Source organism: Larus michahellis, chromosome 21, assembly GCF_964199755.1.
Source record: "Larus michahellis chromosome 21, bLarMic1.1, whole genome shotgun sequence".
Classification (NCBI taxonomy): domain Eukaryota; kingdom Metazoa; phylum Chordata; class Aves; order Charadriiformes; family Laridae; genus Larus; species Larus michahellis.
Genome location: NC_133916.1, coordinates 5,687,588 through 5,807,647, shown reverse-complemented (window position 1 = coordinate 5,807,647; position 120,060 = coordinate 5,687,588). Strand labels below are relative to the sequence as shown.

General features: G+C 54.2%; 5 protein-coding genes and 1 long non-coding RNA gene across 11 annotated transcripts; 1 reads left to right on the top strand and 5 right to left on the bottom strand.

Moving 5' to 3' along the window:
* Nucleotides 1-778: 778 nt before the first annotated feature.
* On the bottom strand, nt 779-27,815 carry MAPKAPK2 (MAPK activated protein kinase 2). Its single transcript, XM_074564272.1, has 10 exons — nt 27,361-27,815; nt 6,975-7,114; nt 5,222-5,286; nt 4,407-4,486; nt 4,175-4,301; nt 3,529-3,604; nt 3,207-3,331; nt 2,813-2,898; nt 2,628-2,708; nt 779-2,335 (listed from the first exon to the last, which is right to left on the bottom strand). Exons 1-10 carry the CDS (start codon nt 27,619-27,621, stop codon nt 2,192-2,194), a joined length of 1,185 nt encoding a protein of 394 aa, XP_074420373.1. The 5' UTR covers nt 27,622-27,815; the 3' UTR covers nt 779-2,191.
* Nucleotides 7,129-15,369, bottom strand: LOC141733634 (uncharacterized). The gene is made up of 3 exons (XR_012584360.1): nt 14,443-15,369; nt 14,107-14,346; nt 7,129-13,265 (listed from the first exon to the last, which is right to left on the bottom strand). It is a non-coding gene; the product is annotated as an uncharacterized LOC141733634 (long non-coding RNA).
* A 16,760-nt stretch (nt 27,816-44,575) lies between the features above and the next one.
* On the bottom strand, nt 44,576-52,824 carry DYRK3 (dual specificity tyrosine phosphorylation regulated kinase 3). Of its 2 annotated transcripts, none has more exons than XM_074564207.1 (3): nt 52,655-52,824; nt 51,791-51,906; nt 44,576-47,781 (listed from the first exon to the last, which is right to left on the bottom strand). In XM_074564207.1, exons 1-3 carry the CDS (start codon nt 52,692-52,694, stop codon nt 46,210-46,212), a joined length of 1,728 nt encoding a protein of 575 aa, XP_074420308.1. In that variant the 5' UTR covers nt 52,695-52,824; the 3' UTR covers nt 44,576-46,209. The 2 variants fall into 2 exon arrangements, with proteins under 2 accessions (XP_074420308.1, XP_074420309.1); XM_074564208.1 differs by having other exon boundaries at nt 51,791-51,902.
* Nucleotides 52,825-53,145: 321 nt separating this feature from the next.
* On the top strand, nt 53,146-64,912 carry EIF2D (eukaryotic translation initiation factor 2D). 3 transcript variants are annotated; one of them, XM_074564430.1, is made up of 16 exons: nt 53,161-53,297; nt 54,045-54,235; nt 54,935-55,018; nt 56,243-56,410; nt 57,150-57,240; nt 57,930-58,037; nt 58,688-58,977; nt 59,169-59,286; nt 59,736-59,781; nt 60,464-60,567; nt 61,853-62,011; nt 62,694-62,783; nt 62,887-62,982; nt 64,115-64,235; nt 64,364-64,538; nt 64,644-64,912. In XM_074564430.1, the coding sequence occupies exons 5-16, from the start codon at nt 57,155-57,157 to the stop codon at nt 64,712-64,714; spliced, it is 1,464 nt and encodes a 487-aa protein (XP_074420531.1). In that variant the 5' UTR covers nt 53,161-53,297; nt 54,045-54,235; nt 54,935-55,018; nt 56,243-56,410; nt 57,150-57,154; the 3' UTR covers nt 64,715-64,912. The 3 variants fall into 3 exon arrangements, with proteins under 3 accessions (XP_074420529.1, XP_074420531.1, XP_074420530.1); XM_074564428.1 differs by lacking the exon at nt 56,243-56,410 and having other exon boundaries at nt 53,146-53,297; XM_074564429.1 differs by lacking the exons at nt 53,161-53,297; nt 56,243-56,410 and adding an exon at nt 53,752-53,840.
* Nucleotides 64,913-65,628: 716 nt separating this feature from the next.
* On the bottom strand, nt 65,629-100,417 carry RASSF5 (Ras association domain family member 5). Of its 2 annotated transcripts, XM_074564320.1 has the most exons (6): nt 100,081-100,417; nt 89,511-89,629; nt 72,490-72,603; nt 70,322-70,619; nt 69,821-69,936; nt 65,629-68,616 (listed from the first exon to the last, which is right to left on the bottom strand). In XM_074564320.1, exons 1-6 carry the CDS (start codon nt 100,415-100,417, stop codon nt 68,464-68,466), a joined length of 1,137 nt encoding a protein of 378 aa, XP_074420421.1. In that variant the 3' UTR covers nt 65,629-68,463. The 2 variants fall into 2 exon arrangements, with proteins under 2 accessions (XP_074420421.1, XP_074420422.1); XM_074564321.1 differs by lacking the exons at nt 89,511-89,629; nt 100,081-100,417 and adding an exon at nt 84,401-84,864.
* Nucleotides 100,418-104,872: 4,455 nt separating this feature from the next.
* On the bottom strand, nt 104,873-119,076 carry IKBKE (inhibitor of nuclear factor kappa B kinase subunit epsilon). 2 transcript variants are annotated; one of them, XM_074564526.1, is made up of 20 exons: nt 118,652-119,076; nt 117,716-117,856; nt 117,110-117,239; nt 116,501-116,682; nt 116,022-116,182; nt 115,424-115,534; nt 114,990-115,169; nt 114,445-114,647; nt 113,530-113,594; nt 113,359-113,450; nt 112,480-112,581; nt 111,063-111,138; nt 110,852-110,964; nt 110,528-110,604; nt 110,227-110,266; nt 109,271-109,372; nt 107,259-107,355; nt 106,629-106,732; nt 106,284-106,355; nt 104,873-105,508 (listed from the first exon to the last, which is right to left on the bottom strand). In XM_074564526.1, exons 1-20 carry the CDS (start codon nt 118,736-118,738, stop codon nt 105,475-105,477), a joined length of 2,169 nt encoding a protein of 722 aa, XP_074420627.1. In that variant the 5' UTR covers nt 118,739-119,076; the 3' UTR covers nt 104,873-105,474. The 2 variants fall into 2 exon arrangements, with proteins under 2 accessions (XP_074420627.1, XP_074420625.1); XM_074564524.1 differs by lacking the exon at nt 104,873-105,508 and adding an exon at nt 105,673-105,980 and having other exon boundaries at nt 118,652-118,849.
* Between the last annotated feature and the right edge of the window lie 984 nt (nt 119,077-120,060).

Below are 120,060 nucleotides of genomic sequence, written 5' to 3'. Positions count from 1 at the left end.
CGGAGGACGCTCGGGGGTCCCCAGCCGGGGGTCAGAGCCCAGCCCCGAGTCCCCGGGGAACAGCCCCACGTGCGGGAAGCAGAAAAGTGATGGTTTGGAGTCAAGCGACTCAACCGGACTCATCCAAGTTCCTGCTGCTGGACCTGCACATCCCCACACTGCCCACCCCGGCAGCGCCTCCACGGCTTCCTCACCCCCGGGAGGAGGAGGAGGAGGAGGAGGAGGAAGGCATCTGGGGATCTCACCATTTCCTCCTCTCCTGCGGATGCTGCCACCTGGCACGGGCTCAGCGGCCCCGCAGCCACAAACCCCAGCGCGGCACCCACCGCACACCGCGGGGCTGCCAGCGCGGAGGTGACAGCGGTGCCACGGCTGGTGGCAGCCCCAGTCCCCAGGGCCACGCGTGTCCCAACGCCCGCAGCCCGGCTGCGATGCCGGATGCGCAGTTCCCCCTGCCGGCACCCGGGCGCAGCGCCCACGGCCATGGCCACGCGTCCCACGTCCCCAACGCCCCAGCCTGCGCGGAGGCACACATGCCGGGGAGGAAATCCTATTTTTGCAGCAGCCAGGACAGACACGGCCACAGGATCTCAAGCGACTGTCCCCAAGCTAAGGGATGCTGCAAGGACAGAAATACTGCGTCCCCGGAGAATAAGCCGGGGGAGCTCAGCCTCTTTGGTGGAAAAAAGGGCAATTTCAAGTCATCCGGGAGAGGCGGCCCAGTCCGGAGCACCCGGGTGTTTCTTCAGGGCCACACAAGCAAGGAAGAGAGACTGGGTGACGCATTAAGTGTCTTTAATCCAAAGGACTGAAGAGCAGACCAGGAAGATTAGTATAAGCCAACAGACAAAAATAAAAAAAAAAAAAAAAAGGGATAAAAATCGGATTTTAAAACAAATTAAAATTCCATACAGTGTCTAAAAGATCACCTAAAAACTAAACATTGCCTTAAAAAAATTTTTTTTTTTCCCCATTCAAACACATTTAACGCAGTGAAACATTGTGACAAATAATAATAATAATAATAATAATTCATGGACTAAAGACTTCGGAGCAGCCATCCTGCTCCTGGGAGCAGGGGATCGCTCCCAGCCCCCCGGGAGCTGGCAGCAGGAGCTGCCCCCCCAGCAGAAGCCACACCGGGGGAGGAGGGGGGCAGCACAACCCCCAGCCCTGGCCAGGGAGGGGGCAGCGCTGCCGTCCCGGCTCCAGCTGCGGTCCCATGCCACCTCCACCCCCTCCCCATGCCACCCGCTTTTCCCCGGGGACCCCCGGGACAGCATCGCCCCTGGAGCTGGGGGCTGCGGGAGCGGGCGGAGGCGGCAGGGAAGCATCTTTTCCCCACATCCCTGCAGAGTGGGGGGGATGCGGGGGGCACCGGCTTCCTGCTCACCCTCCCCCGGCCCCCCCCGCCCACCCCTGAGGTCAGAACTGGATTCCAGGCACAGGTACAGACTGCGATGGCCATGGCGGGGGGAGCCACGAGCAGCTCCGCGCCCACGGACACGACACACACCCCACGCACAGACAGACAGACGGCGAGACAGACGGCGCTCGCGGGGAGAATCAAGGCTTCCAGGTCAGGGAGGGGTTGGGGGGGGCGGTGCTTTTTTGGCTACCGTGCTTTAAAAAACAGCAGTTTTCCAGGGCAACAAAGAAGCCTAGTGTCCACCAGGACCCCACACACAGCAGGGCCGGGGAGAAGGCAGCTCTCCTTCCCTGTCGTCCCCCCCCCGACCCCCTCCCCAGCCTGAAGCCCATCTCTAGCCAGCATCCACGCAGGGAACACGCTGTCTGGGTTTCAGCTCTACAGTAGTTTTTAAAAAATATTTATACGTTATATACCCTAAAAAGGTCACCACAGGAATTTCCATGTCTTTGGAAAGAAGGAAAAAAAAATAATAATCAAAACTGTTTCACAAAAGAAAAAAAAAAATATCCAATTATCGGCGGCGTTCACCTACAGGACAAAACCCCCGGCCGCAGCGTGCGGATCTGACGCAGGGGGGGATCTTACCGCCTGCTCCGGAAAGGTCAGAAACACAGGTGAGTAGCTAAAAATAACTAGTCTGGTATAAATGTCGAATTCCATGCGCTTGATATAACAGTCTGTCTCTTTTTGTCTTTTTTTCTTAAAAAATATATATATATAGTTATTGCTTTCTCAAGGGCCGGTGGGCGCGGGACACCCTCAGTGGGGGAGCGTGGCGGGCTCGGTGGGGTTCGCTTTCTTCCGCCTCTTCATCAGCAAAGGGTTCGAGGAATCTTCGATTTTCTTGATCTTGATTTGTTCGTAGTCCACTCGCATGGTGGCCAGCGCGCTCGTCATCTCCTCCTGCGGGCAGGCAGCACAGGCAGCGCCGTTAGCAAAGCCCTGGCAGGCACAGCCCGCAGCCCCCCCTGACCCCCGGCGCAGGGGTCCCACTCCGAGCCCCCATGGGAACAAGTTACAGCAGGGGATGAGGGGCTCGCCGCCAATTTTTCCAGCCCCATCCCAAGCACGGATCTCCCCGAGGGCCAGCACGCTTGCAGGAAACCCGAATTAGCCCAAGAAGGCAGAAGCGGACAGGCCCCCGAGGTCACCCGGGGCGCAGGGTGTTGCGGACAGCAATGGAGAGAGGTTTTACCTTCACGTCCTCCCACAGATCCTTCTCCTCTTTCAGCACGCGGCTGGTGTGCAGTGGGGTCTGGGGCACCTGCATGGATTGCTGCCGAGAGAGCCAAGGAGCGTCAGCCGAGAGCCACAGGCATCCCATCCCTGCCCCATCCCTATCCCTGTCCCATCCCGCTGCTTCACCAACCCTGCACTCACCATGATCCAGGGGTGGTTCATGAACTCCGTTATCGTCATGCGCTGGGTCGGATCCGTCTTCAGCAGGTTGCGGATCAGTTGCTTAACTGGAAGGGTTTGCGCAGGGCTGGGTGTTAGCAGGTCCCGGGGTGGCCGTCCCCATGCTCCGACCCAAGCCAGAAGCCCCAAAACGCCTGCACGTGCCTCCCATCCCCTCCATGCCACAGACCTCACCCCGGTCAAACCCTTCAGCCTCTCGAGCAAAGAGGCAAAGAAGCTGCTGTATCCCTGAGAAGCGACCCACGACATGCCCAGGGTTCCCCCCACCGCAGCCTTCGTGGTGCTGCTGGCCATAGGGCTGACCCCAAAGGGAGACCTCAGCCCGGGGACAAGCCATCATGGGGACCACGTTTACCTTCCTCCGACACTTCGGACCATTCAGGATTGGGGAACTCGTACTGGCCCATTCGGATTCGCTTCTTCATGCCGGGCGAGATGGCCAGGCCGTGGTTGGAGTAGAAGGGGGGATACCCGCACAGCCTGCGCCGGGAGAGGGAGCAGAGTCAACGCGTCACCCCAAAAGCCTCCCCGGCAGCGCCCGCGGGGCACAGGGCAGTGCCAGGAGCAGGAGTGGTGCAGCTGGGAAAGGCTCAGCCCCGCCAGCCCGCAGACGAGCTCAGAAGCTGCATCCCTCGCATCCAACCCCGGCCGGACGGAGAGGGATGCATCGGACTTACAGAATGTACATGATGACGCCGAGGGACCACATGTCACAGGACTTGTCGTACTTCTCCGGGCCCAGCACCTCCGGGGCTGGTAAAGAGAGAAACAAAACCATGAGTCAAAGCGGCAGCACCAGGAGAGAGGGATCCGACCATCCCATGGAGCCGGCAAAGAGCCACCCGCGGCTCCATGTGCTCTCGGCAGCGCTGCGGCGCAGGGTCTGGCATGGCCACGCCGGCAGCGGAGGCAGGAGCGGTGCAGGGGGGGTTTTTTCAGTAAAGTCTGGGTTGTTCTTTTTTTTCCCCCCATACATCTCACTCTTTAAATAGAGCTAGCACTTTACTAACGGCTAAAGTTAAGTCAGGCGGCATCTGCGTGGAATGCAGCCCCGAGCACAGCACCAGGGAGGCTGCAGCAGGGGTCTGCAACACCCGCCCCGCGCTGGGAGCAGCCGAGCAGCGAACACAGCACCCACCCGCACCCAAAGCGGTCCCCAGTCCCGGGCATCCCAGACAGGAGATGCCTCCAATGCCACACTGCGACGGAGGCGACAGGCTGGATGCAGAGGTGATGGGCTGAGCATGGCACCATCCAAACCCCCCCGGCTCTGCCCTCCAGCCCTGCAAACCCGCAGGCTCAGCCCCCCCGCCAGCCACTTACCCACGTAGTATGGCGTGTAGCATGGAGTGGCCAAGGAGTTGTGAGTGGTGGTTTCTTTAGCAAAGCCAAAGTCCGTGAGTTTTAGCACAGCGTTGGGTCTTTTGGAGGTGTACAAGAGGTTTTCGGGCTGTGGAAACACAAGGCAGAAGTGAGCAGAAGAGCCAGAGCAGCCGCGGCGTTGCCACGGGCCAAGAGGGACTCAGCACCACGGGGCAGGCGTGCAGCGTGGTACCTTCACGTCCCGGTGCGCGATGTTGATTGAGTGTAGGTACTGGATGGCTTCCCCAATGCTCTTCATTATCTCTGAAGCCTCTGAAGCAACAAAAAAAAAAAAAAAAAAAAAACGTCATCAGAGCCTTTATAAGCAAGTTAAAATGAGCACGGCTCCCAGGGCTACTCTACAGACCAGAAGCCAAAGAGCACGGCTGAAGCCAAAGGGGTTTTCTCCATCCAAAGTCCCCCTTTCCAAGCACAAGCCCCCCCTGCCTCCAGCCCCATGTCGGGAGCCTGCAGCAAATGGGAGAGGAACTCCCAGGAGGAGGGATGGGGCAGGCTCCAGCTGCTGATCCCAACACCCAACCGCACGAGCCCCAGCATCACTAGGGACCCCAAATCCACAGGGAAATCAGCTGGGAAAACTGTCCCCTGAGGGACGTGGGGGCAACAGGCTTGAGGTTTGGGTTGTGTGGATGCTTTTCCCAGCTGCAGGAGCAGAGGGGATGAGACTCATGAGATCTATGAGAACCACAGGACCTGGTCTCCATTTTTTGGAGGGGGGTGGATGTTTCTGAAGGTGACTGAAGCTCCTCCCTCTGCTGGAGTGGGATGCACAGGGCATGGGGGCAGCTGAGAAAACATCTCCTAACCCTGCTCTCAAGCGAGGGTGAAAAGCAGGGCCACTTGCACCCACATTCCTCAACCCCCAAGAGCAAAACCCCACTGGCGATTCCAAAGAACGACTGAGGGAATGAGCTGGACCAGAGACACTCCTGTAAACAGCATGAACCGGTCCAAAGATGAAAACCCAGGTCCCCACGGGCTCCATACCCCGTTCCGTGAAGGCCTGGTCTCCCCTGTCTTGAATCCGGCTGAAGAGCTCCCCGCCGTCCAAGCTGGAAGAGAAGCCGGCGGCGTTAGATGCTGTGGCACCAATTTCACGCCAGCGCAAGCGGTAGCGAAACCTCCGGTGCTCAGCCAGGAGCTGCACAAGCTCAGCAAGAAACAAACCCCTTCCCCATCCAAGCCCTCGGGTCGGTGCTTCTGGGCACAGGGCGCTTCAGAGCCTTTCCCTTCCAGAAATGAGCAGGGCAGAGGCTTCGCGCTGGCGGCGGAGATGCCGGCTGCGAGCGGACGTGGTCTCCCCACCAGCCCACAGAAACACATTTACAGTAAAGACAGCGAACGTGGCGAGAGCGCTCCCGGCACGCTTGGCCTCCTTTAGCTCACGAGCCAACCACCCCGTGCTAACCCCGCGCAGAAGTGCTGAGCAAAGATCGCGGCACGGGCCAGGTGTCAGCGGCGCCGGCACGGGCTCACCGATGGGATGGGGGAGGAAGAGACTGAACCCCGCCGCAGCAGAGCAAGCTCTCGGATAAGATGCTGGAGAAGGACCATGGGAACCTTGGCGTGGTTCCCTCCCCAGCCAAAGGCCCCCCGGGTACCCCAAGGAAAAACTTGGCTCCAAGAGAGATCAGGGGTGAGATCAGGGGTAATTCTCCATGAGAACAGGGATAACAGCGCTTCCTGTCCCTGCCTTATCTAACTGGAGCAGAAATGGCTGCTGGCTTTCCCAGCGCAGATAGCATCTCCTGCCAGTGCCCTTGACATTCGCTGGACATCTGCGATACAGATAGCGCGCAGCTGCCGGGGCCAACCGCTGCACGGAGCGCACGAGGAGACACACACCGTGCTCACGCTGAAAGGCAAATGCTGCCTCGTGACCGGCGTTACCCCCACCGCATCCCTCGGACGGCAGGGAGCTCCGGCAGAGACACGCCGCAGGGAGCTGCCGCTGCCCCGGGGACTCGTTTCCATTCAGCTACCGCTTTCTTCCCACACGAGCAGATGCGCCGCGCAAACCTTTCCTATCCCCAGCTGCCCAGCGTCCCGGCGCAGTTCTCAGAAGCCTCTGCCCACACCAGAGCCGCTCAGGCGGCGGCCGCGCTGCCTGCCCCGGCGCTGCTCGCACCTGCTGCCCCCCCAGGCAACCGACCGGCTTGCCAGAGGAGAGGTTTTGGCAAGGAAGCTGCATCAAATCACAGCTGCGGTTGGGATGTGGTTTCAATACTTTCCCCTTCATTCCTCCCTCCTCCCCAGGTTATATCAAACATCTACCCGAACCAGAGCCGCTCAACGGCTGCTGCAAGAGCTGCAGCGGCGGCGGTAGATGCACCAGCCCGGCGTGGCTGCACGCTGCCCAGCCGACCCCACCGCAGGCTGACGGGGTGCCAGGAACCGCTGACTACCCCGGCTTTCAATGGCCAAAGTGAGTTTAGTTATGATCTATCTGCTGCGAGAACCACAGGCCTGAAGCCTCCCGACAGCCGAGCGAGTTTTCAGAATGACTCAGAGCCAGCGCAGCTCCCACCGTCCCTCCAACGCCAGCGGTGCAGCATCTCTTCCAGGGTTTCCATCCCTGCGGCTCGCAGGCTGCTTTCCCCACCAGAGCATCTCCCTGGCGTCCCCAGCACCCCAGGCAGGGATGCGGGAAGGTGCTCGTCCTACTTTTGGCATCACCCCGCAGGGCCGCGGGTGCTCCGGTGGGGAGAGCCCACCCGCAGCGGCGCCACCGGGGACTCACCACTCCATGACGATGAGCAGACACTTCCTCCCCTGGTAGAGGTTCTCGTAGACATCCATGATGCGGACGATGTGCGCGCACTGCGATGCCCTCCAGTGCAGCTCCACTTCCCTGCGGGCCTTCGGACAGTCCTGCAGCATCTGCGGGAGAAGCCAGAGCCCGTCAGCCCTGAGCACCCCCGGGGGAGCCGGGCTGCTGGCACAGCAGCCACCCGGAGGAGACGCAGGGCGAAGGCCGAGCGTGGGTGCTCTCTGCGAGCATGGGTGCTCTCTGCAGGCAGCACCCAGGCGCGCTCTGTGCAATGCCTCCATCCCCATCTAGTGGGAAGAGCGCGAAGCCGCCCGTCCTCAGAAGCTTTTACCCTTCCAAGGCTGGTAAAAGCTTGCCCCGGCTGCCTGCCACCTCCCTGCCCTCTGAGATGCCCCCCCGCTGCCCAGCCAGCCTGTGCCACCAGCAGCAAGACATCCTACCGCATTCATAAACAAGCTTCTGCACACCGGTACCAACACCACTGCACCCCTGGGGGCCACCGAGCATCCCTGCTCTCCCCTTCGCAGCCCCCTGGCAGCACCCGCTGCCCACCCGTCACCTCCCACCACCCTTCCGCTCCGTGGGACTGGCGGGACCCTCCTGCTCTGTGTCCCAACGCACAGCCTGGGCACAAAGGCACCCTCCCCGTGGCTTGGGAGGCCACCAGCACCCAGCCACGCGTGCCCGGGGAGGGGACAAAGCAAACAGCCAGATGTTCCCTAAATAACAGCTTTTCTCACAAGCAGCAGCAGCTCTTTAATGAGGCTCTCGCCCTTCCCAGAGACAACTCTCAGTTCCCAGGTGCAGGAAGGATTTGCTCGTCTGCCACAGACTATTAATTACCATGTTTGTCAGGATAAACAACCAGCCTTAATTATTATACTCCTAAATATAGATCAACAAACGTGTCTATCTTTAGTCCATTTTCCTTCCTGTCTCCGGCAGCTCCTGCGGCCGGGCTCGGCGAAACACCCCGGAGCAGGTCTGCACCTCTGCGTGGCAGCGGCACATGGAAACGCATCCCACCCCCAGCCTGCATCAGCAGGAGACAGCGCGTTTGCTCGTTTTACCAAAACAGACACAGAAATGTACTTCTCGCCCCTCTGCCCTCTCCCGGTCGCGCTCCCAAGCTGGTTGATTGCTCAGCCGGCAGCGGAGGAGCATCAGCCCCTGGGATGGTTCCCTGGCCTGGACCGAAACGGTGCCCGGTGCGTGGCAAGGACCACTCTGCCACAGGGGGGATGTCACGGGAACAAGGGTTAACGCTTGCTGCGGCCCCAAGAGACACACGCTGCCTGTTTGTAAGTGACACGCTGGCTGACGGCGCTCGCAGAGCAACGGCGGTTTGCATTCCTGCCCGCAACAGCGCACGGATCCCTTTGCCACAGGGAAAGGGACAAATAGGATGCACGCTGCAGCCGCCCGCCCGTAACCCCGCTACAGGGGGTCTGCTCACACCTCTCCCAGCTCCTCGGCTCTCCCCCTTCCCGGGGCGCAGGAAACCCATGCCCGTGGATGGTGTGTGGGGTGGCTTCTGGCGTCAAACCATTGGGAAGCTCAGTGAAGGCCAAAATCACGGAATTTTTCAGAGTTGGAAGGGACCTCTCGAGATCACCTAGTCCCACTCCCCTGCTAAAGCAGGATTGCCCAGAGCACATCACTCAGGGCTGCATCCAGGCGGGTCTTGAAGGTCTCCAGAGAAGGGGACTCCACACCCTCCCTGGGCAGCCTGTTCCGGGGCTCTGTCACCCTCGCCATAAGAAGTTTTTTCTCCTATTTGGTTGGAACTTCCTATGTTCCAGCTTGTGCCCGTTACCCCTCGTCCTGTTACTGGGAACCACTGAAGAGAGTCTGGCTCCATCGGCCAAGCCACCCTTTGCACAACACCATTTCCACCGACAGCCTCGGGGCACAGGGAGGACAGGAGACTGGGCAGCCCCTCCTTGCTCCTCCATTGCTTAATTACTCTAAAAACCGGATCCTGCTGAATTCGAAGCCATAAGCCAGCGCAGCGCCAGCCGCCCCAGCAGCCGCGCAGGCAGGGAAGGGGCCTGGAGAAAAGCTCAGCTATTTGCGGCTCCGCTCCCAGCAGCCTGGCGTGGGGAGCCAGGAAACTGAAGAGAAAAAAAAAAAACAAAAAAACAACAACAAAACAATTTGTAATTACGCGCTGGGAAAATTGAACAGCAGGAAGCAGACAGTTAACATCATTCTGCACAAAGACAAACAGGAGATGTACAGAAATACATACCCAATTTTTAGAGGTCACTCCGAGCGCTTCTAAAGGAGCTTAATTGTGTTTCTAATGAACCAGGAGGCAGCAGCCTCCATTACCTGTACCAGCACAGCGCTGACGCTTGCTTTTGTATTCGGGCACCCGCCGGCGAGCAAACAGCTGCCCCCGCGCTCTCAAACCACCCCGGCTGCAATTCAGCCGCGGCACCCGCCGGCCGCCCCCCGCTCCCCCGCGGGACGGAGATGCGATGGATGGAGCGGCCGACGGATGGAGCAGCCACTCGCCCGGCTGGGAGAGGAGCAGATTAAGCCTCGTTAAGAGAATGATTTGGTCTATTGAGGAAATGTTCCCGCTGGCAGGTGCCAAGCGGGGCGACGGGGCCAGACGCAATGAGGCTGCGTGGGGGAGGCCATTACCGCCGCAGGAGGGACGCGGCGATGCCCAAACCACGGTAGAAGCCACCTGCACGTCCAGCATCACCCACTGCACCCACACAACCTCCTCCATCCCAGCCTGGGCACAAAGCACCATCTCCCTGCACCCCGGGATGTGCCGAGCAGGCGCAGGGGTGGGAAAGCACCATTTGGTCCCGGCCCAGGCGGGGTGAAGGCAGCGCTTTCACCAGCTTCTCCTCTTTAGGTGGGAGCCGACAGCTCCCTCTCCCTCCTCCGCTCCTCGGCCGCAGTCAGCAGTGAAACCACAGGCATTGCTCTGGTCACTGGAACTCCACACGGAATGCGGGGGGGTGCGGTGACACTGCCCAGGTCCCTAATTTAGCTCCGGTATCCAGGGCAGGCTACGGCTGCAGCAAGATTTGTGTTTCTTGGCTTGCAACGGGGAGGCTGGGATGGGAAAAGCACCTCCTGTTTCCCCGAGGTTCGGCAAGGGTGAACCGCCCCCATCCCACCCCAGCTGAGGGGACCAGCCTGGGGACACCGAAGCTTCAGAGCAGCTTCAGAAGCAGGAGATTTTGCAACCAAAATAATCCAGAGCCCAACCAGAGTTAACTCCTCACACAGGGGAGGTGGCAGCAGATGGACAACCCGCTGCAAACCCCCACGGCTGCTCACGGTTCAGCTTTTCCGCCTCTGTAACCTCCTGTTCCCCTTCCAAGGGAGGGCTCCTTAGAGACCAAACTCCTCGTTATTTCAGACGAGAAGCGTTGCTCCCTGCTCGGCTCTCGCTGGAGCAGAGGGCTCCGGCACCGCAGCGGGCAGTAACCAGATCCCCGGGTTACACAAGCGTCCCTGGGACAAGGGACAAGGACAGCGCTGCCGAGGGGACTCTGCCACCCTCTTTGAGCAAAACTACGTTTCACGCACAGAGGAATCCTGCGCATCGCCCTTTGCGGCGAGGTTAGGTGCTTTAGATGTTAGCTGTGTAGCCAGCACAGGTCTCCAAACGTCTTCTCATCATCAGAGCTTGTCTCTGTGTTTCGGTGTCCCTTCGACACTGTGTGGGACAGGGGACAGCCGGGAGAGCCATGCCACCTGGGCCTTCCCACCGGGGCATCTGCCCGCAGGAAAGGAGGGAGAGCTGGGAAAGGACCACTCCGCCCTCGTCGCAATTAGGGAGGAAATTCAGCTTTCAGCCGCGTTCCAGCTCTCCTCGCAGCAGCCTGACACCGCCGAGATTTCGGCAGACGGCATTTGCTGCCATCCTGTGCCTTGGCGCAGCCCAGCTCCCCCAGCAGCCTGTACACGCTGCGAGAGAAATTGGTTACGTGCAAAGCTAAACGTGCTCATTAGCCTCATTAAACCCCTCAAACCGAGGGCTCCAGAACCAGCCCCATCAGCGGGCGGCGCAGCCCCTGCCCCTACGTGCTCGGGACGCCCCCGGCAGCGAAGGCTCCTGCTGGGCTCCTGCAGCAGCTCCGGGATTTTCACCACCTTTGGAAGGACAAACCCTGGACACGGCTCCTGAAAACAAACCAGCTCATGGGGGTGTCTGCAGGGGGACGGCACCCACCCAGCAAACCCAAACCCCCGACAAGCTGCCTCCATGGCACAGAAATGGGGCTGAAAAACCGAGCGGGCTCCTGCTGCCACCCCCGCAGCCATCAAAAATGAAAATGAGCTTCAGCTCAAACAAGAGCTGGGGGCTCTGCCCCGTTCACTCAGCAGCACGTCGAGCTGAATTCCCACCCATCATCTACCTCACACCGAGCGCGGGGAAGGAAGGAAGACGCCGGAGAAAACAAGGGGGCTGGAGCCGCTCACGTTCCCTCGCCCACGCGCGTCCTCAGGCACCACTGATTCAGTCTCGCCGCCTCCTCCGGGGATGATGTGCCATGAATCACGGCGGGTTCGCCCAGGAAGCTCCCTCCTCCGCTGGCACAGCAGCGGGTCCCCAACCACCCCGTCCCGCTGCCCCTCGCCGTGGGTGCCCCCGCAGCCCCCAACGCTGCTGCCCCAGCCGCCACAACGCGCTGCGCTCGCTCAGATTGGCAGAATAGCCCCGTGGAAGAGCTTGCAAGGGAAAACTCACCTCTCACGGGCAATTCCCAAGAAAACTGAGGATGAGGCACACACCGGCACGCCGAGCTGTTCATTGTCCAAGACTGCTCGTCTTCGCTCTGGCTCCACGCTCACCTCGGGCGCTCCAGCTGCTCTTGCAGGCAGGGTATTTTTATTTCCATGTGTATTTTGATCGCAGCCGCTTCACGGCGGTTCCCAGCCGAGCAGCACACACTGCATGCCTCGCCGGCGTGGCACCCACCCCTCCGACCACCTCCTGCAACAGGACCCGCAGGAGCGTGCCCATGCCCCACACAGCCCCGAGGAGCTCCCCTCGTGCGCCGTCTGCGCCATGGGGGCGAAAATAAGCTGTTCTTAAGTTGCAATAAAAATAAACCTACAGTAAGGAAAGGCAGGCTGTCACCCTCCCGAGTTATCAGTGGGGGAGCAGAGCAGAGGTTCCCTTGCCCGGTCTGCACACACGGGCTCCCAGTTCCCCCAGCTGGACTAGCACAGCGCAAGGGGCATTTTTTCCTAATAAAGCAAAAGGGTTTCTCTTCAAAGGATTTGCCACTTCTCATCTTTCCACGCAAACTGGTTGCCAACTGGCCTCAGCTGCTGAAAACGTTTGCGGAGCCGGCGCTGGATGCTTTACACATGCTGTTCCCACCTCCCAGTGCCGGGAAGGCAAACCCCATCGCCCCCCACGCCCACCCAAGGAACCACGGCGCCAGGGGACCCGGATTCAGTTGATCACCTCCCATGTGGCTTTTTTCCTGCCTTTAATACCAGCACATTTGGGGAGCCCACAAGTAATCACCCCAGAGTCCCGAAGCTGCCCCAGCCTCTGCTGGAGGCGGTTGGGAGGGAGCAAGCAGCACAAGGGCACGGAAGCAGCAAAGCTTCGTTCCACTTTCACTGTTTATTAACTATGGAAGAGAAATCACGAGTCCCAAAGCCCGTAAGAGGAATTATGTTACCAAACGCAGGGAAATTTGTGGTTCAATCACAATGCAGTAAGGGTGAAACGTGCAGCCCAGGAAACCTCCCCCACACCATCATGGCTCTTACATAAACCTTTACATCAACCCCATCCCCGCTGCCGGCACCCACCACCACCAGCAGCGCCCAGTCGGAGGCGATGGGACTTTCCCAAGGTCATTTCTGCTCTGTCCACCCACGGGAAGCCACACAGTCCCTGGGTGAAGAGCCTTAAGCCCCAACAGACCAGGCAAAAGCCTCATCCTCCTGTTCCCTTTGCCCAGGGAAAACCGGAGAGGAGGAGGAGTGGCGCGTGGGCCCCGCGGTGTGCCCCATCCTGCCGGGACAGGGTGGTATTCAGAAGGGTGGCTGCTGCTCCCGGACGGGGATGGCTTCATCCAACCCTCACGGTTTGCAAGGCAGGACAGTACCAGCCACCTGGAGGGACGGCGGCTGGTGCCATCGGTGTCCGGGTGGATGCTGAGGCTTTGACCATTCGGGCAGTGTGGCTGGCTCCATGCACTAGTGGCACCTCCACGTACAAAAGGCCACCCTCCGCGTTCACTTGCCCGAGGGAAGATGGAGAGGCTGGAAAAAGCGTCCCAGCAATAGAGAATTATTCAGATTAGACAGAGCTACGAAGAGGGAGCAAGCCTGGAGACGCAATTCATGCCGAGTGAACACAAATGGATGCACATGCTCAAGCTGCTCGGCCGCATTCTCCGAGTCTGAATTATCGGAGCGCTGGGAGGGAGACCCGGAGCCACCACGGCAAGCACAGGGAACGCCTTCCCACCAAGACAAGCCATAAGCCGGGCACAAAGAGGCTGGGTGTGCGAGGGACAAGCCAAAAACCCCACCAGCAGCAGCCGGCACGCTCGGGGAGGCCGATGTCGGAGCGGGCGGCCCCATCCCTGCTCCTGCAGGCGATTTTGCAATGGGGCGGAGGATGGAAACGGGGCGAGGGAAGAGGCGGCGATTGCACAGCACTTTCACAAGGAGCCCCACCGCACCGGGGCCTCGCTCGCCCACAAGGGTTGCGCAACCCTCGGTGCCCCGTGCGCTGCCACGTCCCCCGCCTGTGGCTCCCACCGGGGTCCCTGCCCACCGGGGATGCTCGGGACCCCCAGCCCCACGCCCCCCCCCTTCCCCAGGGCATCTGCTGAGCATTTCCTCACCCAGCGACAGATGCAGCCGCTATTCAGCCTTTTCAGGCTGCAACAAAAGCCTCTCCAGGCACACAAAGGCGAGGAGCAGAAGAGGGGCCCGGGCTTAAACAAGAGCCACCTGCCAGGGGCCCGTGTCCCCCCCCACGCCGTGCAATCGGGGTGCTGCCCCCCGGCCAGCCCCGCTCTGCAGAGCCCATTGCCCAGCAGCAAAAATATTCTCAGCACAATAATTTCAAGGAGATGAAGCTCCGAGGAGGTACCTGCTGTGGGTATCCAGGAGCGGTGCCCCGGATGCTGAGGGACGGGCCACCAGCGCGGTGGGGACATCGGGGACAGGGAGGCAGCAGGCGGGAGGGGGATGCGAAACTCATGGGAAAAAGTCAAAGCAGGTAAATGGCAAGAAGGCGGCAGCGCAAAGCATCTCCGCTGACTCACGGCACCAGCAGCAGGCTGGAGCTGGCGTTCAATGAAGAGGAATAAGTAGTTTCAGCTTCACGTGTCTGAGAAAAAACGAGATTAGGGGCACAACCAGTCGCAGGTTTTTGTTTTGGGATCATCCTCTACGTCAGAAGCCGCACTGGGTTTTGGTGACTCACCTGCTGCTCGGCTCCCTGGGAGGCATGGGGGCTGGAGGAGCCAAGACCAGCCCAGGCACTAGCCACGGTTAGCAAGGTCCCCATGTCCTGCTACGCAGAGGGACGTTCCCGGAGGTCCCAGGGAGCAGATCTGGCTGGAGCGATGGAGCCACCACCCTGGCCAGGACCTCCAGGATCTTCCCCGTGAACCCAACAGGGACAAAGGGGGTGATGATGGCCAAAATGCCCCAACCCAGCCCACCCCTTCCTACAGGCATTCAAGGTGTCACCTCTGAGGAGGGAAGGGGGGCAACCGCTCTGGGGCAGGGGGACGCTCGGGGACCCCTCTCTGCAAACCGAACCACCGCATCCCCCCGCGCCTCCGCCAAGGACATGCTGACGCTGCTTTTCATCCGCGCGACACAAAGCGAAAGGAAAATAGGAAGCGGCGGGAGGGGCGGATATCTCCACGTGAGACATGGCTGCAGCCACATCCGTGCCACGCACGGCCCCTTCCCTGCCGCCTCCTCGCCAAGCGTCGGGGTCAGCTCCTCCTCCCAGCCCCTCCATCGCCAGATTTCCTACCGGAGCCGCCAAGCTCCCGAACGGAAAAGCGCACATATGTGCTTTTATGATAGGAAGTGGTTGATATTCGCAGGCGTGATTGATACAGGAGTAAACACTAATGTAAACCATTAACTCGGCGCCGACCTATGTCCTTTGCACTTCCCTCCCGCGGGCACGGCTTGAAAAAAACCCTTATCGTGGTGCCGGCACCCTGGCTGCCCCGGCACGGAGCCGTGCTGCCTCCGCCAGCCCTCTGCGCTGGCCGGGGGCTCTCCATCGCACGTGAGACAGACCCACGCAGCCGCCGCCATGCAGCCCACCCACAGCACCGGGAGCCCCCAACATCGTTTCGGGTCCCTTGCTCCATCAGCCTCAGCACAATCCTCGGGACAACGCTGCATCACCCCCCCATTGCCTCCCACCCCAGGGACAGCTTTGTGGGGATTCCCCCCACCTACATCCCATAGTTGCTTTTATTTTTAAGACATGCCCACCCATTCCTTACTTTTAAGCTGGAAGTGATTCAGAGGAGAGGCTCAGGCCTCCTGCAAGCAGAGGAGCCCTCAACACGCACAGCTTCCCAGCAGCTCCTGGGCTCGCTCTCAGCACAAAAATGAAGTTTCTCGGGGCTCAGCCCATGGGCAGGACCCCCCTCGGGACAGACAGGCGGCCGCCGCCCCCTCCCAGCACAGCGATCCTGCTGCTGCCTTCCAACACACATCTTACAGCAGTGTCAATAAATAAATATTAAAATATATATTTAAAGAAGGAAAAAAAAAAAAAAAACACAACAACCCAACAAACCAAAACACAAAGCCGCATTGAGGCCAACCACTCTTGAAGTGCCATTCTTGCAGCGGTACGGCCTCGGGATGCATTTCCTCCACCAGTGCCAAGCCCGAGGAGGGTTTCATTTACACACCCTCGAAGGTCAGTGATGACAGCACGTTTTGCATCATTCTGTCCTTTCCTCAGCCGTTTATTTAGCGGAGTTTCACCCTCGTCATGGGCTTTGTCAACACCAGGGCACAGCAAACACCTTCCTGAGATGAGGCCGGGGGTGCACAGCCCAGCTGCGGTGCCTCGTCGGCAGCAGCTCTGCCTTTGCCGGGCAATTCCTGCTGGGATGCGGAGGAGCACCCTCCCACAGCCGCGACCCATGGCACGAAACCCTGGAGGCACCCGAGCGGTGCCAGTCTATCTAAGGGGTCGGCATCACGCTCCTGCACGGTGAACCTGCACCAGGCACGGTGTCCAAAGTGGTCTGGCGGCTGCTGGGGCCTCGGGGCTGGGGCTCTTCCCTGGGCGAGATAACCAGCTCCCGCGCTGGGTGGCCACCACTTTTGTTGACGGCGGGGTTTGTTTTGTGCAGGGGAAGGCCAGGACAGGAGCGACACGGGGATTTCGTAACACGCCTTTGTCTGCAGGGGCCCCGCAGCCACCAACTGCCTTCCTCCCGGCACCGCTCCCTCCACCTCTCACACGGCACAACAGACATAAAACCTCCAGCGCCGTCAGCTCCCATGCAGCTGGATGCTGAAGCCCTCCTCCAGGGATGCTCAGAGCCCTCCACCAGGGATGCTCAGGGCAGACACACATGGGGCAGGGAGAAGAGCTGCTGCAGCTGACCCACAAGAAGGCATGTAACAAGAAGGGATGCTAACGAAGGGGCAGAGGGAAAGGGGGGGACTGCACCCCACTGGGAGATGCAGAGCTGTTCAGTGGTACGCATCACCCACCACCCTCTCTCTCCTCCATCTCCCCAGGCAGAGCTGCTCACCGAGAGCCAGGGCTGCTCATGGCTCTCCCTCACTGCAGCCGCCCGGCCCCGGCAAGGCTGTCCCTGCACTGCTGCCCTCCTCCTCCTCCTCCTCCTCCCATCGCACAGCTGGTGTGCATCCCCAGGACCTGCAGAAGAGCTGGTGGGGCCACCCGTTTGCAATGAACCCACCCGGGTTAAGAGCCAAGCAACACTCCAGACCCAACATATTACGCTTCAACTTTACCCACCACAGCAATTAGTGTTTTAGGGGAAATCCTGGACCTTGAAGCAATGCACTGAAAGGCCGAGAACCCTCCTGCCCCCCCTCGGGGCCAAGCAGGGTGTCCTTCCTCCACCAGCCCCTCTTCCCTCCGTGCCAGCCATCCTTAAACTCTTTCAGCCGGGAGGAAAACACAGTTGCGTTTCTATTTAAGAAAAGCCCTTCTTTGCATCCTGCTGGCACCTCATTAAAGCTCGCAGGACGCGGTGGCTATTATTAGCTCCCTCCAGGCTTTCGGCAGCCCCAGGAGCCCCCGCGGCACCTGTTGGCAGCAGCCGCAGAGCCCGGGAGGTTTGGTGAAGTTGGGATGGAGCCCAGACCACCAGTATCCCGGTCAACCCCGTCACCTCAAAATACCTCAGCCAACGAGCCTGCAAAACTCAGCACGGAGCGCCTGGGCACACACACCTCCCAAAACACCCTCGGAGGAGACACCTTCTCCCCCCGGGCGCTGCCGAGAGGGACATGCCGGTCTCCAGAGGCTGCTCCCATGGAGCTCCTGCCCAGCAGACTACAGCAAGGGGCCGACAGCAGAGGTCTTACGCTCTCCCATCTTTTCAATACGCAGCAAAACCACCCGCACTCTGGGAAAGACTCACTGATCTCCTCCTGGATGCCCAGTACCCCACTGCTAGACAGTGTTCACCAGCAGGTTCCTTGATTTCTTACCAAATACAACAGACAGCAAGCGCTTTGGACACATTTTGCCTGTTAGATCAGAGCGGAAAGGAGATAAAAGGATACATGTAGGGAGATTTAAACAAACCAACAAAAAAAAAAACCTACTCCTGCAGCTACTGCTGCTCCCCTGGCAGGCCGGGCTGTTCACTTTGGGCATTCCATACCCAGCCTTTAAAAAGAAAGCTCACCCGACGGACTCCAGCTCCCCCGGGGCAGCGTTAACCAGGGTCCGAAGGAGCGGAGGCAGCCCCGGGGCAGGGGGTGGGCAGGGGAAGCTGCTCTCCCCGGGCTGGCCGGGGACTCCCGGGTCCTGCTTTGTATGAATTTAAGCTTTTTCAATTCCACTTCTTCACAAAAAGGGCTTAGGGCTGTGGGGAGCCAAAGAGCAGACAGGCCAGCCTTTGTGCGGCTCGGCCGCCCACGAGCTCCGGCAGCCCCCACGTTCCCCCCGCAGCACACTGGAGCACGGTGGCAAGTGCCAGCGCGGGCATTGCCACCAAACCCGCGGCCCCGCAGAGCCTGGAGCAACGCCTCGAGTCTGCAGAACCTCCGTTTTTTAAGCGAGAGAGAGAAATTAAGTCTTCAACGGCCCATACGAACATCACCCCCCCTGCGTTACCCCCATCTCACCCGCGATGAAGTTCAAGGCTCTTTCCAAGGCTGCTGGGAGGGTTTTGGGTCGAGGCGGGTACAAGCTCCAGATGTTCATCACTGGTTAGGAGTTAAGTCCCTAAAACCCTCAAGGCACAACCACCACGTCCCAGGCGACCCCCCCTTCCAGTGACATTTGCCTGGTTGTCTCAGTGTAGTCTTTGCGGAGAAGGAACGTGAAAGGGAAGTTTTGGTAAAAGCCAGAGGAGCTTGACCCGCCAAGCACAGGCTGCCCTTACTGCCAGAGCCCGGCAAAACCGAGCTAGCCGGCTACACCGAGAGCAGCCAGAAACTCTCCTTGCCCTCGCTGGCCGGACCCCGCAGATCCTCAGGGTGAAGCCCAGAAATAGGAATATCAGCCCAAAGCACTGCACGCAGAGGCACACGGAGAACATCACCACCTTCGGTGGACTCCCCCCGACCGCGGCACAGGGTGCAAGCCATAGACCTGCTCCAAAGCTCCCGGGGAGCAGCTCCGGCTCCCAGCCCTCCTGCCCCACGGCCGCCCGCCAGGCACCGGAGCTGCTGCTCAGCAGCGTGCAAATACCGCCTTTTAATCCGTTCATGAACTCCCTGGCATCTTACTCACCCAGGCTTCATCAGCCCAGTATTTGCATCTCTAACGACACGCACTCGAGGCCGGGCTGGTCGTCTCCTCCAGCAGCCAGGAGCTGGGGAATAGGAGCACCAGGACAATCCCAAACCCCCCAGGACCTGGAGCACTTCCCTGCTGAATCCCACCACCCACGGAGCATCTCCTGGCCTGGTAGGGACCTGCTCTTTATCAGTGGCTCTTCCTCACAACAGAAGAGACTGAGAGATTCTTCCCCAAAGTGGAATAAGCAGGGAAGGAGGGGAGACATAACATCACAGACCCTCATACCAGGAACAGGGTCATTCCTTGCAGGAAAAAGCCCTGAGGTCAAAAGCGAAGGCCTTGGGAAGCCTCTGCTGAGCTCCTGGGCCAGTGAGGGGGATGATGTCCTCAGTGGGAGCCCGAGCAGGTGCCGACCGAGGGCTGAAACACCGACAGGCTCCCCAAAACAGCCGTGCCCCTGTGCCAGCACTGCTCTGCCCATGGCACGGGAAGTATCTGCCCTAAAACACTGGATTGGCAGTTCCAATGACTTCCAGAAGATAACCTGGGTTCAAACATCCCGGCCAGCCCACCTGTCCCAGCACCGCGGCACAGCCACTGCTGCAAGAGCCACCCACATTTTCTTAGCAATCTGCGACGGGCAGCGAGGTTGCGAAATGGCTGAAGAGGAAGGGAGAGTCACTCCAGAGCCTGGAGGGGACCGGGCTGGCAGGAGGAGGCTGTCACAGGTGACAATGGCTCTCGCAGCCCAGCCGTATCCGAAAACAGCGGCTACAGGAGCTGCAGGAGCCAGCACTCTGCAGGGGACGTGTCGCTAACACCCACAGCGGTGCCACCCGCAAGAGACACGGCCCCTGCCTTTGCGCTAAATCAAGTGGAAATATAATACGTTAAAATTGTTCTTAGACACGGAGCTGGCATATGCAATAAGGCTGTCACTAACTACTGAAAATAAAAACATATCCCTGTCACCGGACCAGCTCCCCTCTGCTTTTTACTTTACTTATTTTTGTAAAGTAGGCTGAGGATAACGTGCGTACTTTCAGGTTTGTTTGGATCTGATTGCATCCGAGATGCCCAGGATGCCGCACCCCCAGCTCCAGCCACGCCGCTCAGACCCGGCTCCCTCCCGCGCTCACGGGCATGGGAAGGGACGAGCTGCGGCTACTGGAACTGCAGACTGAGGGGACGCGCTGCCAAATTTCCACAGCAGCCCCAGCTCGTGTTCCAGCCGCATTTCCCTGAAAACACACTTTTGGCAGGAGGTCCGAGGAGCCTTTCAGGAGGCTGCCCCAGCTCGGTGCCGGGCACCAGGGCCAGAGGGCGGCGGGGGGACAGCACTTCCGCACGCCCCGCAGAAGATGCTCCCACCCGCGTCTGCCCCATGGAAACCCAGGAGGTGCCATACCCCTTGGGACAGGGACAGCACGGAGTCCTGACCTGCTGTTACACGGATTTAGCCTGTTTCAGGGCGAGAGGCGTACGGCAATGATGATGCCAAGCCCAATTTACCCTCCTCTTCTGGGGCCAGCAGAGCTGGAGAGGCCGAATTCAAGAGTGCCCAGGGGAGCCGGCTGCAGCCAGGGGCACACAAAGCGACGCAGCAAAGTTAATTATGACAACAAAGGAAACGAGTCCATCCCTCCACTGATCCCAAATCTATAGCCCAAACCGGGTAAGGGTATCCGACGAGAGCAGAGCTGCAAAGTCCCAGCCTGGCTGGGAGCCCCAGGAACATTCAGATCTGGGCTTGCATTTTGAACTTTATCTCTAGTTTAGGCTACAGCTCGCTGGACCGCCAGGCACATAATCACATGCAGCCCTGACGCCAACAGCTTAAATAACCTCATTACGTATGATGGCAAACGCTGTGCCAGCTGCAGACCGCCTGAGCCAAGGTGCTCACCTGCCCTCTCCGCTGGAAGAGTGTGGTTTGTCACAGCAAAGCAGCGTACCGACGTAATACCCAATTCCCGGGAAGATGCTGTCATCCTCCCCGGCAGCATCAGACCGAAGATGGAGCCACAGCGGAGCTCCACATGCTCCCCGCAGTGCTCAAAGAGGAGCCACACTGGTACCGCATCCTGTATCCCCCCTCCCGACGGCAGGTACCGTCCCAACACCCTCCAAATGCCATTTTTGCAGCTCACAGCATCTCCAGCAAAACTCATGTTTCGGGTCCTCTCAGGTCAGGGGGTTCTACCAGCACGCATGGGCTCTGGGCTGTTAGTCCCTTCCCCAGGCCACGAAGGAAACAGCGAGTTAATGCAACCATTAAACCGGCTGCTTGATATAATCCCTACCTCAAATTGGTAAGATCTTAAAAGGCTGAAATCTTTGAAATGGCTCAGCCACGAGGTATAAAGAAACAACAGCTTAAAAGGCTGTTACAGCTCTCCGCATTCAGACTCGCTCTTGCGTGCCCCGCTCTAACCCCGTGCGCTGCTCCCCGTCCTCCTCCACGGGGGATCGGCCGTGGAGACACTCTCCAAAGTGAGCCTCCAAGCACCGGTCACGCACACAGTCCTCGTGCCAGAGCTGAAAGGAAAATAGATTTTAGCATCCTGCAGCCAAGAAAGACGAGGGGCAACCACAGAGGGGATGGGGGCCACTTTCAGTGGGATACGGGTCTCAGGGGCTTTTCGAATCCAGCGCCAATGTCACTACCAGGGATGACCGTGATGCTCAGCAGCTCTGGACCAGGCTGAAACACTGACTCAACGTGACTGCCCGGGCTGAAAACAGGTTTCTTGGGGATCAGTCAGGCAAAGTGTCCCCGTGTTTCCGTGCCAGCCTCTGGAGCTGGTGGAGGGATCGTCCTGGTCCTCGCGGATCCACCCTCCCTCCTCCAAACCCAGCCTGCGAGCACAGCGGGGTCACGAAGACCCTTCTCCTGGTCCCTGAAGACCCTCTCCTGATTCTTGCCTCACTTCTGCTGCCTGCACCCCTGCCCGCAACGGGGAGAGGAGCTGAAGGGCATGGGGCAGACATGGGGGTGCCTGGCAAACGTGGGGCCCCGAGTGCCGGCCGGTGCCGGGCTGTGGCAGACGCCCTCGCCCGCCACAGACAGCCCCGGCGCGGCGGAGGGGAGGGAGGCAGGCAGGGAGGGAGGGAGGCAGCGCGTTATTCTTGGAAACCAGGAGGTGAGGTCATGCTGCCTGAATGCTGCAACTTGAGGCCAGACGCGCGGGGCCAGTTGTGCTTGGAGAGGAGCCTGACTTCTGCCGCGGGCGGCCGAGCGAGGGCCGTCGGCAGGTCGGGAAGCTGGGAATGTTGGGACCTAGCAGGGAGAAAGGGTTTCTTCATGAAGGAGGGCTCACTCCACCCAGGCTCTCGGCAGTGAGCGCGAATCCCAGCAAAAGGACAGGTTTTAAAATAGCATCTCTGCGGGAAAGCCCTTGGACCACCCCAGTGCAGGGCACGTGAGCCCACCAGGAAGGCTCAGGAGATGCCAAACCTGGAGCCACACTGATCCCCGCACCGCAGGGACTGCAAAACATCCGCTTGCAACCCTGCCACTCCTCCAGATGCCTCCCACATACCCGCCCTGCAAACCCCGCAGCGCCCGTCAGGAGTTCATCCATCCCACGGGATCCCGGAGCGCATCCCGGAGGTTTCTGGAACGAGAGAAGCCACCAACCAGCTCTTTCAGGCTCCCTAGGCAGGAACTTTCTGGGAGTTTTCATCACCTATGCCTACCCATCGTCCAGCCAACGCGCGAGGAGACCCGGCTCTCAGTCTGCACAGCTTCAAATTATTTATACCCTGCTTTAAATGCCCTACAACAGGCAGCACGTGGCTGACACAGCCCAGCGCCCCTCTCCTGCTCGCTACCCTCAGGCAGAGCCAGCGCCTCCCCAGACAATCACTGTCCTCTACATCGGGCTTCCCTGACGTGGGCGCTGGCAGACGGCAAAAGCCTCGCCGAAGGCCAGCGGGAGCTCAGTGTCAATGAAAAATTAGTCATTTTACCTGGCCGTATTCGGTTATTAAATCACACACACACAGGGGCTGTATTTTCATCCTGCAGGACGGCTGCCCGTGAAGGATTCATCCCGGAGCAAGGAGCTCAGCTCCTAAGCCCAGTACCACTTCTGACGGGCTGCAAGACCTTCAGTAAATCACTGCATCTCAGTTCCCCACCTCTGAAAACGTGGGAAACACTGACCCTGTTTTGCAAGGCCTATGGCTGATGCCATTAGGTTACTATTAAGAGGAAGAGCCCCGCCACTTCCTGAGCACGTGTCAAAGCAAAAACCAAGCCCCTGCTCCCAGGCCGTTATCAGTCCATCTCGGTCGTAGGTTTGACTGCTCAGAACATGTCATGTATTTAGAAGAGATTAAGGCAAATCCCAAATTGTTTAAACAAACTCATACCCCAAGTCCGTAGACTCCTTTGGTCAATGAGATAATAAACCACTGCCTTGGAAAAGTCCCAGTGATGTCACTACGCTTTCCACAGCTTTTCAACCATGCACAGAAGACCACGGTGAAGATGTTTCTGGTTATATAAAATACGTGGTAGAGTTTAAAACAAAAATCCGCCCCCTCCCCCAGAGGAGTACAGCAGACACACAGCGAGCTGTTTCCCATGAGCGCGAGCCCAGGATCTTCATCTCCTCCATCACTTAGAGGCTATTTTTCCAGCTGGATTTTCTGGCGGACAAAGAATTGATCTCAAATGAAGCTGCAGGAAGCCACAGGAAACAGGGTGCTTTGCTCCTCTAAAGGTCTCTGTAAAGAACCCAGGCCATGACGGCAGAGAGAGCACGAGGCCACCAGCGACACCCCGGCTCATCCGCAGAGCTGCTCAGTATCGGCTACGAGACACCTGCCCTATTTCCACGACAGGCATCTTACAAGAACAATAAGCCACAAAAGTACTGGGCTCCTTCCTCCTTCTCCATCGGAGGAACCATCGCTGGCAGATTATCTGATGAGGCTGAGAGCGAGACTGAGAGTGTTTCGCAAACGTGCCCCGAAGCACCGAGGATGCTCCAGAAACAGGGATGCTGGAGCGAGAGGGGGCAAGTTTGCAAGGAGTCGCCGTGGCCCCGCCAAGCTCTTCCAGCTCCTCCAAGCTCACCAATCCAGCTGAGGATTTCCTGCTTTGAAGCTGGGGTTAGGAGTGAGGTTTGCTAATTTGTTTTAAAGCAAACCTGCTCCAGGAAGAGCTCCATCAAGTGACACATACAGCAGAGAAGAAGCTGCCACCCGCTATTACTGGCCCCCGCTCTCTGGTCTGGCTTACCTGCGATTTCCTCACCGAATTAGGAGAGCCAGCCATCAACCCAATATCTTGCCTAAAGATTAGTCTTAAAAGTGGAATTTGCGGTAGTCAGCCCCACCGTCGCAGCCTGCGTCACTAATGCCAACAGCCTGACCACAACGAACACCGCCAAGTCGGGTCAGTGGTGACCTACATACAGCAGGCTTTACAGAAATTACAAGCCTAATTTTGCCTCATAATAAATCACACCAAGGTACAAGGAAGAAAGGGCTAAGAAACCACACAGACCTCGCATTTCAGTTCCATTCATCACCTCTCCGTGGACTTTATGTTCCCACCCTGCAGTAAATCACCGCACATCAAACAGGGTCAAGTCATGGGTGACTGGGACCATCAGTGGCCGCCTTCCCACCAGATAATTCAGGGATGCCACACGTCAGGTACTGCTCAGTGCGAAAAAATAGAATAAAATTAGTGGGGGGAAACTAGCAAAATAAAAGATAACAATCTATAATAAAAGCAACGGAATATCTCCTGTTTTCACCTAGGTACTACACAGCAAATAAAACTCCCATCCATTAACTCACACAAAGCACCATTTTATTTAATGATGCGTCTCTGCCATGGACAGTTGCACTGGAAGGAGGAGAAAATTGGCCGTAATATTTTCACTGCTGCTGGAACGGTGTCTCCAAGCTCACACTTCCCCGGCGCACTGAAGAGTTCTCTTAGGCAAAGTGACTCGCAGCAAAACCCTCACCTAAACACATCTCAGGTTGGGAGAAAGAGGTTTAACAACGTAATAGATGCTCACGATCCAAAAAGAAGCACGGCATAACCAGAAGACACCGTTAATATCAGGGAGAGACACAATTGCTTCCCTCCAGTGGAGGATTGCATTATTATACAAGATTTTGGAAAAGGAGATGTAAAGAGCAACGTTCCAAATGGAAAGGTTTGCTGCACAACCACAGCAGGCAGCACAGAGAGGTTTCAGCTGTGGCTTCTGGCGATGGGCCATCGGGATTCTTTTAAGCATCATCTGAAACATGACAACTCGATGCAATCACTTCTGTGGATCCTGCTTTAGGTCATCTTTCCACACTGATGCAGCCCATGAGTAATTCGGATCCGAATACCTCTCTGCAGGTCTCGGAACAGAGATGCTATTCCGGCTGCGTACCGGAGGAGGGGATGAAGTCAGCACACATCGTGTCTGGGGCAGTCACCCCCACCAAGTTTGGGTTCGGTACAATTCAGCATAATAACCAAATAACCCACGCCTGTAGCTCACCCTCACCAGGACAAGCCGGGTAAGCACTGGCGCGTCCAAGAGCCCAAACTCACAGCGTAGCAGTTTTTAAGGGGCTGGAAGGAATCGCTTACAGTAGCAGCTGTGCCGCTCTTCGGAAAGCCAGAGAGGCGTCCAACCGCCCAGCTGAACGCTCCTCTCTTGGCAGCCACGTGTGAAGAGGCCGGGGCAGGGGACAGGGAAGACAACCAACACTTTTCCAAAACAGAGATTCAGCGCCGAATACACCTCACCCTCCCAGAGCCACACAGACGCTCTGCACCACCCTCCCGCGTTACAGCGCGGGGTCCCGCGCTCAAAGAGGGGCTTTTCAACGCGGCCAAGGGACCAACGCGGCTCGTGACAGTAAATCCTGACCCCACCTGCGGCACCACGTGGGGTACGGGCACCGTATCGGCACCAGCCCCAGGTGTACCATGGGGTACGGGCACCGTATCGGCACCAGCCCCCAACCCCAACCGCCCTCCCCACGCTGGGGCAGGGAGGAACCGCAGCACTGTGTCTCCTCTGCCATCCTTCCCCTTTCAAGGGCTGTGAAAGGGAAGTGCCGGAATCCACGCTTTAAATTCTCGAGTTAACGGCAGAAGCGAGGAGGAGCCCGTCTGTCAAAACAGAAGAGGATTTCACTAATTTCCAACCGAACGAGATGACAATACATGTCATCTCAGAGCACAACGCGGGGCTACTCACAAGAAACGCCTGCGTTTCCGAAGGAAAAGTCAAACTCGTATCGTTCAACTGAACCCCCCCTCCTTAACCGCAGGGGTTCAGCACCGTCCCTTGCTGACCCCAGCACCCCCGTGGCATGACTTGTGCCTCCGAAGCCACTTGTTCATTCATTCAGTTCATAATCCTAGATATTAACAGATGGGCTGCTTTAAAAACAAAAGAGGTGGGGGTTATGGATTGAGGTGGGGTGTTTTTAGCCTTCACAGTTCTCAGGGTAACGCCGAGGGTTTGAACAGCTCATGTGTGGGCGCAAATTGCGCCGATGCTCGGGAACACGGTGCTCCCGCCGAGCAGACGGCCTGTACCCGCGTCACCCGGCGCGTCGTGAATCCATTCAAACTTCCCAAAGTCCCTCCGGCGGGGAGACACGCTCCCCCCCTTCACTCAAAAGCCTCCTCTGAAAACAAGGGAACCGCCGCATCGTCCAGCGTGTGCCAAAATACACCTTTGCAGCCACTATTTATCTATGTATCTTTCAAACAGAAGTTATGGACAAGGGGTAAATACAATAATGATGAAATATTCCCCAGCTGAAGTGGGGGATGACAGCCACTTGGTATTACATGCCGTTTGGTACGGCCGGGGCCAGGAGAGCCCCGGCATCGAGCAGGGACCCCCGGGCAGCCGGGGTGCATTCATCCACAGTGCCACGAGCGGGGGACACTGTGGTTTGGGATGGGGACACCGCGGGGTGACACCGGCCAAGCCAAGGGTCCCCTCCGCTCCAGACCTCCCCCCGAGGTGGGCTACCAAGATGTCATTTCGCTTCGTTTCCCGTTAGAAAGCCCCGTCTCCGTGCTCTTAACGGGGGGAAAAACACACATTAAAGCATGGCGGGCCGGCCGGGCAGCAGCCGGCTCCATTGTCCCCGCACGCCCCGCTCCCGGTCCCCGCTGTCGCTGCCCGTTTTCCCGTGCCCGGCCCCCCACCCCGGGGACCCCCCCCCCGCCCCGCAGCAGACATCTTCCATCACTGTCAGGCCGCTGCCCGCTCCTCCTGCCCCTTCCGCGGCGGGGCGGGGGCAGCCCGGAGCCGCCCGCCCCTCCGGTCCCCGTGTGTGTCCCGTCGTCGTCCCCCCCCCCCCTCGCTCCGGGCAGCCCCGTCGGGGGGGACCCCCCCCGCTTCCCACCTTGAGAGCGAACTTCTCCCCGCTCTTCTTACTGAAGATCTCCAAAACTTTCCCGTTGATGCCCAGCCCCAGCACTTGCGTGGTGACCTTGTAGTCGTCCGTGATGGCATTCTTCCGGATCTGCAGGCCGCCCTTCACCGGGAACGGCGGCGGCGGCGGCCCGTGGAGGGGGGGAGCGGCGGGCGGCGGGGGCGGCGGCGGCTGGGGCGGCGGCGGGCTGGGGAAGCCGGCGGGCGGCGGCGGCGGCGCCCCGGAGAGCATGGCGGGCGGCGGGCGGGCCGCGCCGGGCGGGCGGCCGGGCGGGCTCCGGGACTCGGCGGCCGGCGGAGCCCGCTGGGAACGGGACGGGGGTAAAGCAGCAGCAGCGCCGCCGCCGCCCCCCGCCGGTGCGCCCCGGCCCCGGGAAGAGCGATGGCTCCGGTGCGGCTCCTCCTCCTCCTCCCGGCGCGGCGCGGCCCGGCTCTGATGTCAGCGCCTCGCCGCCGCCGGGCCCGGGGCCGGGGGAGGGACGGGGCGGGGCGGGCAGCGGGCTCGGCCCCGCCGCCTCCCCCGGAGGGGTTCCTGCGCTCCGCGGGGAGGAGAATCCGTGCCGGGAAGGGGCTGCGGGACGCGGCGGGGGGCCCCGGCGGGGTGCGGGACGCGGGACTCGCCGCCTGGCCCCGGAACCCGCCGTGGGGTGTCAGCGGGTCGCGGTGTACCCCCCCCCCAAGGGACACCCGTCTGGCGTGTCCCCCCTGCCCCGGACGGTGACAAAAGACAGCTCCGAGGAGTCGGTCGCTGCTGGCACCCAAACACCTCGCTCGCCCATGGCTCCATCCATAACCAGTTCCCAGGAAGAGGAGAGATGTAAACACCGCTGCCAGCACGCAGAGCGCCAGGGGGAAGGATGAGAAACCCGTCCAAAAGGAATACAGCCCGTCCCGACAGTAACCAATTAACCCTCTTTCCGTGTCCAGTCCAGAATCCAACGCAGACACCGAGGAGGCCGAGAGGGAAGGGCTCCGTGCCAAGGTGCAACGTGCCGTTGAGCTGCCTGGCATCCAGCAAAATCCAATGAACTTTTCTTCATCTGAGCACAACGGGAAATCAAGACTTTTCTTTTACGGACATAAAAAGCACAGCCTGCTTGTCACCGATAATCTCTGTTTTCTAAGAACACACGTTTTTTGACATTCGCCCCTCTCTTACCCACCTGTCCCACAAAACGCAGTGAGCGTGCCCTGGGGAAGAGGGATGAAGAAGCATGCTCAAAGCCATACCAGGAGCAAACGGCAGAGCCTAGAGCAACCTCCTGAGGCCCGGGCACTGCTTTTTGGCAGGCAGGTTCCAGCCACGCACACAAGCCCACCCTGTGTGCCACCGGGGCAGCCAGGGATGGGACATGCTCCCAGGCCCTGCAGATCCAGCAGCCGTATCCACGGGGCTGCAATGCAACACAGAGGCCCAGCCCCAAGCGACACACGGGCTCCAATCTCACCGTGAACCACAAAGAGCTCTGGAAGCCTCTCCGAGACGCGCTGACGGAGGGTCCTGCTCAGAAACCACCGCCTCCATCTGCACTGTTGTCAGCAGTTTCACTGGTGTCACAAGGACAGAACAAGCCATGGAAGTGGGACTTCCCTTTTCTATTTGCAACTAAAGGAAAGCAGCAGCAAAAGAAACTGACTGCAGCATTCAGGACAGGGAACACCAGGCCGGTGGTGCACAAGATCCACACTACATCCTCTACAAGCAGCTGCTGCCACAAGAAAACAGAATCCAGAGCCCAAGAGGGGCAGGACAGAGAAGAGCAAGGCGTAACCTCTGCCTGTCCCTGGGCACAGGCAGAGCTGCTTGCACCCGAGCAGGAGGCATCTGGTCCACATCTGCCAATCCAACACCTTCTGTGATCAATAACATCCTCTCGGATTGTTTTTGTCAAGCCAGTAAAAACACTCCACCTGTTAAAAAAGCCAGCTCATGGTTTGAAAAGACATTTTTTAACCAGTGATTGATCAATAGCTGGGTGAAGCAGCGGATCCAGCTAATCAAAGTACGTCATTAGCAGCAAGAGACAGATCGTCTGTCAGGAGGTGGCAGCGATAGTCACCAGATGGGAGAGTGAGTAAACCTACACCCGGCGCTGGCAGCTTTATAAATAAAACTCTTGTCGAGCTGCCGGTGCCTCTTGCCGCGGGTCCCCAGTTTCCCTGCGAAACCCGCAGAGCAGTGGGAGGCCTTCGCCTGCTCCTGGCACATCGCAGCGTAAGCGCTTGCAGCAGGAAAATCTCCCACTGGGGAAATGGAATAATTCTAGGACTTGCAGCATCTCCCAGAATCTGATCCTGCATCCTTCACCCCAATTAACAAGGGGTTTTGGGGGATCAGACTTCGATCCAGCGTACCCTGTAGCAACAAATCAAAGATGCTCTGAAGCTGCCAGCAGCTCCGTGGGGTTTTCCCAGCATTTGCCTCCCCTTACTCGGGCTCGTCCCGGCACATCTGGGGAAATGAGCCTTGAAGCCCAAGTTTTTCTTTACCAAGGAATCTGGGCAAAGGAAAATGATTGACCCATTTCGCCACTCCGTTTCCTTCAGTTTCATTCAATATTTGCTTTGTAACCCGACCCTTCAGCTATTCCAAAGACAAACACCGCTCCCGAGGGGACACAGTTTGGGAGGCCCGTGTCCCGCATTTCCCACGGGCGGCTCCTGGGTTACTCCTGCAGGGGGGAGAGCTCCCGACAGCGGCGGCGAAGGACAGCCCCAGCCCCCGCCGTGCACCACAACGCCCCTCTCCCCTCTGCTTTCCAGCCGGGGGGCGGGGGGGGGAAGGGGTGGCGAGGGCACCCAGCCCGGTGCAAAGCTCGTCCCTCCGGAGCGCGTCCCGGTGTCGCCGCGGTCCAGTCGCCACCAGGTGGCCCCCGGCCCCCGCGCAGCCGCTGCCCGCCCCGCTCCGCCCCGCTGCGGGGTGGCGGTGGGGGGTTTGTCCGGCTGCTGCCGCCCCCACGCAGGATGGAGGGGGTTGGAAAAAGCGGTTCGCAACGTGCGTGAGGTGTTGGACGGAGCCCCGAGGCCCCCCGGGACGGATTTGGGGTCCCCATCTCAGGGTGGGACCCAGATGTGCCCCTCACCCTTGTCCCCCAACCCAAAAATGGACCCGTCGCCCTGGGCCGTGGGCTGGCCGCGCTCCCCCAGGGGCTCTCCCCACATCACGGGGATGAGGGTCGGTGCGTGCTGTCACCCAGCCCCGCACAGCCCTGCCCACCGCAGGTCCCCAGGCCTACTAGGAAGGAGGCCAACGCGGTGATTGATGGCGCAGGAGCTGCCAAAGGCTTTGGGGACCGTCTGGGCTGGAGGCAGCAGCACCGAGGTGGGCAGCACCCAGCCGCTGGCAGACATACCCACAGCAAAACCCTCTCTCCCGGTCCTGCAGACAGGCTGGAACAAGGCGAGTCCTCAGATTTGGGGACCTATTTCCAGGTTCTCCATTGACCGGTTAAAATCTGACCCAGGAGCACCGAGACGTCCATCTCCCTGGTGATCTTTCGGAGGCAGAGGGACGCGAGCGTCGGGCACAGCCAGATCCTCTGCCATCCACCCACTCCCCGCCCCACACATGATGCAGAGGAAGAACCTCCACAGGGGGTCCACCACAGGAACAACCCCTTCTGCACAGCCCACCACATCTGGCTGCAAAGAAACACCCAAAACCCCCTACAAACACCAAACCCAGCAGCAGTGACCTCAGCTCCTTAGCCACAAGGAAATTCATCCGGATGTGGAGGGGAAGCAATTTTTCCCTCCTTCCACTCCCATCCCCACTAGGGAAAACAAAAGCAACAGCCGGCAGCAGGCTCAGCCTTTACATCAACATGACACGAGTGGCTGATGTACTAACGTGCTTTCCCTGGCAAGTGATAAACCAGATTGTTATTTGATTATAGCAGAGTCACCAGGAAAAAATCGACGGTGCAGATTAGGGTAATGATCATTAAGGCTGTAGGCATCCTGTTCTTCTCCCCGGGTAGATTTGTATGAGCATGAGGCTGGTGAAAAGCTATCCCACTTAAAAAAATTATAATACCTTTAAATAATCCCGCATGCTTTTAGGATAGGGGTAATTGAATTGAAAAGATATTGTTAATCCCCATCGCAGCTATTAATGTCATTCATAAAGCAACGGGAGGATTGGAATGAGGACAGGAGGTAGCACTGGAAGTGTAGCACTGCAAGTTTTCTTTTCCCCCCATGCAAAGGGATCGCAGCGTACCTCTCCGTATCAGCAAGGGAGATGAGCTCCGGGCACGGTGGGATACAAGGAGCTGCTGCCCCCTGAGCCGCCAGCCCAGCTCTCGGGGTCGCTTTGCCCCGATCTGTATCACTCCGGGAGCCCCAGCTCCACTCCGACCCGCTGCTCCCCTCTCCCAGGAACCAGCTGCGTCTCAGTGCTTGGAAGTGATCCTTGTGCATGGTTTGCATATCTATTTATAAAGCACTGTGGGATCCTTTAGGATGAAAGGAGCTATTATAACCTGGATTTATTGCCCAAAAAGTAACCACGAAATTTCTCCACCCTTCATTTGCTTGTGTCACGATGAGTCTGCGCAATAGCGCTTAGAGGGAGACCCTTCTCTCCCAACCCTGCCAGGGCAGGGGATGTTTCTGGCTGGCAATATCTGTCCTTTGACAGGGATATTCCCCACTGGCACCACCCTCTGCAGCAGAAGGGGAAGGAGAAATGCCCCTTGGCACACGGTGGGAAGAGGCAGCAGCTCCAGGGCTGGGCTTCCCGTCGGCAGATTAGCACCCGGCCGGCTCCGGCGTTGCTGGCATACCCGAGCGGGACGGCTCCGCAAACCCTTCCCGCTGGACATACCCTAGTGACACACAGAGCCCATAATTGCAAGACATGTCAGGAAATATTGGTCAGGATTATATCTGTCTGATTGACGGGTATGAGGGTTTTCCTCCCCGTTCCCTGGCCAGCCGGCTGCCCCTACGCACAAGCCCACGGCCACCAGACTCCTCCAGACCCCCCACTCAGTGAGACCCACGGGGCAAACTGTCGTACTGTGGGTGCATCTTACACGTGCCCGCCTCAGGCAGCGTCCCCACAGCCTCGGAGAGCCCTCGGACCAAGAAAAGAGCACATTAAAAACACACAAAAGCCCCCAGCACTGACCCCTTAACACTGCTCTTCTCAACACAAGAGTGGTTTTTGCACCTGGAAACTGTATCCTGATTCATCGCCCACAAGATGATGCCGAGTGTACTTCCTTAACTCACAGTCACAAAAACCGCTACTCAGAAATACAGAAATATATATATCTTCTAGAATAATTTGCTTTGAAAGGGATGCAGGCCAACTGACAAGCAAAACCACAGATCCCACACATGGGAAAACTGTGCTTGCAAGCAAATATTAGTTCTCGCCTAAGGCACGTCTGAGCGGCAGAGCGGCCCTGTGGGCTCAGAGCAAGGAGCGGTCAGCATCTCATGGCTAGCCCTCACATCACTTGTTCTAAACACAGATTTCTTTATTTTCTACGAAAATCCATGGCGATGGCACTAGGGAGAGGGGACGGGATTTCAGCTCAACGATCAGACCGAGAGCCTCCCATCTTTTGAATAAAAATGGGTCCCTTGCGCGCCATGGATCCCATCGGAGAGGAACCCAGTTCTCTGCGGCTCCCGGCTCCGTGTGCCCGGCCACCCTGGTCCCCAGGTGTCACGTTTTGACAAACCAAAGGTGTCGTGCTTTGTAGGACGGAGCTGCCTGCGTCGCTGCCCACTGCCTCGATGACAGGCGGGGAGGCAGATCCCGTCTCACACCTCCACGTCGTGATGTGTGATTTAACGGGCGGCTCTGGAGCAGAGATAGAGAGTCCAGAGGCTTCTCTCTGAGTGCGAAATAACTCGGATGAACTTGAACAGACTCGGCTGCCCGTCAGCAAGAGGTGGCATTGGAGCCAGTCAGACTTTTAAGGTCAGAAGGGACCGTGTGCTCCTGCACGGCACCGAGACCCCTCACGGGGGCCCTGCCAGCAATATTGGTGACCTGAAAAGGTTGGCAGAGGCCCGATACAAGGAAATGAGCTAAACGAGACTCGGAGATGGACTGACGGCCTCCCCAGCCTGAGTCCATCAGCCACAGGCGGGCAAGCCACACGCTGCGGGAGCACGCAGAGACTTGGAGATCCCCATGGAGGCACCAGCAGGAAGGGTGAAAAACACGGCATAAAGTGGAAAAGGACGTGGGACGGGCGCAAGGCCAGAGGAAGGGCATCACACAGGGGTTACGGGCACTGGGCTGGGGCACAGGGACTTGGCTGTAAAGTCATCATCCCGGGGCAGGTTGCCCCTGGACGGCAGCTCACCCCACGCTGTGGGGGGGATGATGGGGTGAAACCCCAGAGCAGGGTGCAGGGCCGGGGGGGGGGCTCTGACCCAGCCTGGCAGGGCCCCCACGAGCCCCAGATGTGACTCCTCTCCCTGCCACCTCCCTGTGCGCTTACATCCACTGGCATCCACGTCTAACCCAAATCCCTGCCAGCAGAGAGGAGGCATTTGTGCAACGAGATTATGGCGATTAGCTCCATGAGCATAAGCAGCTCGTGGGCTGGCCCTAATCCAGGGGGACATGTGCAGCCCACGCGCCGCCGCTCCCCGTCTTCCCTGGAGGAGACGACGTGCACCCGTGTCTCTGTCTCAGGGCAGGTATCACATGCCAGTGGGGACTATACAACACTCCCAGTCCAGCCCAGCTGATGGGGATGGCCACACTGGGACGGCTCTCCCGGCTCCCATGGCCGCCTCAGCCCGGTGCTCGCCCTGACACACACGCAGGGTCCTCGGGGCAGAGCTTGCCCTCGTGTTTCCCCACGCAGGCTCCGCGGGCGCTCTGTGCGGCAGACAAAGGGCAATGCCAGCTCAGGCCCTGCCAGCCCGGCTGCAGAACCAGCTGGCTGCTGCTCACATATATTTTTCTATATTTTCTTTTTTGCGGGGAGGGAGAGAAGAGGGGGCTCAGCCCTCAGCCCATACCAAGCTTTTAATGATACATTCAAGAAACACCCCCATATACACAACCAAGCCTGCCTGCGGGCTTTCATACAAACCCAAGCAGTTACACATCCCAAACAGAACAGTTTTTTCACCCCCACGGCTTGGCTTTCACCCAGAGAAGACTTGCTGACGGGAGCCCAACTTACCCGTGAGCAGAGCAGAGCCAAGAGCAGAGCACCGAAGGGCTCACAGGGATCAGCCGCAGAGCAAGTGAAGCAGGGATCCTCATCCCTCCACAGCAGCACAGCTACTCCTTGCAGGAAGGGAGGACCAGCACTGCTGCAGGGAGGCTTCTCCCAGGGCAATTAGCAGCATTGATTGCCAATAATGAACAGTTGGGGCCCATTGAACCCCAGGCGCCCAGCTGTGAGAGCAAGCTTGCCTGCAGGGAGGGGGGAGAGAAGCCCAGGAGAAGACCCCAGCACAGGAGAGACACGGAGCTGTTGGAGCGGGGCCAGAGGAGGCCCCGGAGATGCTGGGAGGGCTGGAGCCCCTCTGCTGTGGGGACAGGCTGAGAGAGCTGGGGGGGTTCAGCCTGGAGAAGAGAAGGCTCCGGGGAGACCTTCCAGCCCCTGCCAGTCCCTAAAGGGGCTCCAGGAAAGCTGGGGAGGGACTCGGGATCAGGGAGGGGAGCCATGGGACGAGGGGGAACAGGTTTAAACTGAAAGAGGGGAGATTTAGATGAGAAGTTTGGAAGAAGTTCTTGGCTGTGAGGGTGGTGAGCCCCTGGCCCAGGTTGCCCAGAGAAGCTGTGGCTGCCCCATCCCTGGAGGGGTTCAAGGCCAGGTTGGACGGGGCTTGGAGCAAGGAGGTGTCCCTGCCCAGGGCAGGGGGTGGCACTGGCTGGGCTTTAAGGTCCCTTCCAACCCAAACCACCCTGTGATTCTATAAGGCAAAAAGGCGTGTGATCTCCTGAACCCCCAAAAAAGTTGGCTGGGGGAGGTTGTGGGCGATGTACGGCACAAAGAGCTGGTTAGGCTGAGGGTCAGCATCAGTGCAAAGGGACCCCCACGGCTGGGGTCAGGGCTGGGGGGTACTCGCCCCGAGCCCCCCGCTCCGCTGGGTGCCGGTGGCAGCAGGGTGCTGACGGGGCTTTATCTGGGTTCCTGCGCGTGGTGGAAAAACACTTGGGCCACCGAGCGACAGGCTAAAAGTGGCCGGGGTCAGGCGGAGCAGCTGCCGGGGGCCGCGCTGGAAGGGCTTTGCTCTGAAACCGCCGTATCCGCCCCGGCGTGCTTAAACCAATAACAGGAGATTACATTGCAGCGGGCTGGGACCTGGCACGCGGCGCGAGCCAGAAATAAAACTGTTTGTGTAGCAACTGAAGAAATAGCAACAGGAGCTAGGTGAGGTGTAGAACTCTCTTTTTTTTTCTTCTTTTTTTTTTTTTGAGGCCAGAAATATTTATTTATTTGGATGAAAAAGATTAGTTTACATTTTAAAGGGGTTTTGCTGTGGATGTGAGCTCCCCAGGTTGTGCCTCGGAGCCTCCCCATGCTGCAAAGCAACAGCGGTGTTTCCATGCAGGGCTGGGACTCCCCGGCCCAGCAATATCTGCATTGCCCTTTATCACAGGCTTTTGGATGCTGGAGGGCGCTGGGAGATGCTGGATACGCACAGGGCAGAGCTAGCAGGGTGCAGACAGGGGCTTGAACCAGGCTGTGCCCCGATGTTCGGAAGACATCATCTACTTTGCTGAGTCCTAGTCCCTTTCCAGCTGTTATCCCCACCTTCTGGATAGGGAAAGGGAGTCAGAGAAGTGATTTGGGCTTCTTCAGATGGACTTCGGGCTCGGGACCAAGCCCTGTGCCAGCACCCACCCTGGTGGCAGGATCCGGGTGGAAGAAGCAGATGGATGGTCCGATAAATGAGTCCAAACCAGTTATGTACAAAATAAGAAAATAACGGTCCTGCAGCACAGGGCTCCTCTCCCAGGGCTGCGGTCTCTGCGTGAGCCTCAGACGGGCGAGCGAAGCACAAGGTCACCCGGTGGGGACAAACCTCCCACGCCTGCCACCCCCCGAGCTGGCTGCGCTTAATCCCTCGGCAGGGCCATGTCGGAAGAGCTCAGCAAACGGCATCGAGGAGGTTAGGGACAGGGAAAGGAAGGGGGGGGCACGCCTGACATTGGGTCTGCCAAAAGCTGCGTTTGTTGTGGCCCTCTGGGAAAGTCAAGCATCTTTCTGTAACGCTTCCAGTTCATAGAAAGGGCCACGGAGCGAGACCAGAACCCGAGAAAGCATTTCATAAAGGCCATTTTATCCGCTCCATGTGATTAGGCCTCACAGAGTGACCGATGCATGAAGCGTTGGCTTTAGTTTAATAGAAAAAAAAATAATAAAAAATGAATCACCAAAGAATATTTATAAAGGTTTTTGTCATTCTTGTGCATTTCCCATCACGTGGGGGTGTGTCAAAGGATCGCGCTTAGTCCTGCAAGTGCTGAAGAGGGGTCTGGAAATAGTTATGGCAGAGGCATGTGATCCCACTGGACTAGGGAAATAAAGAAGAGAATCCAGCTTAGAGGTCTTGGCTTGCTCTTACTCTCCTGCCATCTTATTGCTTCTCCTAAAAGCACCCCCAGTGTCCCAGGCAGTGAGAAACAAGAGGCGGTGGGAGGTGAGACGCTGCTGCACACGTAGCCGCGGCCGGGACGCGTAACCAAGCGCCGGGTGGCTCAGCTCCACGCAATTGTCGCTGCAAAAACATCCTGAATCAGCACCAGCTGGCTGGAGAATGAAAGCCGGGCTGTTTGCTCCCCTCTTGCACCTCCCAAAATAACCAGCGGCTTCCCTATGCTCACACCCCCCCCCCCCACTCCACCTTCCCCGGCAATCCAGGGAGCAGCGGGAGCCGCGGCTGGCACTGCCAGCATCCCCAGCCTGGCCCCCACTGTGTCCCTGGGACTGGCCAGGTTAAAGAGGCATTTTTGAAGATCACCAGGGTGTAAATATCTAGGAATTGTTGGAAAATGCAGTTACCCTCTCCCAATGCCCAGGGTCCCGTGCGGGGTGTGCGCGGTGCTGCGGGGCACCTCCAGCAAAGAGGTGGAAACCACCGCCGTCGTTTCCATGTTTATATACATCTAAAGAAGAAATTAAGCACCTAAATCCTATCGGCACGGAGCAAAAGATGGGCAGCGCATTTCTTCGGGCATCTTCAGAAGGCCAAGCCTGGAGGCAGCAAGTGAGGAGCTGGAGGAGCCCTGGGGGGTGCCCATCCCCAGCCCCTTCCATCCCGTCTCAGACAGGAGCTGGCAGCGTCAAGAGCAAACTCTGCCAAAGGCTTGTTACTCCCCGAGCTCTGCACAGGGCATCAGCAACGAGGGGGATTGTGAAGGGGATACACAGGGGATATACAGCTCATGTCTCAGAGCTTCAGCCTCAGACAAAAAAATAACCCTCTCTGCTCGCCGGCATGCATTTATTCCGTGCTTACGGCTCTGAGAGCGGAGAACGTCTGGTGTAAATCACTTGCGTGACCTTTCCTGTTTGATGACTTTACAGCTGGCTGCCCGCACCTCAAATACAATTTCATTTATGCCATCCATCATCAACACCTGCTGGAGAGACGGGCAGCTTCTATCATTAACGTTTTTGGCGCTGCTGTCACCCAGCGTTGAGGCAGCGGCCGACAGACCGCGGGCACGCGGGCTCGGCAGGTCCAGGCCGTGCAGGGCATTATCGGTCAGACCTGTGATAGTACTGAGGAAAGTACCTCTTTTGTCCTCTCCTCCTCATCCTTTGCCCACGCCAGGGTGAGGAGCACCAGCTGCGGAGGCTCCTGTTGAATGTAGCAGGGTGGAAATCCCATTTTTCCAATTCTTTTTCCTCCCCTGCAAGATCTTCTTCCACCTGGCCGCCCACTCCACAGCCCTTGAAAGCCACCAACGCTCCTCTCTCCCACCTCCCTCTTGGTTATAACTCCTTGCATTTTCAGGGTCGTGTGCCCACAGCAGCCTCCCCGCAGCCAGAACCGCCCCAGGGCAAGAACTGGCCCCATTATTCCTCGCCTGGAGCCCCCCTTGCTCAGCAGCACCCGCTGGAACGCAGCGCATCCGAGCTATTCCCACCACACAATTAAAATTGTGAAGAACTTCGTATTAAATCCAACCTGTTTTAAAAACAATGTCACTGGTCTCTACGGCAGCCTCCAACAGTAAATTCCGTGGGCTAATCAGGCATGCGCTTTATTTCTTTCAATCCACTCTCAGCTATGCTTAATTACACTTAATTATTATAATCACGGTCTCTGCCTTCCTCCCTACAACCCCCTCGCCCAGGAAAACAATTCTCTCCCATACACCTCTCCTCTGCTTGCGAAGCCGAGCATCAGCGTTTCCGAGCCCGCAGGAGGAACGCAAAGAAATGACAGTTCATTCACACCCCGCGGCGAGCGAGATGCTGCGTCGTGCTCCTGCCGACGGCCCCATCTCCCCACCGGAGCCGAGAGCCAGACCCCAAAACCCCCTTTGACTCCATATACACTGTGGTGGTTTGGGCCGGACCACTGAGACGAAGGACAGCAGTTGAGGTTTCACAGCCGTCTGCCGCTGCACCAGGAACGTCCCCACACGTTTATTACGTCTGTATAAACCCTGGGGCGAGACAGAGGTGGTACCACGGGAAAACATTTCGCATACATCGTATGTGCTTCAATCAAAGGACGTGCATTCCCATGAGGAGAAGACAACAACCTCCAGAGGAGAGACGTTTCTGGGCACCTGTGCACGTGGCCGTCCCAAAAAGCGTTTGTAAAGGCTGTTCGGCTAATTTGACAAGAGGAAAGAAAACAAACCCAACGCTGTCTACCATCCATTCATCGTCTGGGCAGCAAAGAACTTAGTTTATAAAAAGGATTAGATGAATCACACAAAGACTAGCACTAGCTCGCTAGCTGATGCTTAAAGAAAACCTAATTATGGGCAAAATTCACCTCTTTGGTCCACAAAACCTTGAGTCACACGCTGCCCCACGCCCCTAAGAACAGCGTGTGTGTGTGTAAGAATGGAAATCAGAGCTCCGAAAGATTCCGCATCCAGTGTGTCTCATTGATACCGTCCCTTCCAGCAGCCAGGTGACTCGCGGGCCACCCAAAGAGCCTCCTGGGCAACTCATCGTGGGCAACGCAAGCAGGAGATGGAGCTCAGACCAGGCAAGTAGCTCCAACAGGCTCCTGTCGCTGGACACACCGCAGCCTCACCTCTTCCAGAGAAAGGTGACAAACATCCTTCCCCGTCGTTCCGGCCGGGCGGGCATAGGGACTCTCAGCAGATTTAGCCCAAGAGCCGCTGTGGACACGGCAGGGACAAGGGCAGCTCTGCTCTGGAAGGGAGAATGGCATCATCCAGCCCAGGCACCCTTAGGCTTTTATACCACTGCTGTTACTAGAAAATACATCCAAACTTTTCAGTCTGGTAATTTTAAGGCCCTTCAGAATGGCCCTAGGAAATTCCTGGCGCTTATTTTCAGAAAAATCAGGTCCCTTTAAACATCAAGGAGAAGACCCACACCTGAAGCTCCAAAGCATTTAGCCGCCATTGGAAAGTCTGGGCTTACAAATTTAAATTAGATAGGCAGCTTAAAAAAAAAAAAAAAAAAAAAAAAAGCCCTCAGCCTGGGTCTTTAAAGTATCAGTAGGCAGAAATTAAGCTGGACAAATCTGTGCAAAGCAACAACTCGCTTTTTAAACAACTCCGCTGCTTTTTGAAGCGCTTTGTGCTACACGACCCTGCTACGTGGAGCGGCATCGCCCGCTTACCGTGCAAAGGCTGGAAAGTTAAACCCAGTGAACCAGAAGGAATATTGCTAAACGCGAGCAAATCTCTTCCTCTTCTGCCTGTCAAAATGATTCGAGAACCTCCCGATTAATTTTTCCTTCAAGAAACCACATTAATTAACGTATGGAAATAATTAATAATGGCTGCAATATACCATATGAGCATCAACGGGCCAGACTCCAGGCTTCTGCCCCACAGGCTGACTCTCTGGGGAGACGCAGATTTTATATTGACATCCCTGGGCATAACTGGGACAGGCGGGACGATGTGACACAGCTTTAGTACCCAACCCCCCCTTCCTTAGCTGGCGTTAAGCAGCCCCTCACGTTACACACCCTGCAGCTCCGAACGGCACAACTGGTGACACAGAACCTCGTCATTTACATCCACAAGCATCACAGCATGGCAAAATAAGCCTGTATTTTTTTTAAATGAGGTGCTGCGCCCGGGAAAATGCCACTTGGGCGTACAAAATCCTCACCCAGAGACTGTCCCACGACAATCAGTACCGGCGCACTGTGCCTGCAGGCTACGTAGTTACGCGTCCGTATACACATACACCATAGACATTCAAAGAACACGTAAATCTCTGCATGTACGTGTTTTCTTACTGTTCTCAGACCGTAAACGTTTTTCAATCAAACCTTTGTCATTCACCCATATTAAAAGAAGGAAGGAAAAAATGCACTCGGTGTTATCTGCAAACTTTCCGCATGTCACATGCGTCGTTTAATCACGTAGGTCACAGCTAGAGACCTTGTTATTGCCACGTGGTTTCATCTTCCAACTATTCCAATATCCACTTGTGTACAGTAGGTTACCCATTTATAGGTTTCTAATAAAAGCAAATCTTCCTTAAGTGGCTATTACTGGATTTCTCCTTTCAGCCTAGGGATAAGCAGGATTCTGGGCTTTAAAAAGATCTCTAGTGGCTGAATAAGAAAGTGACAACTGAAGAATGTCACGGCAAAACTTCGCTATGTTCTAATTACAGCACCGTTAACGAGAGGAACATTTGTCAGATCAGAGCATCCATCACGTTTAGCAGAGACACGCTGAAATCACCTATCCACATAAAGCCTGAAGATTTTCTACTCCTCTCTAGTCAGATGCCACAGAAGGCAGTGTCGGGCAATGCAAGGTACGTTACACCATCTGGAAATAATTCATACTTTTTTTCCCTTTTTTTTTTTTTTTTTTTAAATCAAGTACTTCTTTTAGGAATTTGCACAGTCTGTTGCTAAAGAAAATTATGTATTTATTTTCTTTTAAAAATGAACCGAAATACAACTTTAGGAAATATCTGTTCATTACATTTAGATACATCGTTTGAGACTGACTTATTTCCAAAGCGTTCCTTCACAGAGAGTTATATTCACATGCACCTTAAATGTCTTCTACATTCTCCACCGTAGTACACCTCATCACAATATTTATAATAAAAAGGCTAACCTGTACATTCTTTCGACACTGACATTGAGTAGGAACATCTGCGATGTGTAAGAAACCCTGAAGAGTAATTTGATTGCACCGAGACAGATGTAGGCTGGTAAAATAATAAGGCACAGTGCTGTGTGTAGGGAACAGGGCTGGTCCTTTCCGCAGCACGGACTTCACCCACCCGTTTAGCCCGGCCGCAAGAACCGCGTTTGGATTAAAGTCACCTTCCAAGCACAGGGACAACGTTCACCTACCCAAGACTGCTCTCACCCCCCAGGATTTCACATGTTACAGCGGGAGTTAAATAACGCTACGATATCAGTGGAGTTTTAGAACACATAGTGGCCCTTCTATGGGAAGTATGAAGCGTATACATTTCCCCAAACCCTTATCAAATTAATATTAAAAAAAATAAAAAAAAAAAATCAAGTGGTATCCGTGATGAGCACTAAGTATAAAAGCATGATGTCCAATTTTCAAAGCTGCCAGGTACCCACAGCTCCGAGTGCTCGACAAGCACGTGCCAAAGCTGCAGGTTTTTTCATTGAGAACAAGACTTTCAGCGCAGTTTGTTTTGAATCTCAGCTGGGAACTGCAGAGAAGTTCCGCAGATCTTTCCATAGGATTTTGGCTCTCCGTTTCCCCAACAGCATTACACTTTGGCAGGCAGGGGATTTGTATCAATCATTTCAGCAGAGATCTCTGGGTGCGGAATCAGCCTTTTTGCTTCTATGGCCAGGATTAGCAAGACATTGCTGAGATCATCATGTATACGTTTCACGGCCAATGCTTGTTTAGAATTAAACAAGGAAAAAAAAAAGGAGAGCCGTAGTCTGCAGTGAATATCCCTTTAAAAAGGACCCGAGGTTTATTTCGGAGGTAGTTTTAAAGAGGATGACCATGGCAAAGAACTGCTACTGATAAATAGCTGCTTAAAAGGTTTCCAACTGCATGAAAGTCCTAACGGGTCACAACGGTTGTAAACAATTTCAGATTGAGCAACACAGCCACTCTTCCACAAAAGTCACCTTAAAGCCTTCCAGTCAGTCTGTTCTGGGTTCTCAGGTCACCAGACAGCTGAGCTCCTATTCAAGCTGGGTGGGAAGGGTAAAACACTCCAGTGAAGAGTATCTGTTGTACCTGGTAGATCTCTAAAATCAGGTCGCTGCTGTGAAACAGGCGTCACGAGCAGCAGTTGGCGTTAGTAAGGTCAAACCTGTCAAGATCTAAAGGCAGCCTGGGTGGCACCACGTTCCGCTGTGAAGAAGAATCACTCACCATCCCACTGGGTCCAAATAAAAACAAGTTTCTCTTTGCAACTCAGGCAGGCAGATGATATTTGGACCCCAGTGTAAAAGCGATGTGTATCTGTCAGCTGTCACGCTCAGGCCTTGTCATTCGTTTACAGAAAAATATCGCTAAACCAAACACCTAAAAATGCAGACGATAAACAGAGCGTGTTATTTACAATACAGAGACTAACAGTGTAGTAAAACAGAGGGAACGTTGCAAGGAACGTTTTTAAACAACTTTGGGTGAGTTTTATAAATGCGATGCCTGTTTTGCTGTAAACCCAAGCAATCTGCATTTGTTTTGTGCCAACTTCCGAGAACGTGACTGAAGTTCCAGCGGAACATCACCAGTGCTGGCAGATTAACAAACTTGCAAAGCAAAGCGTTACCACAAACACAAAAGCTGTTCTGATAATCTATTTAGACAAGGTTAGTTTGAGACGACTTTTAACATTCTAACCAGTATCCCAACTAATGAAAGCGATGGACTTCTGGTGATTTCAGACCTCACTGGTGTTTAGCTTTCCAAAAAACAAAGTGTGAATCCGTGACTCAACTGCATCTCAGTGAAAGAGCGACTGTCACCGTCCCGTTACAACTGACACCGTCCGAGGACGCAGCCCGTGCTCCAGCCCCCCACGCGCGGCTGCGGGCATCCCCTGCGCCAATTCACAGGGAACTCAACAAGCGTTTGCAGGGACAATTCCTCAGCTCTCTCTCACTCGGGAGATTTATTAGCTCACCTGGACGTCTCTCTCAGTTTGGGAATACTGCGTCACACTGTTCACTGGAAGCAAACATTCAAGACCAAGATATTCTCAGCTGCACTCCCTGGGTTATGAAGTCCTTTTCAATACAGCAAAAACCTTCTGAGGCTGCTTCCTTTCCTTCTCACCTACTATGGCTATATAGACGAGAGCCCCAAATTAGGAAGACAGTTAACTATGCACTTGATTTTAAAATATAGTAGTCCCAAGTTAAGCAAGATCCAGTCTTACACATACACAACTCACAACGGGCACTTGTGCAGTCAGGGCATGCTGAACCCTTTTTCTAGATAAAAAGCAATGTTCTTGCCAGCTAATTACTCCACCTGCAGCTTTACAGCACCAGCCTGAAGTGAGATGACTGTGTGTGCACCAGGGGCTGTTACATCACCAGTTACCTCATGGTGACCAGCTCCCAGGAGTCACAGAACGATTATTCTACATTTGGTATTTCATAGATGAAAATGGGTTAGAACCAAGACACTGCTCTGTGTTCCTAAGAGAAGAGCTGTTTGTACAGCTCCTAGCGCGCCAACGCTCCACTGTCTTCTGCCAGGCTCCAGGCACTACCATCACTTTACAGTCTCTATAGAAAGTGCTTTTCTATGCATCTTCCCTAACAAGCTATTGCTCCTTTCTCCTCACTCACCAGGTACATTTTGTAAAAAAATGCATAGAGTAAAGGCCAGAGGAGGAAGAAGAATGTTCCTGGCTTCTGAAAACGTGCTGCATCTATTAGAGATTCTACTAAAATCGGTGTATCTTCTGCCGCTTCCCCCTTAAATCCACTTCCCTGACTCCATCCAAATAAAACCTCACCCAGCCAAGCCAAATAAAAAACACCAGCCATGCATTATTAAGTGAACCATGACCACACCATACACACTGGTGTCACTTGTAGCTGCACAGATAAAGGCTAGACTGTTATTTTAATATTATTACTAAGCTTATTGGATTTACACTTGTAAAACAAAAGAACTCAGAAAAGCTACATACACGAGAACCTCAGTTTAAACAACAGTCCTGGAAAGTTTGGAGCTTTGGCTCTGTCTTTTTGACTTTTTTGTTTATACAGGCTTCCACCCAGCATTTCACCAGTGCTGTAATTAAACGGAGCAGAGAAAACGCAGCCCCATCTTCTCAGAGGGAGGGTCTTCAATTCAACATGTGCTCACCTTATCTTTAAAAGCACCCTGATAATTCCTTTGTTTGTATACTGAGAGCCTCCTTGTTTTAACATTAAAAACCTGCTACAGAGAAACTCATTAAATTTAAAACCTTCTGTTCATAAAAGGTCTAAATTGTATTTAAAATTGTGTTCAGCCACCTGGCAAGAGATCAGATGTTTTTGTAAATGGACGCGGGCCATGTGGCTGCAAGCAGTAACAACCCGAACGAGTTGTGCTGTTGTCACTACAGGTCATTCCACCTTTTCATATTCTTGGAAGATAAAGGAAGAGGAAATACAAACTCATACAGTTTAAGAATGAGAAAACGTAGGCATCTCTCTCACAAAGACCTGAAGGAATTCCATTAGAAATAAAGCAATTCTTCCCATAACGAAATTTGATTTGGATCCACCAGTTTTTGCACCTCATGTCTTCCCTGATATTTCACAGATTATGCTTGGATTTTAGGACATACTTCCAATTATTAGGCATGTGCGTGCGCCCCCCTCTATTTTCTAGTTACAGTCCTGGGCCTTAAGATTTAAATTTGAACTCCAAAGAAAGACATACTTGACTCATTAGCCCTGAAAAAACTGGCCCACACTTGCAATGGGCCCATCCTGATCTCAAATTCCCCCACCAGCTTTCCATAGACTTTTAAGGGAAATAGCAAGTGTACAGAAGTTGGTAGTTTTATTTAGATATAACCTGTGTTCCACGGCATTTCTACGCTCCTTTGGAAAAAAAGAAAAAGAAATTCAGACGATAAAATTTCAACACCAAATTCCTTTGGTGTCTACATCCCATGGTATTTTTAAAAATCTCAGCCAGGATAGATAAGGGAAAAGCGGTGCAGAGAAATAAAATTCTTCAAACATAAGTTAGCAATTTGGAAGTAAGTTCCTAATGCGTTACATTAACACATTTGTGCTTTTGACAATAGATGTAAAAACTCTCCCCAGAATAAAAAGCGTTCAGTTGGAGATTAACTGAAAATACGTATTTTAAATCAATTTCCCTTGCTGTCTTAAGCAAAAGAATCTGTTAAACCGTCCTGATAAGAAATAGTTTGATTTCTAAAACAGCAGTATTAAATAGCACGTCTGCCAAACTGTCATGTTACTCAACAGCTGAGCTGCCCTACCCAGTAATGTAATATGCACCACATTGTGAGTGAAACAATTGGATAAAAGTTAGCCCTTTAAATGTGTACATTTTGACTGAAATTTTTATATTCAAGATTTAGCCTCTAATAAAAAGTAAATCCATTAAAAACCTCTGCATTTAACTTCCTTACACATTATTAACAAACAATTAAAATACAAGGTATGCCTTCTGGAAATACGTTATTCTCTATTAGCTGACCAGTTTGGGTAGCACAGTACATAGAGGTATGCTGCCATTGGAGTCGGATGTTAAATTAGCCCTCAGCTTGTTGGCTACTCCAACTACAGGAGGCAACTTGGAACCTATTCCTGTGAAAGAACTTGTATAGCTAGAAATCCGTTTACTGGAGGTTTTATCAGTGCTGGGTGGTTTGGGCGTTCGTTTACAAATCCAAGGGTGCCTTAAAGCTTGACCCGGAGTCATGCGTGTGGAAGGATCCCAGCTGAGACACTCTTTTAAGAACTCTATAAACAAGGGATCGTCGCAGCCTTTCAGCGCCGTCACCCAGTCTTTGTTCCCTGGAGCACCTCGTATTTTACCCCGGCGGGATCGACTCCCATTAAGGGTCACTCTTCCATCTGCGTGTGTAGTTACAGTGCAGTAGCGAGGATGACCCTTAGAGTTGATGAAGTTCTTGGCTCGCTTGGATTGATCCAAAAGCTTCTGAGGCGGCATCCCAAGAAGCTCCATCATACAAGCCAGCTGGTCTCCCTCATCCTCTCCAGGAAAAAGAGGGTATCCAGTCAATAGTTCCACCAGAATACAGCCAAAACTCCACATGTCTATGGGCATCCCATAGCGACTTCCCAGAATTACCTCTGGCGCCCGATAAAATCGAGACTGAATATACGTGTAGACTCTTTGGTGCTCAAAACAGCTGGACCCAAAATCTATAACCTTGATTCCACTCCTCCCTTGCTGTTTTAGAAGGATATTTTCTGGCTTCAAGTCACAGTGTATGATTTTATTTCTGTACAGAGCATCCAAACACTGCAATATAGAGTGAGCAAACTTGCGTACCAGTTGGATACTGAAGCCCTGAAACTTATTTCTTTTAATCAGCTCATACAGGTTCATACTCAAGAGTTCAAAGGTCATACAGATGTGATTCCGAAAGGTGAAGCTCTCCAGCATGTGAATAACATTCATACTGCCCGTTTTATCCTGCTTCTTCAGATGCTCCAGAATCCGGATTTCTTCTGCTGCTTGGCGATGGAATCTCTTTTCATTGCGAACCATCTTTAAGGCTAAGTGTTGGTGGAGTTTGTGATCATAGACTTTAGCAACTTGTCCAAAACTGCCCTTGCCAATGATTTTGAGTACTTCATACCGGTAAGCAAGATGGTCATGGGGCACGTGAATGTAGCTGCCTTGGTCGTCATCATAACCCCCATTGTTGGGACCACCGATCACTCCTTGCCTCTTTTTTGCAGCTGGACCCACAAAGTAAATTTCAGAAAAACTAAGTATCTCTTGCTGCTCATAAGCAGATAACTGATGTTTGTACTGTTTGACAGCTTGCTCTGGAGCTTGGGAAATGGCTTTATGAGCTTTTGAGGAACTACCACCACCTTTAGAAGTGCTTATGCTCTCTAAGCTTTTATCTTTTGTCAGGGAAGGAAGAGATCTTTCTGAACCAGCGATGCCTGCAGACTGAAGAGTGCTACTCCTTCTGTTGCCAGAGTCCTCAAATAATTGCTCCACTTTGACCTGACTTCCAGTCAGAGGGTGATCCTTCATTGCAAGTTTGTTGCTAGAAACCTACATATGGGAAAAAGAAAAGCAAGCTTTACTCTTCTCTTTTCAAGCACAGGGTAAAAATAAAATCAATACCACATAAAACAAAAACAGTAACATCAATAGGTTTTGCACTTCTATCAGGAACAAATATAAAATGCTGGACCTAAACTAACTCAAGTTCCAAGCATGGTTACAGAAAGGTACACAAATGCAACTTACTGAAACAAGCACTTGCACAAATGTGGTGTATTTTTAAGTCCATAAACAGTAAACCCTATATAGTCAAACGCTCAAACAAGGACACAATACCTATCCCTACTAGTATGCATGTAGTCAGCAAACAGCCGGGGGAACAGCTATGTTTAGCTTTAAACGTGGGTGCAGCAAACACAACCAAGGACAGATGCAACCTGCACCTGTCTGAAACATGCGACAGAACATGAATGAGCAGAGAAGCGTCAGGAATACTGCGAATACAAGCGTGCCGAAGGAAGACAAAGAAATGACAGCAAGTGACATAAGGCTGGTGTAACCAAGCCGCACCAGGAGTGAAAGGATGACAGAGCGAGACAAGATAAACCATACTTTAAAAAAAAAAAATTGATGTTTTTTCTTTGAAGGGGAAAAAAATAATCATATCCACAACTCCCTCTGAAATCACAATAGCTGCACAACTATCTTAAGACAGTCTTGGAAGCTTTGAGTAATCGAGAATATCTCTTACACCAACTTTGTCATCAGTAGTCTATAACCACTGACTCTTACTGCCATATGTTAAAATATTTACATCTGAAAGGAATGCATAAAAGGTGAGAAAAGAAATTTTTCAAGCTTGTCATTTTTACAGCTTAGTATATGCTGAACTCCCTGGAGTTCAGTTTCATACTACAGCAGCAGTTATTCCCCTTTTCTACTGACTGACGCTCCATGCCGACAGACAGCAGAGAGGTGTCGTCTTATCCTGTGCAACACTGCAGAAGCCACGACTAGAGTAGCAACATCTGTTTTCCATTTTGCCCTTTAATCTAAAAATAAAGATTTGAGACACATGCCAAACTAAATCCCTGAAAACCAAAATAACTACACAGGAATCAAACAAAAAAATATAAATAAACCTGCAGATCCACAGCAATAAAACCAAATTCCTTTTTAGTTACACACAATCCCAACATCTCGGCACAGTCAGTAAATAAGGGAAGTGAATGTTCTGGCCAAAAACAACTACACACGACTCTTAAGAGTCTGTTTGTTGCTGCTGCCTTGAAATGATAGCTCTTCCTCACAAGCCCCAGAAAATAGGCATTTCCTGTAGAAGTCAGTCCTTATCAATGGTGACTAGAGGCCATTAGATATATCCTACTAAGTTCCACTACTCTGCGTCCTATCAACCCAAAAATACAGTGCACTGTAAGAGACACGCCTTTCCAGAAACTCTTAAACACAAAAACAAAGCCCAACCCTGGTAACCAAGAATAAACGCCTTTTTCTCGGAGTCTGGCTGAACCTCCGAGATAAGAACGACATATTTTCAGAACTGGCTAAAAGACTATTCAGTCCAACAGACTCAAACAGTAAGTTTACAAATAAACGGAGAACATAAGCACAGAACAAGGTTCACGCTTGTTTGTTTTCTGAAGTTTTCCAGGGGAGGGCAGGAGGGGGTGAAACCAAAACAAAACAAGCCTGTCCTTCTACAGTAGAAGTCTTATTTTCACCTTTGCAATCAAAACTCGATATTCCTCCTACATGGGCTTCCATTGTATGCACAACAGAAGCAGCTTTTTATCTCTGCGATTCAGAACAGACACAACCTCCTGATGCAGAACGTGGTCGCGGCAGTTTGTACTGGCAGGGCTCGGCAGCTCAGCATTCTCTGCTGGGGCGAGCAAATCGTGCATCGAGACCTCAGAACGCGCTACTGTGTTGCAGAAATGCGACTTATGACATCAATTTCTTTCAAGTATTTGATTTCCAAAAAGTGATGTTAACAGTCTGAATGTCATCAACTGTAGAAACGTGATAAAGTGCGAAAGCCACGCAAACAGTGCTAAATCTAAATATTCTCTATTCAGGAGCCATAACAACTCTGCTAATGCTGCTGTTTGTAGCAAACATTTTGTACCTTTGAATCCCTAAATAAACAAGGAATTCATTATTCCATTTATCCCGGAACTATTTCTTAATGAAGAAACTATGCCTTTGGATCTCAAACCCAACTCAATAGCCATCCAGTAGTACGGACTAAGTTTTCATTCTTAGAAGGCTACCAAATTCATTTGCCACGTGACAATGAGACACAAATATAGATGAATCCTAACTTGAACTCAGAAGAGTTACGCTAAAGTCAGCTGACTCCTGGGTAACATCAGCTTGCTTTCGACAGCTTGCTTTTACAAATCGCAGGCTGCACAGGTTTTGTTTTATTGATAAAGTGCTGTTAGCAGCCAAGAAATGAGACTGACAACACCAGTGGCACCCTGCTGAAGATCTTCACATACTTACAAAACTTCATTTTAATTGAGAAGGAAGCAGTTAACCCAGTTCCTACACAATTGGTTTTACGAAAGTGCATCAGTTATTTTCTGAATTAAGCAAACTGAATGAAACCCATCTGTTCTGTAAGCAGAGATATTTATGTTCTCTTGCAGCCAAGATGAAAAGAATGGACAGCTGCAGATATCAGAACTCTTCAATTCTCATGTAACATTACATGGTAGTACGAAAATCCTGCAAGAAGGAAACCAAATATCACTTAATTCCAGACACTTTCCCATTAAAATTGAGCACCGTGATTTTCATCCTTGGATGCCTCATCTCAGTTCCTGCTCACAAGATACCACTAAGGTTGTATTTTTTCATGTGTCATCATGGCGAAACTAGGCATTTTATAATCCTTAATCTCGCTTTAAGAAGCTAATAGGCTTGACAGACAAAATACAGTTGAAGAATAAGATACACCAGCAAAACAAAATATTTATAGGTATATTTGTATTTAGCTGGATAGTTCCATTCTACTTAACAACTGAAGTTATACTACAACTTAAACATGGCAGTTTAAAAGTTGCCACGTCCCTGAAAAAAAAACCAAAACCAAACAACCAACCCACTACTCTTCAAACCTTCACACTCCACTACTCAACAAGTCTCTAAATTCCTTCTGCTCTCCCTCAATATTGCGAAAAAGGGAAAACACAGACCCATGCTACTGAGTTTGCTCAGCGAGCTGCAGACCAAATTAATTGCTAATATCTGTTACAAGAAATCCTCACAAGGTGACGATTTTCATGTGCATCTCACTCGGTGAAATGTCTGTTTTCACATTTCAGAGCGTTGTTTTTTTAAGCTTGAGCTCCTGCCAGAATTCAACAAGAGCCAAAACACATTTAAAAACATTAAAAGGTCAGATCACTGTAAACATGACTGCTACTGCTCAGTTCAATCAATTTAAGGAAAGATCTCATGACTCCACATCTGCTGAGGAAACACAGCACTTACGAAGAAGCACGTTAACACCTTCAGTCCATAAAGAGCTATTTTGCTAGCCAACGAAGTGGCAGATAAGGCTAAAGTTTTCAGAGGAGAAAGATACTTTTGTAAGAGGTTTGGCAGCCACACAAACCCACACCGATCCTTCTGTTCTTCCCAAGTACGTATCTCTTAGAATTTTCATGAGGGAAACCAAAATGCAAAGGTGCAAGAGTTAAAGCAAAGCATGCGTGGATTTACATACTTACCAACATACAAGGTGACACGGGAGAACGCTTCAGCCTTTTGTAAAATAACTTTCTTGATTAAAACATGAGCTGAGGATAGTAAGATAGGATTTCTGATGCTGCCTACCAAGTTTTACATTGAACACAATACCACATCATTTTCATGCTTAATAAAAGCAATAATGTTAATAAGCTACTACAAAGCTGCAACATCTCACTTTTTTAATTTAGTCTCTATAGGGAGATATCCAACTCCTTGATAGTTCTCACTGCCACACAACACAACGCGAAGACCCAGACGACTTTAAAATACTCACATTAGATCTTCCAAGAGAAGGAAGTCCTGAGGGGCTGCGTTCTTCATTTGTAGACTCTTGGTACCTAATCTGATCTATCCTCATATAGGAGTCATATAATCCATCTCCAAACCTGGCTGGAAACGTCCCATACACAATCCAGTTAGTCACAACAATTCACACTGATACAGACAGAGATAAATACTGCAACGTATCTCACTTTGCACATTTTCATCTGTAAGATCATCAGTTCTTGTTCGTTTATTAAATGTTCTTTAGAATTTAACTATGACTATATTTTAATACCACAACAGAGCGCAAAGCTCTTGAGAAATCTTTATTTGCAATACTTTTGATTTAGAGCTTCTCTTTTTTAAATCAACTTTTGCACTGCAAATATACCCTTCAAAAACATTAACCAGCATACTCCCCATTTTCCCTTAAGTAGGGTAATCCCGAACGAGCCTCACTGGGAACGACAACAGAAAACGAGCCCACACTTCAATACTTGATAGGACTATCCTTTAAAGTAGCTTATCCCATAAAAATGATATGTGGGAATTACAGTTGGCAGATTCGCTGCAAGGGGAAGGAAAAAAAAACCCAAAAGGCAGTGTCGGTTCGCACCCTAACTGTTGGCAAATGCTGTTAAGGAACCCAAAATGGCAATATTTAAGGCGACCGACCCCGCTCCGGGGCCCGGCGGTTTTGCGAAGGGGATAACCCGAGGGAGGCGCAGGTTGAGGGGGGATCCCCGGGGCTCCCCGGCCATCCCGGCCCGGCCCTCCCCGAGCCCGCGGGACCCCCGCCGGGGCTCCCCGCGGAGGGCCCGGCGGCCGCCTCAGCCCTCTCCCGCCCGGCCCGGCCCCGCGGCCGCCGCCTCACCTGCACCGAGGGTCGCCTCCGGCTTCCTGCCCAGCAGCATGGCGGCGGCAGGGGGGGGCGGCCCCCATCCCCCGCCGGGCCCCGCTCCGCCGTCCAGCGCTGCCGCCGCGGCGGGCGGCCGGGCTCCTCCGCTCCGCCTGCGGCCGCCCGCCACCGGCCCGCCCGTTGCCAGGGGAACGGCCCCCCGCCGGGACGCGCCTGCGCAGTGGCGGCGGGGCGGGGCGGGGAGCGGGGCCTCGCCGGGACGGGGACCGGCTGATGGCCGGGCGGGCGCCCGCCTTACGCAGCGTTGATACATTTTTAAATCCGTACCCAAAACCTTTGAGTTTCATCTCCCCTCTCCGCCCCCCACCCCTAGCGGGTCTTCACCCGCCCCCTCACAGAACAAAGCGTTGGGGAAGAGCCTCCGTGAGGAGAGAACCCGCAGGGCCCTGGGGCGGGGGGAGCGGGCCGGGCCGGGCCGGGCCGGGCGGGCTGAGGGAGGCGGTTTCCAGCCGGACGCTTTTGTACAGCGGGACGGCGCCATGGCGGCTGCCGCGGCCTGAGGGGAGGGAGCGCGGCGGCGGCGGCCGGGGAGCGGGCCCGCCATGTTCTCCAGGGCGTTCCGGGTGAGATCCAACACCGCCATCAAGGGGTCCGATCGGTGAGTGCCGGGCCGGGGAGCCCCGCCGCGCCGACGCGGGGAGCGGCCCAGTCCCGCCTGCGGCGGTGGGCCCGGCCCCTTCGCCCGGTAATCGCCGCGGTCCGGCGTCGGTCCCGATGCCCCGGCCCGGCAGCTCGGCCTCCACGGAGACACGGGCCGGGGGCAGGCAGGGAACTGCGGCCACTTTCACCTTTTATTTGTGATAAACACGAACGTTTTGAATACAAAATGCGCTGTTCGAATTAAACAAGACTTAAATGAATTGTTCCACCGAGGCCCAGCTGATCCTTCCTTACGCTCTCGAGTAGTGATGCTCACCTGACTTGCCCATCTTTCAGATACGCTTGCTGCCTCTGAAAGACCACACAAACCCCCCTTGTGCTGGTCACCATGTCTTAAAACATCAGTTAAACCTGGGGGGAGAGGGAAGTCTGGCTGCACCCCTGCTCCTGCCTGCAAGATCTGTAATGAAATCGCTGCAAAAGAGGGGCAAAGACAGCAACCGCAGGTATAAGCAGACTTTTAAGGAAGAATTTGAGCAGGGTAAGCATATTTGGCCTTTTCCCAGTATTCTTCTAGCATGCAGCTTTCTCATTTGTGAATCCAGACACAAATGCTTGAAATTATCTGCTGTGAAAAAACAGCAATCTCATGAACAGCCAACAAAATAGTAACTACTGATCTAGGAATTATTTTGAGGGACGGTCTAGACAGCTTTGTAACACACTTGTGATTGTATCATTTCAGGAGGAAACTACGAACTGATGTTGCAGCAGCTTTTCCTAACCTTAGCGCTGAACAATTGACTGAGTTTATTCCAAACAAGGAAGAGCTTAATGTCATCAAAATGTACTCTCACAAAGGGGAGGCCGTCACTGTTTACATGAATAACAGGAACCCAATACTGTTTGAAATTGAGAAGGCTCTGTATCCAACAGGTATGGGGAGTGGACTAGAATAATCCTCCCTCGTTACTTACTGGGCACCGACCTTTCCCCAAAAGATTTCCTTGTGTTCATCTTAGGTACTTATCCTATCACTATTGTATCGCTACACTTCATAATCGTTAGTGTATTTATTCTACCAGCACCTCTGCGAAATCAGTGGCATTTCTGTATTCTTTCTGCAAAAAGGCAATTGAGGTGCTCAGAGGTTAAAAACCAGGAAACAAGTCTATTAAGTCATAGTTTGGCATCTTAGCCCCTTTTTTCTCTCGTGTCCACTGCAAGGTGTAATTCCTGGAAGCATGATGTCCACTTCCAGGCAGCCCTGCACTTAGACAATGAATTGCTCTGGTATTCTCTGCTTTTATTTTTCCCATACCTAGCAATTCTTCCTTGTTGGAGTAGCATTTTAGCTCAAAGTGTCCTTGACTTAAGGAAAATAATGCAAACATTTATCTGTATCCTTTATAATAATTCACAGGAGCTTGAATTAACTAGCAGTTTATTTTTCTCCATCACATCTACTAATTATTGTAGGATCATTCAGATTTCAGATTTCTTGATTACCAGAGTAACAGCAGAGTGTTTAGTTGTAGTTAGTGTTGTACTGCTTGGTCTTAAAGACGGGAAGAAGTAACAGCTATAGAAGTTTTTAATGATGCGTCTTTAAATTTCTGTTCTGTTTTGGGACAGTGTACACTCTGTGGGTCTACCCAGATCTTCTCCCTGCTTTTTCAACATGGCCCCCTGTGCTGCAGAAACTAGCAGGAGGAGCAGGTAAGAGGACTAGGACTTTGTCTCATTGTATTGCAAAAAGGAGTTGCCTTCAGGGCTTTTTTGATGTTACCTTTCTGATTGGCAAAAATGTACCTGAAACAGACACACACACACACAAACGTATAAAGAATAAGTACTCGCAAAATAATTCATGGTGATGTCATGAGAGGCTAAACAAACTGTAAAATTTTGTGAATGGAACAAAGTAGATTAAGCTGTTTAAATGCATTAACCTGTTCCATGTGGGAGTCTCAGATTTGGAAATACCTACTCAGAGTGGTCAGCAACTCTGAATTAGGACATAGAACTGCCTGTGTCATTTGTCTGTCTTTTTTGTAACTCCTTGAGCAGCTGAGTTTGTTTGCTGCCACCCCGCTTCCTGTCACTTCAGAGATGAACCAGCTTATCCTATGGATAAGAAGTGAGTTTATATTGGAATGTACAGTTGTAATCACTGTCAAGTAAACTGTGCAGGTGAGGCTGGATTCAAGTTCCTGGATTACTGGCTCTACCACCTAATTATGGATCAAGACTAACAAGAACGGAGTCTATTTTCTGGAACCTGCTTTGGATGTGGTTCAGACTCATGAGAATCTGGTCTTTATAAACTTTAACTTGCAGAACGGCTCAACCAGAAAAAGATTAAATTGCGGCCGCTGCAGCCTTAGCCTGTAAATGGAAGTGTACATGTAGGAAGAGGTGTCTTTTTGCCGTTACACGGTATCTAAAGTAGAACTCAGGCCCTTCTGTTTACCTTATTTGCTTTTGGAAAATAAAGTGCTTGAATGTGTAGCTGCGATAGACATCCGATCAAGCCTTGCTGCTGACTTGCAGTGACCTAGTTTCTGGTGAAAAAAAAAGTCTTGCTAATGGTGGAAGGACTTTGATGAAAGAGGGCTGCGGGTCATTCATCTCCCATGGCAACTAGGCTACCTCTGGGTAGGATCCAAAGATAAGAAGCTGGCCACGGAGACAATGGCCAACAAAGGCAGAGAGGAGAGGTAGAACCACATCTCAGAAAGAGGAGGAAAGGCGTGAGACTATCCAGATATGGAGGGAGGGAGCAGATTTAGGGAGCATTCAGTTACAAAGAGGAGAAGCAAGGTAGTGCTGTTTGTGATATCTGTTCTGTCAAGTATCTACTCTCTGCCCTGGTTATTTACATAATATGCACATGCTACTTACCTTGTCACATTAAGGTCTTTATGTGATTTCTGTCCTCAGAGATGTGGAGCCTTGGCTGCAATTGCAGAGTTCATTCTAGATTTGCTGAAAGTAGTTGTGACAGTGGAGGGGAGGAAAAATATTGTTGGCTTCTTCAGCATACACGTTAAATCTATGATGCTGAGAAAAAAAAGAGAGATGGCTTCAAAACCAAACCGTGGAACACAGGTCAGTCCATGAGACTGCAAGCTTTAGACAGTTATAGCTGCGATGAGGGCGAGCAGATGCTCTTTACATAATTTGGTGGTGACGTACGTGGCGTGGAAAACTGTTGTTTACTCACATGCCAGTCTATTCACCCCAGGTATGGAAAGCAGAAGGAAGCACGCAACAAGGTCTATTCTTTCTGTGCAGACAGCAAGGAGCTGGTTAAGGCTGCTTCCTCGTGCTGAGGAGAGTTCACAGCCGAGTGCAGCTATTGTGCCAGATCAGCAGGGTTGGGTCAGCAGTGGCGCATTTTAGGCAATTCTGTCTTCAGCCAGAGAGCTGCTGGTGTAACCTGCCTTTGGGACAGGGAAGAGTAAATGGGTTTTCCAGGCACATCTCCTCATTCCTTTCTCTTTCCTTGTCATTAATGAAGAGTGATGCTCTATAGGCTGGGAGCTCATACCTTTTTGTTAAAAACAGTTCTCCCTTTGGGCCTGACAGGGCAAGGGGCTGAGTACGCTTAGCTCTCCTGCAGTTTTTTGGGATGTGCCCAGCACCCTTGTGAATTGGACCCCTTACTCCACAGGGTGGTAGCAATAAGTGCTGCCTTACTAGGAGGAACAAAGAATCATGTTTTCTCTGGCACGTCTCAGCTATTAGCAGGCTTGTATTTTTGCTGAGTAACAGGAGGGATGGGGGTGGAGGTGCTAGTGGCTGAGTCTTTCATTGACAAATGGATGTGCTTTATTCTTGTCTCCAGATCTGATGCTGCCAGGAGTTGTAGTGCCATCTTCTGGCTTTCCCCAAGTAGAGCGGGGCACGCTCTGTGCTGTCACCCTTTTGGGAAACAGGTACGGAGGCTACTTTATTCATATCCTTTTTTAGGAACTAAAAATGAAAGGAAGCTATTTTTTACAGGAAGACTCAGTGGGGTTTGAGGAGATAAAAGCAGAATTGTTCTCGTGCATTTATTGCACTGTGGATCTAACCAATGGAAAATACAGCAGAAAAAATATCCACTTAAGTTTCTGGGTTAGGATATGTTTGAGCTTGGGTGGACAGCTCTGCAAATTAGTTCTTTTGGACCTGTGGGTCCAAAGTGGTACATTTGGTGGTAGATTTGTTTTGAAACAGAGTAATTTTTTTAATAAAAGATAGTATTCTACACAGTTGTCTTTTTGTCTATGAGGAAATTCAGAATGAGGGAGCAGTGCTGAAGCTGTTGTTTTTTCCCCCCACTGCTAGTCTCTTTGGGCAATGCATACGCTTCTTGTACTTTATTAGAGCAAAGAATGCGTCGCTGCACAACCTTCACTTCAGTATCACAGCTGAACATATCCTTGGGATTCTTTGGAAGACTTTACATACCAGAAAGATGGGACAAAACCAGAAAATACCTAGATGATTTTTAAAAGGCAGGTTGTAGAGAACAAGGACATCGTAAAAGAAATTCAGTATATGACAGTGGCACAGTCTGTCTTTGCCCAAGTAGCACAGTGTGTTTGTGCTGTCCTGCTGTAATACTCCCTCCTTTTCCCAGAGCTCCAGTAGCAGTTGCAGTTGCCACTATGTCCACTGCGGAGATGCTGGCTGCTGGAATGAAGGGGAAGGGCTTTGCTGTGTTGCATACGTACCTGGATCACCTCTGGTGGGTATATTGCCAGGCATTTGGTAAAATGTGTAACAACTCTCATGCATTTACTAAAATCAAAATCTGTGCCCCAGTAAGGTTGATCTGTCAGTTCAACATACTGAATTATTTGGTTACAGTTTAGATATGACCATTATTAAGGTTTCATCTATGTGTTTTTGATGACTACGCTTTTCTGACAGAAGCAGGTGTCTGTCCTGACACCTATCTGTTATATACGTATTGGAAATAGATATGTAAGATTATTCACTTTATTCAGTTCCTTCAACCTGAGTGCAATTATTATAAAAATGAAACTAGAACATCCCTGTTACTCTGATTTTAGAAAATCTTATTGTTCTGTAAAAAGTGAACTTTGAATCATTTTTGCTTAAAAACTGGTCACAGGTCAATTGTGCGAGTCTGAGCCAAATCAATGATTTGCTTTGCATATGGATTCAATTAGTCTGCTGAGTTTTGAATTAAGATTCATGGCGGGAACATAGAGTTTATGGAGGAATTGTTAAATAAATTTTATAGTTTTGAGAATGCGGAAAAAGATCCACGCAACTTCCAGTGCCTTTTATCAGGGTGACATTTGTTCATTGTCCTATGGGCTTCAAAGCAGTAAACAGGAAGCTACGTTACACTTTTTCTTCCTTTTATAGGGAATATGGTGACAAATCTTATCCTCCTACCTTAGCTCCCTTGGTAACAAATACTGCTGAAAAGGAGAGTGCTGAAGATGAGGAAGAGACGGAGGGGAAACAGCCTGTCATCAGCTTCTCCACTGACCCATTGCAGCATGTGGACATTGGTGATTTGAGCCTGAAGGAGCGAGACACTTGTGCAATAGTGATGGGAAAGGAGGAACTGCATGAGAACAGAGCTGCAGAAACAGATGAAGATGCCAACGCAGAGGTTCAGCGGGAAGCTGAAGACAGTAGGACTCCACAAGGTATCTTTGCATACAAATGAAACCAAACTGTGCCCCTTTGGTTTGCTGAAGCCCATACCCAGGATCTCAATTACTGTGCATTCCAGGCAGTTCTGTCTGGTCTGGAATGGAAGGACTTTTGTGGACTGTCTGGAAGGACAGTCTGAAAGAACAGACTACTCACGGCTTACTTGTCCTTTTTTTCCCTGCAGAGCAAATGGATGCATTATTTAATCAGTGCTTTTTTCATGCCTTAAAATGCAAAGTAAAGAAGTCGGATCTCCCTCTGCTCACCAGCACATTTCTACGCAGCCATATGTTTTCATGCTGGTATGTGGTAAGAAGATTGTCTTTGGATTTGCCTGCTGGGTTTTTGGCTTTAAAACTGTGGAGATCGAGTGTGATATTTAAGATGAAAGTTTTGACACAAAGGTAAAATTTAGTCCTTATCTAAGGCTATCTAAGACTATGCTCACTTCTTACTTCAAATACTTTGATGTAAGGATTGTGCAGACCAGGATACGCGCTGGGTAGCTAACTTAAATCGGCTGGCATTTGTTCCCAGACTGCTTAGTCACTTAAATGGCTGTTTGCCTACCCACAGGAACGTCAGCACTAGTTTCACTCATCATGTTCTATTTATTAGCTTGTTTGAAGTAATTCTTTCTCTGTGTGATTTGTATTTTTGCTGTTAAGAAACTTCTAGCGTAAGTAGCAAGATTTAAGAAGAAATGAAGGGTGACTTATAACTAAAGAACTTTTAAAAAATCCATTTATAGCCCTGCTGGCCAACAACTGGACATAAAGAAATCAAGCTATAAGAAGGTGAGATTTTTCTGTTGGTTTTTTGCATTAATTTAAATAAGATATGGAAAGAGAGAAAAAATTTGAAGTAAGAATTGTTCAAGTGTTAGTAAAACAGACGGACAAAATATCCTAGAAGCTGTTCTTAAAAGCCAAGTTCTGTTTCTCAGCTCTCTGCTCCTGCGGGATCCAAGGAGAAGAGTAATTGTCCTGAAAGCAGGAGCATTGATCTGCTTTGAATGCAGCTAGTGCTATCTGCCACTGTATACTGCAATAGCTATTAAAGGGTTCTCGTCTTGTTGGACAGTGCAATTACTTGCAGGAGGACACTCCTGTTCTAAAGCTGTTAATGAACACAAATGAAGAGGAAGGAGATGATATTGTCCCTCTTGTGTAGATGACAAGCAAAGACAAAGTGCACTGGCAAAGATCGCACAGTAGTCCATGCGAGATGTACTGTGATTTGGCTAAGAATGTCTCAGAGCAAAGAGATGGCAGACCTGCAAAAGGAACCTGCTTTTACTCTGTTTTAGAGCCAGACAGAGGCACCTACTGCTCCTTAACAATTGCTGTGCTTAAAGAAGCAAAGACGTGAGGTGTGTGTAGTTATTCTGATTTAGCAAGTAACTTTAGAGCAGTCAGAAACGCATGAACAGGAATTTTAAAATCTTGACTCCACATTTCTGATTGTTGCTTCCTTCAGTTCTCTAAATTCCTGCAATGTATGCAGCAGCAGAAGATCTTACACGTGAAGGAGCTGAGCAAAGGTGTGGAGAGCATTGTGGAAGTGGACTGGAAACATCCAGAGTATGTAGAATATCGTAGTCTTTAATAGAATCGGTAGTCTCTGAAAGCTGGAATCTGCTACTTCCAGCTCTATTACCTATACTCTGCTTGACTTCTTGTTCTGAACAGCTGTAGCAGCCCTCATTTTCCTAATCTTAATATGCTATGGAGAGGTTTTATACCCCAATTAATTGCAATTTTTTGCAGTGTTACAATTAAAAATTTCTGGCTTCCAGTTTGGCTGCTAATAAAAGTCTTAGAGCATCGAGCCTGTTAGCTGTCACTAAAAAGCACATTCCTTTGACAGCGTCTTGATAGTTTGTGTGAGTTTCTTGGTTGTTGCTGGGGGAAGGGAGGCAAGAAGGTTTGAAACCCATCAGGCAGTTTTCTATCCATTTAACAGTGACTGTTTTATGCCCTTCCAGTTTAAGCAGGTCTCCCCCTCCCCCTTCGATCGGCGTGCTGGGCCAGTTCGTTGTTCAGCTTTGCAGTGAACTTACCTGTCTAAACAATAATTCCAGTAAAAAGATGACACTGCTGCTAAATAAATGCTCGTGAACCTACAGTCTCAGAATGTCATAAAGGATGAAATCAAGCACTTTGCAAAATTGGAAGCCAAAGTTATAATCTCAAAAAATGAAAACAAAATATTGCTGTGTTTTCCCTTACACATATTGATTTGCACAAATACCCTTACCTATTACCAGATTCCGCTATTGGTGTTTCTATTATCTTTCTAATGAGTAATATTTACCTCACATCAAGAACATCCTACTTGTTCCTTCTGCATATTGGCACGTTAGCTCTCTTGGAATTTCCCAGCGGGCCTGAGGCTTCCTGGTGTATAACGTCTCCTTGGCAACTAATGGAGTGGAGAATATTTCAGTAGATATATCTTCTCTTCTGCGTTTGGAAAGAACCAGAATTACTTTGACTTTCTGCATTAACTTTTCTCTCATTATGCTTGGCCTTATCATCATGAGACAGGCATACTCCAGCTCGGTTTGTCAGTTCTCTTACCGTCAAGCATAGAGTGCGCAGCTGTGGTCAATGAAATGAGACTCCAGCTCCTGCACTGATCCAGCTCTTACCCCTCTCTTCCAGACTGTTCTTTCATCAGTGACCACTAAAGAATCCTTTCAGCAGACACAGCCCCCACTGCAATGGAATGCATCTGGGGGAACTGACATGTTATACAACAGACCAGAAAGCTTTTTGCATGACTCTGCTAGATTTTAGTTTCCCAGTGAAATGGAAGTGATAAGTTTCAATCCCTTTCACTCACACCAAATAATTCTTATTTCAGCATTAGAGCATTTGCAGTACCTGAAGGATTTTCTTCAGCCTCAGCTGCCCAAGACAGCAAGAATGAAGACAGAGGACAAGTGTACCATGCTCCCGAAATTATTCCGCTTTATGGGGTCTCAGCAAAAATGGTCCCACTCTTTCAGGAGTCTGGACACAGGTAAGCGTGAGGAAAGTACAACAAAGCCATTGTTACGTGAAGAAAGAGAGTAGAGTAACAAACCTATGCTGCTACCATTTTGTTAGCCCTCATGGGGAGGGCCCTGCGGTGCTGTCAGGAAAGGTGCTGGGCATCAAGAATATATTCATTGCTTCACAAAGGGAAGAAAGATAAGAGACTGTGACAACTGTGTTCAGCAAGTACTCACATCACTTCTCCCACAGCTAAGGAGGTGATAGCTCAAGTGTCAAAATTGGTACGTTTTACTTGGATTGTCTTAATTTGCCATTGGATAAGGCATATTCTGCCCACCCACAGCATGGTTTACTGAAAAGAGGACACCCAGGTAATTTAAAGAGCTCCCTTCCCTCCTGTAGTTTAGCTAGCACTCAGTGGCAGCCTTTCTTCCGCTGGGCACTTTTGTACAAGTTATCCACAGTCCCCTGAAGTTGGGGTGCCATTTGGGTCATCCTCCGAAATTAGCCCCTGTGATTACCCTGTGATTACTGCTGTGAGCCTTTTATCTGGTGTACAGCAGCTGAGGTGTAACAAGAAGGTTCATTTCAGTATTGAGCTGTTGCTACCAAATGTACTCAGAGTAGTTGCTGTCTTCTCTCTTAGTGACAGAACCTGACACCTAGCTACTTAAAGTAATAAGTTAAAAAGTTTTCTTTCTCTTTAGAAAAGGCAGCATCCTCTCAAGCAGTGAGGTGAGAAACATCATCATCAACTATGTGAAGACTAATGAGTTAGTTGATGAAACAAACAAAAAGTGAGTAGACATGGAAGTTGTCCTACCCTGCTTACACAGGGGATGCTGAAGTCAGAGGAAACCAGGAACTTCTTTGCTTCTAATGTGTGTTTTTGTTTTGTAGCTTTGTAAAGGTGAATGCCATTCTGTGCGACTGCCTGTTAGATAAATCGGAACAAGATGAAATCTCGAACCTTAAATGGGATGACCTCTTGAGCAGGTGACTGTTTTCCCAGTGAAGTGTTTCAGTATTACGTAGATTTATTGCATGCAACTCAAAGCCACGTGTTATTGGAGCTGCCCAAGTTGTAACTTCCTACTGGTAATGCAACAAAATCACACAGAATCACAGAATGGTTCATGTTGGAAAGGACCTTAAAGATCATCTAGTTCCATCCCCCTGCCCTGGGCAGGGACACCTCCCACCAGCCCAGGCTGCTCAAAGCCTCATCCCACCTGGCCTTGAACCCCTCCAGGGATGGGGCATCGACAACTTCCCTGGGCAACCTGTTCCAGCGCCTCACCACTCTTACTGTAAAGAATTTCAAAACAAAAACCATCCAGAGACCTTCACTTGCAGGATCTCTCATTCTTCACCATTTAACAAGCACCTAGCATTAACTGTTGTGGTTGTGGGGTGTTTGTTTACCTGCTAACCTCTTATCAGGGAAAGCATCCTAAACAAACAGTGCCTCGTTCTGCGTATAATCTATACGTACATATTTATAAACCCATCCTTTGCAACAGATAGCTGAACACGCCCTTTTTAGGCAATGGCAATAGAACTTCTGCATTTATAACCCAAACCCACCTTTTAGATCCAACAGGCCTGATTATCTGACCAAAGCCCTTGTTTCCATAGACTGACAAACTTTGCCTAAATGTCCCCACTGTCTTACTTGCCTTGAGCTTCTTAATCACACACCTCCAGCAGCTTCTTTTATTTCTGAAGCCAAGTTTGCTCATGGGACAGTAACACAGTTTATGCTGAATTCCAAACAAGTTGCTTTACAATCTGTGAACAATACAACTGAACAATAGCTTAAAATTAAAGAAGGTTTTCCTCTACAAGAACCAATTTATAAAATTTTACCAGTAACAATCTAAGCTGTAATTTTTGCGAGGCAGTAGACGACCTTTCTTTTTATTCAGGCTCGCTCTTTAAATAACAGCTAGGATGCTAATCTTTGCCTGAGCTCGTCATACATTCTCTTCTTAAGATACAAGTTCTCACACACAGAATCTTGGCTTTCGTGTAGTCTCAAAAACCTGAGAGGCTGCAGTGGAAAAGCACAGCTAACATCAGCCTTGCTGTACTGTAGAGACTAATTGGATGTATCAACTTTGCTCAGGTGCCTTGAGCGACTGCAGCCCTTACACCAGGTGACATTTTTTGGACAAGAGCCTATTGTGAGGAAAGGAAACATTGAGCCCATCGACATAACCATAGCACAGAGATCATCAAATAAGAAGGTAAAAAGAGAACTAAAATTACGGGGCTTGAGTAGAAGCCCAGATTCTGAGAGCAGCTTTGGCAGCTCATTTTTCTGGGGTGGAGTACCTACAGCAGTGATGTTTGCAATAATTCTTAAAACCTGTAGGTGACAATTATCAAGAACCTTGAGCTGTATGGTCTAGACCCACAGTGCGTGGCCAACATTCTGCAACAAAAAGTACAAGCCAGTGCCACCATCACCCCCGTACCAGGAACAAAAGACAGAGTTCAGGTCCAGATCCAAGGCAACCAAATCCATCATCTGGCCAAGATGCTGCTAGGTAAGTCCGTTCTGGAACTGGGCTGGGACTGGTTATAGCAAGACACAGATTTTAATTCTTGAGCTCTGAATATTTACCTGAAGCGAACTCTTGGTTATGTTGCAGAAGAATACCAGCTACCTCGGAAATACATTCAAGGCCTCGAGAAGGCTCCAAAGCTTGGCCGGAAGAAATAAGAGAAAAAATCAACTGTAAGAATTACTCAGATGTCATAATTTATAGAAGCGTTCTGCCAACAAATCAAGGATAATGTACAGGCCCCATTCATTCAAAAACGGGTCCTGGATGTTTACAAGGTCTAGGATCCACCCAAATAATAGTACTGCTCCAGCTGTTCATTTTTCATAAAAATAAAAATCTGAATAAAACCCCTAGCATTATCCTTTTCCATGTATTTTCTAGAAGTTCCTATGGTGCACTGGTGTCGCGGCTACAGTGGCTTTTGCCTAGGTTAACTGTCTTGCTTTGCATCTTTTAGCAAAGGCACGGCGCTAGAAGCTCCACCGAAATGTAAGCAAAGTACATTCCAAGGCGTTGTCCTGGAACAGTCCGGTGTGCGGTGCCATAGATTGTGTATGTCACAAGTAAAACCCATTTGGTTTTAGATTTTATCCTTTTAAACATTTCCAGGAATTAATATCAGACATTTCAGCACTGAGAATGAGCTCTGTTAGCTGGATTTTTATGGTTTATATGATTTTTATCTATATATAAAAATACATTCTAATGTATGACATTCAGTGTAATTAATCACAGGTAGACATGGGTAGCAGTTCTGTCAAATCCAGCTAAAATATTAAGAGAAGATTAATGGACCGCTTCGCTCAGGTTCCATGGGGTAGGTGTTCTGTACCTCTTTAGCTGAAGCTTCAACACTTTACAATAAGGTTAAGCAATTTAAATTCACTTCCAGGAAGGATCCCTGTATCTTCCCTTTAGACTTAATACATGGAAGTTCCACAGGAGGGCGCCAGAAAAAGAAGTTAAAGAGCTTTCTTCAATTACGGACAGTTTTATTATCGTTGTCTTGTACACTGTCTGCATATGAACAAATAGTTTCAGAACCTTCAAAAAAGCAGGAAGTGAGACATTTTTTAAAAATGCCATAGATTTACTAGGGAGTAGTAAAAATAAATTACAGCATTGCAAAAATGCATTTCACTTTGCCATAGAAGCTTTACTATTCCATTCTATACACATTATTTTACATGTTTTACAATAGACATGAAAAATAAATTCACACGACCTAGGCAAGACAATATACTAACCAAAGGCACTGCCAACAGTATTTTGCGCTTAAGGAAGGGGCCAATTCTTCTACCCTAGACACAGCTCAACTGACCGTTGAGGATTTGAGTTTCAAGATCTACCAATTCTTCAACTGCCCCGTATTTTGAAAAACCAAAAAGAAACAGCCCTCCCCTTTGCAGGAGGTTTTTCAGCAGCATTCACGGTTAATTGCATAAGAAGCCATGCCTTCTACAAAATGTCAAAGACATGCTGGGTTCCGGGGGCGGGGAGAGGGTGACGGTCACCAAGACTCTAGTAGAAAACAACAACAACAACAAAAGAAATCTTTACAGCTTTTAGCCAGCAAGGTAAGGGATTTAAAATCAAGCGTCTGGAGCTTACATCTCGGAACCAATGGCAGTTTTTACAGTGTTCTTCCCCTTGACTGAACAGAAGTATTTATTTATACAGCACTAGATAAACGTTACTTAAATTACTTCACAAGTGCACGGTGAAGTAATAAGTATTCTTGTAAGTGGACAAACAGCCCCAGAGCATAAAAATTGCTGCTGTATTTGGGCTGCCGCCGTGTTGTTAAAGGTCATCTGGGTGTAGAGTACAGTACGGCTGGAGGCCCCTCCCGCCAGCAAACCCTTCACCGACCGAAACAGGAGCTGCAACTCAGCTTGCAGAAAGCGGCACTGACACAAACCCAGGGGTTTTAAGCGGTGCAGTTGCTCTCTTACGGTTTATAAACAACCACACTCAAGTATAAATCTGGACAAAAAAATGAAAATCCCAAGCAGTCACCTTCCGGAAAGAAACAAACCAGTTCCTCGTCCCTCTGGACGAAAGCAGCCTCATCACAACAGTACCTCGTGGGGACAGGACTGAGAAGGCCTCTCAACAAAAGCCCCTTCCAATTGCCGTCTTAGCCCAAATGCAAAGTTTTCACACTTAAGGGAAAAAAAATTAAAAAAAAAAGGCACTGAGGTAAATTTTGGACTCTTCTACGTTATTTCTGTGGTAACTGTTACCCAACAACCTGTTGCCTCCCTTCCCGCCCCAACGCAGGTGGGGTCACAGCAGCCGCCAGCGAGCTGGGAGGGAGCCTCCTTCATGGCATCACTGTGAAACCCTTTCACGTGCTCCGTCTGAACCTGGATGGTGTGAATGTGCCGTTCTCTCTCCACGCTTTGTTGCGGTGTCCTGTGTAAACAGAGGGAAGGCTGAAGCTGGCCGTGCGCGTCGTGCTCGGTACCGAGCACAGACTAAACATGGGCCCGTCCTCGCTCAGGCTGGCATCCCCCGAGCTTTCCTTGCCCTGCAGCAGTCGCTGCTCGCCGTCAGCGAGAAGGGGGTCGCTGGCTGGAGTCACGGCAGGAACGGATGCTCCAGCTCAGGGATTTTTAAGAAGGATGCGCAGCGCGTGCATCGGAGGCAGTGGGAGCCCTGAGAGAGGGGGAGAGAGACCCTCCCTGGCCGTGCAGGCAGAGCACCGCGTGCGAGCAGGGAGGGAGGGAAGGAGAAGCCGCCAGGTCCAGAGCGGAGGGAAGGAGGGAGAGGGCGGCGTGCGAGGGACAGGAGCGGTGGGGGAGCAGCGCAAGGAGGGCAGCGAGAGGAGCCGTGGTGTGAGGGTGGAGGGAGGAGAGCAGCTGAGCCCTGGCGCCCTCGCTCCCCTGGCGCTAAGGCTGCCCGTGCTCCCGGTGCCGCCTCCACAGCCTGGCCCTGGCCGCAGCAACTCGCCCTCGGGGCCAGACCTGTCCGTAGCTCAAAATCGCTTTGCTTTGTAAAAAGGGGTTTTGAGCTTTCCTGGCTTAATCTGTTGGATATGTATTGCTAAACATTCGGTACCTAACCGCTGGCCCATGCCCCAACCATCATCTTTACCCTTTTCAAACAGAATCTGTTCAAACATAGGTCCCAAATCCTACAGAGTACAAAACTGGTAAAACACTGGCTATCTTAGCTAAGCATCAGGGGTATTTGCTTTAATTCACATTGTTTTCAAAACTGGACGTTAACTAGAGTCAAAATGGATGACTTTTCCTCGAATTAATATTACCAAGTTTCAATAACGCTTACTGACAGACTGTTTGGGTGTTGCAGCTGCCTTGGTGTCATAACTTTACCCTTCCCTGCCTATCTTAGCCCTGAACAAGTCCGTCTGGTGTTGGTTACAGCTGCGACGCCCACGTGGGTCGGTGTAACCACCTCCTCCGCTTTATCTGCTGCTTCCTCCGCTCGACTTACGAAACGAGGACTCGGCCACGCGGGCACACGCCGTGAGCGCGGCACGGCCGGACGGGGACAAGAGCGTTGCTGGGAGGAGTGTGAACAGCAAGCGTTACCCTGCTCAAAACATCAGCCAGGAGATGTTCCTCTGGGGTTTAACACCCAGTGTTTTCCACGGAGCTTCTCCATCGGATGGTACAGCTGAAAAGTGAACCAGCAGCTGCGTTTGGTTTGTTGACGGCCACAGTTTAAAACCGTCTTCCCGTGCTTTGACTGGCTCTGGTCCTGGGATAAGAGGTTTCAGAAGAAGAAAATGCTGTATGTTCGTGTTATGGGTGCTGGGAGCCAGTCCTTAATGGAAGGATGAAAAGGGAGAGTGATGAAAAGGTGTCCTGAGAAGCGTCTTTTCATTTTAAAAATAGTATCTAGCTTAGTCTGGTGCCCAGTGGCTCCTGAGGGGTTATCCAGGCTTGCCTCGGGCTTCTTTCAGGGTCTGTTGCAGTCTCTGTTTGAACTTCTCGTATTTCCTTTGAACCTGCTGGATTTTGTCCTTCTCTTCTTTGTCCAGTATCATCAAGAAGTTCTGTAGCTCTGGGATGGAGAACGCGTCCCACTGCAGGAACAGCAGAAACAGAGGGAAAGTAAGCACACACCGTTCACTTTATTGCTTTTGTGGGTTTTTTTCCCCCCTGAATCTGTGAAGAGGAACAATAAGAGACATTTAAATGTGTGTCTGATCTCCAGGTAGCTTAATCTCACTGCGTCACGTTGTGAGAGCGCTGGGATAATGGGCTACAGCATAAAGGACCATCCCAGTCCTGAGCCCCTGAGACTGGAGATTTCATGGGAATTATCTTTTCCCAGGTGAATGAAAGCTCCCACTGCAAGGGACGGCACAGCTCCCTACGGAACTGGAATATTTAGGGAAACAACTGACGCAGCATTCACTCCCACTTCCCTTTATGAAGGGGGAGCAAGGTCCCAGCAGGAGCCGGTTCTCTTTCTTGTACTGCAAAGTTATCAAAACCGTTTGAGCTTCAGCAAAGCTGGCGGCACGGGGTGCAGCAGTGTGGCTGCTCCGGCTGCCACCTCCGCCAGCGAGGAGCAGGCCGGCCACAGGCTGACGGTTGCCGTCAGTTCATAACCGCCGCCGTGTGCCGGCTCAGTGCCGCGGGGAGCCGGTGTCCCCACGGCGTCCCTGCCCACCGCAGCCCCACTCCTCCGGTGGCACAGCCCCAGCCACCCCGCGGCAGAATCCCACGGGATGCGGCAGCTCCCGGCGATGGCGTTCGTCACAGCGGGGAGCATGATCGCAACCAAAAGCTTGACTGCAAGCTTCTTACCCGAGTGTCCCTGCCTTCCACTCAAACTAGGGGACTGCTTATAACAGCGTTTAGCTAACCTAATTCCCGAAGATTCATTCTGGGATGGCGTTGCTCGGTTCTGTAAACAGATTATGGGTTGGCCATCAAAACTGGCCTCAGCATTTTCACAGCTCAAGTTTAAGTTTGCTTTTTTTTTTTTTTAAAATCAACTTATTTTAGGAGCAATAAGTTACCCAAACTTTTTTTTTTTTTTTAGGTTAGGTACAAGCGGTACTTTCAGTTGATAATTCAAGTTTGGAGAAATACTGGTATCACACCCAGGATTTTAGCAGGCAAAGCCAGCCCCGTTGGGGAGAAGCCGCCTTGCTCGCGTGGCACGGCTCCAGCCCCTGCTGCCCCCGCCGCGCACGGCCCAGCTCCGCAACGCCGCCACGTGCTCAGCGACACTCTGAGCCTTCACATGAGAGCCAAGGGAAAGAGCCACCGACGTACCTCAACTTCCCCTGTTTCGTTTTCCTTCAGCACGAAGCTGAGCACGTCCGTGTCGGGGCCCGCCAGCAGCCGCAGGTACAGGGGGTACTCGGTGAGAGGGAGCTTCTGGAAGAGCACTGCAAGGGAACGCAGACATCGCCATCAGCCCGCGGCTGCCAGGGCGGAGGAAAGCCCAGCAGGGTCAACTGCAGCATGTAAAAGCAGCTTGTGCTGCTCAGGATCAGAGTGGAAGCAGCTGAGTCTCTCTCAGAGATCCATAACGATCCCCATTAGGTCTTAGGTGGCTTCAGCCCCCTTCTGGAAACCAGTAATTCCCCATCAGCTTAAGCAGCATCACCTCATGTGGTGGTCAGGCCATTTATTCGTCTGACATTTAGGCACTGCCTGCCTGACACACCACCGAGTCCTAAACGAATGCTTTGGGAACGTTTCTGCACACAAAGTGGTAAAAAAACCCAATCGGCCACAGGGCAGCTGGCGGGTCCGAGGGCCTGAACTCACCTTGCCCATCCTTCCGCATCTCCTTGAAAAGTGCAAACTTCTGAGGGTTATCCACCACCATGAACTTCTTCAGGAGCCCCTGGATCACCTCGCTCACCGTGGTCGTGCTGCTGATGTGGAGCTGCTTGACGGCATCCAGCGGCAAGTAGAAGGAGGTTCTCTTGTCCGTCATGTCGGCCAGGTTCACCTCCTTGAGGGCATCGTAGATGGACTGCGGCCGGATCCCCGCCGGCACCGTCACGGGGCGGCGCAGTTTCAAATGCACTTTAATGAAACCCGTGTACGTCCCATCATCATTCTAAAGCAAAGGAGAGGGGGGTCAGGCTCCAGGGAGCGTTTCTAGTCCTGCCCCCCGCTACGAGGGGCTTTCTGGTCACCAGCGCTGCGGCCCGCGGAGTGGCTGCAGGACTTCCCACCCCTCGGTACTGCCAGGAGGCTGAGGGTTTCTTATTAATCATGTAAAAAGTAACCAGTAATTTTGGGTTAGTCACTACTGATTTTCTCCTGTTCCTTCCACTCGGTCATGACTCATCCCTTCCTCACGTCTCTGCGATCTCGTCTTATTTAAACCCAACACCGCTCTACAAGTCAGTTATGGAAACCATTACACGTAATTTGTAGTTGCACTTCAGTGAGGATTTGAAACCTCTGGGAAGGTTTCCACGCCTCATGTTCAGCGAGATCTCCCAACTGTATTCCTCACGTTTTATTCCCTGCTTACGGATTCTCACATCTCCTTGTAATAATAAACCATTCAAGATCAGCCCGTCCCACGGCGGGTCCCTTGCCCTACCCTCAGCTCTGCAAAAATCAAAAGAAAAGCCTGGCTCCGTACGGTCCATCCACGGGCACCAGGGGGAACAAGCCGAGGGATACACCTCGGGAGCCGGGAGCGCTGGCCACCGGTCCCACCCCAGGGCCACCACTGGCAGCTGAGCCCAGCCAAGCCCCGGGGCTGCAGCAAGTCCCGGGGTTGGGTTTAGGCTGGACATTAGGAAAAAATTCTTCACAGAAAGAGTGGTTAGACACTGGAATAGGCTGCCCAGGGAGGTGGTGGAGTCACCATCCCTGGATGTGTTTCAGAGTCGTTTAGATGTGGTGTTGGGGGATACGGTGTAAGGGAGAACTTTGTAGAGTGGGGTTGATGGTTGGACTCGATGATCCCAAGGGTCTTTTCCAACTGAAATGATTCTATGATTCTATAAGTCTCAAGACTGTATTTTTCTAAGCCTCAAGCAAAGTAACTCAAGAGTAGACATTTGGGTCACAAATGACTCCTTTAAATCAAGGGGTGGCAAAAATCAATGGGCGAGACATTCCAGCAGAAGTTACTGTGCATTTTGAAATTGCTTCACAAAGGGAACTGTTGTAAGAGCTACTATTTTAAATAAACTTCAGGTTTGTTTTCAGCTGTTAGCAAGCACCAGGGAGTTTGGTAGTTCTCGGAAGTTCAATGATTTAATTATTTCACTCTTTAAGAAGCTTTTCCCCCTCTCTGTAAGGTCCCTTTGCCGTACTCCAGTTTGTAAAAGAGGTGATTTCCTCGTCTTCTCACCACCCAGCATCAAGGCTTGACTTAGAGGTGGCGACAAGCAAGTCTGCAATCAAAGCTCCGACATCCACAACATCCACTGCGGTTCTTGGACCTCTGCTTAAACAAGCCTGGCAGCGGCAGAGGCGGAAAGCATCTCTTTCTAGACAGGCTTTGCGCTTCTAAATCCACTTTGCGTTTCTAAATACACTTTGTCTTTCTGAATCCACTTGGTGTTTCTAAATCCACTTTGCGACAGCTGAACTGCAGCGTCGCAGCCCGCGCTTCCCCGTGACTCATCCCCCCCGGAACAACGTGGGCTCATCTATTTGTGGCAAGTTAATCGCGGCGCAGGCTGGCCAGAGATTACCGTGCCAGTGCTCCCAGTTTGAGAGGGGACCAAGGCAAGGGGTGTGGGGGTGTGGGGGTGTGTGTGTGTTATCTCAAGTGTCGGTGACAAACGCTAAGGAAACCCAAGCAGGAGAAAAAGCAGATCGGGTACGGAAGACAGGAGCATCTCAGCAGGCACAAGCCCTCTCGCCGCGGAGATGCCTCCCTGCAGCCCGGCTCAGCTCACAGCCCAGGGAAACCAGCAGCAGGCTTTCTGCGTATTCAGAAAATATAGCCCCGTACATACCAGCTTCATCAACAGGCAGTTGGTAACTTTTGCGTTGTATTTTTCAATTTTCTGTTTGATCTCCTGGACAGTCAGAGGCTCAGGTTTTTCTTCTTCTACTGTTTGCGTTACATTCTGAAATCAGAGGAGACAGGCTTTAGCTGTTTTACGTGCCGGGTCACGCCGCGTCTCTCCAGCTCTGCTGGTGCTTGGGAAACGCCGGAATGGAGAGGCCACGCAGACCCCGAGCTCACACCCGCCGCGATGGCACAGGAGGAGATGGTACCAACGGCCAAGAGGCCAAACGCGCAGGATGCCCCGTCCCTGCCCCAAACCTCCTCTGGGCCCCAGTGACAGGCAGTGGAGGGACACACGAACCCCACCAGTTAGTGGGACACTGAGGCACAGAGCAGTAAAGCCATCCCAGTACAAACCAGGGCAAAGAATCCAGCCTCTAAAACCCGCTTTCAAAAAATCCCACCTGCACCTGCCGAGTGTTTCTTTGCTTCTTGCAACGCCATTGGGAAAAAAAAAAAAAAAAAAAAAAAATCACATCCTATTCCCAGCATCCGTGGCTCTGCCTACCCGAGCCAGGCACCCCTTAAAAACCTGGGGTGCTCCCCAACCAGCTTCCAGCAGGTTCACCCAGGCAGAACGTGAAGTTAAATCTCTGCTGGATTACTCCTCCTCAGCTTTGGAAGTTATAGCTCAGAGCAGTAAAATCACACAAGCAGCAAGCCGGCTGCATGACTAATAAAGCAGTTGCTAATAAATCAGTCCGGGCATCCCAGCCCGTGTCACAAACCGTTGAGCGTCTGCCCGCGCGTGGGCTGGCCGGGAGGACGACGGCTGCTGCTTCTCGCTCCGGTTTTGGGGAATTTCCTCTTGGGAGGCAAAGCAACAGACTGGGCACGTAGGTGGGCTCTACCTGCAGGTCGTGCATGGAAATGTCGCTGATGAATAACGGGAAAACACAATCCTGCCGTGGAGACCCAGGGCTCAGAGCGTTTGAGCAGAAAGGCAATGAATGGGTTTGGATAAAGCACCAGGGCAGAGCCCAGCGCTGCTGGCAGCACAGGCTGAGCCGACGCGGGATGGGAGCAGGGTCCAGGCCAGGAGGATGCTGCCCTGGGGTCCAAGCGGCTGCAAGACCTGCACTAGAGGGGAGCAGGACCGCAGTGCCCGTTACAGGCCATCTAAAAAGGGAAAAGCAAGGTGCTTTCTGCTGAAGAGGGCCAGAGCATGCATCTCTGGGGTACGCTGGAGGAAAGCACGCGAACCACCACCAAGCCCTGTCTGTCCCGGTGCCCCACGGCTCACGTCCCGCCCCAGGAGGCATCTCTGGCCCCCGGCTCCCAGCCTTGAAGACAGGCAAGCAGGGCTCGCAGGATGCCGGCCACCTTCCTCCAGGGACATGCAAGCCAGGGAGAGAGCAAGAGGAGTGCCGGGGGAGCCGGGAGGGAGGCTCTGCCGAGGCACCGGGAACACGCGGCTGCGGATGGGTTTCTGCAGAGCAGGTTTGTAGCAGCCTCCAGTGAGAGCCCGAGCCCCACTGCCGCCTCCCGGAGCCCCACAGCACGGGCTTTGAAGGCCACGGACACCCTGGAAACCCAACGTCAGGATGCGACCCTCCACCATTGCGCCCGGCGTGACGGCAGAGCCCACGCATCATGCGGACACAAGAACCAGCGAGCTCCTTTCCAAAAACCTGCTGGAAGGCACGAAAGGAGGTGCCAGCACAAACGGGCAGGGATTTCGTGTGTCCCCACCCCAAGAGTTGAAGAACAGCCTCGGCAGCTGCAGAGCCCTCGAGGCTCCGGTGCTTTGCCTGCACCATGCAGCGGGGACAAGGAGGGGAGGGAAACCCAGAGCACAAAGCTAAAGCTACCGAGCCACAGCCAGACAGGCAGCAAGTGCTTCTGGGGACCCCCCCGCATCCCATCTCCCTCCCCTGGGACTGCGACACCGAGCCCAAAGCTCTCAGGACAAAAGCACCCGCTCAACCTCAGCATCCACCTAGAACAGCCTGTGGCAGAGTTAACGGCTCCTGTAATAGTGAGATGGAAGCAAGGACTTGTGTGACCCTGAAATAAATTTAAATTCACAAGTGGGCTAAGAAAATCTATTAAAAAAAAAAAAAAATGAAATACAGGGAGCTAAACCAACCCAGGAGCTGCACGGTGAAGCCCAGCAGCCACCTTTGGGTCTCCTCGTGGGAAATAACCTGCTGCAAGGACAGGACTGTGCTGACTGCGCCGCGGTCTCTCCGGGCAGCTTGTGAGGACTCCGGGCTGAGCAGCGCTCCCCGCGAGGTACCGCAGCCGAATTCCTGCCCTGAGCACGTCTCCAGCCCAGGGATGCCCATCACGTCAAACCATGGTGCCAGCTGCGAACCGGCAGCAAGAATCACAGCCTGCAGCAACACGTGCTGCTCATTTCTTGGCACCATCGCTGGAGCCCTTCACCGCCTCCTTCAGCCGCTTGCCTCGGCCGGCAGCAGAACGCGGGTCCAACAGCGGCATTCAAGAAGCCTCGATGACTTTATTGCCACAAGACCGTTGGAAACTCCCTACACGAGCCTCATCTTGTGCGTCAAGGTTTGACACCACTTTGGCCTGGGCTACCCAAAGCAGAGGGGCTTTCCATCTGGCCAGGAGAGCAGCTCCCCTCTAAAGCACAGCCTTCAGCATCCCAAAATCCCTGACTTTCCACCCGGTGAGGAGAGCAGCTCCCCTCTAAAGCACAGCCTTCAGCATCCCAAAATCCAGACCTGCTGCGAACAAGCCTGGTTGTGTCTTGGGCGATGCTCAGCGGGCCGGACGGATTTCCCAGCGCAGTGCTCTGCTGCCTTTTCCATAACTCACCACCTTCCCTGGAGACAGGCTGGGAATACATCCCGCCAGCGCTCCCAGATTTTGTGTGGGCTTGCTCAGAAGTTAGCATTAGCGGAGAGCAGAAAGCGTGAAGGGATGCGCTATCAAGGCCGGTACAGAACAAAAAATATAACCTCCATGAAGGAAAAAAAGGGGAAAAAAAAAAGCATCTTTAGGAGCACAGCCCATCTCTTCCCAGGCAGCCACGCAGTACATGAGACCAGGATGCAGCAAGCTGTAAATAAGCCAGTATCGCCCCAGGCTACCCATGATATTTCTTTTAGGGGAAGAATCAAGCACAGAACAAACTGAAATCCTGGTTGCAATCTGGCAAGACGGCTACAGTCCTGGGATTCGAGAGCCCCAAATTCACTCAAGCGATTCCCAAGCAAGAGTTCACACTTTCTGCCTGAGACAGGCAAACAGTACGAGACCTCTGGAAACGCAGATCCAACCCAACGGAGGAACACCGGCACCGCATTACAGTCTCCTTCGTGTTCAGCGCCTTAAGAAAATAAAAGCAAAGCTTTCCAGAGGTATTTAAGAATGGAACGTAAACATCCACTTATTGTAACGGCAATTTCAACTCCCCAATTTGTCAAAGTCCTTAGGCACATGCTTCACCGCAATCTACTCACTGCAATAGGTCTTACGTGGCTGCACAGGGGAGCTGGGCTGCCGTGGGAGTCTTTGAAAATAATACCAAGGTTAGAAATTGTCAAAAGTAGCACTGAAGGGGGGAAAAAAAAAAAAAAAAAAAAAAAAAAAAAAAGAAAAAACAACAAACTTCCCTTTCAGTTAATGGAAGACGTGCTCTCAGAAACCCTCCGCTTCCCCACGCCCCCCATGTGACGGCGCTGGGGTGGCAGCGCGGCTGTGCCTGTCCCCAGGGAAGAACGAGGTCTCCAGCGAGCCAGCGCCGGGAGACCCCCGGGACTGTCCCCTCCTGCGTCCAAAGGAACCCGGGGCTGCACGGCCGAGCTGCAGCGGTGGGACACGCCGTGCACATCTGCCACACTTCACCCCCGGCACGAACACCACCCGGCGCAGCCCAGCATCCACCCCGCCACACGCGGCAAAGGCCGACAGAGCCGTCCCTGCCGCTGCGCCGCACTCCTCTCCAGCAGGGCCAGTCCTTCCCCTCTTGTCATGTTTCCAGCTGCAGAAATTAGCACGTGCCAGCAATTAAGACCTCTCTGAGCAGCTCGCGGCGATGCCGCCCAGTTTCCATGGAGGACACATGGTGCACCCAGGACCGCAGCAGCCCGGAGTGGCGCCAGTCCCCGGGGTGTCACGGCCGGCGCCCGGTGGACACTAATTGCTCCATGTGCCAGGGGACCTAAATCACTCGCAGCGGGACGCCTGGCTCAGGAACACGGTGCTGGTGGCACCATGTCACCAGTCTCACCCCATGTCCCCGCACAGCTCCATCAATGAACCCCCGCAGCCGGCCCTGCTGACCACCCAAAGCTGCTGCCGGCAGAGATGGAATCTCGCTCCCAGGAGCCGGAATGGGCCGGTGTCTGGGACCCGCTCCCCGGGCACGAGGGCAGTTCCCCCTCCCTCTCGCCTGCTGCCCCAACCCCGGCAGCGCTGGGGAAGGCAGGAGCCAGCTCAGCTCCCACCTGCACAAAGGTTTTTCCCCAAATCACCACCTTCCTCTGCCCATCCTGCGGCTTCCTGATGCTCAAGACCTTCCACTGGGAAAACATATCAGGAAAGAAAGCTGCCCATACTTTATTTGTTTACTACGTCTATTTGTTTTGACCAACCCAATGTTACGAAGACCCACAACAGTTTATTGTCATTTAGACAATTATTCTATCCCCCAATGACCCCTCCCCCCCCAGGAAGGGAAATCGGGGAAAAAAACCCCAATAATTTACACGATCGTGCAGCCGCAGCTACAGGTAACAGGTTGTTCTCTCCCTTTCCACGTGCAATTGTAATTGAAAAAGAAACCCTGCATTATGACAATTTGACAAATACAGGTTTTAACAGCCTTATTACGCTCTCTTCGGGTTATTTCGTAAGTCATCTTGCACCCGGTGTGGAATTAATTTGCTGTTATTAAGCTCCCAGTGTCAGTGACGGATGGTTTAACCGTTTCCACTGCAGCACGGTTTGAAGTGCGCAGAGAGTAACCGACCTGCCCTGGAAAGAAAACCAGCGACCTCCCACGGGGCTCCCGGCTCTGCCAGCCCCTACGAGCCGGCCGCGGGTTTGAAGATGCGTCTCCGAAACAGCAGGTTGCGCATACGGCACAAAGCGGCGTGGGACTCCTGAGCCCCTCGTCCCCTACACGTCAGCTGTGGTGCAAAAAACCAAACCCGAAGTGACCGCTTCCACAGCGCTAACGTCTTAGCGGGCTCGAAATGCAGCAAAGTTCTTACTTTGATGTTAAAAGGAAAACTGCAACATGTTATGAGAGTCAGCTGGACCGACCCTGCAAGAAAACATTGCCAGAAGTGCAAAAAACCTCTTTGCTTCCAGCCCAGGAGCCTCCAGCAGCTCACCCTCCTCCCTCCCCCTCGGCTCAAGGCAAAGCAAGTTTTAATGATCTCCTACCCAGCAATGCCACCGCGGGGCTGCCGAGCACCGCACACGGGACAACTAAACCCAAGGGACACGCTCCACAGCCAAAGGGGCTGTCCCGCGGGAGCCAGGGCAGTGCCGTCCCGGCTCCGGCAGCTATCCAGGGCTGGGGGAGCCCTGTGGGACCCCCAGGGCTCCAAGGGCTCACCCCCGCGCCTCTCCTTGCTGTTCCTGGCAGTGATGCTCAGGCAGAGCAATGCCGCAAGCCCCCACCACACCATCCCCAGCCCCCCGCACACTCCGTGGTCAGAGACTCTGCTTTTCTCTTTTACAGACCAAAACCCACCCGCCAGCAGGACCCGAACGAGCCCGGCCCCGCGGCTGGGGGAGCCCGGGGAAGGGTGGCCACGGCCTGGGAGCAGAAGTGCTGCTCCTTCCGTCGTGTACGATTAGATCAGCTGCTTCTTGCTCTTCACCAATCTACCCGGGGCCTCCGGTTTTGCAAAGCTTCTGGTGCAGAATATGCAATTCTGGCTGAAGGAAGAAAAACAGAAGCTATTAACCATAAACCGTTGCCACATTTCCTGTCGTACCGGGACAGGATGAAACAAGCTGTTAACAAAACAACAGCTCGGTAACTCTGCCTGTGCCCAAACCCTGGCAATCCCTGCTGGACCTGCGGCTCTCACGGCTGGAAACTGGGACAGAGGGATGTCAGCCACCCTCGGGGATGGCCTGGCCGCGTGGCAGCGCACCATGATGTCTGTGTGCCAGCCTGAAAAACCAGCATGTTCCCATCGCCTCCATCCCTGCAACTGGAAGGGGAGCGATGGCGAGACCGGGGCTGCCAGGGTGCTCCCACTCCCACCCTGTCAATGACCTGGCGCAGAACATTGCACGGCCACGGATGCCAGAATTTAACCAGCAAACGATGCATCCTAGCATCATCTAAATTCAGCAGGTGAGGGGTTCACCATCCCCTATGAAACTGCCATAAAATAACTCGCAGACAGCCACGGCCTGCAGCGAGACAAAGGCACCCATGGGCTGCACAGGACCGAGTCCTCTCCCGGCCCGTCACAGCCCGCTGCAAACGGGCTCCCCTCCCAGAACCCACAGTATTTCTTCAACTGTAAGAAATGTCAATTGTAAGAATCAATTGTAAGACAGGACTTGAGCCTCAGCTGGCACTCGGGCTAATGCTCGGCAGTATAAAAGCCACCCAGAACAAGTGCCCCGGGAAGAGGCAGGCAGCCGCGACGCACAATGCCCGTGGCCCAGGGCTGGGTAACCGCGGCCCAAGCGAGTTAGCCACACCGGCGTCCTCTTTGCCATCTACCACTCATCTAATGAGCCATGAGCTTGTGACAGGCTATTACGGGGGAGGTAAAAAACCCACGGGCCATCACGATAATGGTGACATACTCTCAAAAAGAGCGATTCTAAGCCAAGAAAGGCAATAACAAAGCCTCAGTGACAGACTTGTCTATTTATCGGTTTGCAAGGACGCCAGGAGAGACACGTTCCACGTCCGGCTGAAGAGCATCCTTCCTACAGCCTCTCACCTTGCAGAGGTCAACCCCCAACTTAAAAACCTTTTTAAAGCAAGAAAAGGCAGCAGCTCTGCATCACGCCATACCTCTCTGCTGGGATAACAGCTCTCGGTGGGACGGTGCCCTCTCCCCAGAGCTGCCCATCCCACCACAGCCCCAGCCAGCCCCGAGGAGCCGGCACATCGTTACGGGTTGGACGCACAGCTCGGGACTGCGTGGCTCGTGAACCATGGCTTTGATAGCCATAAAACCAGACATGGAAAGGCACCTCAGGTAGAAAGGCTGAGCCTGCACGTCCACGGGACACTGCTTGCAGCGAGTGCTGCCTCCCTGCTGCCACAAGCCACCCTCAGAGACACTGTCCTGCCCCCTCGCTCCCAGCCAGTTCTCCTCACCAGCCATTTAGTCAATGAATTTGAACAGCCAGAACGGCGGAGATGGATCTGGCCCAACATCACCACATTCTTGGCAACGACCGTCTAATCTAGAGGCAGGGGTGGCCAAGTCCTCCCTGGTGTGCTTGGGCACAGGTCCATCGCCATTTACCTCAGCGATGCTTGACAATTCGCGTTCTCAAAAACCCAGCCCGAGCTCTCCCTTTAGCTCCCATGTTCAGACGGCAGGAGTATTCTGAAGACCTCTTCTGGATGCCTCTTAGGGCATCAATCGTCAGTTCTTCTGCTTATTAAGAAAAGATGTTTCTTAAAACATCAGAAAACAAAGCCCAGCAAAGCTGCTGGCCAGGGAGCCACAGGCCAGAGGAGCATCGCCAGCTCACGCCCTATGACCACCATCACACCACAGCATGGACGACTGGAGAGAAATGTGAATTCTTCAAATTTGAGCCAGACACACGAGAACCAGCAGCTCAGAACTGTAAATCCAGGTGCAGCGGGGAGCAGTGGGGCCAGGGCAGCACCGTGCAGCCCGATCACGGTCACCGGGGAGCTGGGACATCTCTGCTCCTGCACAGCTCTCCATCACTGCCAAACACCCAGCGCCTCCCCGTCACCGCACACTCCCACGGTTCACAGCACTACACGGGGAAAGGATCGACTGCTCGAGCATGGATGGGTAGGGGGGAAGAATCATACAACAGATTTGAAAAAAGAAAAACCACCAAAAAACCCAAACCAAATTGCATATTTCACTCCCTTTGATAAATTGAAATGAGATGCTGCGGTTTACTTTGGAGTCCAGAGGAAAAGGCAAAGGATAGGAGAGCAGAGCATCTCCAGAGAAGAATCGTTGCTGCATTTCAGAGAGGTTAGAGGCAAGTGAAGATGGGCTCGGTGTTTTGATTGCCATGGAGATTTCACTTAGAAACCATTTTTCCTGCCACATCCCTGCTCAGCAGCGAGAGCTGAGCAGGTTCTCCCAGGGAGCTCCATCTCAGGGGGGTCTGGGCTGGACAAGACCCCAGGGGTGCCCAACCACACGACCGTCTGTGCACAGAGACCAGCCTGGTGAGACCCCGGCCTGGATCAGGGAGGCTGGGTGGATCAGAGGGTCAGGAGTAGACATTTGGGAACTGATCGCAGCCTCGCAGGGCCAGGAGAAGCCCCTTTTCCCCAGCAGAGGTGCCCCAGGGACATCCCTGTGCCCCCGGGCTGTGCCAGAACCCCTCCAGACCTGCCTCCCCTCTGGAAATCACCCTGTGCTCCGACAGTCCTTTGGAGGATGGAGACAAGAGGCCAAGGACCAGGTTCCTCGGCTCCAGCCCCTTCTCCATCACACCCTGCAATGCACCAGGCAGAGCAATGTCCCCTTTGCCCACCCAGCGCAGGCAACACAAACATCGGCTGGTCACCTGCAATACATGAACCAGCACAGATGCCGAACCCAACAGCTAGCCAATTCTGGGACTAGGGGTTTTCTCCAAGGCCGTCCGGGACCCTGGAGATCACCTCATCCAAGCCCCTCCTGGGTTTCGAGCACCTCCAGGGATGTAGCCCCCATCACAGGGGCCACCGCACGCTACTGCCATGGAGGGCTCAAAGAGAAGGAGAAAACAGACACAGGGCCAAACCCACCACTGTGGTGTCCTCCAACTCTTGCCCAAGCCCATGTAACTCCCCACTGGCCACCCCCTCCTGCACAGGGGACCCCCCCCCAGGGTGGTCTCTGCTCTGCGCCCCGCAGCCACCAGCACCTGGTAGCGCAGTACCAGCGCATCCCACCACGCCGCCACAGCTCCCCTCCTCTTCAGCACAGGAGGCTTCGCCTGCAGGGACCCCTGCCCAGGCACGAACCTGGCCCCATCGCCCCCACCCCAGGACCCCACCCTGGGGGAACGTGCATTCCGGCCCTCCTGCTTTCTGTTCTTGGACAGAAACTTGCCCCTTTCTCCTCTAAGCCGGCTCTCCTGGCAGCCACTGATGCAGGACTCGAAGAGCAATTTTGCAGAGTTTTAAGCAATCAGGCTCCAGGCAGAAGCCACTGAAGCCATTCAGCTGAAGAGTCATGAAAATGCCAAGTAATAGATCTCTGGGGATGAGGTCACATCTGAGATCTAAACCGGTATTTTGCTAATGAAGAGTGATTGCGCTGACAGTTCTGAAAATAAAAAAGGAATTACAAAATTCCTAGAAAGAGTCTCTTCGGACTAATACAGTTATTTCAATCAGAAAAATCGTTTCTCTAATCATAGCGATCAAATTCCACTCTCTTATTTTTTTTAAATGGCGGGAGGCCTGTCTGTCTCCTCCTACCCCACATACAACACATTTCCTCTGGGATGGTTTTCCGAGTCTTTTAAGACGCTCATCCCTAAGTTATATGTATTTAGCTTATTCCTGCCCAGCACAGGATGCCCACGGGCCAGCGGCTGCCGCACCGACCACACCGGGCATCCTGGGCTCGGGAATCATTCCTGGGCATCTAAGGGTGGACAAATGTTGCTGTTCCCAAACACACCCACAGCAGGTTAGCTCACTTTTGGGTCCAAGATGATGGGTTTTGCACATGGCCACAAGCAGGTACCCTACTTGGCAGTGAAATACAACGCCGCTGCCACATGCAGAGCTCTTGCACAACCGCGCTGGTGGAAAGGTTCCACGTTCAATAACATCGCTCGAGTAAGATGCCAAGCAAGAAAGGGGGGACAGGGAGGGAAGCAAAACCCAAGGGAGATGTCCACCCTGGGGCTGTGCCTGTCTCCTGTCCCTCTGCTTTGCTGGCTGCTCCCCAGGGACATGCTCTCCTCCACACACCATCCAGCCCGGCCTCACCAGACTACCACCATCTCCTCCTCCTCCTCCCCACCACGCTCCAGGGCCAGCTCCACCCAGAGCTGAGGTCCATCCTCACGCCCCCGCAGGACCTGCACCACCACCAATGCCCCAGCATGCCACGAACCCCCAAAAACCTTCTCCCACCAGGCCTGAGGATGGTTTGCACCCCCAGCCGAAGAAACGCAAGGACCCACCTCCACACACAGACCCATTACACAACACCACTTGCTTGAGCAGCAAATTTTGTGTATGTGGTTGGTTTGTTGGTTGTTTTTTTTTTTTTTTTTCCTTCATGCACAGGAACCATTTCCTCCCCGTAACACCACAGCCCCGAAAGGCTCCATCTTCTCCAGCAGCCGTGAGGTCTGTCGCCCACACCGGCCACATCCAGGTGAGGAGCCGGGTGAAAAGGGGCCACAGCAGCCCCCGGCCCCTCTGCGAGGGAGAGCTCCCGAGCACAAACATGATCTGGCTGATTTTAAAAGGTGGCTGAGGATCTGCAGTGCCCTGGCTCAAAAAGAACAGCACTGAACCAGCGCGGGGTGCAGCGCCTATTGCACTAACGCCGTGCTCTTTTACGTCTCCTACACAAATGAATCATCAAATGACATTTAAAAACCAGCAGTACGTGTCGGTTAATCATAGCAAGAGGGAGCCGCTGGCTAACGGGGAATATCCCATGTTGAACCCAAGGGAGCATCTCTTCAAAGAAATTAAAATAAAATTACCAGCTGATTTAAACTCTCCCCCAGATCCAGCCCCCCCCCCCTCAAGGAGAAGAGCCCAGGTGGGCAGCAGAGCCCTCCCGACTCCGCGCTGCAGAAAGCCGAACCCCAGAGCTCCTGCTGGGGATGGCAGCTCAGCAGCCTCGGGTGGGCAAACACAGCGGAGCCCCAAGAGCAGCGCGTCGGCGCTGGGGAATTTCTCAATTTTTTTTTTTCCTAAGTGAAAAAGCGTCTCCCCGCGTCAGATCTCATCTCTCGGCTCTCGTTCCCGAGCAAAACCCCCCACTTCCGCAGCAGCGCCTTCATGCCTTCTCCTTTTTATGCTCAGTTCTGTGGTTGGGGCCCCAAAGTTTATGACAGGGATGATTGTGATTCTTCTTTAAAATAGACACTTAAAAAACATGAAGCGGCCTTGTCAGTATTACTGATAGAGAAATCTCGCCCTGGGGTGAAGCGCTGCCCAGCCAAGTGCTCTCCCCTTCTCCAAGGGAGACGCATGCACCCACGCGCCCAGAAAAGGACCACATTCATCACTGCGTTAATAACTTTGCAGATTAATTTGCTCCTGTAACTTTCCCCATCTCCCTGTCGCTCCCCATCTCACCCGGCAGGTGCAATTTTCACCATTTTGCGAGGCCAAACCACAGGTCCCCGGCCGGCGGATGGCAGCTGGCAGGGTTGCCGCCTGCCCCCTGCCCCCCCCCCCCCCCCCCCCAAAATAATGAAAAAAACACAAAACCACATTTGGAGTCGGCTCCTCCGCCGTGGATCCCCCCCAGGGATGAGATGGGGCAACACGGCATGCAAAAGGTTGAGACATGGATGAGGAAAGGCAGCGGGGAGCGGGCAGACCCCCCTCCCCGCCAGCAGCTCTGCCCTCCGCCAGCTGCAAGCTAATTTTGGCAGCACCTGCAGCCAAACGTGCAGGAGCCCAGACGCCCCCCCTCCCCGGCTACCAAACCCCCTGCCTCCCGCCCAGCAGAGCCCCTTCTCACTAGTTTTTAGGCTGTTACCTTGGCAGGGACCTTGTTCGGCGTGCTCCGGAAGAAAGAGGTTTTTGCCGTGAAAAAGCAATCCTCGAGGTCTTCATCCAAGCTACAGTAGCCGCTGCTCATGCTGCTGCCGATGGTCATCGAAGCCCAGCGGAGGCGAGAGGCCGAGGGGGCAGGGGGCTCGCCGGGGGGCTCGGGGGGCCAGCGACCATCGGCGGTCCCCGCTCCGGCTCCCGCTCTCACATCCTCAGCTCGCCGGCGCTTATCTGCAATAGCTCCTTCTGCTCATCCTCCAGAGCCAGCGGAGCTATTCCTCTTTAACAGGCAGCCGTGCCGGGTAACCCTTCCCTCTCCTCCTCCACCCGCCTCCCTGCGCAGCGGCGCTGGGGCAGCATGGAAGGGGCCGAGCTCCCCACTCGTTCCCCGCTCTCGGCGCCCGTCTTCGCTCGCCACCCGCCGTCGGGTCCCCTGGGTGCCCGCGCAGCATCGCCTCGCCCTCGCCGCCCCTTCCTGCGCCCGCAGCCCTCCCGCTTCCTCTTGCGGCATTGCATTTCTCTCTGGGTTTGGCCCCGGGTACCCCCGGCACCTCCTTAGCTACCCAAAATACGTCGCCATGGCAGGCTGGCTTCTTGCTCCTGCCCTCTTTGGGCATCCTGGAGAGCCGCGTTGCATCTGCTGCCTCAGGGAAGGAAGCCCAGGCTGGACCCAGCCTGACTGAAGGCGGTGGGGAAGGGGGGAGGCTGGCGAGGACGTGGCCTTGGACCCTCCTCGGGGGCACCAGGAGCCCCCGGTCACGCTCGGGGAGGCAGCAGGTGCCTCTCCACTTCGCAGCTAATTTTAGAGCAGCAGAAGCGATTTCAGCAGCGCTGGCACCCGGCTGAGGCAGCTTCGACTGCAGCCCAGGAAAACGCCGTTCAGCTCCTCAGTCCTGTTAGCACGAAGCACTCGCTCCAGACTGATTAAAATGCTGCGCTGGCCTCGGAAAGAGCCTCAGAGCCACAGCATCACCCCTGCTCTCCTCTCCCCCCGCAGAAACCCAGCCCGGCACAGCCCCATCCCCGGAACTGCCACCTCCATCCCTCTCCCTGGGCCCCTCCAGAGCCACCCCCACCCCCTAAATACCCTGCATTTTACCCAGCAGATTTTTAAAGCAGCTGTGACCTTCCTCCTTGGTGAAGATCACAGGTATTTCTGGAGAGGCGGGCTGGGGAAGGGCTCTGCTCCCACAGGCTTCCATTCCCCTTTCTGCAAAGGGCTCCCAAGAGGGGCCATACATCCATGGGGATGCAGCACATCCCGGCACGGACTCTCCCACCAGTGTGGATTCACGAGCAGGTTGAGGGGACCAGATTAAAGCCTGACACACCGTGTTAAAAAGGACTCTGCTTCGGCAATGCGGTATTAACGTACGTGCTAACAATTCTCCACTACGCTTCAGAAAAGGAAGAGGGAACAAGGCCTGAGAGTATCGTGCCGCTGAATAAACCCATCCTATGCCCACACTTCAAATACTTTGCACAAGACCTGCCCAGCCAATCCACTAAAGAATAAAGAATTGCAAGAGGTACCGCAAAGGGCAGGGCCGAGTAGAGGTAGGGGAAGGTTTCCATGCCTGGGGCCAGCCTGGATCTGGAAAGCAAGGACTAGAAAGAACGTAGCTGTGATGGAGAGCTACAAAATCGCGGGAGACGTTCGCATGAAGGACCCAGCACATTGAACACCGAGAGGAGGATGCTTTTCCAGGCCATGCACCATTTTCAGAACTCGTCACTAGGTGTTCTGGAGGTGGATGCGCAGAGTCAGGCTCATCCGAGAGCTCACTGACAGCTAACAGAAACAACGGTTCAGATGCAACGCCAAGGAGCGCCCACGGCACTGCTCGCAGGGAGGCCGCAGCAGCACCGCACCATCCTCACCTTGAGGTTTCTGGTCTCTCCTGCAACATTCACCACCCAAGCAGAGAGAAGCCACCGCCATGCCCAGATGGCAGTTCTTACGTTAATTCCTTCACAACCTTTCCAAGGCACAACTTTCACCATCGCTAAGTGCTATTTTTACGCCAGGCCAGCGAGCAGCAGCCTTGGCTCTACTCCCCAGCTCGACCATCCGCAGTAGGACCATCAGCGAACCCCTCCTGTAAACTGGGGCTATCGCTCCCTCCTTTGGGTCACAGGGCTCTTTCGACTGGTCCTAAAGTTCTCCAAGACCTTTGCACAAACTGCCATCCACACACAAAAGACTCTTCCCCTCTTGATAGGTTGCAGATGGGGTTTCGCACCCTTCCATCTGTATCTGTTAGCTGAAGGACTTAAATTGCTACAAGCCTCCGATAGCTCCGTACCCCACAGCCAGCGGCATCCCGTGAATACAAACCGGGATGTCAATATGAAGACTGGCGGGAGGACGCAACATCTGCATCTCAAAGAGGGAGGCAAGCATCCAAATGGCATATTTACAAAGCAACTTGTAACAGCGCAAATAAATAAGCTCTCCTCTTAGCAGCACGCGTGCTTCTGCCGCGGCGCAAACCTTAGCTTCACAAGGCTATATTTAGAAGAGAGAGAGGCTTAAATTGAGCATGTGCCACACGAGCAGAAAGTGAGCGTTGGGCCGATGAATGGCACAGGCGCCGAGTCTTCACCAAAGCCTCAGCCCAGGGGGAACAGGGCGCCGCCAGCTTTGCTGCGCCCCACGCGAAGCTGGGTCCACTCCCACCGCTTTGCTCCATGGGCTTCTCCAAAAAGCTTTTCCACTGCGGTCCACCTGCTCGGGAGACCGGCTCCTTAAAAAAACAACCAAGCAGAAAAAAAACCCAAGCGATTTGGACCCGTTGGCTCGGCAGCAGCTCCAGTTAATGGTTACCTGCACAGCGGCCCCCCCTAGAACCCACCCACCAGTGACCTGCACCAGTTCGCAGCTGCGAAGGGCACGACCAGCTCTGCTGAAACCAGGGACCACGCTCCTGGTGCTGCTGAGGCTCCGGTCAGCTTCAGCGGAGTCTGGATTTCACCCAGGGAGGCTAATCGGGGACCCAAATGTAACGCACTCCTAAGTACTTTGCTGGATCAAAGCCCAAATTATTAATGCCTGGTATTACACGGTAACACCACTTAACTACGTGATATTTAAGTAGCTATTTCTCTGACGCTTCTAGCTTGCTTACATTTGATACTACTACTTAATGACTTCCAACTATGCCAGCTATTAATTTAAGTTTCTTGTGTTTTCTTGTGCAATCCCTCTCTTCCCCGTCAGAGTATTCAGGCACGCTGTTAGTCTCCTTCTGGAATATTGACACTGTTTTCCCTCCGTCCTTCTTTTAGGCAGCAAAACCTGCTTGGCCAACACGAACACACCAGGAACGTGGCTGTGCGCTCAGCTTTACGGGCTCGGATCAGGTATACTTGAAGACGGTTTTTCCCTGGCTATCCATCATCCACAAACAAGAACGGAGCTTTATTGCAGTGATTTACCCCCGTTCACCCTGAAACCACCCCCCCCGCCTTTCATCCTTTCCCAGCCCAGGTAACGAGACTCCAGACGGGGCTTTGCTGCGCGGAGGGTCCAGAGGTGCGATCCCCGAGCGGGACCTTGGGATGGGTTTATGGATTTCTGTTTGCTGCTGTAATTGGAGAGACTTTTGTTTCCTTGGCACAAAACGCCTCCCCCCTCCCCGGGATCACACCAGAGACGTGTCAGAGTGATGAATTGCCACGAAGCGCAGGCTCCGTGTTTATTATTGGGACCATCAATAACCCCCAGCTGGTGTTACCACTCTGAAGAAGAAACAAGCCTTTCTAATTTTTCTAAAAATCAAGCTTTTCTCATGCTGCTGGGGGAAGCCCAGTGACATCCGAAGGAGATGTAAACACACCGAAATCTGGCTTCACACCCATATACAAATACCTCCAGGCTCAGTGGAGAATTCATTCAGAGTCCCTTTGTAATGCATAATTTACAGAATAAATCCCACCTAACTTCATGTTCCTTCCTGACCATTTTCTTCCGAGCAGCAATCGCCGAGCCACGTGCCGGCACGTCCGAGCTCTGCAGAACTTGCACAGCAAAGTGCAGACGACAAGCAAACCCCACCGCCGGCTCCTCATGTTTCCTCAACAGAAACCCCCCCATCTTCTTTGAAATAAAATGAACATTTCCATTTCCAATTCCACACAAGTGCATCAAGGTCCTCCACAAAGAGGAATATAAATGCACCGTTATAAGGAAGGCGAGAACAGATTTTTAAAAAAGCATATAGGGATTGACGCGGCTCTGTGCAAGTCAAATCCCCTTCAGGCAGGCTTCTAAGCGACGTTTTAAGCTTCCAGCACTAAGTATCTTACATCTCCGCCTGTGCGGCATCAGCCGGTCTCACTGCGCCCTGCTGAACACACTGCAGCCCGTCCCGGCAGACACCCACGCGGCATCGCAGACACCAGGGACCCCCGGGGGGATTAAGCAAGTAGCTTAAGCCTTCCGGAGTGGCCCCGGGGATTACTGCACACCTCTAATACAGATTGAAGGGTCTCGATCTCCTGGGACTCCTGAAACTCTTAAGTCAAGGCAATCAAGCCAGAGACTGAGAGTGGATCTCATCAATGCTAAAAAATACCTCAAGGGGGGGTGTCAGGAGGATGGGGCCAGGCTCTTCTCAGTGGTGCCCGGGGACAGGACAAGGCGTAACGGGCACAAACTTGACCATGGGAAGTTCCATCTCAACACGAGGAGGAACTTCTTTGCTGTGAGGGTGGCAGAGCCCTGGCACAGGCTGCCCAGAGAGGTGGGGGAGTCTCCGTCTCTGGAGACATCCCAACCCCGCCTGGACGCGTTCCTGTGCCACCTGCTGTGGGTGACCCTGCTCTGGCAGGGGGTTGGAGGGGATGATCTCCAGAGGGCCCTTCCCGCCCTGTGATTCTGATACAGGCGTGACGTACGCGGCACACGCGGTGATGTACACGGCACACGGGCGCTGGCTGGGTCTGCGGGACCGGTGGGCTGACCTCTCTGACAGACCGCCCTCCTGTAAAACCCTTCGGGAGCAAGAAACCAGGTCTCTGAAGGAGACACAGTTGGTCACCACGATGCTGTCACCCCCCCACGGAGACATCCCCCCCCAGTCTCCCCGTCGTACCTGGCTGCAGGGCGGCAGGAGGGTGCTCTCGGGCGAGAGCTGGCTCTGGCACTGGCCCGGCTGACGGCAGTCCAGCTGGATGAGGCTGCGGCACTCCTGGTGGCACGTGTATCGGCAGTCTGCACGGGGAGAAACCAGAGCGTGAGGCACCCGAGAGCCACAGCCGGCTGTCGAGGAGCAGTGGGGGAACCCCGGGAAGGGATCAGACACCTGCCGGGGGGCAGACGGATGCTCAGACCGATGCTCGTGGGTACTGGCATGGCCAGAGCTGCCGGCCAGGCACACATCCCCATTCGGGCACACTCCTGCAGATGGGGACAGGTACCAGAATACCTCATCCACCACTAAAGCTGCTCTCACATCCTCTGCCTGGGGAAATCTGTATTTCTTGCTGCAATGCTCTGACACAGGCCGCGTTCCTGCCCTGCGTCCTGCTGCCTTTCCCCTGACCTGCTGGCACCTCAACATACAAAGTAAAGAACGTGCTCCAGTCCCACCAAACCCGGTGGGTACGCCACTCCCCAGCTACGCTCCTTGGAGACGCCACCTGCACAGAAACTTGGCCACTTCTCGAGGAAAGGACGCTTCATTGTCCAACATCAGGAAGGAAAAAAACATCTTTATATTAGAGAGAAGTCAAAGGATTTAAGGTCACTAAATATGACCACTTCAAAGGCCAGTACAGTGACCGAGGCATGGATCTATCATCAGACTCTGCCAAAAAGCCATCCCTGGAGAGGGTACGGACATGTCCCTTGCCCTGGCAAAGGCTGTGACCTCCCACCCCAGGGCAGAGGCTGCCCAGGTGCAGCGAGGGATTTATGTGGGTTTTTTTGGATGCTGACCCATCCTGCTGTAAGACATTAACTAGTTTCAGGCAGGAATTGCACAGACGGCTCCGCAGGGCCCAGGTTTAACCTCTTCAGGCGCAGGGTCCTGCTCGCCCATGGCCCGCGGCTGCCGAGGGGCAGCACTGGGCACAGCCACCTCCATCCGCCAGACACAAGGGCTATCGCACAGCCGCGGCTATTAGTCCCCCAGCCCCTTCCCTCAGCGCCCTGACTGCTCCATGCCCTCCCGACTGCAGCCAACAGCCTCCTCCCACTTTAATGGCCCTTCTGATCCTTTTAATTTTTAACTGTCGTACAAACAGCGTTAAATTTACTTTTTACACTTCCCAAAATTCCACCGTCGTCACTGACCTGAAAAAAATATATCCCAAAACCAAGGTAAGAGAGTTCACTCCACAGGAGACGGGACTGAGCGCTCATCCCTGCCACCCTGCTCCAAGCCAGCGAGCTTGTATTTTAAATACCCTTCTTTTTTCTTTTCTTTTCTTTTTTCTTTAGCATTTGGGTCGTTGGTTTTGAATATCTGGGGCTTGCAGGAATGCAAAGGAATATCCCACGTTTGCTCTGGAAACAGGGATTTCTGCTCAGCTCTGCTGAATGCTCGCACACGGGAATGCCCGAGTGCGAACGAGAGGAGCCGAGCCACCGCTGGGAGCTGGTGCCTGAGGGGGAAAACCATCAATCTCCAGGGGAAACAGGGAAATCATTTATCATTTAACATTCATCTGGCATGAGCTGTCTATCATCCTCCTATTCCAAGCCAGTTGTCTCTAAGTGAGCCTGGGGGAAAGCAAGGAGATTTGCCTTTTTTTTTTTTTTTTTTTAATTAGAGATAAGCTGCACAGTTACATGGTAATTTAATGCATGACCTTTTGAGCAACTGGAACAGCCTTTTAATGGGGGACATTCGCCAAATCTTTGCTGGAGGTGCCAATTTGAGGATGCTCCAGTTGCAGGTTCACCTCAGCATCTGATGCCAGCAGAGAATCCCTTCTGCCTATTCGGTCCAGGATTTTCAGATTTGGGCAGCTGCCTCCTGCCGCCCCGGAAGGCTCCGGCATCTCCAGCCAAGGAGGTGCATGGTGAGAGGTTTGAAAAACGTAATACGGGCCACAGAAATTACAGTTCCCAAGCACACCTCCAGATCAGGCCCATTACGGCCAGGCATTTCTTTACGGGATTAAGGCATGACACCTCCTTAGTCACCGTCACCTATTAACCGACCTAATCACTCAGCATCCGGCAGGGAACACTAATTTTAGAAACCCAGCACAGCTTTAGGAAGCAGCCACGTGACAGGTTTGCCAAGAGGAGCAGGATGCCTCCACTTACGCTTTAAGATAATTTCCATTCGAGTCAAAAAAAGTAACACTTGTAAATGTACTTTCTTAAAAAAAAAAAAGTGTCACATCACTACACTGTGAAAAACTTTGGTGGCTGAAAGGAATTTCCCATTCCCCACAGATAAAGTTTCTCAGGGGGATAAAGATGGACAGAGTGAAACAGTCCAATAAAGATGCCCATCAAGATGCCTAAATATAGGACTGGAGTCACCCCCTGCCCACCCCCATCCTCCCACTCCCACCCCCCAAATTCCACAGATGGAGCATCTTTCGATCTGACTGCAACGCCAGCCCCAGGTCTGTAGGTTGGGGTGAGAAAAGGCCAGATCCTGGCCCCAGCGATGACAGAGAGTCCAAGAGCCCGACCCCAACGATCACACGTGGCTTTTACCCACAGAAAAACCTCCTGCAACCCCGCATGGGAGACCAGACACCATTGCCCCCAAAATTAGGATGGAAAGGGTCTAAACCATCCCAACATCTCCCCTGTGATGCTCTTAAACTCTGTTTTCTGGCCAAAGTTTGTGGTTCCCGCAGCGGTGCTGGGCTGCCAGCCCCGGCACGCGTGGGACGGCAGAGGAGCGCTGTCGAGAGGGCACAAGCTACACAAAAACCCCTTGAGTGATGTTAAAATGAATCATGAAATTGCAGGACTTATCTTAAAACTCAGGTTCCTCGTTTGTTAAGGATCCTGGTGTTCATTAAAAAACCAAAACAAAACAAAAGGCAAATCAGAAACGCTCCCAACAACAGCAAAGTTAAGGAAAACCTTTGAAGCGCGACCCAGCTGCCATGGGAAGGCCCAGAGACAGCCAAGAATGAAAAATAAAGCGTTATGTGTTTTGAAAGCATGGAGACCCCCCAGGTGTTCGAGCACCGGAGCGGACGGTGCTGAAGAAAGGAGCTTTCCCCCCTTCTCCTTCAGCCAGCCCACGCGCACCTCTAAATGCCGGCTACACGCGGGTTGGATTTTGCAAGCTGCGCCGCTTAAGCGTGAGGGCTCGGTGGTGCCTCTGCCCTCGCTCGGAGACGCCCGACGTCACTTGGGGTGACCTCAGGGACGGCAGCAGGATGTGGCCCCGCAACACCACGACAGCCAGCGGCGTCTCCTGCTGCCGGGAGGGGACAGGGCAGGACCTGCGGCATCGCCACCAGTGCCAGCACACGCAGGGCGAGTGCGGCGAAGGGACCTGGTTTTCCTGCGAAGCACTTTGACGTCCCCCACGGCAACGATCCAGCCCCGTCCCTCCTTCAAGCCTGCAGCTCCGTCACTGGAGGTCTCAGCTGGTTTAGGTCTAAATCAGGTGGTTTGGGTTTAGTTTGTTTGCAAACACAGGTGAAACGCAAGGATGGTTTGCTGTTTGTTCAGAGTAGACAGGACCCCCCTGGTGACAACGACCTCTCAGAAGGTCCCCGTGCCATCACCAGAGCTGCAGTGCGAACCCAGCTGCCAGGCAGATGCTCTGGAATCATTATTTACTAAAAGGCACATTTTCCTTTGGAGTGACAAGTGGGGCAGCTCCGACACTGAACAGGCTGCCCAGAGAGGTGGGGGAGTCTCCATCTCTGGAGACATCCCAACCCCACCTGGACGCGTTCCTGTGCCACCTGCTCTGGGTGACCCTGCTCTGGCAGGGGGACAGACGGGATGATCTCCAGAGGGCCCTTCCAGCCCCCACCATTCTGAGATCCTGTGACACACCGAGCTGCGCTCTGCCACGGTGCTCCCAAGAGCAGGGCTGCAGAAGGTGCCTGAGCAGAAGCTGAAGCCACCTGGTGCCACCGGCGCCGTGGGAGGAGAGTGTGACAGCCCCAGTACCTGCCGGGCATCACCAGCCAAGTTCTGCAGTGCTGACCGGAACACCGCAGGAATCCCATTACCCCTAATTAGCAGCAGAAAGCCCGCCCGCAGCAGCCGCCAGCAAATACACCCCAACACCGCAACTTACGCCACCACCTACCTCCAGCCAGCGAGACCTCCCTGCTCGGCCTCCCCAGTGGCCGGAGTCCCTCAGACCAAGACTTGGACTTGGGAAAATGCCTGAATATTTTGCGAATTCTCTTCGTGACAAGCCCGAAGCAAGCGTCCGTCCCCGCTTTCCCGTCTGCCATCCCCGGAGAGGAGACGGAGAGCTTCCCGGGCACGCGGAGCCAGGCCGGCAGCTCCGCAACCCCCAACGCCGCCAGTTGCCAACCTGCATCGGTGCAAGCTACGTCTGCTTCCACCGGCCTTTCCTCCCACGGAGATAAAACACTGACACTGTCCATTTACAATCTCCTGCCATTTGATGGGTTTGTTTATTTATTTATTTTTTGAGCAGCGAGGCAGCACGCCGGCTCAGGGCTTGTGCATCTCTGGGCTTGTCCTGTTAGCCATGGAAAACTTTCTATTTCTGGGGCTTTTTGCTTGATAAGATAAAAGAACCCAACGGAAGAGATTAGCAAGAGAAAGCGCAGGAGCCAGCCGCGCGCTGGGAGGGCTCTTTCCAATACCCACTCTTCACTTTGCTGCTTTTCCCCTGCGCTCTTCTAAAGTTTAAGGGAAAAAAAAAAAAAAAAGTCCCCAACGTTTAATCAAAGGTTAAATTAAAGGAATACACTGAGATTAACTATATTTATAACATTGATTTAAGCTCCGCACATAGCTAGCTAGGTTTTTAGATCACTGCTGCAGACCATTCACAGCATCTCTCAGTTACGACTCTACCGGGTGTCGGGTGATGGGGTGGGACGTGAACATCAGTTTAACAGCAGGCTTGAGATCTGCCACTTTGTACCCTCCACTCCACATCACAACTGTCCCCTCTCTGCTCAGCCAGCCCCTTACGGACACACCAGGTTTCCAGCACCCTGCACAACGCATCCTTGCAGGGAGTAACAAAGATGAACCTTAACTAATCCTAAAAATCACACCAAGGGGCATAAGCCACGAGTTAAACCACAGAGGGGACTTTTGTATTCACCCCTCGCTGTCCCAACACCTAGACAGCATCCCTGCAGCTACACGCGTCCCCGCTTCCCACACTGGGACCAGCAAACTCAACTAAACTTACTGGGCCAGGGACGAAGCAGGGGGAGAAAACAGACAGCCCAAAAACTAACCTGCAAAGTAAGAGCCGGAGGCTCGGCTGGTACGTCTCTCCATAAATCCTTCCCGAGGCACCGGACTGGATTGCAGCAAGAAACATCACCCTGAAGACCTGAGCTGCTGCAGGAGCCCCGGCAGCTCTGGGCAGGTCACCGTCCCTGCCCACGCCTCCATCTCCCCCGGGGAAGCGAACGCCCTGCCTCGGGGAACCCCGGCGGGCGGGATGCACCCCGGCACCCCACCCCGTCCTCGCCCGACCTCGGAAGCGCCCGCCCGGCAAGCGCCATCCCAGTCACCCGGCAGCAGGAGAAGCCTCAGGAATCTGTCTGGACCGGCTAAATGGGACAGAAATGCAAAGTACTGTGGGTCCTGTGAACTGTTAGCAATTATTATTTACAGTGGCAAGAGCAGAGACACGGCAGGGTGTGGGAGGACGTGGTGGAAGAAGAGAACATGAAACACCACCGTGTCCCAGAGAGCACCGGCGGTGCGAGCGGAGCCTCATCCCGGCAAAGCTGGGCCAGGCTTTTTAAGAGCTTCCACACCTGCTGAAGAATTCATTATCTTAAGCAAACATCTACTTGACAACCAGTAATATTAGAACTGCAGTTTGCTCGACAAACTAGAAAGAGAAATGGTGTGTGTTTAACCAACTTCCTCCTTAAGGAAATAGGTCCTGATTCAGCACAGCACTGGAACGCAGAATTAACTGCTCTGAGAGATAAGGGTGGCTTCAGACCAGAGGCATAAACCCAGACAGACGCTGAAGTGCTTCACTGAACCAGGTCCATGTCGCAAGATCCACAGATCAAAATCTGGCTTGAGGTACAGCTGCGTTTGGCACCAAGATGGCCAGGCGCTGGACGCGCTCCTGGGTTTTCCTCGAGGCAGAGCCTCACAACAGCCCTCCCGGCGGGGGAGCATGGAGAGCTGGAGGGATTTTTCTTGCAAAGAAGCAACTGAGCCAACAGTGTCCTATTCCCCTAACACCATGGCCACCAGAGCCAAGAGCCACCGCGCCGAGCGGGGAGGGCATCCAGCTCCAGCTGCCCACAGCTCTGCCGGGGACACCACAGCTCCCGCAAACACAGACTGCTCGTGGTCACTCCATCCAGCATCACCCACCTGGACCAAGGAAACAACTCCATGGGACGTCATCAACATGACCCAGGAAATACGTGGGCGGCAAATCGCTCCCCCCCCCAGCTGCCAGGACGAGAGAGGCCACGGGGGAGCCCCCCCAGCACAGACACGGGATAACCACCCCGGCCAAACCAGAGGCTGGAGCAAGGTGAAGGAGCAGGCACAGCGCTGAGCCATTGCTGGGACGGGTCTCACCACCAGTTTTTCAAACGGCTACAGCACCAGAAACAGGAATTTTATATCAGCCCCTGCATCACGGGTACAGCGAGGATGAGAAACTCCCCCAGGAAGAACCAGTCCATCTCAGGGTGAACTGGGATGGAAAGGGAGCAAAGCAGCCGTCCCATGCACAGGTTGGGCTCTCGCATAATTTTGCTGCCTTGAGCCACGAGATCCCCGGCCACCAGCGACCAGCCCACCCCATGCGGCACGGAGGGACCCTGAGTCGCCAGCGCCACGCTACCAGGAAAAAAAAAAAATTAAAAAAAAAAAAATGCAAAATGCGAAATAAAACACGCTGAAGGTTTTGAAGCTGCGTTAGTCACCGCTGCATTCAAACGACTGCACCCCGCCCCACCAGAACAAACACCAAAAAAACCCACAGCAAAGATGCACCTCCGCGACCTGCCCGTCCAGCCCCTTCTCCCTGCGACCTGCCCGTCCAGCCCCTTCTCCCCAGCTGCAGCAGCCTCTTGTGTTGGGAAACGCTGCCGGCAGCATTTACACATTTACACTCCTGCAGCGAGATTATTTTTTTTTCTTTTTTTAATACTCACACAGGCTTTGAAAGGTGCCAGCAGCACAAAGGCACGTACATGAGGTAGGAGATACTTAAGGCACAGCGTGTAATGGCAGAGCTACTCCTCACGCCCAATTGCATTCCTGCTGAGACTGAAGACAAGTATTTTTAACAAACACTGGCAGGACGGCCTGGGGTCAGTCGCTCCCGAGCTCCCACCGCCCCATCCCTTCGTGTTGACGCCAATGGGAGCAGAACGCTCGATGTCTGTCACGCACAGAACTGACCTAGAGGCTCCCGATAAAGGCAGTGAAAAGGCTCCCGATGTCTCAGACCTCGTCTGCATCAGCCCCAGATGCAGCACCCGTGGGTACGACTGGAGCTAAAACCTCAGTAAGAGCCTGTCCACCGCTGCCAGAGCCAGAAGACTCATTCAGGACCGCCTAAACCTGCCAGATACCCGAGGAAAGTCGCTCAAGGGGATCATTTTCCTCATTCTGGGACTCGCCAGGTCTCTGCCCCCAACACTTCCATCCAGACCCCCGGCTGGAGGAGGAACCGCAGCGCACGCGTCCCACGCTAGCCTGGGAAAGATGGCTCCACGGTGCTTGAGAGAAGGGAAATGGAGCCGAGAGGACTTCAGTGCAACACTGGTTGGCACGAAATGCCCACGGCCAAAACCCCCCTCCCCCCTCAGCAGCAGGGCCGGCTCCCGCTGCCCCTTCCCTTTTCCCAGGGCAGACCCAGAACTGGAGCTGGGAATGCTGCAGAGCGCGGTGTCCCCCTCCCTGGGGCCAGGCACCATCCCACACGGGACACCGTGCCCACGGCATGGACAGGAAGGGAGACGGACCGTTTGGGGAGGGAGGAGGAACAAATACCGCTTTCGCATTTTACTAAAGAACCCCAGATCTGATGCAAATAAAAATAGGCCAGAACTGTACAAACAAAAACCTGAGTATCCTCAGGCTGCAAGTCAAAAGCAAATAAGCAGCAACTCCGCATCAGAAGAAAAAGAAATGTTCACCAAGGGAGGACAGCACACCCTGTCTGCAGCTCTCGGGCATTTTTAAAAGGATATACTATTGGGATGACAGGGAATGCTGAGGCTGTAATGAGCATCTCCACAGAAGTTCCCCTTCCCTCCCCCCCCAGCAATGCTGCCTGGTTGTTTGGGGAATTTTAGAGGCAGAACTACTCCCACAGTCTGAATAATTCTCCTCTGAAATGAAAAGGGAAATAGAGTTATTTAAGTTTTGTTTCAATATAACTATGGAAAAAATCCTGCCAGAGGAGAAGTCCCTCAAAACAACTATTTATAGTATCAGCCGCACCACAAAATTCTGTCAATTATTACTTTAGACCGGGATTTCAAAACACACAGCCCAGTATCTCACCTCGCGCATGAGCCCTGTGGCAGTTTTGCAGGACTACCTGGTGAAAGACAAGAGCCCCGACAGAGTTTTGTTTTGCTTCGAATAAACCCACGCTTGTTTCTTTAAGCAGGCTCATTCACACCTTTGCTCCGGTGCCCAAGCAGGGCAGAGCCGCCGGCCCCCGGGAACACTGGCCTTTACTGCGTTTGGAGGGAGTTAATCGGGAACGGCAGCCAGAAGGCAAAGGTACGGGCCAGCAAAACGTATTTGCATCACCCCCTCTCAAACGACGCACCACGCAGCAAGTTCATCGGCCCCGGCGTGTTCCTGCGTCACGTTGTGCTGGCCGCGTGGTGACGGCTGGGTTACATTTAATTAACAGCAGTCAGTGCTAAAACCTTAATGCGATGCAGCAGGGCCATATGGCACGGCTGTCTCTCCCAATTGCCCTTCATTTCCAAACAGCGCCAGGAGGCACATGTAAGAGCCCTGCTCACGCCGCGCTATGCAAATCACCACTAGAAACATTTAATTGATTCATAATCTAAGGAAAGGCGAGCGTAAGAACCAGAACGGGCTGAGCAAGGGACTAATTGCCCCGGCGAGGCTGGTGTTAGAGCACGTGCCTGGCATAACCCCCGCAAACGAACCAGCAAACGAGCAACGAAGCTTCGCAGCTGCCAGCTGGGCCCCGGGCAGGACACGGCTCATTCCCTCCACCCAAACAACCACCAGCACCAACTACCTGCCCTCCACGCTGAGGGTACCTGCGCCCCACATGCCCCTGCCTGGGTACGGGTGGTCGTGTGGGCACAAGGCTGGGGTGAATGGCATTGGCATTAGCAGCTTCTGCCAAAAAACAAGAGGCTGAGCTGACCCCGACCGGCAGATCTTCGAGTCACTCAAACCCAAGCGCAGCTCTGCAGCTGCATCCGAAAAGACAAGTTTCCACCCAGCCTGCGGCAGGGGACGTGCCGAGGGACCACGCTGGGAAGGAGCAGTTTTGCTGCCAGCAGCCAGCGCAGCACACACCACCGAGTTACCCAGGACACAGGTTCCCTCAAACCTCCCCTGCCCCAGCCTCATCCCCCCACCCGCACCACCGCCGCCGCAACGACTAATGCAGGTGGCACCTTTCCAAGGACCACGCAAACGCCCCATGGCTCAAGAGCAGCCCCCCCAGGGACACGGAACACAAAGTGTGTGATGCTTACGGCCCCTCAGGGCCCCCTCCCACACGATGGAAAGATTTATCTCTCCTACAACAACACAAGCACGAACACAGTCTGTCTGACATGAGGAATACACATCTTGGTGAATCTCACTGCTGTGGGCACTCTTTACCTGGGGAGTTTGGGCAAAGCAAGGTGTCTGACAAACTTAATATTGCTAGAGGAATTTCCCCCTCACCGTAAAGCTTTACAAGCACAAATCCTCCCTGGTCACTGAGGAGATGCTGCCCAGCGCTGGTGCCAGCCCCTTCGCAACCCTGCCGATTAGCCGATACTCCCCGCTTTCCTGGAAAAGCTTCGTTTCCCAAATCCGCCCCGGCAGCACCTCCCCGCACCCGTGCCCAACACCCGGCGACAGCGGTCCCTTTGCGGGGACACCCCGGCCAGGTCCCTTCCTCCCTCCAGCTCCCGGAGCGCAGCACCGGGACCCCCCCGCCCCCGCCCAGGGAATCCCGGCGCGGAGCCCTCCCCGCAAACCCGGCGGGTCCCCGCGGCACCCGAAATGGGGGGGGGGGGGGGGGGGGGGGGCGGTCTGAGGGTCTACAGCGGCCTGGAAGGGGAGGAGGCGGGTCCGGTGCTGCCGCTGCGGGAGGAAGAGCCCGGGCAGGAGTGCGGGAAGGAGCGCGGGCAGGGCTGCGGTGCGGGACGGGGAGGCAGAGCTGCGGTGCGGGACGGGGAGGCAGAGCTGCGGCGCGGGATGAAGAAGCAGGGCTGCGGTGCGGGATGAAGAAGCAGGGCTGCGGTGCGGGCAGGGGGTGCGGGAGAGCGAGGCGCAGGCAGGGCGCAGGCAGCACTCACAGTCGCAGCGCAGGGCGCGCTCCCGCACCGCCTCTCCGCACAGGTCGCACCAGCCGCGGCGCGGGGGGCGGAGGGCGAAGCGGTGACCGTGACCGCGCTCCGACGGCTCCCCCGGGCCCGCGAAGATGCTCCGCACGTCGGGCAGCAACCGCGGGGCTCCGCCGCGCCTCCGCAGCCGCCGCCGCGCTGCCCTGGCCCCGCCGGGGCTCCCCGGGGACCGGCCGCCCATCATCGGCTCGAGGGGGAGCGCGGCGGGGCCCGGCGGCCGCCGGCGCATGGAAGCGGGCGCAGAGGGCGGTAGCGGGCGGGGGCACGGCCCCACGGCCGGCGAGGCCATGGGCTCGGAGCGGCGGGCGGGCGTGGGGCAGCGCAGGCGCCTTGGGCCGGCCCGGGGGGAGGAGACACGGCGGGGGGGCGGGGGGGTTGAGGACCGGGACTGGCCCTAGGGGGGACCCCTCCCGTGGAGACAACCCCCCCCCCTCCCCCCGAGGACCGGACCTCGGGTCCCCACCCGCGGCACCCATCAGCGGACCCCCCGTGCGAAACTTCCTCGTGGAAACTCTCCTCCCCGTGGGATTCCCCTCCCCGCGCCGTGGGATGTCCCCGCACTACACACGCACACCCCCCGTGGGAATTCCCCACCCCACCCCCCCCCGGGGACCTGGGCTGCTGCGGGGAGTGCACGCATCGCCCCCGGGTCCGGGTCCCCCGGCGCAAAGCAGAGCCAGGGGCTTTCTCCCGTTTGGGCACAGCCACGTCCCACCCCGTGTCCCGGGCTCTGCCGCCACGGGAGCTGCCAGCTCGGGCCTGGGGCACTACCCCAAAACAGGCTGGGGCAGACCCTCTCCTGGCAGGACGCGTGTGTGTGGGGCAGGCTCTGGGGGCAGCTGGAGCAAATTACCTTTCCCCACTGCCACGCCAGCCGGGCTCCGGAGCGACGCTAAGGGCGGTGAGCCGAGGCAATTATCTCTCCCAGATGAGGCTCTCGTGGTTGTGGGAAATGCGAAAGGGAAAATATGATGGCCAAATTTTGAAGTGGTTCCGAGCAGGCTCCAGCTCCGAGGGCACCCGTGCCTGGCTAGCAAACCTCTCCCCTGGGCAACGGAGGGGAGCACGAGGGAGGGTGGCTGGACCAGGTGCTGCGTGGTCCTCTGCCGCTCCGGCAGTCTGATAACTAAGTGACTCTCTCTTCCTTTGAACACCTTTGAAGAGGCACGAAATGAGCTATCGCCCTTTTCCCCTGTGTCCGGATGGAGCCCAGCACACAGAGAGGGTGACACGGTCACCCCGAGTCATGCAGGACGTGACTGGCCCTGCACTGCCCAGGCTGTGGGCTAGTGGGCTAACCCAGATCATCCCTTCTCTGCCGCCCTCAGTCACACTGGTTTAAATACGTAACTCAGACAGAATTGCCCCTCAGTTTCTTTGGTTTGAGTGAGAGCAGCCAGGGGAAGAGGAAGAGGTGGCTGCAGCGAGTGCCATGCTGGGCTGTGTGAATCCTGGCTTCTGGGCTCAGGGGAACCTGAATTTGATGTCTCTCGTGAATTCCCGAGGACAGGATAAGCCAAGGATATCTAAATCCTTTTCAAGGATTTTAATTTGAAAGATGGATTAAAACGCTGGTTCTAAGCTACAAAAGACTAGTGCCATAAGCAGTCACTATTAAGAGCTTCAAACCAAAGGAGCGATAATGCAGCTTGAAATATTCTAGTTTTGTTCTGTGCTAAGTAGCAAGATTAATTTTTGGAAGGTCTTTTTCTTCCCCATTCAAGATCCTGATTCACTTTCATGCGTCCTTTCCTTCTGCCTGAGAACAGCAGCAGATTTATTCTTGGGTTTCCCAAAAACTTGGTATTTTATCCTGTGTTGTTCCCAGACCATACATAGTATAAGGAATCACCTGCAGGAAAGCAAACGACCTCTCTGAGGGCAAAGATCTACCTGGCACCTGGCTGGGAACCCGCTAAAATCATTCTGGATGTTTGTTTTTCCAGTTCCATGCTGGGGCACAGTTTCAGTCTCAGTTCTGCGGTGTCGGGGTGGAGGAGGCAGGCGGGGATCTCCCGCTGCGCCCAGAGGGCTTTGCTTTCCCTCGCCCCCAAGGAAATCCCCGGAAAGCATGCAGACAGCTTCCCCCCGGAGATGCTCCAGCAGAGGCTGACATCCCCGGGAAAGTGCTCCCGGATGCCGGAGGAGCCTCTGCCCACGGGTGACACGCGGTGGCTGCGTCTTGCTGACACGGCTGTGCCAGGGCTGGCCAGGGAAGCTGCAGACCTCAGCTTCTAGCACAAATAATTGTAGGATTTTCTGACAAAGTCGGAAGCTTTGGCTCATACCTGCACAAGAGATATGGCAGGGTCGTTATCCTTCTCAGCTGTTTCTGCAGGTATTCAGGTCTGACAGTGTAGAAAGCTCTTTTAGGCCAAGGGTTAAAATATTTTGGGGAAAAAAAACTAATTAACATTGTCAGGAAAATTCCTGTTTCATTTGGATTCCGGGAGCCCCCTGTGCAGCTGCTGTGTTATGGCAGTTTAAGCATGACAGGGGCTATTAGCAAGAACTCTTTTTTCTTTTTGCCAAGAAATAAATCCCTTTTTGTCAAAGCCAAACATGTTCCAGGTCAAACGCTCAGCTGGTACGAATCAGCGCAGCTCCACTGAATCCGAGGAAGTGCGGCGGGAGACTCTGCCTGGGCTCCCTGCCCTGCTCCTACAGGGGATGTCAGTGAATTCGAGCTGGATCGAAAATAACGTTCGTTATAAAACTAGGAGAATCCTAGAAAATAATTTGCGGGAGAAAAGCCTTTAAGCGATGGCTTAGTTCCACCTCTTCTACAGTAGGCAGTTGGGTTTGACAGTCAGGATGTTGGTTTTTACAATTAAAACGAAAGGGGGCGGTTGGTGCCAAATTCCGCTGGGGAAGGTTTCCGGGGCGGGGGGAGCTCCTGGGTGCCCTGGCCTGTTCTTACAAGAAAGCAAAGCCGGGCACAGCCCTGGAGCCGCCGTTCCTTCCTCATTTTGCTGCCGTGCTGAGACGCGGGCAGCGCTGCGGCAAGCTGTCCAGCTCCAGGGATGCGCTATTTTGCCTTATCTCTCCATATATCTCCCGGCAGAGGTTAGAAACATTTGCTGCCACGGTCAATCCGAGGAGCATCCGTGGCAGCCCCCCCTTTCCCTGTCCCTGCCCTGCCTCTGGGCACTGAAATGACATTGAGTCCCGGCTCCCAGGGGCTGGGGACAATCTCTGGGGACCAGAACGGCCGCGGCAGGCCCCGACCCAGCTGAAGGCGTTCGGTTTAGCTAACGCGTGTCCCCTCCCGAGAAGAGGCTGGAAAGGGAACTGGAGGAAAGGTGAAGGGCAGAGCTGGGTGTTCTGTTTTCTGCCGAGGGACAGGTCCAGGCAGGCACTTGAGCATCAGTGCTCGAGTCAGACACGTTTGCTTGCCCGGGTGATGGCCCAGCCTCTCCTGCCAGGAGCACAGTCATTCCCCGGGAGCTGCAGCGAGTCCCTCACCCTTGGACTTTGCTGCTGCCAAAGTCCTGACTCCCCCGTCCCTGCTCCAACCTGCGTTAACCGCGGCAGCCGGTCACGGTTTGCGCACAGGTAGAAACTGGGCAGACACGGAGGGAAGGGGTTTATGCAGGGGACAGGAATGAATCCAGACATTCATTTCTGCCACCAGTGCAGCCCCCCAACCGCCAGACCGCGGGGCCAAAGGGACCTGTGCTTCCCACGTTTGCCACCCCGTGAGCATCATTAGTGCAGCCCCCTTCCCAGGGGGGAGGGCTCAGGGGGGCGGGGGCTCTACAGGGAGCCCAGGGCAGGGATTTATGTGTCTTTGCGCTCATGTGTGCCAGGCAGGGGTGGGAAGAGCCGAGGCAAAATGCTGCCCATCGGTCTGGCAGGAGTCCCCCGGGTGTAAATCCGCGTGTCTGAGCCCGGCTGGATGGGAGTCATGGCCCTGCCTGGCTCTGCTGCAGCCCGGGACGCTGCTCTCTGCTGCGCTACGGACGTGGGCTGTGGGATCTGGGTGACAACCCATAAATCACCCCGGGGACAGGCAGGAAGAGGTGGACGGAGGGCGGCGTGTCTGACTCGTCCCACAAAGAGCTCCTTGATACCATCGAACGCTCACACTCCCGAGACCCCAGGCTGCCCGTATCGCTGCTCCGCACGCTGCTGCTGGCGAGCAGCTGACTCAGCCGATAACCGGAGGATTATGGCTCCTCGTAAAAACCAAGGTCAAAAACCAGCAGGAAAATCAGAGCACAATAACCACCCCTAACAAAGGGCTGGGTACAGCCCCGACGCGGAGCGCCGGGGTCCTTCCATAGCTCTCGATGGGCTTCGGGGGGGCCAATGGGGTGGAGGGGTAACGGGTTTCCCCTCCATCCTATTTCTCAGGAGTGTAACAGGAGTGAAGTGTTGGGCATCTCCTGCCCAGGGCAGCTCCAAACACTCACAGCCAGCCCCACAGAGCCCCTGCGTGTCCCTGCTGTCCCCGTCCCAGCTCTGCCACCCCGGCTGCTGTCACCTCCACAGCTCAATGCGTCCTTTCTCCCTGCGCGTTAATGGCAGGGGTGACTGCTTAGGATTCCTTTTCGTCTTTCACCTAAAAGGCAAAGAAATATCCCTGCTTCCTCTTGCAGAGCTGTGTCTGGAGGGGGCTCGTGGGAGCCCTTTCGTCTGCGATTTTGCCTCGGCATTTAGTAGCACCCCCAGGTTGGGCGGCTGGAGGCACAGTTTCAATACAGGGTTGTTTGGAGAAGGCACACACCCCCACGTGCATAAACACAGAACTTAGTTACATTTATAGAAATGTACCAAAAAAAGAGAAGCCTCCCGCGACTTCCCACTCCCAAACCCGGGGCTGGGCTGGAGGAGCAGGAGGAGAGGCTGGAGCACCCACGGCAGAGCACTGGGACCATCCCGGGCTGGATCCGGTCTCTCACCCATCAGGCACAGCATCCCTCCCGCCCTGGGCACCTCCCTGCTCCACGGAGCCTCAGGGGGCAGAAGTACGTTAAAAAGTGGGAGTAATCTCCAAATAAGTAAGACAGCAAAAGATAATTTATCTGTCTAGCCTCTTCCTCTTCATCATCCGACATGGTGATACAGAGAAGCTAGAAAAACATGAAGTCCTTCAAGCACTTTTTAAAAGGAAAAAAAATAACCCCAATTTTCTGGTCAAACTTCCGAAGGCTCAAGGCTTGCAAGCCAGTCAAAGCTAATGCTGGTGAACTGTGCAAAAGTGCTGGAGCGGAGAGGTAGGACACAGAGAGCTCCTCAAACACGAACGTCAAACGCCTCCATCGCTCTGGAAGCAAAGTGCTGTAAGTGTTCCCTGCTGTGGAAAGCGGTTTTGCTTCAGCAGCTGCAAATTCACCACGTCTCTCAAATACCCGGAGTGGGGGCAGCCCCACTTAACCTGCAGGGACAAAACCAGAGGCTTTAGGCTAGAGAGGGATCTCCCAGGCTCGTGCAGCCCCAGAGTACAATTTGGGCTGGGCACCAATCTCTGGGCTTGTTCCAGTGTCTTTTGGGATAAGCTCTTCACATCAAAAGCATACCAGACCTTTCTTATCCCCTTATTCATAGCGGACATGCTGCAATAACACAGTTGGCCCTGTAAAAACAGAGCTGGGAGGAATCGCCGATTTCTTTTTTTTCCTTTTAAAACCTGATCTGAAACTCTGTGACATTTTGCTATGTGTATTCCTATTGCTGGTTTGCATTAGGATCTTCAAAAAACCTTTGCAGAGGAAGAAACCCCGGGGGGCGGGGGGAGGTTTGTCAGCAGTAGGATGCTGGGGTTTGCAGAGCGTTTCATCCAGAAATGGAAAGCATCCACTTCTCCGTGGCAGTCAGCAGCTCCGGTGCTGAGCAGCACAGGAAAAAGGCTGGGAAGAGGGTGTAGACATGACATAGCATTTGCAGAAGATCATGCTGAAACTCCCAAGGAAGAAAAACTCTCTTCGGCTGCCAGATCGTGATGTCAACTTGGTGCCGGTAACACCCGCCGTGTGAACCAGCCCATGGGTAGCCGTGGTTGTGGTGGGCACCAGGTGCGGCTCCCCACACCGGGGCTCATTCACCAACCCCCAGGGAGTCCCCCCAGCCCCACCGCCCCCTCCCAGGGCACGTCCTGCTGTCAGGGGCAGGAACCGCCGCTCAGAGAGGTGTCTCCGGCTGCTCTTACTCACCGCTCGATGATGCTGTTGTTGAACTGGAGATCACAAGTTACTGACCTCATCTGCTCCAGGAGCTCCTGCATCCTGCCGGGGACACAACCAGCCCCTTACCCCCGTGCTGCTCAGCCCCCTGCTCCCTGCAGAAGGGCTGGCCGGGACACCCCGCGGGTCACCCAGGGGGGATGGCACCCGGCAGGGCCACGGGGTGGTGAAGGGCTCAACGCAGACTGTTCCAGCCCTGCGGACACCGAGCCCGTGCCCCAGCGCTCGCCCTGTCGCTCCTGCAGAGGATCCCGGGAAGTCCCGCTGCTCCCCGGGAGCCGGGCTGTCCACAAAACCCCCTTCCGAAAGACTCACCGAAAAGCCATCTCCTGGCGTGCCTGGCTGAGATGGACGAGGGAAGGTGCGGGAGGAACCGGGGCCGGATTCTGTTTCTCCATCTGGAGAAACCTGTCCAGAGCCTGCAGAGATGGAGAGACGTGGCAGCCCCCGGCAGCCCCCGGCTGGTCGCGGTGGCCTGACCCTCCCTGCAGCCCCGCCAGCGCGGCGTGCCCACCCCGGGGCGAGAGGGGGACAAAACACTCGGGGAAATGACACCTGCGCAGTCACGCCCAGCACATCTGCTTCTTCAGAACATGCCAAATAAAATAACCAAAGGACCAGGGCGTCTCGCGGGTGGCTGTGCTGCAGCCCGTCAGCACGGGGGGAGCCGGAGGTGAAGCATCATCTTTTCCACTGCAGCAATTCCTGTCTGTTGGGCACGGAGTCCCCAGTGCCAGGCAGTCGGCGGGACCAGCGGTGCCCCTGCCGAAGGTTTACCCACTCCTTCCTCTGCTCGATGGGGAAAAAGCAAGATCCCCAGTGTGGATCACCCGGAAAAACTGCAGCAGTTTTAAAAACGCCCCGGTGTTGCCCTGCTCCTGGGGGGTGCTGGGAGAGGGGAGCAGCAGCGCTGTCTGGAAGCAGGGAGCATCCCCGGGCACCTACGCTCTGCAGGCAGTCCTGGCACTCCATCGTCTCCACGCTGCAGGCGCTGATGTGGTTGCTGAGCCTCTTCAGATGCTTCTTTACCTCACAAACTTTCCTAGAAAGAAAAACGATGACAAAATTTCCAGTCGACGCTCAGCAGCAGTGTGAAGCATTGCATCACTTTTCTTTTTGTTGGTGTTGTTTTATTTTTGCATTGCTTTCTGCAAACCTTTCTGGATCCGAGTTAAAATCCTGAAGGAATGCAAATGAGTCACAACAGCGTTGTAATTACGGCTGCAGCTCTGCTAATAGCCACGGTCGGCGAGGTTATACAAACAGCACTAACAGCAAATTAATTAGGGAAAGTCTTGCTTATACGAGAGACAGCTCAAGCCCATTGCTGCCGCGCTAATGCCCAGGCTGGTCCCCTCTGGAGGACGGAGCATCCTTGGGTTTGCGTTGCCTTTTCCACCCTCTCCTTCCACGTTTGAAGCGGGTGAAGAGCAGAAAAGTTCCCCCTCGCACCCCCTGGGGACAGTCCCTGCTGCAGCTCCACTGACAGCAAAGCCCAGAACGGGCAGCGCTGGGTGGGCTCTGCCGGGGGGTGATGCTGTGAGCAGCGCGTCCCCCCCTCGGCCTCGGCGGTAAATCCTCCTGTCATTTTTTGGGGGGGACCGACTGTCCCGTTCCTGCCAGGACAGAGGTGCCAGGCACCCGGCAGGAAAAACGTGCGTTGTATAAAAAAAGGGTTGGTTTGGCTTAAAAAAAAAAAAAAAAAGAAGAATATTTAAGGTGACTGGTCCACCTCCAGCCCCCAGAAAAACAGCCACCACGCCACAAACCCTGGCTGCTCGCAGGAAGAAACTCAAAACAGGACAATTAAAACCGAAATAACAATAAATTAAAAATATCCAGTTGTGACTCACAATGCCTTCTCCCTAAGGACAGAAAAAACACATACAAAAATACTCCAGAAAAACATAAGTTTTTTTTTCCTCCCTGTGAGCAAAGGTAAAAGCCCTGCCTCGGTGCAGACGGGCTCCTGCGCTGCACGGGCCTGGGGGCTCGACACCCGGGGAGGAATCTCACCCGGAGACAAAATTCCCGCAGAAGCCAAGGGGAGATGTCACTGTCCCGCCATGGGACGTGGCGGGAGGTGACTGTGGGCAACAGCTTCTGTCCCCAAAGCGAAACCCGCCCGTGGAGGAGGGTTTGCAGCATGGAAACCCCCGGCTGCGCGAGCTGAGGCTGAACGGGGAGAAACCAGGGGCAGGGGGCTGCTCCTGGGGCGCTCCTGAGCACCCGAGACAAATTTCTCGCCTAAAAACTCACCCTCCCCATCCCCCGGTAAATCCTATGCGGGGCTACTCCACGCCAGAAATAAGGGTCAAAAGCCGGTTCGATTCCAAGGCATTGTGGAAAACCATCCCCCTTCCGCCCACGCTGGCAGCCCAGGGGGATGGATGCTGCTCTCTAAAAGCAACCTTGCCGTAAGAATCCAATTTCTGCAACATCCTCTTCCCCCAGCTGCCTCCCCCTGGTCCCTGCCCTTTGCTGCTGTCGTGGGCAGTGGTTTGTGCTCAATCACTGCAAGGCAATTTGCTCTTTGCATTATTCCCCAAACGCCATTTAACAGAAAGTCATTCCTAATAAGTAGATCCCTCTGTCTCAATAGCAATTTTGTCCTGATAAAATAACCTCTTCCCATCAGAGAGCAAGGAAACCAGCCGCTTGAAGCCAACGTGCAAGTTTAGGGGGCTTTTTTTTAAAAAAAACCAAAACTTCAAACAATGGGGCAGAAATACACGGCACGGCATAAGAACCAGCGTGCACAGCAGGATTTCCACCCCTTTAGGGGTCCCTCAGCAGCAGTTACCAACAGCATCGTCTCTATCCGCATCCCGACCCTCGATCAATAGCAGAGAGCATTCGGAAGCCCCGGTCGCTGGTGGGTTACTGGGAAATCCCCTCTCCCATCCCCGCCGGGGCCCGAAAGCCAGAGTCCCAAAAGCCGGGAGAAGGGCTGGTACCTCATCCTGGTGCCATGGAGGGCCAGGGCCTCCTGGTACCGCTGGACACAGTCCTCCTGGAAAATCAACAGGACCTTCCTGGCCAGATGCCCTAAATTCACCCTAAAACCAGAAAAAAAAAAAGAGAGAACGCTCTTATTTCCTTAAATGTGCAAAAATGAACATCCCAGTTCACGTGGCAGGAGACCTCAAGCTGGCTCCCCGGTGGAGGACTGGATGCTCAGGAATGGATTTTGCATCAGTGTTAATAGAGAAAACAAAGCCGAGTGATGACGAAGAGGCGAGGGAGGTTTCAGGGGCGGGGGGAGCCAGGCAGGGACAGCCGGGCGGTCACCCCCACCCCGTGGCACTTCTGAGAAGTCTTTGCCTTGGAGTTCACGGCAAGTGTCCAAAGTTGAGCAAAGATTAATTAACATAAAGGAGCCCCCTGTTAAATTTCACCCCCCCCGGTGCATAGTGAAGCGTGCATTTTATTTCTAGCCCGTGTTAAATTCCCCTGGTTTCAGTGGAAACTGAAAGGAGGATTTTTAAAGGCACAAAAGCCATCAGACACTTTACTCCCACTGAAAGTCAAACAGATATGAAAGCAGGGACGCTTCCTAAATCAGCATCTCGGTGAATAAATGGCCGTGATCGGAGTCAGCGGGAGCAACAGCCTGAAATGGGCTTGTTCTCTGCAGTCTCACACGGGGATTTGGCCTCAGAGCAACTCCCGCTCCCCAGGTCTGCAGAGTTTTTCTCACATCTTCGTCTGAAATAGCCTGTAGCTTGAAAAAGTTTGCTGGGAAAGGTCCTGCCTCCATGAACCGTCACAGAAGCCACTTATGGGTGCCCTCTCCCAGCGTCAGTGACCCGGGAGCATTTTACATCCCCCGAGGATTCAACGGGAAACACCGAACGGCTCCCCGGCCGCAGCGTGGGGCCGTTCCGGGAAAGGGGGGAAGTTTGGGACTTACTTATCCAGCTTGTGTATTTGCTCCTCGTTGTAGCCCAGCCCTGGGGAGGAAAGACACCGGTCACCTGCCAGAACGCACTCCACGCGTTCTGCTGTTAATAACCCAATAAACGGGCAATTTCACAGCACCCAGAGGCCACTCAAGGGGCTTTTCAGGGCTGCAGCCCCTGGGACTACCGTCACGGCACAGAAATAACTGCTAAACCCGGCAAACTGAAATCATTCATTTTTGCAGGGGGCAGGGACCTCCCTGCTGTGTCCCCGCGCCTCGTGTCCCCGGGGCCGCCGTCCCCGCCACTCACGCAGAGACGTCCTGGCCTTCTTGAACTGCTTGTAGATCAGCTGCATCTTCTCCAGGCAGCACTCGATCTGCCGGATGCTGGGATGGGGAGAGGGAAGGAGGCGTGAGGCCCCACCAGAGGAAGGGGGCGAGTTTGGGGTGAAATTAGCACTTTGGGGGGAAATCCAGACACGCTGTAACTGAGGGACGCTGCTGCTACCCACGTCTGTGCCTAGGGACAGCACGCTGTGTTACACGTGTTTGGGAGCACGCGGCGATGTCCGCCCAGCCCAGCTGAGAACAGCCCCGCGTCGGCAGGGCTTTCGGTAAAGCTGGCGCTACAAACCTTTTGTCTTCGTGCACTTGTTGCCTGTGCTTCACCAGTTCGGCCAAAATCCCGTCCAGCGCCCCTTGCAAGTCAAAGATGTTGTGGGAGCACTGAGAGAGCTCCTCGGCGACCTGCAGATGGGGAGGAGAGGTTGGGGCCGGCGGCTCCGAATGCTGCCCCGACCCACGGATGCTCCCCGTCCGCGCGGATGCTCCCCGTCCCCGCTCACCCTCTGCAGCCTTGTCTTCACCATGGCCACATCCTTCAGAGCCGGCACCCCGCTGCCTGCAGGAACAGCCTCGTACCTGAGGAAAGTCAGAAAATGTCTATTCCCTAAGAAGAATACAATCCAGAGGCGGCCGTCACCTGGCAAAGAAAATCCATCCTGTGGCGGAGGCAGCGTCAGAGCCCCTGGGGGAGCCGGGCGGAGGTTTGCTCGGGACATAACCCTGCATCCAGGGTACCCATTCTGAGCCACAAGATGCAAAGTGCTGATCCGGGAAAAACTCGCCCTGTTGTGACCGATTTGCTCCAAAATTGGTAGCTTCATACCCACTGGCTTTACGCCAGATCAGATGTTGTCTGCCTCCCTGCAGCTGGTGCGAGAGGGTAACGCCGAGCGCTGCAGGCTGGCGAAGTCAGCAGAAATCCTCACCCAGCCCGTGTTGGAAGGGATGGATAAGCCAACAGCCCCCAGCTGCAGCATCCTGGCACTGCAGCCCCGCGCTAATCCGGCTGAAGCCAATGGGAACCATGTGTCCCCGTCTTTTTAGATGAAATGGAAATTAAGGGACTTGCTAAACTGAAAAGAATAAAAGAACAGCAACCCAGGAGCAAAGAATTTTCCACTACAATAACAAAACAGAAAAGCAAAATAATGGTGGGTTACTTTAGATGAAACGGGTTCAGCTTCCCCGGGGCAGCGCGGGTGGGAATGGGCGCAGCGGTTACGGTGGGGACGGCCCAGGGCTTCTCCGTAATTCAGCCTCCGGTGAGTGCTCCATTAGTGGAGCCTCTTCAATGGCAATAAAAGACATCTCGTTGGGGACGGTGTGCTCAGGCGGGATGCCATCCCGCTGGGAACGCAGCGCGATGGGCTGCGGCTAATCCCTGGCACTGCCTGGCGCTCCCCGCGCTCCGGGGCTGTCTGCAGGGAACGGGGTCAGCGATGCTGGGCAGACCCCGGGGACCTGGCAGCTGATGCCATCCTGCCTGTTATTTTAACTCTGCTGGCAGCAACAGCTCTTTTTCCCTTTCCCACCAGCTGGCAGCAGCCGCCCTGCCTTCTCCTCACATTTATTTTGTGGCTCATGGGCTGTAAGAGCCCGAAAACCCTGGAGCAGGAACCGGAGAGCGAGGACTAATTCTGAACTCCCGTGAAACCAGGGACTGATCATTAAAAACTGAAGCAAAGATGGAAAACCAGCCAGGGCGGCTCACTTCCCGCAGTCTCCACATACAGTGAAAAAGCCTTTTACCTTCCAGCTCCCAGCTTATTCCTGGAATTTTACTTATTTCTGATTATCGAGGCACCTTTGAGAGTCCTACACCTTATCTGCAGCAGCCTCGGGGCAGCGCCGGTGCCTGCCCAGCCCAGCGCCCGCATCCCCGCGGCTGCAAAGCTGCCCTGGCCCAGCCACACTTACAGCACGAGGGTCTTCACCTCAGTGACCTGCAGGCAGGCGAGCACCGCGTGAGCCCCTCTCCTCTGCTCCAAAATCCTCAAGCACTCCGTTTTCAGGTTCCCGCTGCCAAGAGAGAAAACAGCCCATCCAACGCGCGCTCCCCGGCGGCCTGACCTGCATCCCGGGGCCGGCCGCGCGTGGCGGGGGGCGAGGATGGGGCTGGTGGCTCCTCTCTGGCTGCTCGTGGGAAAATGGGGGCTGGATGCAGGTAAAACTGGGTGCAGCTCCCGGGCAGGGGGGGGTCTCCCCCCTGGGCACTGTCCCGACACTGCACAAGAAGCTCCTGCCCCGATGGAGATGGGTAGGACGGTGAAAATGCACGGTGATAACAGCAACAGTAACATTATTATTGTTGTTGTTGTTGTTATTCTTATCAATTGCTGTTTTAATAATAATAATAATAATAATAATAATAATAATAATAATAATAATAATAATAATAAAAATGCTGTTTTAATAATAATAATAATAATAATAATAACAACAATAATAATAATAATAATAATGCTGTTTTCCTCAGCATCTCCTGAACTGAAAAGAGTGACTCAAAATTAAGAAGTGGGGACAGAAGCATCCTCACAACAGTAAGAGGTATCTTTCAATAGGTCCAGCCCCCTCACAGCCTGGCACGTGTGTCCCCCGTGGTGTCCCTGGTACAGGGGGACACGCTGGACATGGTGCTGGTCCCCTCCCAGTACCCTGTGAGGTGGTGGTCCTGCCCTCTCTGGAGGTGGCTGGAAACCCAGGAGCGCTTTAACTCCTCACACACAGAGCTCTGGGTGCTGGGAAGGGACAGGTCGCCCCACCGCCGCCCGCCACCGCGGTGTCCCCGGCACTCACATCACCCAGCGGAGACCTTTGGCCAGCAGCTCCCGGCAGCGCCGCAGGGCCTGGGCGATGCGCAGCGTCTGGTGCACGGCGCCCACCACACTCTGCAAAGCAAAGGGCACTGCCGGGGGCTGCACCTCGCCGACGGGGCTGCCCCCTGCCCACGCCGCCACCCCCACCTACCTTGGCTGCGCTGCAGTCGGCCACCACGTCCACCTTGGGGACAAACTTGGGAAACTCAAGTGCCGCTGGAAAGACAGACAGCGGTCACAGAATCACAGGCTCACGGGGTGGGAAGGGCCCTCTGGAGATCATCCCCTCCAACCCCCTGCCAGAGCAGGGTCACCCAGAGCAGGTGGCACAGGAACGCGTCCAGGCGGGGTTGGGATGTCTCCAGAGACGGAGACTCCCCCACCTCTCTGGGCAGCCTGTGCCAGGGCTCTGCCACCCTCAGGGTGAAGAAGTCCCTCCTCATGTTGAGATGGAACTTCCCATGGTCAAGTTTGTGCCCGTTACCCCTTGTCCTGTCCCTGGGCACCACTGAGAAGAGCCTGGCCCCATCCTCCTGACACCCCCCCTTGAAGTATTTATAAGCGTTGATAAGATCCCCCCTCATTCATCTTTTTTCCAGACTGAAGAGACCAAAATCCCTCAGCCTTTCTTCATAAGGGAGACGTTCATGGCCACGGGGCTTTGGGGACCCCCCAGGACATCTCACACCCACCGGAGCCAACCCCGCAGCCGCTTGCGATTTCGCGCACCGGAGCAGCTGCAATGCTGGAAGCTTAGTGCAGCCCTGCAGGATGTTTCAGAAATGTGGACTATGGCGCGAATATGTGGACTATGGAATACGTGGATTAATAATATGGACTACGAGTACGTGGACTAAATGTGGACTATGCTGCTTGGCAGGCAGCCGTGGAGCAACAGTACACGGCAGGGGAAAACTGCCCCCAAACCTCCTAATCCTGCTCCAGCACCATCACCCCTGCACCTCCCGCTCTGCGTGGGTGTCTATTAGGATAATAATTTAAGCAAATCTCCCTTATGGCATCCACCCCGCGCGCCGTGATGCATCTCCAAGCCAACGGTACTCACGGTCTCTGTATCTGACTCCCACCACCTCTTCTGGCTGCTCAGCGGAGCTCAGCAAGGTCAGAGGGTTGTGCTCTGTGGTTGTGCAGAAATTATGAGCTTGTAGATTAGGATCCAGTTCATACAGATGACCTTCAAAGAAATATTCTTGGTGGTGAGGGACTATGTTTGTTTGTTTGAAGACAGCATCCAAAAACTTGGTGGTACTGAAACGAAAAAGAAACGAAAGGGTGGGGAATAAGCAAGGTGGTGAGCACTCAGGCTTCCACCGCTTTAACAGCCTACCACCCTCTTCTTGCAGCAAAATATCCCAGATGGTCAATGGGACCCCTCGGACAACCTCCCCGGGGGTCTGCGTGTGCCATGCCAGGAGCTGACAGCTGCTGGTTGGTGCACTCCCCAGCAAAGGATGCTTTGAACCTGGTTTGTTTTAACCTGGTTTAACTGGGGTGCAAAGGGAACAGGGGCTCCCCTCTTCCGAAATGAGGGGCTGAGGCTCCTGAGCTCAGTTCCCAAATTCTCTTTCAACAGGGCCTTGGCATCCTTACGTGTTGTAGGAGTGGATGTAGATGCGATGCGAGGAAGCCTGCTGCAGGGAGAAGACGTCAACCACAATCCTGTGCAAAATGTCGTTGGTTTCCGCAAAAAACTGGTCGAATCCCCAGCATTTCTCCTGATCCGCCTCCAGGATGTTAGCCAAAATGGGTATCAGCTGGTCCTTCAGCCCCCTGCGGCAGCAGATGAAGGGATGTTTGCACAGACTGGCATAACCCTGAGCCACGGGGACCGCACTGACGGAGACGCTGCCCTGTCTTGCACCCCCTTTTCCCCGCTGTAGAGCAAAGACCTGCCCCAGAGCTGGGACACCTGCAGATGAAAAGCTCCTCTGCCTCGTTAGAGCTTCCCGTGCCGTCTGGGGTGGGACGCCCCCTCCAGCCACGGTGCCAGGACGCGGGAGCTGAGCCCGGGAAGGGACACTCACGTGGAGAGGCGGCAGGTGACGGGCAGCTCGTAGCTCCACTCGATGCTCCCGTTCTCCTGCCTCTGGACCCCCGCGATGGCTCCGGGGGGCTTCTCCGTGGTGATTTTATACCTGTGGAAAGGAAATCGCTCGCAGCTGAAACGAGCCAAGTGACCTCTGGTTGGGCACCACGTCCCTCGGGGTCAGCAAAGAGGGAAAGGGCTGGGAAAGACACAATTCACAGAAAGAAAAAAAGGCACAGAGGGAAAATACTTGAAGAAACAGTCAAAAAAGTTTCAAGCAAACATCAACCCTGCCTCCTCTTCCAGCTGTTTAGCCACTAAGTCACGAGGATGCATTTTGAGGGCAAACGCGGTAAATGGGGCGCAGATCCCTTGCCACAAGCACATGCACCCTCTCCATACCGCAATCAGCCACGGGCTACGTTTCGGGGCTTTCAAGGCGATGGGGGATCAAGTGAGCTGTAAACTACAGCTGACGGTCCCAGGGTGCTGCTGGCATGCACCAAGCCACAGCCAGGTTGTCCTGCAGCCCCCAGAGCCACCAGCCATGGTCCCACCTCCCCAGGCAGCAGCACCCAGCCGGACGTGGTACCTACATGGTCTCCTTGTTCCTGCGAGGTCCCCCAAAGGGGACAAAGGGGAGGCTGCCGGTGGCAGCATGGTAGAAGGTGACTCCGATGCTCCAGAGGTCAACGGTGACGCCGTACGCCTTCTGCTGCGGCTTGCGCAGGACGGCGCGCTCGTACATGTCCGGGTGCTGCGGGGGTGAAGCAGAGAGCGGCGCTGCCAACGCGGCCAGTGGGGCTGCAGCCGGCATCGAGCCTTGGCACTGAAAACCGACCGCTCGCTTTGGCCTCTTCTACCGCTGGAGCCTCCAAACAAAACGTCACCTGCAACTCTACCACAAAAACGCTGAGCCCCCCCATCTTCGAAAAATGTGGCCCCTTTGGGATTGGGCTCTCCACGACGCTGCTGCTCTCTACAGGTTGCCCGGCCGGCCGTTGGATGGAGGGATGGGGACCAGCTTCCCCCACGGCTCCCAGGGACCACCAGACCGGCGACACGCTGCACTCACGAGATATTCCTCCGTCCCGTAGACAGACACAAACTTTTCATCATCATCCAGCTCCCGGGCGGCCCCAAAATCCGTCAGCTTATAGACGCTCTGCCCGTCTTCCCCCATCAGCCGCATGATGTTCCCGGGTTTGATGTCTCTGTGGACAACGCCGTTCTCGCGGAGGTGGTTCATCCCTGCCACTGGGCACACGGGGGAAGGCGGTTTGCTCCAGTGGGGTTTGTTTGAATGTAGGAGTGTGAGAAGGGATGGAGAGGGGACAAGATCCAGGGTTGGTTGCCCTTAAACGGGGACCAACACGACTTCAGGGGAACGGAGAGCGTGAGCGAGCAGACGGTGGGGCACTGCCCTCGTGCCCCCCCATCGCGGGGCACAGCCCGTTCCCACAGCTGCTTCCCGGAGCAGCTCTGGGATGAGAAACCAAACCCTCAGGGCTTCCCCCGAACCCTCAGGGCTTCCCCCTGAGCTCACAAACCCACCCCAGGGCTGCTGCCCGCAGGGTCCCACCAGCACCGGGATGTCCCCAGTCCATTTCTTGTCCCCGGGCTGTGCTCGTGGTGGCTGGCAGCTGCCCGTCTGGGCCGGGGGCACGGGGAGCCCCGCACTCACCCACGCACTGCAGCACGATGAGGAACTCGGACTCGGCCAAGCCGAAGGCGTTCGCCGGGTCCTCCAGCACGTTGAGCAGGCTGCCGCTCGAGCAGTACTCCATCACCAGCACCTTCTGCTTGCTGCTGCCCTGTGGCGGGGAGCGGCTGTGAGGGCTCGGCCAGCCCCGTGTCCCAGCCGGTGGCCTGTGCCCCCCACCAGGCAGGACCAGGTCCCCTCCCTTTGTTAGTGGGTCCCTGGTTTTCTCCTGCTGGGACAACCCAGAGATGGAGAATCACAGAACCGTGGAATGGTTTGGGTTGGAAGGGACCTTAAAGACCATTCAGTTCCAACCCCTGCCCTGGGCAGGGACACCTCCCACTAGACCAGGTTGCTCAAATGTCCCCGCTGTGCTACATGCTTGGCCAGGGGACGACAGCAGGTCACATCCAAGCTCTATCCCACTGACCTAGTGCCACCAGTGCTCCCAGTGCTGAAGGGCTGGTGTGGAGCCAGAGGGAGGAGAAGGCAGCCCGGGACCCCGCTCGCCTCCCACAGCACAGACCAGCTGCCCCGCGGGACTGGCCCAGTCGTCACAGCGGGTTTCCGAGCTGAGGTCCCGCTTACCGTCTCCTCCACGGCAAACAATTTGACGATGTTCTTATGGTTCAGCTTCCTCAGCATCTCGAACTCTCTCATCTGGACCTCCTGGGGCCGGAGGTAGCTGGCATTATTAAAGACCTTCACAGCAACCAGCTCCCCTGATTTCTGGGAAAAGAGGAAAAAGAGAAAAAGGAAATGGGAGGTGATGCCATCCATGTCCTAAGCAGCTCCGTCAGCTCCGTTACTGCTCCTGCGTCCCGCTCGGGATGCAAACTACGCTGACGGTACAATGTGTGTTCTGAACAGGGGTCCCACGGCCGGCGTTCTCCCCACTGCAGAACCAAACGGCTGTTATTCACCTCCCTTTGCTTCCTGCCCCTGCAGCCCCTGTGCGAGACGGTGGCGTGTTTGCTCAGCTTCAGAAAAAGTTTGGGGCTGGGGCTGGAGCTCCCCCCACTCCCCGCGGGACGGGGCTGTTTTCAAACCACACTGGAAGCCGAAGCTGCCTCTGTGGCCCCACCGCGCAGAGGCAGTTTGCTTCAACACACTTCAAAGCCCGGCGAGGCGGAGAGTCTCTATTCCAGCCCTGGCAAGTGTTTGCATGAAATATGCAAATCACCAAGGACGGGGTTTTCAAAACCTCTGGGCATTCCCCCGAAAACAGCTTCCTCCCCCCCGCCATGCAGGGCAGCGCCGGCAGCCGGCGAGCAGGACCCGGCCCCGAAAGCTGCTCTCCCCCCGCGGGACCGAGCCGGTGCCTGGGGCTGGGCGGGGGAAGGAGCCAAATGAAAAATGAAAATAAAACCCAAAGCAGCCCCCGACGCTGCTGGCAGCCTCCGTTCTCCAAGGGAGCTCTGGGGAGGGCGAGCGGAGGGGAGCACGGGCATCCCCATGCCGGGGGGCAGGAGGGCTGGGGGACACGGTGGCTTTGGGGTGGCCATGTGTCCCCCCCCGACTCACCTTGTTGCGAGCTTTGTAGACGCAGGCCGTGGCGCCCTGGCCCAGGAGGTCCTCGGTGCTCCAGAGGTAGTTTGGGGTGCTCTGCATCTCCAGCAGCTCCTCCGCCGCCAAACCTCAGCCTTTATCCGTCCTCGCCTGGCGATGCCCGGGAGAAAATCCGGGCGCAGGACATTCCCCTGGGCAGGCGGCCGCCAGCCCCCTACCTCGCCGGCAGTGAGCGGGCAGCACCGCGCGAAGGGCTGGGCATGGACGGGGCCGTCAGCGCTGCCAAGAGAAACCCACCCTGTTGCCGGGACCTGTCAGGGCCAGCAGCGAAACACTGACAGATGCAAAAACAAAAAAAAAAAGAAAAAAAAAAAAAGAAAAAAAAATTACCAGCAAACAAACGCGGGGCTGCAAGGTGGCGAGAGGCACCTCCCCGCCCCGAGAACAGAAGCCTATGGGATTGCAAAACCCGCGCTGCAAGCATCAGCTGCGGCGGGAGGAGGAAATGCTTCAGCTTCCTGCTCGAGAAAAAAATTCCCAGAGTTGCAGCCGTCCCCAGGGTGCTGGGCTCCGCAGCTGCTCCGCTGGCCCGGATGGGCTCCGGCAACAGCAAACCAGCCACCGCGATTCGGGAGGCAAATCAGAGCTGGACCTGCGTCCCGGGTCTGTGGCCGGCCTCCGTTAGCCACACTGGGTGCTGCCCACGCGGGCTCCCCACGGCCCCGACACAGTCCCGGTGCCTGTGGAGCAAATATGCAATTTTTGTCATGCAAAAAAAACCAAACAACAAAACCACGCTGCAAACAAGCAATTTGCAGTGCTCGGCCCCAGCTGCCCCAGCGCAGGACACAGCCCCGCATGTCGGGATGCGTTTGCGATGGGCTGTGGCCACTGTCCCTCTTTATGGAGCCACCGGCTGCTCCGGGTGGGTGCCCACAAGCCGTGCCCGCGCCAGGGTGGTTCAGCTCAACCCATCGACCTCCGAGAGCTGCTTTGCAGGAGTTACAGGTCCCAGAGGCTTCCCACGTCCAGCTCCTTCAGGACCGCGGCTCCCCGTCCCCAGGGGCAGCCCCTGAGCCTGACCCAGGAAAAACGGCTCAGAATAAAGCGCAGAAAAGGAGGGAGGAAGCAGGTGCAACCAGAGCAAACAGCCCTGATCCTTCCCCCGCCGCAAACCCATCCCCCATGTGTGTGAAGCAACGGATCTGGCCCAGCCCCGGCGGCTGCAAATGCTCCCAGAGGGTTTCAGAGATGAGCAAAGGGCAGAGGGAGATTTCGGGGCATTCCTCGGCTCCAGCCATGGCTGCGGAGCCAGGATCACTCCCACCGGGAGTCACGCAGCGATTCAGAGTGATCATCTCAGCAAGAGAAAGCGAAGGTGGCCGTGGCAGGGTGAGCACCGCTGCTCCCCACGTGAACACAGA

Bases quoted from the DNA above. Each gene is read 5' to 3' on its own strand.
- IKBKE (XM_074564524.1), bottom strand. From the start codon at position 118,738: ATGCAGAGCACCCCAAACTACCTCTGGAGCACCGAGGACCTCCTGGGC. The intron at 115,535-116,021 runs GTAGGTACCACG...TCCTTTCCACAG, and splicing joins CGCAGGAACAAGGAGACCAT to GTATAAAATCACCACGGAGA. The intron at 113,595-114,444 runs GTGAGTACCGTT...CTGTCTTTCCAG, and splicing joins GGGAGTCAGATACAGAGACC to CGGCACTTGAGTTTCCCAAG.
- DYRK3 (XM_074564208.1), bottom strand. From the start codon at position 52,722: ATGGGGGCCGCCCCCCCCTGCCGCCGCCATGCTGCTGGGCAGGAAGCC. The intron at 51,903-52,654 runs GTGAGGCGGCGG...GTTTCCAGCCAG, and splicing joins GGAGGCGACCCTCGGTGCAG to GTTTGGAGATGGATTATATG. The intron at 47,782-51,790 runs GTGAGTATTTTA...TCCCATATGTAG, and splicing joins CTTCTCTTGGAAGATCTAAT to GTTTCTAGCAACAAACTTGC.
- EIF2D (XM_074564428.1), top strand. From the start codon at position 53,242: ATGTTCTCCAGGGCGTTCCGGGTGAGATCCAACACCGCCATCAAGGGG. The intron at 58,978-59,168 runs GTATCTTTGCAT...TTTTCCCTGCAG, and splicing joins AGACAGTAGGACTCCACAAG to AGCAAATGGATGCATTATTT. The intron at 59,782-60,463 runs GTGAGATTTTTC...TGCTTCCTTCAG, and splicing joins AGAAATCAAGCTATAAGAAG to TTCTCTAAATTCCTGCAATG.
- RASSF5 (XM_074564320.1), bottom strand. From the start codon at position 100,417: ATGGCCTCGCCGGCCGTGGGGCCGTGCCCCCGCCCGCTACCGCCCTCT. The intron at 70,620-72,489 runs GTATGTACGGGG...CCTTTGCTTTAG, and splicing joins ACTGCCTGTTGATGAAGCTG to AATGATGATGGGACGTACAC. The intron at 68,617-69,820 runs GTACGTCGGTGG...CTGTTCCTGCAG, and splicing joins ACGAAACAGGGGAAGTTGAG to TGGGACGCGTTCTCCATCCC.
- MAPKAPK2 (XM_074564272.1), bottom strand. From the start codon at position 27,621: ATGCTCTCCGGGGCGCCGCCGCCGCCGCCCGCCGGCTTCCCCAGCCCG. The intron at 4,487-5,221 runs GTATGGAGCCCG...TTGTTGCTTCAG, and splicing joins CCAGGCCTTCACGGAACGGG to AGGCTTCAGAGATAATGAAG. The intron at 2,336-2,627 runs GTAAAACCTCTC...GCCTGCCCGCAG, and splicing joins ATCTGTGGGAGGACGTGAAG to GAGGAGATGACGAGCGCGCT.